Source organism: Manacus vitellinus, unplaced genomic scaffold (assembly GCF_001715985.3).
Source record: "Manacus vitellinus isolate BGI_N305 unplaced genomic scaffold, ASM171598v3 scaffold_58_pilon, whole genome shotgun sequence".
Lineage (NCBI taxonomy): Eukaryota > Metazoa > Chordata > Aves > Passeriformes > Pipridae > Manacus > Manacus vitellinus.
In genome coordinates, this window is record NW_021940671.1 from 115,920 (window position 1) to 233,724 (window position 117,805).

The 117,805-nt window shown below is 39.9% G+C and overlaps 2 protein-coding genes across 5 annotated transcripts; both read left to right on the forward strand.

Moving 5' to 3' along the window:
* Positions 1-1,388: 1,388 nt before the first annotated feature.
* Positions 1,389-4,108, forward strand: LOC108641238 (D-dopachrome decarboxylase-like). 2 transcript variants are annotated; one of them, XM_029963317.1, is made up of 3 exons: positions 1,389-1,531; positions 1,687-1,861; positions 2,696-4,108. In XM_029963317.1, exons 1-3 carry the CDS (start codon positions 1,428-1,430, stop codon positions 2,774-2,776), a joined length of 360 nt encoding a protein of 119 aa, XP_029819177.1. In that variant the 5' UTR covers positions 1,389-1,427; the 3' UTR covers positions 2,777-4,108. The 2 variants fall into 2 exon arrangements, with proteins under 2 accessions (XP_029819177.1, XP_029819178.1); XM_029963318.1 differs by having other exon boundaries at positions 1,661-1,861; positions 2,696-2,768.
* Positions 4,109-9,461: 5,353 nt separating this feature from the next.
* On the forward strand, positions 9,462-117,046 carry CABIN1 (calcineurin binding protein 1). 3 transcript variants are annotated; one of them, XM_029963276.1, is made up of 36 exons: positions 9,462-9,560; positions 9,967-10,059; positions 10,347-10,460; positions 10,631-10,765; positions 11,024-11,204; positions 12,130-12,259; positions 13,246-13,395; positions 14,353-14,645; positions 15,658-15,826; positions 16,262-16,398; positions 16,784-17,001; positions 18,618-18,696; positions 18,926-19,113; positions 20,391-20,540; positions 21,869-22,063; positions 23,168-23,404; positions 24,445-24,598; positions 24,832-24,947; positions 29,225-29,386; positions 30,823-31,029; positions 31,421-31,566; positions 33,453-33,714; positions 35,324-35,584; positions 36,216-36,367; positions 37,106-37,284; positions 47,447-47,629; positions 49,688-50,025; positions 55,467-55,580; positions 86,218-86,381; positions 88,326-88,422; positions 89,647-90,288; positions 90,743-90,817; positions 101,757-102,048; positions 112,978-113,142; positions 114,933-115,159; positions 115,647-117,046. In XM_029963276.1, exons 1-36 carry the CDS (start codon positions 9,558-9,560, stop codon positions 115,788-115,790), a joined length of 6,552 nt encoding a protein of 2,183 aa, XP_029819136.1. In that variant the 5' UTR covers positions 9,462-9,557; the 3' UTR covers positions 115,791-117,046. The 3 variants fall into 3 exon arrangements, with proteins under 3 accessions (XP_029819136.1, XP_029819137.1, XP_029819138.1); XM_029963277.1 differs by having other exon boundaries at positions 14,353-14,636; XM_029963278.1 differs by having other exon boundaries at positions 14,353-14,636; positions 37,106-37,197.
* Positions 117,047-117,805: the final 759 nt, after the last annotated feature.

The following is a 117,805-nucleotide window of genomic DNA, read 5'->3' on the forward strand; positions in this document are numbered from 1 at the left end:
CCAGTTCTAATTACTGACACCCGATACTTAAATCTTCTTTCCCTTTAGAGGCCTTCTGATATACTGGTTTCTTATCACATGGGGTTTTTGTGGCAATGAAATTGGAAGAGATTTTTGAAGGAATATGAGAAAGGAATATGAGAAAGAGATATTTGAAGGAATGTGAGAAAAATAGAGAAAAATGGATCCTAAAAGGCATCTTCCCTCGAGTCATTGACACCCAGCAAACAGGCAGGAGTGGGCTTGCACCCAGGATTTGCAAGGTGGCTGAGTACCCCCACTGCCTTTGTTTTGGTGACAAACTCAGGACCATCTATTTACAAGATTATACATTTCTATAAATTTGCCCTGTAATCTAACTTTTTGGGGTAATTTCTTTTGCTGATTTCCTGGATTTAAAGGGAACATCTGTATTATTGCTTGTCACCGCAAGCAGCCACCCCCTGCCAGCCTGCAGTACTCCCTCCCCTCTCCCTTTGGGTCTCTCACTTCACAATCTCTCTCCTAGAAATCTTTTCCCAGACTTATTCCTGGCTGGTTTGTACACACGGCCCCTTGTGCCAGTATTGTCTTCATTAGCAGCAGTGAAGGCCAAGCAATTCCCTCAGCAAAAAGAATGAGCAATCCCATCAGTTTTCATTAGCATTGTCTAGGACTGTAGAAACTCAAGAAGTCACATTACACAGGGCCAATTTTCACAACAGTTCTGTGCCTTAAACAAGATGACCTTTCAGTCAAGCTGGTTCATAACCCCTCGCTGTAAATGAGCACATGGAACCTCAGTGGACAGTAGCTCAGGTTCTAATAAACCTCTGATCTCTAGTTAAGACACCTCTGATCTGTAGATTAGGCTGTCCCTGCGAGCCAGCCTGCCGGGGTCACTTTTATCAACTCAGCTCAAAGCCCTGATTTCTCAAAGTCCTGGTAATTAATACACAGTGGATAAAGGAGTAAACCTCTCTGCTTGCTTTTTAATTTCTTGTGGTGCTGGTTGTTCCGAGAAATCACCGTGCTTCCACTCTCAACCTTCCCTGCACACACAGGTGCAGAGGTGCCTGTTGCAGTGACCTGAAATGTCACCAAAGGACTGACTGCCACAAAACTCATTTTACCCGGTGAGATGTGTGAGGTCTCACAGCCCCTAATGCATATCCCAGCACGGCACACGGTAAACCCCAAAGGCCCGAGAGCCAGCTGGTGCAGCTGCGGTGGAGCACAGAAAGCCCTGAGCCCTGACTGGCGCCGGCAAAGGGCGAGGGGCAGCGGGAGGGCACCGGGAGGGCAGGCAGCGGGAGGGCAGCCCGGCGCTGCTGCGGGCGTCCGGGGCTGAGCCCGCCCCCCGCGGGCCACCGTTGCCCGGGGCGGGCAGGGGCGGCCGGGCCGGCGGGTGCAGGCGGCGGCGTTCGGGCCGCGGTGGGAGCAGCGCGATGCCGTTCGTGGAGCTGGAGACCAACCTGCCGGCCGAGCGGCTGCCGCCGGGGCTCCCAGACCTGTGCGCTGCCACTGCGGACATCCTGGCAAACCGGCCGAGGTGAGCGGGGCCGGGCGGCGGCCGGGGGACGGCGGGGTCGGAGCGCGGGCGGAGACGCCGGGCCGGGGCGGCGGGGCCGAGGCGGCGGCCGGGAGCGGCGGGGCCGGGGCGCGGGGCCAGGGGCAGCAGGGGCCTAACTGTGGCTGTGCCGGCAGCGGTGAACGTGACGGTGCGGAGCGGGCTGCCCATGGTGCTGTCGGGCTCGGCCGAGCCCTGCGCGCAGCTGGTCGTCTCCTCCATCGGCGTGGTGGGCACGGCGGAGCAGAACCAGCGGCACAGCGCCCGCTTCTTCGACGTCCTGACGGCGCAGCTGGGCCTCGGCACCGAGCGGTGAGTGCGGCCCGGCCGGGCGGCCTCGGCCTCGGCGCCGCCTTCGCCCCGAGGGCAAGGACACCGGGATAACCCCTGGGGCAGGGAGAGGGAGATCGTCCCTTCTATCAGCTCCACAGCTCTGTGTGGTCCGTCGAGATGTGGAGCACGGCAAACCAAAGTATAGGGGATGTTAAGGGCAGCAAGGCTGGGACAGTTCCCATGTCCTCCAGGAGGTTAAGGTGTAATAGAGATCCAAGACTAGATTGCAAACCTTAAGTGCTCTTGGATGCTGAACCCCAGATATGTGGTTTGGGGCCAGATAAAACTGTGTACTGGTTTGCACTTGTTGAACAGTCTGGGCTTTAGCTGTTCTCTGAAGATCAGTAGTTCAGTTGGTGAAATTGGTGCAAAACCCCATAGGAATTGGTAGAGCTTCACAGTGGGATCACCATGCCAAATGTGGGAACAGGACTGTTCCTGAAGGTCAGCCATGTCCCTCTGTGCCCTTCTCCCCAAAGGAGAGTGATAATAGCATTTCCCTGCCTCTTGGATGCTGCTGGGGTAAATCCCTGCCAAGAGTTTGCTTGAGCCCTTCTGAAATGGACAAGTATCTCATAGGCAGACTGTTGAAATTCAGTCTGCTTTTATTTGTGTGGGTGAAGTCTGGTACCTGTTTGTACCCTGCCCGTACACAGCTTATGTTTGCTTCTGTTAAATTAATACCATGAAGTGTAAGACACTGAGACCTTAGTGCAGATTTTCTACCATGTTGCAAACTGGGCAGGGATAATATTTAATTGTAAAATAATGTTTCCTGTCCACTGTCCACATTTTTGCTCTTATATCCAAAAGGATTGTCATCCGCTTTTACCCACTGGAGCCCTGGCAGATCGGCAAGAACAAGACAGTCATGACATTCCTGTGATCCCCTGAGCAGCTGGTTGGAACAAAGCAATGGTGAAGACAACCCAGACATGACCAGCTCCATCTATCTACCTGTTCCCTCTTGTGATCAAATCTATGTAACTCTACATCTTCACCTGAATGAGTCACTCTTGTCTTTGCGTCCCCCCCGTGCACACAAAGCTGAAGAGTGGGGCAATCGACTGTGCTGATTTTACTGAGGTAGTTCAAGGTCAGTGTCTCCAGCCTGTCACGTAGCACAAAGGCTCTCATGGTGCCTGAGCCCAGCTGAGCCCTTGCCCTCTGGTGATGGCCATGCATGTGCCTACACAAAGCTGTCTTGTAGCAGTAAAAGTTTAATTTCAGAACATTTGGCCTTACTGAGGACCAGAGTGGTTCTGAGGTTTATCCAGATTTTCTCATACTATGCAAGGCAGAAAAATCCTTCTTTCTCTGTGGCAGTAGAAGGGTCCTAGGCTGGACAAGATGACCTGGAAGTGAAATTTTTCTCTTTTTCAGACTTTCCTGAAAGCCTTTTCTGGAAAAAGAGGTGATTATTAGGAGAGAAGTTTAGACATTGAAGTCTCATGTCAGACCTTGTGCTCTGTCCTCTGTCATTGCCACCCCCAGTGGCTGCTCCTACAAATCATTATTTGTCCACAAGATTCTCAGGGCTGAATGTCCGTGTGCTGATGGCAATGTCTAGAGGAGGGAATCGCTTCTGAAGTCCTTCACTGTGCCACAGAAAAATATTTTGAAAGTTCTGCTCCTGCCAGTTTAATTTCTGTTATTTACTCAGTTCAAAGTACTTTTCCTCACCCCGCTGTGATGGGGAGTTTGGGGACGACACAGCATCTCACTGTGATCTGTGGCTGGTGTTTCCAGCGGAGAAGTGTTTTGGGCTTTTAGGACCCATATACTCCCTCACTTTATAACTGGAATTCATGTGGTATTTTATTAAAACAAAAGCAGGGTACTTTTTATGTGTGGTGTTATCTCTGCCTTCCACTGACACTGAAAACGTTTTTTGGTTTCCTTTCCACTTTGTTACTTTGTCAGGTTGAGGTCAGGGAGCTCAGCAGAGCTGAGAGCATGTCCTTGGGACATGGGGGTCCACGGGAATGCAAGGCAGAAGGGGGCTTCTGTGGTCCTTTGTCATTCTAATTGGAGTTTATGACTCAAGACAGTTGAAAATATTCCTTCTAATTACAATTTGAAGTTGGTTGTTGGTTGTTCCCTATGCAGCAGAAATAACTTCTATGTTTGCCAGATCTGTCAGGAATATAATACCAAACACAAATTTGTGTATCAGGCTGGGGGTCTACACCTTATCTGGTTAATAAACTGTAGCAAAGCCTCTTTTGATAAGTGTCAGTTTGTTGGTTTACAGCACTGGGGGGTTGTAGGTCTTATAGCCTGGAAGCAGAGATCGTGGCTGCCCAGGTCTCTCCACTTTCACAGGAGGTCTCTTCCACCAAAAGTTTTTGAAACTCAGGTAATGAACAGGTAGGTGAACTGAGTCTGAGACACAGTGTAACTCAGGAGTACTGTGCTGCAGGGAAGGGGTGGACAACCCTGGCTTTGCAAAGGGCTTGACCAGCTTGAGCTGAATATACTGAAATGTAGAAAATAACCTCACTTTAATTCTGATCTGCGTTTCCTGGAGATCCTTCTACTTCATGATGGAACAAACACAAACTCTTGCCAAAGCCTTTGCTTCCTTCAGAGAAACCTTGCTCTGCCCTGTGTCCCAGCTCTCCTTTTTTGGGCCATGTTGACCCTCATCCCCTCACCCTTGGCTGCTCCTCATGTGGGATCATGCCTGGAAACAACTTCCCCAGCATCGCAGAGCAGAGCAGGAAGAAGTAAGGACAGAGAGGGAAAGCTTGGAAAAGATTATGTTGTGCAAAGATACCTGAATAAAATGACTTTCCCACCTATTTCCATGCTGTGTCTGCGTTGCTGGCATTACCTGCCAAAACATCCTAAAGTAATGCAAAATGATGGAAAAAGTGCTGGGCAAAGACCATCTTGAGAATTTCATGGTCCATGGACTTTAAACTTTCTTCTATAAGAGCAGTTAAAATATTAATGGAAGCGTTGATCATTATGAAGACCTTGGTCTGAGCCACTTGATACTTTCTGGGTGCTGGGGATTGTCAGCACAGAATGAGATTCTGTGAGTTTGCAGCTGGGTGTTTTCCCTCATAAACTGCTGGTGCTGAATGTACATTTTACTTCACGTTGATCTGAAGAGGTGGCCTATTTTTCCTTCACTGACCTAACGTTAGAGTAGTTTTGACAGTATTTTAGGACTCAAGGATACCCTGCAAAAAGGTGATGTTCTGATTTTGAACACTGAGTAACCATTTCCTAGCCTCAAACCTTTGAACTGTGGACAATCTTTGTGTGTATTTACACTAGAGAGGACCAGTGAGGCCCTGAGCACACTGCAGGGCACTACTGACAAAAAAGTATAACAGAATTACCATAGCTTTGCAAGTTACTCTTCAGCCACAACAGTGTGATGCTGCTGCTCATGAAAACCCTGTTCTTGGTTTGCCATGATGGAAAGAAAGGCATTAACACAAATGGGACACTGGAGATCATACATTTGAGAGGAAGAGGACTCTCACCATGCTAAATGGTGTTTCAGTGCAATGAATGCTCAGTCAGTGGTGATTGAGCACAAGCTTACCTTTGTCAGTGGGATGTGATGTAGCAAGAGGAGGCTTTAAACGTGCGGTTCTGTCCCACAGGTGGGGCCTCCCCAGTCTCTGTGCTCAGGCTGTCCTGACATGGAGAGCTCTGTAGGGCTGTGAATGGCATACCTGCTCTTTAGAACTCCCTGCTGTATGACCACCTTACACATAAATAAAATTACTTCCACAGGAAGCTGTCACAGCAGTGTTTGACTTCAGTCACTGCCTCACATCGTCCAACTGTTGTCCCAAAATAGGTTCTTTCATCCAATGTGCAAGAGGCCAATCCACGCACAGAGTCAAGGCATAGGATTTATTTACAGTTCCTTGCGGAGGGAGGGGCTGTGTGGCAAATCCACAAAGCCAGCACGACCACTACCAAAACCTTTTACTATTTATACATTTAAGCAAACAAAGGCATTAATGTTCATTGGCTATAAGTTAACCAGTTTTCTTATTAATCGTTATTCCATCTTCTGTTGGTTAATGATTCTCTCACTTCTCATGCTAATTAGTCTGCAGGCTCAGTCTTTCTCTTGTTTTGGGTCGGTGGGTTTCTTGAGTCGATGGTCTGTGAGTCCGAGGGGGTTTGTGATCTGCCCCTGCCTGAATTACCTTTTACCCAATCGAAGCTGTTTGAGCAGTTTCTGAGTTGTCATTATTAGTTTCTTCCTTATTCTGGGTGTTCTACCAAATGTCCCTTTGACCCGTAAATTCTGTGTTCTTTGTGTTCATTATCAGTGGCACAACCCTCCTTCCCAAGCTTTGTTAAACTCCCCCTGAGATCATGGAAACACGGCAAGCCTCAAATTGCCTTAACAAGGCAATTCTACCGACAGGTGATTTATGTTACTAATGCCTGGACATCAATTAGAGCTTGTTTCACGGATTGAATCTATTTTCTTCTTGATTAGGCTTGAAAGCACACAAAGATCAAACTTCATAAACATCCTTTCTCAAGAAAATTTTCACACATTCCACATTTTGCAACGCTGCCGTCACCATGCTGAAACACCTCCCGGGGGCATATATGATGTCTCCCATCTTCTCCCGGGAAGCTTTAGGGAAACGCGGTGACCTTGCGCTCATTCCGCACCTGTTCGGGGTTTCCCCTCATACCCTCAGCGCCCGCTCCCGCCCCCCGCCGCCCCGCGCTCCCATTGGCTGCCCGGGGAGCGGCTGCTCGGCCAATGAAAGGCGCCGTTTTGGCGCCGGGGCTCCGGAGCGGTTGCGGTGGAAACGGGCGGAGCGGCGGGTCCCGGGGGAGCGGCGGGAGCGGGAGGGACCCGCGCCGGGGAAACCCCGGGAACTCCGGGAGCAGCGCCGGCAGGCCGGGGGCGGCCCTCCAGGTGAGTGTCCCGGTCCGCCCGGCCCCGCGGAGCGGCCTGAGGGGCAGCCGGTGTCTGGGCCCTGCCCGGCCCGGGCGGCCTCTCCCGTGCCTCTCCCGCGCGGTGGGAGGCGAGCGTGGGCTCCGCCTCCTCCCGGCCCCCTGTGCCGCCCTCCGGTGTGCCGGCGTGAGCAGCGTCCCTGCCCCTCCGTGCAGAAAGTGACCGTGTTTCCTCAAAACCGGCTTGTGTTGAAATGCGGGCGGATCTTTGCAGTGTTAAGACAAACGAACAAACAAACAAAAAATCCCAAACAAAGATTTAGTGGTGTTTGGTTTTTGTTTTTTTTTTAAAAAACAAATGCGTGTTTGCAATGTGTGGATCCCGAGTGTAGCAGCGACAATAAAAGCCAGGAAAGCCCGAGTCACTCCCTTTGTTTCTTACTTTGAAGCTGACAACACAAGCTCTGGGAGCAAGAGCTGACATTTGGAATTTTTACCTGTGTTAAACTACTAAGGTAAAAGAGAAGATTTTGAAGGCAAAAGTCTTGTTGCCTTTCAAGACGTGCACGGCTGTCATAGCCACAGATTTATAGCTGAGACACTCTTAAAACTGCTTTGTAATAGTTTATAGTAAAGAGTAATTCTTTTTTTTCCTACTTATCTGCTGTAGCTGTGGTCCTCTGAAAGGTCTGGTAGTGGTATACCCAGTTCCTAGAGATTAGGACCCTGTTGTAACTCAGTTCATTATTAGTTTTGCAACCATGTACAGTGCCTGGTTTAAAATGAAATAGCCCCCCAAATGCCTGACACACCAATACAAAACTGTGTGGAGGAAGCACCCTTTCCCTGTTTTTCAGGAGCATTACACAGTTCTGTTGGGTTATGCACTTTCAACTTGTAAACACCAGAGAGGAGAGGTGCTAAGTATTTGTTACAGAGTTCCTGTATGGTACAAAGTTCTGGTATAAATAGTAAGTAGAATTAGAATTGTTTTCCCATGTTTTCTGTAATTGTGGTTTTCCTGGCAGTCTGACCTTGGAAGTTAACTCTTGACCACAGTCTCTGCTGGTGACTTCCACCTTGAGCAAGATTGGGCATGTTTTTGAATAGGCATATTTGTGAGTGGACTTCAAGCCACTCAGTTTAAATATGTGGTTGACTTGGGATTACACAAACTTACTTATTTAGATGTCATGAGCAACTGCACTTCCTGACAAAATGTGTAGCATTCGATACATCTGAAAGAGGCAACCACCAATCTCTGGGCATGTGTTTTCTCCATATGCAAAGTGGATAAGGAGTCTTTGTCCTGAAAGAGACTGGAAGTTTTATGAATGTTTATTTAGTGACTTAAAGAGAAAAATGCTTTATTGCTGTGCAGTTGTCAGTCTGATTTAGCTGCAGGCAGGGAAAGCAAGTGGTGCATGGGCAAGCAAATGATCATTGCTGAATGAATGAAATTCCTGTCAAAGCATTATTTTGTCTACACACAGAACTAATCATGATGATGTGTGAGTTAATTCAGCTTATAGTTCAAAACTCCCACTGCTTCCTGCTGTGGTTAATTCTGGACTTACTGTTCTATTAATGTAGTCTCCCATATAAAAGACTGTTTTTAGCCTGTCTTGCATGTGTCATCTTTTTGTTTCAGTCGATGGGAAGGTTTTATCACGTAGCAGTGAGGCTTTTCTAAAAGAGCAGCACAGACTTCTTTTCATTTTTTTGTTGCCTTTACTAACATGATGTTTCAAGCAGTTAATTGAATCTAAATTATGGGCTTAGTTATGAGGAAAAATTACTTACAGATTATAAATGCGTATTTACCTCTTTAAACTTTTTATCCTTGGTAAAAAGACTGGAAATATTAGTATCCTTCCTTCAGAATGAAGAAATACTGGTTAGTAAAAGCTCAGTTTCTTTTGTTTGCATAAATCTAATATACCCAAGTGTGTATGCAGTAGCTACAACTTGCTTTTGCAGTAGAGGTGTTCTGTAGAGGTTGGTCAGTGTATTCAGAAAGAACAAGTGAGTTATAAACACTGGTTCTGTTCTAACAGGGATGGCAGGAATGAAAACTGCTTTAATCAGAGGAATTTCCAAGTGCAGATGGTGCTTTAAGCAATGGGTTCCCCAGCCTCTATGGCCTGCTGCAAAGTCAGTCTGACACAGATAACCCTCCATTTTTTAACTTTCCTGTTCTGTAGGTATCTGTAAGGGCTGTGGCTTGTGCTGTAGATAAGGTGCAGGAAAACTTCTTTTTTTTTTTTTTATTTGTTTGTTTGTTTGGGGTTTTTTGGTTGGTTGGTTTATTTTGAAGCAACTGAAGACAAACTCATAAGCTATAACAATTCATGCTCATAAAGTGTCAGAGTATTCAAGAAGCATTTTTGGGTTTAGCTTTTGTCTTTAAAGGGATTTGTGGTGTAATGTTGTTACTATCTTGTGTGTTCACTGAATATTACACAGTAACTGAAAGTCGTGAAAGCCATCCTGAAGTAATTAATGTGTTTTAATAACTTTGTATTTTATTTTCTGTCTCTAGTTAAAATTCACTTCCATGTTATTGTTCCTCAGTGGTTGGGCAGTTTATCTCTTGGCATGGGGTGGTGGTGAAGTAGAACAGTTAATTGGTTATTGATTAAAGTATTCCCAGCTTGTCTTTACTTCTGAGTGTTTTCTTTACAAACAGAGTAAATATTCGGATCCTGTTTGCTTTCCAGACCTGTTTTTGTTAGGCCCCTCCTCTTAATCCTGGAGAAAGACAGTGTGAAAAGCTCTGAACATGGTAAGGGCTTATTGAGATGTTTTGGTAAAAATAAAATGGAGAATTTTCTCTTTTCCTGGGACCAAGAATAAATTGCCATAATGAGACCACTGATTTTGAAGTGATAGTAGTTATTGGTAAATTTAAGAATTTGAAAAAACCCCAACACTGTAATGCACATGTCTGTTCTAGAGAAGCTGTTGCTTGTAAAACACTTGAAATTTTGTCTTTTCAGCCGATTTCATGTGGGAAATTGTTTTGATATTATTTGATCATTACAGCTCTTGTAACTTTATGTAGAGATCTCACAGTATTGTCCCTGTAACATTTAAGTAAAAAAAAAGAGGGGGGAAGAATCCAGTTTGCAAAGGGAACTGGGGCACATGTAGGTGTCACGTTCCTCGTTACCTCCCAACTGCCGTTGCAGATTCGAATCGCGGCGCTCAACGCGAGCTCCACGGTTGAGGATGACTATGAAGGGACCTTCAAAAGTCATAAGACACAGACAAAGGAAGCTCAGGTGAGTAGACCCAATATTTTGTTAGTGAAGTTTTGTCTTGATGGGAGTTTCATCCTCTCGTTAGAGATTGTTTAGCATAATGTCTTGTTTTTAGGAAAGCTGTGTTACTATCTTATCTCTTGGGCCCTCCTTTAGCAAACTAAAACTTCACTCAAATGAGTTATTTTAGGTCAGTGAAGTAATAGAAGTGTGAAACCACTGATATACATAGTAAATGTAAGTATACTGTAATAACTGTATTTAATAAAGTTACCTTACCAAATAGGTTCTAATTTTTTTAATCCCAGGAAGCAGAAGCTTTTGCTTTGTACCACAAGGCTTTGGACCTTCAGAAACATGACCGGTTTGAAGAGTCTGCTAAAGCTTATCATGAGCTCCTTGAGATTCGTCTTCTGAGGGAGGTCAGTGACCTTCAGAGAATGAAACTCTAGAAACTGCTTTTACTGTATCTTGTCTTCATTTCTAATTGGCTAACTGGAAATGTCAGTGTTGTCAATTGGCAAATTGTTTACTGTCCTTTTTACTTGTCTGATTCCTAATGCCCACATTGCATTTACTTTATCATTTCTAGGCAGTGCTTTCTGGTGATGAGAAAGAAGGGCTGAAACACCCAGGTTTGATGTTGAAATATTCCACCTATAAAAACCTAGCACAACTGGCAGCACAACGAGATGACTTAGAGACAGCCATGGAGTTTTATCTGGAGGTACAGTGCAGCTGAAATAAAACAGTGGAGCCTTAATATTTGTTAAAACTTTCTAAAATATAGACATACACCTTGGCATACATCATGTGAATGTGTAGTTGAATTGTGTGTACTTTCTGACACTATATGGGATATAACTGGTCCACCTTTCAATCCCCAAAGCAGTTGTGATCCTGCTGAAAACTAAAGCAGTGCCAGTCCCTGCAGACAAGTGGATCTGTATGTCTGGAATGTGATGTTGTTTGTTATGCTTTCTAGGCTGTAATGCTGGACTCTACTGATGTCAACCTCTGGTATAAAATTGGTCGTGTGGCAATAAAACTAATCCGCCTTCCTTTGGCTCGTCACGCTTTCGAAGAAGGTCTCAGGTGTAATCCTGATCACTGGCCTTGCTTAGATAACCTTATCACAATCCTGTATACACTCAGTGACTACACAAGTGAGTATGATGTGTGAAAAAAATCTCACTATATGTGTAATTTTACATACCAATAAAAAAGTTGTAATGATGCAATTGTATGGGTGGTATCTGACATAAGCAGTACGTTAGGGTATGATAGAGACTTCTGTTTCCTGATAGAGATTTTTTAATTTCATGATGAAGTATGATGGTTTATATCAGTTCTGGTTACCCTAAAAGTAAATGACTGGGGCTCTTAGATCAGAGCCTCTGCAGGAAGTTTCCCTGTAGACTGTTCTTTTCCCTTTCAATGTATGTTAGGTTTGTCTTTCTACTGATTTCCAGCTACATAGTTTTGGCTATAAAACTACATAGCCTAGTATGATTTATTGTAGTTACAGCAGTGGATATAACTGACCTTAAGATTTTACATTTGAGTAATATCCAGTGCATGAACTGATTCAAAAGAAGTTTGGGAGAGAAGTTGCAAGATGGCAGAATTGTTGAATCTGATCCCTTAGGTTTGTCCCACTGGAATGGTTCTAATTCTCTTCACGTCATTACACGTGAGCAAAGCCCTGGTGGGATACACTGCTTGTTTCACCAATGGAATCTGCAGTTAAGACATTTGATAACATAAAAATGGTAAATAATTGTGATTCTGGTTTATGATTCTGATTTCTTCTGTGTCGGAATGAAATCTTGAAAGTAAGTGAAAGATGTACTGCAAGCATTGTTTAAACAAAATTAATTATATTCTTTTTCTGGATATAATACCTGGAAAGACATAATAGGCTATTTGAACTATATGCAGGTAATTATTTGACACATTACAAAGCTATGGGACTGATTAATGCAAATGTCACAGTTGGGTGGAATTCAGTGGTGTATGTGAGGCCCAGAACTGGGAGCTTTGAATGAACCAAAGCAGCCATTGACCATTCAATTCCTATTTCTCTGTCAGCATGTTTGTACTTTATCTGCAAAGCTCTGGAAAAAGACTGCCTATATAGCAAAGGACTGGTTCTGAAGGAGAAGATCTTTGAGGAGCAGCCTTGCCTCCGGAAAGATTCCTTAAGGATGTTCCTCAAATGGTGAATGTTGTCTTACAGTACATGCTGCCTTTGGAGTGTAAATTTTGGGTTTGGGGTTATTCTAAAAAGCTACTGAGATATTATGCTTTAAGTGATAGTGATACCTTGCTAACCTGCCTTCTGAATAATGATGTTGTATGTTGGTGCTGCTGACAGAATGTTCTTCAATAATAACTTTTGGAGGGAGGTTGAAAGAGGCAAAGGATCCATTTGTTGCTGCTCACTTATTTTCACACCCAGATCTCTCATAATCATCTGCCTTTGTTTTACTTATTAGTAGCTGATCCCTGCAGCATTCACTTTAGTTTTCCTAATTAAAACCAAACAATAACAACCAAAACAAAACAACTCCCACCTTAAACTCCTCCCCCCCCCCACATTACTGCTTTTTCAAGCAGTTTCAAATTTGGGACTACTTTGGGAGTCTTACTGATTTTTATTGACAAATGAGTACAGTCAGATGGCTCTGTATGTTTCATTAGAACCCAAGATGCTGAAATTCTTACTTTATTAAGATTTCAGACCAGTGCAACTCTGAAGATATTTAGCAACATTATGGTGAAGATTTTAGTGCTTTATTATTTCTTTTTTATTGCAGTATGTAATGTAAAACCTTTGCTAAAAGTTTGGTGTTGTGTAGCTCTGCAAAGTAGACTGTTTCTTTCTGTGTGGATTTTGTAGTATGAGTGGGTAAGAGGAAAGTGGAAAAAGAAAATGAAGGCCCATAAAATTTACAGGACCTGTCTAAGTTAGCTGCTCACTCAAAACAAAGATTTCTGGTGGTGAACACTTCTATATGCATGCCATAAAGTTCATAAAATAATGTTATTCGAATCCTTCTTTTAAAACTATTTTTGTTACACTGTATGGAGATTTGAAATTAATGCCCCCCAGCCTTTAAGAAAAAAAAAACAACAAACCAATAAAAAAAAACCCAACCAACAAACAAAAGCTTTAACTTGTCTCCATTTCTCTTTATTTCTTAGTGACATGTCTATCCATAATGTAAATGTGAGTGCAGCTGAAACAGGAAGAATCATAAACGAAGCGCTGGAGCTGCGTAAGAAGAGACAAGCTTTGCTGGTGCGTGACAGGGAGCCAGACCTCAGACTGGTCCAGCCAATTCCCTTTTTCACGTATGTCTTTGTATTTTCTCTTTTTAAAAGGTTCCTCTGAAGCCCCGTGTGGTCACAGCTGTGGTGAGCTTCAGATTTCTTCAGAACACTTTTTTTTTGCCTCGTAAAAACAAACCAACCCCCCAGAGTTTTGTTATTAGTTTATAGGTTTGTTTGGTGTGCTTACTGTTTTAGCACAAACCCCATAGCTATCAGTTTTCAATTTTTGATTTAAAACTGTATTATTGGATTATTCATATATGTCCAGTTTGTATATGAATTTCAAAGTAAGTTTAGCTTTTAAAAAATTCTTTTTGCTGTTGGGATAGTGGAAACAAAAAAAATTGCAAGTATTTATTTGCAGCAAGATAGAAGGATACTAGTAAGTTGTTGTGTATGTCTTTATTATGAAGGATTTGGGTTTGATTTGTTTTTTTTATTGCACATATTTTTCTGGAATATTAATGGACTTTGCATGTAAGTCCTATTGCAGGTAAGTTGCTCCTAGTTGTGGATGAGGGTGAGTTCTTTTATTATTGTTGACTGAATGCAGAACCTGAAAATTGTTTATTTGACACTACATTTTTTACTGATTTTAGGGTTTAGTGTAGAGTAATTTCCTCAGCAACTATTGCATAGACATTCTTTGAGATTGGGCACATTAGTGACTCCCATTTCTTTCTTACTGCAACCCGTATTCCATTTTCCTCTGAAAACTTTTGCTTGCTGAGTGCTGAAGGAAAGCTCCTAAGGACCTCTGTTCCAGGCCTGTCACATTCCATATGACAGGAAACATAGAAAGATATTCTCCAGCTTTTCTAGTCATGGGGCAGATTTTTGACACTCAAATGTGTATTGCTCTCCCACTGAGAAGCTGCTCTTGCTATCTCTAAGTTACTGGAGAAAATGCTGTAAATATAATTTAGAAAATAATGTGACAAGAATTGATGCCATGGTGCTGTTGTGTTCCATGTGCAGGTGGAAGTGTTTGGGAGAAGCTTTACTTGCCATGTATCAGCACCTCACAACATGTGATCCTCCTCGGCCCAGTCTGGGAAAGAGAATTGATCTCTCAGAATACAGAGACCCAGTCCAGCATCTGATCCTTTCTCCCACCTCTACTCCTGTCAGTGTTATTCAGCCAACTCCTGTCAGCACTAACCCAGTGATGACAATGCCAGATCCTGTGTTACCTTACACTCCAACAACATCCAACTTTCCAAGTCACAGTCAGAGTTTGTTGGAACCGGGAGCTACTGTAGGTGAGCAAGGTACTTCAGTCTGAGATTCAAGATCTCTTTCCTACTTATCTGGGTATTAAAAGCACTCCAGAATGCTTTGGGACATGCTGTCTTTAAACTGCATGTTGTGGATTCAGAACCTGTTCAGAAAGTGTATAACATCTGATAGAAAAAAGGGAAGTTGAGCTCTAGAGAGTTAAGATCTGTTAACCCTTCACATTAGAAAATAAAAGCCACCTAAGCTGTCTGAAAACCATTGGTTCCTGACTGAGACATAGGGCCAGTGTTCAGGACAGTGGACTAACTTTCCTATGTAATGGAATTGAGAGTCAAGTTGATTTGTTTTTCTTGATTGTTCCTCCAGTGCAGGAGTTTCTGACCTCCTCTGGTTTTGTGCTGTTGACTCTCACTTCAGTTTTTCAGTCTTTAAGGAGAACAGAATTGTGATTCCATCCCAGCAGTGATGCATATCAAGCTTTTAATGTTGGGAAGGGCCTTGAGATCCTTAGAATGAATGAGCTGTCTTTCAAAAAGGTGACTGGATTTTCTTCTGCTCATGTGTCACTTTGAGAACCTGAGAGAACTGAGCTGTCAGTTATATTTATTTGAAAACTGTAGTAAGATGTTTGAATATTTTATACTGTAGATGTATATGTATTTACATATCTAAAGCTATCAAGGGGTTACCAGTATTTTGTTGATATTCATGGGAATTTACAGATGTTTCTGGAGTTAAAGGCAGGCTCCTCTGGTTCCCATTTCAGAAACTTCTTGAAGACTAAAATAACGAATTCTAATTAATAGTGAAGTGCAGCATTTTTATTATGTCTGCTTCTTTCCTCATACTAGCATTTTTATACAAAATGCCATAGCCAGTTTATAATTAGTGATTTTTTTTAAAAATTTTTTTTTGGGACTACATTCAGAAGGAAACCAATGAATCTCAAGTGTTGCTGTATAATTAATTTTTTTAAAATTAATTCATTTTATTTGTTAATTTAACCTGTCAGATTTGAGGGTTTTCTTTTAATTATATTTCTAGGTGACATATCTGCAGGTGATAAATCTAAGAAAGGAGTGAAGCGAAGGAGAATTACAGAAGATAGTGGTGAAACAGCCAAAAGGAGATCTGCTAGAGTTCGGAACACCAAGTGTAAAAAAGAGGAGAAGGTTGACTTTCAAGAGCTGTTGGTGAAGTTCCTTCCTTCCAGGTACTGTACAGCAACACCCTTCATTGTGAGAATGTAATAGAGAGGAAGCTGTTTGGGATTTTGTTTGATTGATATGCCCCAACCTTAAAACCACCAGACCTGTGTTATTTTTTGAAGCAGATGTGATGCATTGCCTCCTGATATATTTAATAAAATTGCTCTTAGTGAAAATTACTGAATAAAAATTGAAAAATAAGAAAGATTTTGTTAGTGTGAATGTGAATTAGAGGACAATGAAGATGTCAAAATGGATAAGGTAAAGTAATCTTGATTTGGACAAAATTTGGGAACTTGATGTAAATCTCTGAATTTGCTTCAGTTAATGTGCTTTCACTGTTAAAATTTGCACAACTTTCCATGTTTAGGTTTCACTTAGTAAGGAAAGAACAAACGAGGGTTTTGTTGATGTTATGGTTTTTGTCCCCTTTCACACAGATTAAGGAAATTAGATCCTGAGGAGGAAGAGGACCCTTTCAATAACTATGAGGTGCAATCAGAGATCAAAGAGGAGAATTTCCAGCATGTTGGACCACACAGAATGTCATTTGATTCTACAACATTTATGGAATCTGGTAAGGATTTCTACTGGAACCCCTCACTCTTTCTCTGGTGTTTCTTCCATATTGTATGCTTTATTTTTTGTATTTTCCTATCATATCTAGAAGATACAGAAGTATATGCTATTTTTAAAAGATAATTTTATGGTATAGAAATATCTCAGTTGGTAACAGGTGTGATTTTTTTAAGTCTGGGGGATTCCTTAATCACTGTGTGCAAGAGCTCTGTTGTGTGGAGTTTCCCATTTAAACAAATTGGAATACAATAACTGAATTCTGCACATGTGCAGCACAGGAGAACTGCTGCAAGATTAGTGCATAAAACACTGCTGAAAATTACTTGTTTCATGATCTGCCTCAACCTTAAACACGTATGGCTTTGTATTTATCTACTTTCTAGAAAAACAGGATGTTCATGAATTCTTACTGGATAACCTGAACAACGGTGGGATCTTGGAGCTGATGATGAGATATCTAAAAGTCATCAGCCAAAAGTTTCTGGTGAAGTGGCCTCCTGGCTTGTGTGAGGTGGTCCTTAGCATCTATAACAGCTGGAGGAAGCACAGTAGCAGCCTCCCCAATCCACTACTGAGGGACTCGAGTAACCAGCATATCAAGGTAAAGCAACACTTTTCCTTATTCCCATATTTGCTGCTGTGGTGTTCTCTGTGTGCCAGAAGTACCCAGCTGAAATCCAGCAATCAGACACAGGTTTGGCTTAGCTCTGTCTGGGGAGCTGCTTGTCCCAGCTGTTGTATCTGTCATAAACTGGTGGCCTGCAGCTCATGGAGCTGTTCCTGAGCTCCTGGACAGATCTGGGTGATGCTACATGCAAGTGTATCCTATATATCGTGTATTTGTGAGTGTATAAACACACACACATGCACAGAGATGTAGTAAATGCTACAGACATAGATATGTTTTACCACTTTACTCTGTTGTTGCTCTTTCTTTTTTTTTTCCCCTTCCCTTTGCTTCTGATATGACACAAAGTTTTGTTTTGTCATCAGGTGAGTAAAGAGGCTGCTCTACTCTCACTGGCTGATTAAGGGTCAGCATTGATGCTTTAGAGTAAATACAGGGTAGTTTTAAGATAACCTGCAATTTACAGTAAAAATAACCCAACCAAACCAAACAAACCCACCCTCCCAGCAGCACCATTTTATTTGTAGATTTCCCAAATGCAAATAGAAAAATGATAAATTCATTAAATTAACGTTAAACCAGTTTAGTGGCAGAAGATGATACTTCTTGAATTATAAAACCAGTTCTGATACTTGTCCACTGAACCTGCCCACGTTATCAGTGTGTATTCATTTGGGAAGTTATTTGCCTTTTGGCATGACTTCAGTTTGAAATTACTTTTTTCAGATCAAATGTTTCTACTCTTTTGCAAATGAAATATGAATTCTGAAAACTGCTGTGTTCCATTGACTTCATTTACAAACCAGACAAAAGTGTCTCTATGTAGCAGGTGTTAATTTTTTATACATCCTTTGTCTTTTTTATTTCTGTGTATTTTTCACTTATACATGCCCTTTTTTCAAACAAATGGAAGTATATTTATGAATGTATTCCCTTGATTCTCATTATGACTGGTAATGTATATGGACTTTTGAACCTTTTCACAATCACCTGGTTTTTACAGCTGGAACTGTAACCCTTATTCCTATGAATTTAAGCAGAAAACAGTATATTCTTTGCTATTACTTGGTAGAGGTCTGTCATGATGTGAATTTAATATACTCCTGAACTTTATCCTGCAAGCATTAATAAGCTGATAAAACTGGAGTAAATACTCAGTCTCATGCAGATAAATACTGAAAAAAATGTAGAACACAGACTTCTTATTTTTCAAATATCACTAGTTTTGCTATATTGTGGAAATACACTTTTGACATGATTTAGCAATTTAATATAGTTTTATTTCAGCCAGATACAAAAATATGGATGAATTCTTTTAACATTAGGCTATGTTGATCTGACCTTCTTTCATGAGCTGAGATTTTTTATCTTTTTAAATGCTTTTTCTAAGTACTGGGTTTTTTTTCATATCTGTTGATTTGCAAATGCTTTTTGTACAGCTTTTAGACAGAGGAAGAAGTAGTTACAGCTTGGGAATAGAAATCCCAAGAGGACAAGATGAAGGTTTTCTTTGAAGTAAATTGCAGATTTAGTGATTTGGGGTTTGTTTTGTTTTGTTTTATTCTGATATCTCCCTATTTTTTCTGAAGGATATGATGTTGATGAGCCTTTCTTGCATGGAACTGCAATTGGATCAGTGGCTACTGACAAAAGGGAAGAGCTCTACAGGTGAGCACTGGATGTTTCTTTCTTTAGACTCTAAAAACACTCAAGGTATATGAAGAAATGTTTCCAGGAATTCATTGGATTTTGGAGCTATTTTTATTTAATGAATATCTTCCAGATCTGTATTTTATTGATCTATCAATTTGTTTACCTTTAAGTACCTTTGAGATACCAGACTCTTTCCATGGGATGTTAGTAACTTGATGGTAAAATGTAATTAACTGATTTGCAGTTTCTCCACGGAATTGTCCAGCCGCCTCTGTGAATGGAAAGTTTGGTCCTGACTTCCCAGGCACTCATTTTTTGGGAGACCTGTTGCAGTTGTCATTTGCTTCTTCACAAAGAGATTTGTTTGAAGAAGGCTGGATGGAGTTTGTGACTCGGGTGTATTGGCTGAAAGCTCGCTTTCTAGCACTGCAGGTTTGGTTTACTTTTGATTTAACAAATAAAACTTCTCTCAAATTAAAATCAATGCTCTTCAGAAGCAGCTGATTTGTGAATCTCAGCTCTTTTCAAGCACATGGATAAAATCAGCTCAAAACACAGTGATTTTATTTTGCTCTTATGTATAATTAACTGTCCCTAAGGGTTGAGGTGGAAAAGTAGGAGATCTGGCATGCTAAGCAAATATTCAGATATGTTTAATATATAAGTCTTTGTTTAAATTAGCTTATGTTCACCTTAAAAAAAAAACTATTTGTGCCAAAGTTATTTGGAATCGTATTGTGTAGCTGCAGAACATAGATTTTTGGGGACCTGGGCTTGTGGATACCATCAAAGTCCCAGGCAGTCCAAAACACAGATTTTTAACTGAAGCAGACTCTGTGTTTTATTACTCTCCCCTCTGCTTTTTCAAGGTAGCACAATTCTTCTTTTGAAGATGTTGAATTTAATATGCGGATTTTGAAGCAGAGGGTTTTAAACACATCACTGAGGGAATAATTTGAAATGTTATTTGATCCCAGTCTTTTTTTCCCTTTAAGTGTTGCTTCCTCAGGACATCAAAGAGGGCTTTTTTTATGCATTAATTATGTTTAAATCAATTGTCAGCTAGTTATGTGAGTCAGTTGCATAGCTGTGAACTAACTTGTTCCTTCCATTTCTTTTCTTCTTTTTTTTTTTTTTGCCTAAGGATTCCTCTCCAGTAAATTTACTCGAGGAAAAATGAGAGTTCCTGCACACCTACTGGCATTTTTTCTTGTGATATGCAGAGCTGTACTTTGCCTGTGCAGCTTGCATTCCTCTCCTCACCTCTCAACTTCAGCAACTACTTCAGTTGCACAGTGCGAGTAGAATGCAGTGGCTCTGCAGAATATAAGGATGTTTCTTGATTCAGTGTTTTTATTTGCACAAATGGAAGAGTTATTTCTGCTATTTTAGTCTTCTGTGTTTTTAAAGGAAAGGGATTTTAGCCATCCAGACAAATCTTGCAAATTTATGCAAGCTGAATTCTGTTTTTCTGTTTTGTTTTACCTGTTTTTAAACTAAATTGCTAAGATATGTTGCATTTTTAAGTATTTTTGCTTTCATTTGAGATTTGTCAGTGAGTTTGTTTTTTATTTGGGAGGACATGCGCTAATTACACTGGCAGTGCCTGCATTGAATTTAAAACTTTTCTACATGCTTTGGAAACCTGAACTTTCAGTAGTCAGATAGGAGTTTGTGGCTGATTGCTTTCTTCTGTACTGTTTCTTTAGGGAGACATGGAACAGGCACTTGAAAACTATGATATCTGCACTGAAATGCTACAGAACTCCACTGCAGCACAAGCTAAAGCTGGCAATGAGTGTAGCATCGTCATACGGTTACCTAACCTGCATGTTGATTCTGTTGTTTCTTTAGAAGAGGTAAGAATTAATTTGCAGGTGTACGTTCCCCATTCCATCCCTCCCACTCCATCTCTCCCAGTTTCAAATGTCATTTATGAATTAGCTCTTTCATGATGGAGGATTACTATATCTCAGAGTCAAAGGAGAGGTTCACAGATTTGAAGATGATGTCAAGACCATCCTCTCCTTTTCAGGAGTTACAGCTTTTGGATCTTTTGGTCCTGTATAACTTTAGATTGCATTTATGCAAAACAAAAATACTAAAGCAGCTGCATAGACTGCAGTAGACTGTTGAATCAGTGTTTTGTTTTCTGTTCTTAAACATTAATATCACCTTTGCTTAACTGAGCTTTCTACTTCAGGAGTTTGTTTTCCATGTAACAAGCTGGGTGCACTTTGAAGCAGAATCTCCTGTGATGAAGTCCCCCTGATGGATGTGTTCTTGCAGCGTAGAAATGTTTGATTTTGGACTTTGAAGCAATAAAGTTTAAAATCTTTATAGCACATTGCTGGGTCATGTTGAGCTTCTCATCCACCAACACCCCCAAGTCTTTCTCCCCAGGGCTGGTCTTGGTCCGTTTTCCACCCAGCCTGTATTTGTGCTTGGAATTGCCCCGACCTTGCACTTGACCTCGTTGAACTTCATGAGGTTTGCACAGGTTCTCGAGCCTGTCCAGGTCTCTCTGGATGGCATCCTTTCCCTCCAGCATGTCCACCACATGGCACAGTTTGATGGTGTTGGCTTAGAGTGCCTTCAGTCCCACTGTCCATGTCGCCAGCAAAGACTTCAAACAGTTCTGATCCCAGTCCTGACCCCTGAGGAACACCACTCATCACTGCTTTCCATTTGGACATTGATCCATTGACCACAGTTCTTGGAGTTGTGAATATCCAGCCAATTCCATAGCCACCAAGTCATCTATCCATCAAATCCAGGTCTCTCCAGTTTAGAGACAAGGATGTTGCCTGGGACAGTGTCAAATGCTTTGCACAGGTCCAGGTTGATGACATCAGTCAGTCTTCCTTCATCCACCAGTGCTTTAACCCCATCATACAAGGCCCCCAGATCTGTTAGGATTGATTTACCCTTAGTGAAGCCATGTTGGTTGTCACAAATCACCTTCTCATTTTCCATGTGCCTTAGTATACTCATTATATAGTGCCTTACATTTTCCATGTGCCTTACTATACTCATGTGTATACTCATTAAAAATCTGTTGAATGGGTGAAGTATTACATGGTAGGTGTTTTCTTTCCTGGAGATAGCTCTATAGCTAAACTGCTGGGAGAAGTGTCAGTAGTCAAATATGTGGAAAGTTGGATTATATTATCTGTGATGTTTTCAGATTGAAAAGAACCTAAAATCTCTGGAGAGATGCCAGTCTTTGGAAGAGATCCAGCGACTGTATGAGGCAGGAGATTACAATGCAGTGGTGCATCTGCTTCGTCCAACATTGTGCTTTAATGGTTATGGCAGAGCAAAGCATCTGGAGTTCGTAACATCCATACCAGAGAGACCAGCACAGCTGCTTCTCCTGCAGGTCTGGTTTGTTTCTTTAAAAATCTGTTTTAGTATGGGATTTTCCTAAAAACAGGATGAAAGGATTGCTAGAGTTGGGTGTTGATGGTTAACGAGTCTTATTTAGAAAGCAAAACATGGAACCAAATCTGTAAATGCTCTGAACACCACAGCTTTATCAACAACATTAGCAATGTGCCAGCTTGTGCTGACTGAGAATGTGACTAAAGATATAAGATGCTGAGGCCTACATGAAATGAACAGAAAAACTGTGAGTTCAAATAAACTTGAATCGTTTGCTGAGATATTTTATGGATGGGTTTGTTCTGTCTGCACCTGCTGTGAATACTTCCTGCTTTTGCTGCTGTTGACTTACAGCCATTCTGAAACTTAGTTGTCTAGCATATGAGTGATTTTTATGATGTAATGTCTCTGCTGCATGAATGAGAAACTGTTGATAGATGCATCCAGTATAATTGCTGTAGAGTTAGTCCATTTGACACTATGAAAATCAGTGTATTATAAATGAGCTCAGCTATGGGAACAATTCGATCATATCAGGTTATCTGGTGGAAAAAAGAGTTTGCACAGAAGACTGATGCTCTGTTAACTGTACTGAACTAAATCCTGCAGCCTCCATGCCATCTCATGACCCTGCCTTTGGAGAGTAGAAAGAAGCAGGACAATGTTGTTATAACACTAGCCTCATAGTTGCTGGTTTGTTATTTATGAAGTAATAAAATGGTAGCACAAGATCATAAAGATCCAAACCCTATTTCTGTAGGAACTTTATGCAGCTGCAGATCATTATAATTATAGACCTACAGCCATCCCTTTCTTGACTATTTCCTTTCCTTGCATCTCTTATTAAAGCAGAAAGATTTTGTGATGATTTTTTTAAAATTTAGATCCTACTTGTGTATTTGTCATCCTGGATCCATTCAGGACCTTTTGTCTTTTTGTCCTGTTGTCCTTTTTAATGTTATGTTTAAAGGTGTTCTGTTATATTTCATTAAAGTAACTGTATTAACTGTATATAGAGTTTTGCTTTTCCCTGCTGTGCATTCATGTTTAAAATAAACTCTTCATTGTTATAATAGATTTTTTTCGTATTTACATTCCCTAGGACTCCCTGCTCAAACTGAAAGATTACAAGCAGTGCTTTGAATGCTCAGATGTTGCCTTGAATGAAGCAATTCAGCAGATGATTAATATGACAGCAGCCTCTGCTAAAGAGGAGTGGGTTGCTACGGTAACACAGCTGCTCACAGGAATAGATACTTCATTATCATCAGTTAACAGCATCTTGAAAGACTCTTCTGTAACACCAAGCCTCGTTCGATTAACAAACAACCTGATTCAGGTAACCTGTTCACTGGCACTAGGGAAGAGGGATTGTGTGCTACAGACCTCCAGACATGGTACAGCTGCTGTCTGAATTCCCACCAACTGGCAGTGATGGTTTTGGTTACATTTTTATTGAGTATTTCCATATTATGTGAGCATTACCACAGGCTTCATTTCAATATGTTGGAGATGCACTGAGTGCACCAGTGCCAGCAGGTACCTTCAGTCACCAAGCTGCCTAAAATAATCATAGAATGGTGGTAAAATAACCCAAGGAATAACACTGTTTTGTTAGGCTCTTTGAAATGGTGATAGTACAATTGAGCTGCCTGGGTGTAGCTTGTAAGTTATGGCACCAATATTGCTGTTTACAGAAGGTATTTTCAAACTTGAAAACTACTGAATAAACGTTTTTTCAGTCTAGGTAAGTAATGGCAAGCTCTCAGTTCTATTAAGAAGCTGGTCTAGTAAATGTCAAAATTCAATGTGCTTACAATTCTCAAATTTTTATGTACTTCAGTAAAAGCCAAAGATCTTCACTACTCACAAAATCATACTCTCATTGTGTAAAGTTCTATGTGATATGGAATGTAATGGAATTCTGGAGAACAGAGTATTTGGGTACATAATTTATATATTATCTATTAAAGATGCCAGTTGGTCTTAAACAGTTGTTGCAAAACCTGGTAGAGAATTCTGGAATTTGTTTAAGTTCCTCTTCCATGTTGGGTTGTAGGTAAGTTTCTTCTACAATGAGGCCTACTAGCACTAAGAATTCATGCTTACTGTGCATTGTTTGTATGTGATATTAACAGAGAAAGACCTACATGGAAAATGAGGATGCAAGAGGAACGTCAGGGTAGGGGAAATAAATCTTCTATCCTTCCCTTACCAGCTGATCTTATTTGTATCATTTTTGTAGCCACACTATGAGAAGCTGAGACTCAACTTCAGATTATTTCCTTAGGATAAAATGCATTGCCAGCTTTGGAAAGGATTTACACCTGACCTTTGTTTTGCATCATTTTGATTGTATAATGTATGTTTCTTTGTTAGATCATAGACTGCAGCATGGCAGTCCAGGAGGAACCAAAAGAGCCATATGTCTCCTCGGTGCTTCCATGGATTATCCTGCACAGGATCATCCAGCATGAGGAAGATGCTTTTCGATCCCTTTGCTGCCAGCAGCAGCAGAACCAGGGAGAAGAAGGTGGGTTTTTCATCCACTGCTACATATTGGAGTTGAGCTCCTTACCATATAACTTTGGAATATAAATAATAAACACTTGATTTTCATCTTACCTTGTTGGCTAAAGGGTGTAGGGGGCTCTGCAAGCATCACTTTCTTACCCCAGAGAAAATTTCTTTTTGCCAGTTGAAGCATTGACTTGCATTTAACTCAGTTCTGTCCTACTTTAACCTTTACCAACTTCTTTCTTGCAGGGAGTCCTGATACCCCTATGTTGCCTTCTTCGCTTATGCTGCTGAACACAGCTCATGAGTATTTGGGAAGAAGATCCTGGTGTTGCAATTCAGATGGTGCTCTGCTAAAGTTCTATGTAAGTGTTGTCACCATAGAATAATTGAGATTGGAGGGGATTTCTGAAAGTCATCTGGCCAGCCCAACTCTCAAAGCAGGAAATAACTTAAAAGTTATATTAGATTGTTTTTTGCCTTGTCTTCATGTTAAAAATACACTTTTGAATCCACTTTCCTTCTTCTCCCAGACAAATGCATGAGAGTTTGTCATTTTAATCTGACTAGCAAAGGCTTGTTATTCCAGACCCTTTCTCGTTGATCTCCTTCTGTCATACTTCCCATTGTTCTCTGGACTTACCTCACTGAGAATAATAATCATTTTCTTCTGATTTTTCTCCTCTGTTGTACTTCTTGCACTAGTATTTTATTTTGTTCATGGGATTTGAAAGGGAAGTAGGAATGACCAAGCAGTCTGATAGTGCTGTACAAGATTCACAAGCTGACAAAAACTGTAGTATTATGTCTTTTAAATTGCTGCTAAAATAACACAGTAGGATTCCATATTCATCTTGTCTCAGTGATTCCAAATAAGTTGCTCACTTCACAGAACTGAATTTGTCAAGTGTTACATACAGTTTGCACATTTTCAGTGTACTTAAATACTGTTTATCATGTAAAAAGTGCATATTTAGCTGTCAGCCAGGAAAATTCAATTTTGAGTTTTGTAGTTAAACTTGGTTATCTGTTTCTTCCAAATCACAAGAGTAAAGATCTGCAGCCCATTGTCTGACTGCAGGAACGTGACTGGAATGGTGCTGATGGCTCACACATCCTCTCGTGTTACCCGCATTGGGTCCTGAAGCTGTGATGCATTTAGTTGTTCTGCAGTTGATAAATTTGTCTTGTTTGATAATACCCACCTTGATTTTATACCACAGAGTGAAAAAAATAGTAATTCTGTTGTTTTTACATTGTTGACTAAATGTAACTTAAAATATACATAGAGTTCATCTGTTGAACAAAAATTATGAGAATGAAGAATTACTTCAGCCCTTCACTTCCTTTTGTCTGAAGGCTGTTCTTTGCTCTGTTGTTCAGCTGGGTGTGTCAGAGTTAATATTCTCCAGAAATGGGTGTCTGGGCAGTAATACTGTATCCCATTATGAGATAAAGGGACCTACCCATTCATCGTTCACCTTTTTAAGATTATTCCTTGAGGTCTCATGATTACAACAGAAAAGAAATTTCCCATGGCTGAAGGAGAATATTTCTATGTGCATTGCTGTTCTCTCACTTTATCCTTAGCTTAGAAACCCAAGCACAGTCAGTGTTTCCCTGAGGGGAGCTCTGGCAGTCTGAGATAGCCTGGCTGCTGGCAAAGCCCAGGTAATGGGGTGCCGTGGCATTCCTTGGGCTGTGCTCTATGGGGACATTTCAGTGGCAGTTAACAGATTCAGCTTGACTTCATTGAGGTTTATTACCTTCAGCCAAGAGAAAATCGTGATTAGTTCTGCATAGAGCTACTCAGGAATCTTTTAATTTCCCTTCTCAGCACTCCCTGGAGCTTTTTAAGCACAGCTCAGTGCCAGAACCCATCTACCTCTGCATTTGAGCAGTGGTGTGTCTAGGACAGTAATTTAGGCAGCTGGGAAGGATGGCTGGGAGAGCCTGAGGGATTCTGCAGGAGTTGGCTCGCCCTGGTAGGGCTGGAGTGAATGAACAGGGTTTGAATTGAGGCTGATTCAGGTAGAACTATTAGATGATCTCTGTGTCCTGATCTCTGCAGCTCCCTGGCATTAGGAACATAATGCTGATACACCTGAGCTGCCCCAGCAGGGCTTCAGAGGGCTTTATTAGCTCAGGCACTGTGCTTCATGAAAATAGATAAACCTTTTCCACTCTTGAGCTTGCCCTTGGATGCCGTGCTCCTGAGTGATGGATATAAATTGTGTCTGTATAGTGTGCCTGTGTCCACAGCCAGGGGAGTCAGAGTGTGTTCTGTGAACCTGAGTGAAGTACAGGTAACTGAGAGCTGGGAATGTATTTACAGGCAGATCTTTGCAAATGTCATTGGGTACTTCAAACAAAATGTTCAATTTTCACTCACAGAATTGCCCACTTCTTAAACTATAATATAATATAGTAATATTAAACACAAGTTTTCAGAGACAAGACGGTGTTGGAAGGGTAAAGAAAGACAAAGATAAAATGGGATGAATTACTTGAGAAAGGCAGCTTGAAGAATGTTAAGTGTGTTTTACAGACTAGTATTAAATGATCACCTGTAGGTGAACTGTCTGCTCGAGGACATTCTATCGCTTGTGGATGAGAATGATGTGCAACAGAAGATGTTAATATGTAGTTAAGTCCTTTAACAATAGTCTGAATTGTTGAGAATAATTCCGTGTTTCTGCCAAGAACTTAAAAGCTGAATAAGAACACAGGAGATTGTTTTGAACACTGTTCAAGTGAGAATTCTGTTACTGCTGTTAGATGTGGTTTTGTTTGTAGCAGGAGGGATATCATGCCTTTGTTACAGTATCCTCTGATCTCACATTTTCCATCAGCTTATTTAGCTGCACTTAAATTTCAAATGTTGTTCACAAATCCATACCGGGAAAGTGGTGGCAATAAGGGTGTCTGTTGTGACTCAGAGTTGGTGGCTGTGACTCAAAATGTCTTTGAAATACTTCCTAAGAATTTCTTTTTTACCCTTATTTTTCAGGGGTTTGGCTCTTAGAACACGGTACCTTGACCTTAACACAGATCTTTTAATCAGAAGATGATCAATATTTTATACTAATCCCAACACTTACAAAAACAACTTCTTACATGTAGAATATCAGGCTTTTGCCTTGTGATGGTGTGCAGTGTTTGTATTGTCAGGAAAGCCCATCACAATGAGAAACTCCTTGTAGCATGTACCATGCATAATTAATTGAGTTTGCAATCCTAGATGCTGAAAAATTATAAATGGTGATAAATAAACAGATTAAGTACTGTGAAAGTAACAGGATGAATTTTTTTATGAATTGCAGATAACTGAATGTTTTGCATTTTCAATCTATGGCTGCAAAATTTCAACTGGGGAAGCTCCTAAAATGACCAGTGTGTTGAGGAATGAATGTGGCTGGTTTGGACAAGTCAGATCTTGGTAAAAGAAATAAATGAAAGTTGATGCTTTTTATCAAAGGAAAAATATTAAAGGAAATTACTTATCAGTTAATAGGACTCTACAGCTGGTGGTATACAGCTTCCCAAAACTTTAGAGGCAAATCATAATGGAGTACTTCATGGTTTTCTGTACCTTTTATTCTCCCAGATGACAAGCATTTTTCTTCTACCACCTCAAATGAGTTTTCTTTAGGCATAACTGGTACACTCTGGTTCTGGGAAACACACTCTGGTAGATGTGTGAGATGTTAATATTGTAATTTCTACTTACATGCTTCTTTTTTAATTGAAATTTCATAGTGGAATACATTGGGATTGAATCTTAAACCTCAGTGGTTAAGTGTGGGTTTTGTTTTCGTTTTGAAATAAAGATCCAAAATCCCACTACGCAGATTATTCTTGGTGAGCTGTTTTTATTGACTTTGAACCTTTTTGATTTGCTTTTTAAAGAAGCTTAGTGAAGGTTTTCGAAGAATTACCTTTTGTTTTTTGGCATTCAGTTGCAGGGGTTTTAATGAATGTCTTAAGAGTATCAGCATCTTCCAAAATATGCTACTGATGGGTACTTTTTCTTGCAATGTCGAAGGTAAAGATAGCAACTTGCTACAGTGTTCAGTCATTTAGGATCAATCCAGCTGCTTTCCTTGGTGGGCAGCCATCTGTGTAATACTATTCATGCTGTGCAGTTCTATAGTCCTTTTAGCCAGATTTTCATTAACTTTCCCTTCTTTTTCTGCAAAGTCCTTTCCATCCCACTTTTTCCATGCAGAGAAAATTGGTGTTTGTGAATTAGGGCAGAAATTCTTCTCTGCCTTTCCTTTATTCACAGTGTTGAGGAACTGCAGTGTTTATGTTCACAGAAGCAACTTGGTGTGTAGGGGGAAACTTTGAATGATCTTAAGTCTGAAACATGAAGCTGATGTCTGATCTCATTGATTAAAGATATGACTTCGTGAAATAACATAGGAACAAAAATAAAGGCACTTTAGCACAGCTGCAGTGCCATTGAAATGACTTGTTTGAGAACTAGTTTACAGAAATATGGGTGTAATACTTGGCTGTCATTGGGGAAAAGTACATGTGGTTCCTTAATGTTGTTTTCATCATCTGCCTTCAGACAGCTGGGTCACTTCCTGTGATCTTCAACTTGCACGTGACCTTCTCGTTGGTCTTTGGCTTGTAGGTTCAGGTACTACAAAAAGAACTTGCAGCATCCACTTCTGAAGATACTCATCCATACAAAGAAGAGCTGGAAACAGCCCTGGAGCAGTGTTTTTATTGTTTATATGGGTTCCCAAGTAAAAAAAGCAAAGCAAGGTACCTGGAAGAACATTCAGTACAACAGGTAAAGTTATGTGTTATTTAAAGTCAGAAGAATATCCTGAAGTGATGAAAGATACACACTTGCTTGGTTTTAATGCACCTTAATATATTTTGGAGAACGATTACTTTTATTTCCTTGTAAAATGTATGTATTTTACACATTGTAGAAAATAAACTAAAGGCTTCCATATTTTTAAAAATTGTAAATATAACAAGTCAGATATTTTAAATTAAGTGCTTGTGTAGTCCTATTGACAGTAGTCTGCCATCTTGGAAATATTGAGAAATTGATTTTTTTTTAAGCTATCACTTTCCTGTTTCCAGCTGAGAAGAAGTTCGAGGTTGAGGAAAATTAGAGAGGAAAGGTCAGCTTGAGAGAAGAAAACTTTAGCAGCCACCCTTGCAGTTTATGAAAGTGAAAAATGTCACTTTAAAATTTGACACTTACTTTGACATCACTGATGGTAAATATCTGGTAGCTGTTCATGAGAAATGTGAAATTCAGTTGAATCTGGGAGAAGAGCAACTACAGAGTGCCTTGGGAAGAGAACTGTAGTAATAAGGAAGGCAGAGAAAAAACAGGTCAGCAATACAATATCCTACCTTGAAACATCACTACTTTTGTTCAGAACCTCAGATGATTTTTGCATTTTCAAATGGGAGTGATCTTAGAATTATCAGTCAAAAGCGTTTTCATGCAGGCAAAACAATTGTCTGACTCTGTTGAAAAGACCTTTATAAATACACAAATGCTGTTACATTATTGCTTGTTAAATACTTGGGAATTGTGTATCTTAAACTTACATGATAGAAAGCAAAGATTATGACAGAAAGGGTATAACTAAGAAAAAGGAAAGGATAAGGAGATTATTCTCTGCAATTTCCCTGTTTTCAATACAGAGCAAAATTTACTGTGAGGGGTTAGGTGAACAATAAAAGGAGAAAAAGTTAGTCTAGGGAAGAGAACTGTAAATTTTGGGTGGGATTTTTTTACTGCTTTCAAGACAGAAAGGTGAAGAGAAAATGAGGAATAAATTCTGGAAGTAACTTTCTGTAGAGAGTTTGAAGATTTTGAGTCTCAGAATTTTTATTCTTCTTATTTGACTCTGAAGGTGTAGAATTCCCTGTATACTACCCATGATCTCAGTGTCACTCTGGATGTTTAGAATTGATTCTTGCTTATAAACAACTTTTCTGAGCAGCTCTTCTAAGCAAGTAGAATAACTTTATTTTTCAGTGGCATATACTAAGTTACAGCCCAATACCTTAGCCTGTTAAATCAGTGAGCAGTGTGCTGATTTGTGACCTTTAGCTCTGTTCTTGGGAGGTTTAATTTGGTTCCTTCTAGAGTGAAATGTGTGTTCTTACAAACTAGAAAGGCCACAGAAATTCATTAGTAGACTTGAATTTTGGAATTTGAAGTAATTTTTTTGCCCTCTCATCCACCCTCCTCTTCAGGTTGATCTGACATGGGAAGATGCTTTGTTCATGTTTGAATATTTTAAGCCTAAAACTCTTCCAGAATTTGACAGTTACAAAACCAGTACCGTGTCTGCTGATTTGGCCAACCTTTTGAAGAAAACTGCTACAATTGTTCCTCGAACAGACAAGCCTATGCTAAGCCTAGAGACTGTATCTGCTTATATTGAAGGAACATGCAGCAAGGTATATTGAATTGTTTTTAAAAAAATTAAAAGGAGTAAAAAGTATTGTTGCTGTTTTTATGTTGACTTTGAGATTATTAGTGGAATGATTTATTCCATGATGTTGGATTTCCTCAGGTAATTATATTTAAATAAAATAAGAATGACACCACCAAAGCTTTTAGTCTTTGAATGGCAAGATGTAGTGTTGTTTGATATGGAGTCAGTATGAGGTGTTCATTAGTGTTTGTAAGTGCTCTGTATATCTGTGAAATGCTTTCACTGTCTTCCTATTCAATACCTTCATATTCTGTGATGAAAAGGCTACTTTAAGGAAGAAGCAAGTGTGCAGCTCATTTAATATGAAGCTTTTATTTAAAATGAACCTTTGTTGTTTTTTTTTTTATTTTCAGGCACCATCTCTCCCAGAGGGTGCAGACTATTCTCCACCAGTGGTGACTGAGTTGTATTATCTTCTGGCAGACTATCATTTCAAGAATAAAGAACAGTCTAAGGCCATCAAATTTTACATGCACGACATTTGTATTTGTCCAAACAGGTCAGTATTGTTGAATCCTCCTGCACATCATTCATCCTTCTCACTTCTTTCAGTACTGAAAAGCAGACAACTGCTTTCAGGAGTGAAAAAAACCCCAAACAAACAAGCAAAACTCCCACCTGCAATCCATTATCACAGGTAGATTATATAATTAAGGATATCTCTAAAACATCCCAACAAACAAAACAAACCCCAAAACCTAGTGTTAAATATTTGATTGTTTGGAAATTAAAAGCAAAAAAAAAGGGGGGGTGAGCTAAATTAAAATAAATAATAACTGTGAAGAATGAACTGTTTGCACCTTTTGTTCTTTGCTTTGGCATGTTTATACATGGCAAGGAATGAGAAATGTCACAGTTTAATAGTGTAGCTGTGGCACAAATAACATTCTTTGCTGGATTAACTGTCTAGGCTGACCTCTTTCTGAAAGTTGATTTTGCTGCTAGAGAACTACTAAGAGAATACAAGTCGAGTAAAGTATTTAAGTGATATTTAAACAAAACCACCTTGTTTCTGGATAATTTACAACTCACTGAAATACTACCAAGATTAAACTCTCTCATCTTAAAAATAAAACCTGTTTTGAGTAACAAATCTTCTAAAATTAAATTAAATAATCTTTAAATTTACTGATTAAATATAGAGTTTGCACATTAGGTGTTGTCATTTTAAATCTCCTTGAAGTTGATAGATCAGGGTCAGTGACAAACCCCCTGATTTGATAGATTTGAGACAAGAAAATTGCTTCTAAATCCAGTCACACAACAGAGACAAAAGGGAAGGGGAAGGCACAGAACAATTTTAGATATGAAGTCTATGGAGGAAATAACTGTAGTTTAATGTTATTGCATCTTCTAGTCTGGGACTTGTGACTAGGAAATGGCTAAAACTTCTGTTTGAAACCTGATAAAGAAATTACCAATACCACGTTCTCTCCATTTTTCTGTAGTTTTGGTATTTTAAAACCTAAATTCATAAATAAATGAGTGGAATGCATTTTTACTTTAATGTGTGACAGTTTGGTGCTCAGAAGGTACTATATGTGGTACCATAGTATTTTTACCCCAGTCAAATGAGATGTTAGTTTTTTGAATGTCTGTACTACAACTCCCCTTCCATTCCCCTCAGGAGTCTGACTGCTGAGGTCACTTGACTCAGAAATGGGTTTTCAGGTGGAATCAGGAGAAACTACAAGCAAAAGTATGAGAGCATTGTGGTTATTCCTTTGGTGTTAGAATCATGACAAAATTAAAAAACTCTGGAGCAGTTGACCCCAGATGTTAATGTGAGATTTTGGCATGTGGAAACTCCCCTTCAGTCTGTGCTGTCAGTGACAGAATAAAGACAGGGCTGGACCCTGAACAGTCCTGCAGTCAGAAATTAGAGTTCATCAGAATTTTCCTACATCAATGCATTTTTGTTTTTTTAATTTTTATGTTGGAAAATGATTACGATAAAGACTTCACAACTCAGTCTAATGATTCAAGATGTCATAATGGCCACGTGCTACAGAAATAAAGGGTGACAATGTTTGGACAGGACAGTGTGGTTACTGTCAAAAAAATCAGTGAGAGTGCTGCCATCAGAAATATAGATATACTGGCTTTGCATGGCAAATAAACCTTGATTTTTCATCCATTTTCCATATGTGACAATTACTGTGACAGTGCTTTATTAGGAAACCCTTTTTAATGAACTCAGCATGATTTAGGCTATACAGCTTCTGTTCCACTCTGAGGGGAGGAGGAGACCCAGAAATCTGTTTTGAGGGAGCGTGTGATGAGAGGAAGAGAAAGATATAAAGATGAATCTTGTCTGTGCCATCAGTGTAGTGTTTAGGAGTTTGTTCATGTGTTCACGTTTGTTCATGTCTCTTTCTTGCATAGGTTTGACTCCTGGGCTGGGATGGCTCTGGCTCGAGCCAGTCGTATTCAGGACAAATTGAACTCTAATGAATTGAAAAGTGATGGCCCGATCTGGAAACACTCCACCCCTGTCCTGAATTGCTTCAAACGAGCCCTGGAGATTGACAGCTCCAACCTGTCCCTGTGGATCGAATATGGCACCATCTCCTATGCCTTGCACTCCTTTGCATCCCGACAGCTTAAGCAGTGGAAGTCGGAACTTCCTCCTGAAGTTGTGCAGCAGGTGGGATCTAACTGAGAGAAATGTGAAATTTTAAATATTTTAAATTATATTTTCTAACATAATGAGTTTTTAAATTAAGTGTTTACATGCTATATTCCACATTTGAGACGCTGTGGTTACTTAGTAATATTGGATATTCTAATATTCATATAACCTGATGGTGTCAAGAAGCATTTAAAGATGGGGCTTTTTTTCTTTCTTTTTCGTTTGTAAAATCAGTTTGAGCCTGATCTTTGAATTATCTTTTGAAGGTGGCACAAAATTATTGTAACCTTCTGGAAAGGGGAATTATATTTACCTTACCTTTCTGTAAATGTCATACAGTGTTTCCATAGAAAGGTGACATATATACATATTTAAATAGTGAAAAGATCAGGAATTACTCTGATATCTGTGTCCACATGTCATCTCTTGTATCTAAAGACATCTTCTCTTTTTTCTGTGTTTTTGGGCCATTTACTTAAAGATCAGAATGAGAAGATTGGTAGAATTTTCATTGAAAATGTTATGAATTCATTTGCTCTTTCTGCACGAGGATGATGAAAACGTTAAGAGTTATTAAGAAGTTTATTGCTAAACCAAAACAATTCTAAATACACACTGACAGTGATAAGAGTTGCCTGGGAAAATGTTTTGTCTGTCGTTTTGGATCAGTGAACTCTATTTCTGATTGAGCTATTCTGACTTCCAAATATTTTGTAGTCCACAACTGGAAGCATTATCAGATAAAAGGAACAATACAGAGCAGCCATCTGAAGCCGAGAATTAAATGAGAATGTTTATTTAGGACTACTTAAGTCTTCATTTTTTTTCAAGCAAATATGTTAAAAATATATAATTTACTAAGAAAAGCTCTATTATAATAAAATACAAATTTGAAAAATATCATCTCATTTCCAGAGATATATCTCTTCAGGAATGTCTTTCTCATGCATAAAAACCTTATTTTTCTCCTTACAAAATATTTAGGAAATGAAAGGTTATGTTACTGTTCTTGGTTATAACCACATAACTTAAATGTATAAACTACTTTTTCAAAGAGAGAAAATTACATTAATGCATCTTTTGACCTAGTTTTTTACATTACTTTATTGGCATTTAATTTATGCTGGTTGGTTTTTTGTTGTGGTTTTTTTTTTTTTTATAGGGTGGGGTGGGGAGAATATTCTTACCTTATTCAGCTCCAAATCAGATACATTGCAAGAAAGATGAAATACATTTCTTCACAAATGAGAGTGGTCCATAGTGGCTCTAAGAGACTTCAGTTGCAGAACAAAGCAAATAATTTTTTTTCTTTGAAGAATTAAGATAATTACAGCTGTGAAAAAGTGGTAGAATTTGTTATTTTTCAGATTTATACGCTTACTGTTTTGTTCTGGTTGGTTGTGTCAGCAGTTGCTTGAACGAACAAAAACCTATCCCTAAGCACCTTTTGCGGGTTGCTGGGGTGCGTTTGATCACTTGGCTACATTCTGTATCTTTTAGGTTAAAAGTGTTAAATGATGTACCCTGTTTATGCACTTTTGTATGTGCACAGTAGTGTATTTTTGGCACTTTTCCTCTGGGCCGCAGTGAGTTCACGTGTTCCCCCCGCTTGGTTCGATGGCAGATGGAGGAGCGCCGGGACAGCATGTTGGAGACAGCCAAGGTGTGCTTCACCTCAGCGTCTCGCTGCGAGGGGGACGGCGATGAGGAGGAGTGGCTTATCCACTACATGCTGGGGAAGATTGCAGAGAAGCAGAAACAGCCTCCCGTCGTCTACCTGCTTCATTACAAACAGGCAGGGCACTACTTGCATGAGGAGGCTGCTCGATATCCCAAAAAGATTCACTACCATAATCCACCAGAACTTGCCATGGAAGCATTGGAGGTAAAAGAAAGTCAAATACATAAGCTTGAAACCTTTTCTACAGATCGTGGAACACCAGTGGTTATTAGTTCTGATTGTCAGGCACGTGTACATGGTGCTCTGCATCTGGGAACATTTACAAGACAGACTTGGAGAGTAACATGGAGCCTGTTATTCAGGCTGATTTTGTTTTAAAGGCAGTTTGGACAGGTGGGTAGCAATTCCACTTCTGAGTTTTGCTGCACACAGTTCATTACTCAGTTTTTATAAAAATCAAACATGAATAGGATTCACAAGCATCTTGTACCTATGGAAGTGTAAGTTCATGTATTAATTGGAACCTTTGCTTTCACTGTGTTGTCTGGTGAAAACAATGGATCTAGAACATACTCAGTGGTGACTTCCTTGCAAGGAGACCAGCTCTGCTTTATTTGTTGTATTCCATAGATGGCAGCTGTAAAATTTGTACAGTGTTCAGATCTTCTAACTTAGAAGCAACTTTCAAAGGCAGGAAAAGTCCTGTTTAGGTAAGTTTAGGTAACAGTTAACTGTCTTTACTAACTCCTGCAGTTTCTACAGAGAAAAGACTATTTGTAAGAGATTGCAGAGCTACAAATTCTTTACTGACCAGATGGATTTCGGTGTTTTTTAGGTATACTTTCGACTTCATGCTTCTATTTTGAAACTTGTGGGGAAACCAGACTCTGGAGTAGATGCAGAGATCTTAGTTAGTTTCATGAAAGAAGCTTCTGAGGGACCATTTGCCAGAGGCGAGGAGAAGAACACCCCAAAAGTTACAGAAAAGTGAGTGCTAGTTTCCAGGAGTATCCTCTGAATGTATACTTATAAACTACTATACAATAAACTATTAAAATGAAGCTGAATAAAATATAAACAAAGTGATTAGAATTCATCCCAGTGATTGCAGTTTTCGGGTATCATGAGTAAGTTTATATGCCACACTGAGATCTTCTCAGTAATTGGCAGAGAGGAGATGGGAAGAAAACAGACTAATTTTGATCTTTTGATCCATTTTAAAGCCTTTGTTTTTATTTATTAATAGATTTGATTTTTTAAATCAACTATTAACAAATCCAAAAGCAACTGACCTTTATTTATAGGACAAGAGAGTTCAGTCCACAACATTTGTCTCATTAACAACCACAAAATAAAGAATGGTTTGCTATTGACAAATAGCACAGGGGAAGTGTTATAGTACAAGGGAAGAATATAACTTGTACTAAACCCTGAGATTAGCTCAGTGACCCTGAGATCAGCTCAGCTGGTCAGAGCATGGTGCTAATAACACCAAGGTTGTGAGTTTGATTCCCATGTGGCTCATTCACTTTAGAGGTGGATTCAGTGATCCTTGTGGATCCCTTCCAACTCAGAATAACCTGTGATTAAAAATTCCATCATTTAGAATTTGTTACTAAGATTTAATTACTGCACTGGAAATGCCATAAGAACACGTAGTCTCATTTTGTTGTCCCTATATGTCCCTAGTATATAAACACTTCCTATTTTTTGTTGTCCTCCCAGAGAAAAAGCTTGCATGATTGATGAAGACTCTCACTCCTCAGCCGGAACGGTGCCAGGCCCTGGGACTTCCCTCCCCTCCTCCTCCGGTCCAGGTCTGACATCCCCACCTTACACAGCCACTCCAGTTGACCACGATTACGTCAAATGTAAAAAACCCCGCCAGCAGGCAACGCCGGACGGTACAGTCCCTGTTCTCAATACTGGCAGCACAGGAGGTGCTCTGATCACGGGGGGTTTGACCAGGAATGATCAAACTGCTCGTTTCGAGGAGGGTGATGGGTCTGTGGTAACACGGGCAATATTGAAGCTCATTATCTTTATGAATTTGGTTCTTTAAATAGAATCGATGTACAGTCAGAGCTTTAAATACAAAACTGAAAGTTGTCACCTGCCACCATGACATCTGTCACTTAGTCAAAACAGCAATGTTTGTAGGAGGAGTATGAGCTGACTGATTTTTCAGTGATTTTTTTTTTTCTCCAGAGCTCATTAGGAAAGTGTGGGTTCAGTCTTTAGAAGACTGGACACTGTTTCAGCCTGTGTGAAATGACCAGGTGAAAATTCGAACTATGGTTGAAACAAGACAAACTGGTAAAAAGACAACACAAAACAGTATTATCATTTTTTGAAGGAGGCAGGTGGCAACTATTTTGAATATATTGTGATTGAGCACGAAGTGATTTGCATGACAGTCCAGTAGATTTCATCTTTTAATTTTTCTTTATCATTTACAATGACTGGTCAACAGCTCATCTTTATAGAATATAAAGTGATGTAATATATAATTGGCTTATAAATGCAGAAGGTGGGGTGGTATCATAGTTTTATTGAAGATTTTGCAATTACATATATTTGTAGAAATTAAGTTACAGTTTAAGTAACCTGATACTATTATTTGGCTAGGAATTTTATTCTGATTCTACTTTTCTGGCCATTTGTTTATCCATCTGGATCTGTGAGTATCAGCACTCAAGGAGTAAAATATACACTCCAGTGTATATCTTAGCATTGGTACAATGTGCCAGGCCCCACAGAAATGCTCTGCTTGATACAAATTTATTTCTGTAGGGTGGGCTGCTTCCTACTGTCATTTTCTGAAGAATGATAATTTGTAAATAACTTTCTTGACACAGTTTTGAAACAAATGTTTACATGCCTGAAATTTTTGCAGGGTGAATTTATTCCTTTTCCCCAACAAATAATTCTTGGTGAAACTGGCAGAAGCTCCTTCATCTCTTTCACTAAATTGACCAGAAAAATGTTCATTTTATTATTGTTTGCATTTCAGTTGGGAGTAATTCATTAGACTGTTTTTAGATCATATGTGGTGGGGAGGTGTCAGTGGGTTGTGCAGTGATTAGGCTCTTCTGTTAGCTTTTTAATGCCTTTTGACACAAGAAATGTAGAAGGGAGGAAATAGTTAAATATTTCCTAAGCCATAATCCCTGTGAGAAGCAGTTCTGCCTAAGACTGCATCTGCTTAGGTCCTGAAGACTGTCTAAACGTTCCCAGGAGAGGTTAAAGTTAGATAAATACTCCAGTGGGTGTCATTAGTACCTTCACTCCAAGTAAGATGTTATGGGCTGTGGCAGCTGAGTGCCCGTGGGAGCGAAGGTGGTGCTTAGCAAAGCCTGGAGGTGCAAGCACAGGAACCTCTGCCAGGGCTCAAGGAGCAGTGCTTGGCTCTGCCAGCTGAGCCTGGCTGGGCCTGAGCTTTGTGCTGTCAAAGCAATTCAAAACCTCAGCTACTGGAGGAAGCAGAGTTAGGGGGATCTTGAGGAGGGCAGTGTGTAACCATGACAGAATTGCAGAGTACTGCATCATTGCCCGTGTTTTGTGAGGTGCTGGCACAACTGAGCTCTGGATACAGCATATTGAGGAGCCCCAGGAAACTGAAATATTTGCCTTGGGGCTGTTACAGATGGAAGGAGAGCTAACAGGCTGAGCAATGCTCAGAAGTCTTCCACTTTTATATTATTACATATACTGTGCTCTTCTGCATGCATTTGCATTTTACTTATATTAAAATACAGACTTTTGAAGTAAAATGCTCTTGACATGTTACACATAATCACATCACTGAAGAAAGCTGGTGCCTGCATTTCCATTCTACCATTCCTAAAAATAGCTAGAAAATACCCATCATTTGACTTTAGATTTATTTTTTTTAACCATTCTGACAGAAATGAAACCTTTTATATTGTCATTGGACTGAATAAGTTGGCCTAAATTCAGCAGAGCTGTTTATGCTTTCTGAGGCCTGACAGTACTCTTATTTACTCCTGTATTGATCATCATATATGACATAAACAAAGTAAGAGTATTGTACAGTCTTACCTAGAATGTTCTTTTCATGTGTTACCACAAGCAAGATGCTATTTGGGATCCTGGTGAGGATCCTGTGAGACCTTTTTTGACCATTTTTGTGTTCTATGCTTCAAGAAAATATGACCTATGAGGAAAGGAGAAGGAACTGAGATGGTTTATCTACAGAGGAGAAGACTCAGGGGAGATGTGACAGCAGAGTAACTTAAATAGTGTTGAAAGCTGTACAAAGAGCTAGAGGCAAAACCCTAGGATTTCTACGTTCACGGAAGACCAAACAGATGATATTAGACTTAAATTGCATTTTCAATCTGAACAGTAGAAAACAGTCTTAGGAAGTACTGTTTTAGTGTAACCCTGCAACAGTTTAGCACTGGAAGTCTTTAAAAAATGGCAATACAGCTGTCTGCCAGGTATGGTGGTAATTTAATTATCCAGGTAGAAAAAGGAATGGACTAGATGAACTCTTGTGGTTCTTTCTGAACCCTACTTTTTCTATTAATTTTTGGTTGTTTGTGGGTTTGGGTTTTGGTGGGGTTGTTAGTTTGTTTTTTTTTAACAAGATATCTAACAATGAGCTTTCTAGAGCAGCAAATTATCTCACTATAAACAGGAGAGAATTACTGTACATCTTTTCTTGAAAATATTGGGACTGTGATCTTCAAGCATTTATCTGTAGATAGGTGAAGTCGTGAGGGCAGACTTATTTTGGATACATTATGAGTGTATCATTACTGTTCTGTAGCTCTCTAGCACATTTTGCTGGTGGAAGGATATGCAGAAATCACTATTAAAGTTGAGAGCTTTATATCCAGAGAATGCTGGTGGTACTAGTTTAAAGTCATATATTTAATGAAAATGGGAGAAAGGAACCGGTAAATACAGCTTGTAAAGTAACTAAACTTCTTTTTCCTCATGGCAGCTGCTAGCATATATCTCCTTCAGGGAGACAGAAGTATTGCTGAGTGGCAGCTGTTATTTGCTGCCTGACTGGCTGCTGTCATGTGTGGAAAATGGGCAGCTTCCTTTCTCTTTTCTTATCCTGCCATTTAGCAACATCTTTTCCTTCCTTCTGTTAATCCTGTCTTTCCTGTCATCACCCCTGCCTGTTGCTGTTTTATAACCCTACAAAGTGAAAACTTGAATTCCATAGCAGAAGCCTGAGATTCAGATTCTTATTTTCCAAAGGCAAAGTAGGAAACAAGAAAAACCAGGAACTCACCAGGTACCCAGACTATCACTACCTGGGATGTTATTGTGTTTCCACAACTAAATGGCCAGTGTTATGTACCAGAACAGACATGTTCTCTGTCCTCCTTTGTACAGGCTGGATGTAAACAGTCAGTAAAGACCAACTGCAGCACAGACTTGAAGCAATTTAGATTTACCTAAATTTAGAGCTATGCATTACAGTTAGTACACAAAGCAGGAAAAGTATTAAAATAAAATTTAAAAAAATCTGAATGAGATACATTTCCCAAAAAGTGTACTGGGAGATGGTTGGGAGGTCTTTTTTGCTGTGAGATGCCTTTGTTGTGTTGATACTCAAGTCCATATTACTGTGGTGGTATGCAGATGATGTATCCATTGCTTATTGCAGTGTTAAAATGTCATATTGTTTAAGTCTTCATCCATGTCATGTAGTTTGTTGTGTGTAGTTAGACTTAATTGTCCTTTTTTGTGTTTGTCTTTGCCCGATTGCTTTTGCAACCAATATTGCCCGTGCTGCCTCTAACCTTTACACAAATCTCTGTTCCCCAGGCATTCTCTTCCTGCTTTTACCTGTCACGGCTTGCTTTTAATAATTGGCAGAACCTGCATGATAAACTCACTGGGAAAGGCTACTTGCTTCGTGCTGTGGGAGAAGTCTCACTCCATAGTTTGTCGGTCTGTAATTCTGCAAATGTTATGAAGATGCACAGTGTTTTGTAAACGGGGGTTCTCAACATCCTGATGAGACAAAGGTGATCTCTGAGAAAGTTCTTGCCCCAGGCTGTCAGTCATGCTAAAAGAAATAAGTTTCTAAGATGGAGTGGATGTTTCTCCAGTGCATAAAAAGAATGTCCATGTTGTGTTTTGGAACACTGAAACCTCACCCTTCAAAATTCTCTCTCTTCAGCAGTTTAAAATGAAATCTTTGAGTCTGCAGTACATACCCTGTTCTGGCATGTGGTGCTGAATGTTCATGGGCACTGCATACTGGACTACATGAATAATGAACCAGACCCAGTTTATTGCAGTATGCCCCATTTTTACCTTTCCCCAGTTTAACCTCTCTCTGATTAGTACAGGGGTCACACTGAGATGTAGAGTGAGACTATGTAAAAAGTATTTGTCTAAATAAACGGGACAGTGGTGAGATACTCTGTTGCTCTGCTCTTGAAAGCAGAACAACAATATAGAACTGCAAGTTTTGGAAACACATTGGGTGTTCACTGCAGCCAGACAAAACATAGGCTGTCATCTTTGACTCATGTTAAAAGAGAACTCCCTTTAAATATTCAGCGGACTTGCTGTCCTCAAGAAATTAACCTGCTCCATGCAAATCTCTGCAATTATTTTGTTTCTAATAATGTGCAAGTGCCTTTTGACATAGAGCTGAATGTTGTCTTCTGTTATGGGTGGAATCTGTTTGCAGAATGAGAATTCTGTGATACATCATGTTTCTGACTGCAGACCAGTAAAGAAAAACGCTCATACATGGCAGTGAAGAGGCAGATATGGTGCCAGACAGCACAAAGAGAGCCTGTACCTCCACAGCCTGTGAACAACCCACCTTTATTACATGAGACAAGATATATATTTTTTTTACTGTAAATCGAGTTAGCATATATATAGAGCTCTTTAGAAAAGCTTCCTGTGACACTTGTTTTTGATTTTTTGACTCGTAGCTGATTGTTTATCATCATTTAGGTACCTTCTTGTAATAACTGGGCTTACATTTTCCTTCAGATATTTAAGACAGAAAAAGATATTATTCAGAAGTGAGTTGTACCCTCTTGGCTTTCTGTGGCTTTCTTTTACCTACTCCCCTATGCAGATATTTCAGAGGTCTTCTCCCTCCTCCCTGAGCTGCATAGAAATGAATTGACAAAGGCAGGATGGCTCATTCACATTGGCACCACGAAGCTGTGCTTCAGCTCCCCGAGAATAAATTATGTAAGCTTGTACCACGAGGGCTGGTACCTGGTCAGCATAGTTAGCAGTGAGAGCTCTGTCATTAGGATTGTCTGTCTGCTAATTCAGGTCACTGATACTGTGACACATCACTCTCTCTCCTCTTCCTTTTTTCAGTGCTGAGTGGACACAGTTTTGGTAACAAGGCTTATGGACAGTTCACGGGGCTCGTGGTGCGTGTGGGAGGGTGCTGGCACAGGGTGATGCCTAGTGCAGAACTGAGCCCTTGTTCTCCTGTCATATTTTCAAATTAAATAGTCATTTAGGCTCTCCAGAGTTTAACACAACTTTTCCCTGTTGATTGGTAGGCATGCAGGTGTATGGAGCAGTGACAGTGACAAGCTAATGGCTTTTTCTGGTGTGGAGGAATGGTGTGGAAGAGGGATTTTTGAGGTCAACCCAGTAAACCTATTTCATCCAGGATAAGATTAATTTAAAATGCTCTTAATCATTGAATTATGTCAAATGGACTACAGATATTTTTTTTAACATCTACAATAGATATGTTTCAGTAATGAGAGTTACTTCATTATCTAGGTGACTGACAGGATCTCAGTGATAAAGTAAAGGTCTTGGCAGTACAGATGAACATACAAGTTTTTCTTCCCAATAACATCTTTCCAATAATAATTAATATTTTTTTACTAATATCTTGGAAGGTTAACAAGATTCTTCCTTTTGATCTTTTTACATCTTCTCTTCAGAGCTGCTCTTTTTCACCCATTGACAGAGTAGGTGATATAATCTGACACAGAAATCCCTGAAATGTCACAAGTTGAGCACATTATGAGGAATGAGGTAAAAAAAGAAAAAAAATTGCTGTCAAGTACCATTTCCTGAATTATTAGAAATAAACACGAAATACTTACCTTTACATGAAACAGAGATTTCAGCTCATCAGGTTTTTTGAAATCTTCCTAAAACTTAGGAACGATGCAATGAAGTAATGAAACAAAATATAATAATACCATGGAGAGACATCTGCTATCAGATCATATTTTTAATAGGAATATTGTTGCAGTTACTTATGCACAATTTAGTAGAACTTTTTCCCTAGTCTCTTCATTTCCGCTGCAGATAATAATTTTGGGACATTAATACCCAGTTGTATTTTTATCTTAGCTTTTGAAATAATAGGAAACTTTACAGGAAGGAACCTCAAAAGAATATTTAGTCCTTGATTTACCATTTTCTCACAGCATGGGATTGGTTCAGCTTTTTGGAAAAGCTTGCCTTGTTGCTGGTACTGGGGTGGGGGCAACTAGGAATATGGGTAAACAAAATATTGAAACCAGGAACTTTTTAACTCTTAAATTGCACTGAGTTGCATTAAACTGCCTTTAATTATAGCAAAAATTATTAAAAAGCACTGATGTTCTCCTTGGATTTGCATCTTTCAGGAGGACAGGTGTTAATAGCAGTTGGGAATTTGGAATTCATTCTCATGTCTCACAGACTGCAGTCTTTGGCACGTAGGTTGAGTAACACCAGTGACTGTCTAAACTACAGCACAAAAAATGTAAAATGATGTGCTGTGTGTCCGTCTAGCATATATATGAGCTATGTTTGTGAGTTAGGCTAGAAAAGAATAGAACTTTCATGTATAAAAATATGCAATTCTTTTTTCTTTCTAGAAAGGCAGAGTTAGGATGTAACTTGGTGCAGTTGCCAGGAGTTCTGCATTACATACTGCAGCATTTAGGTAATGACAGTGTTTTTTTATTATGTTAAGGAACATCTTGGGTAACCTAACAAATGAGAGCTATTCATCTTCCTGTCCTTGAAAGCCTCCAGTGATTCTATAGGTTCACTATGCTATTTTTTAACTATATATAACAGTTAATCTAGAGATGAGGGGGGGAAAAAAGTCAGTGTTCTTGCTGCAATTAAAACCTATTGCCTTTTGCACTGTACTTAGTGAATCTGAACATTAATTATTGTATTTTTATTTTGGTTAATTGTATGTATTTGGAAATTCTCCCTCATCTTTTTGAAGATAAATAAGTCCAATTCTCCCAACAGTTTTCATATATGCCATCTCATTAATCTCTCATCATTTTTTTATCCTCTCCTCTGAATTCATTTTACGTAATTCAGTATATTTTTTAAAATGTGGGTCCCAAATACAGACACCATAATTAAGTTTAATTTTCATTAGTGCTCAGTAGAACAGGAAGACTCTGACATATCTTTTTTCTGTGAAGTTGCTGATTATACATTCAAGTGTGCTGGTTTGCTGAATTGCTTTTGGAGCAGCCTGACATTTTGACTGTTTTTTGTTTGAGAATCATGAATTCTTCTCAGGCACATGTGAATATGTGTGCTGGGATACACTCACACCTTTTCTACTACTGATGGTGTTATCTTTTAGGTGCTTCTGGAAGGATTTATTTATTTATGCTCAGATAATTCTGTGGAAGATGAAGGCTGGCTGGCTAACAGCTTTGACCTTTTATGCTTTGTAAAGATAGGTACTACACTCTGGCTTACATTCCCTGGGACTTTACCCATCCTCTGTGATTTCTGGGAAATCACTATTAATGACTGGTGGCTGCTGCTAATTTCTGAAATACTCCAGTGTTTTCCATCTGGCTCACTTAGTTTGAAAGCATCTGCTGCATTCAAGAAATATCCAGCATAATAGGAAGTTGTCTGAGTAGTCATTTTCCTCTGGTTTTCAGTGATTAAGGAGCCCAATGTTAATATAATTATTTTTTAAAATATATTTAATGTACTGAAAGAAAAGAAGAATGAACATATATCCCTAGATCTACACTCATTTTAGTAGCAATTTCAAATCAAAACAGCTAGCTAATTGTAAGGAGGTATTTACATTTGTTCCCCATAGGGAAAAGCACCCATGTCACGCATACATGTGAAATTTAATGTGTTGAGTCACTATCTTTGCATGCTGAAAAATTAGTGTAATTTCCCCTGATCTGATCTCTCCCTCGCATATTGGTCTAGCAGTTCTTGATTTACATTCTAATGTTTCGTCTGTCATAACCCACACATCAGAAGTGACCTCCAGGCTTGTGGCGACATTTGGAAATTTGCAACCTTTTTTTTCTTCCCTAGATGAGTAATTCAGCCTCTTTGCCACAAATGCAGAAACTTCCTTTAAAAAAAAAATATCAAGGGAGCTACTGTAAATGTTTTTCCTGATGTCAACTGGGAGTTCAATGGTATCGATTTGTACCACAGAAGGTTATTAAAGCTTTATAAATGAGTCATTTAAAGCTTGACTGACCTCTCTTCAGATCCTTCTCTTCCCATTTTTTATAATTATATTCTTTCAGTATAAAACCTGTCATCATTAACCAACTGTATAGCTTCCAATTAGGACGCAAATACTGTTCTCCCATTCTTTTTCAAGATACAGTTTTATTAAGATCTGCTCACTGAAAATGGAAGGTTTTCTTTGTGTGGCAGTGAAAAGCCAACAGAGTGTATCAAATCTGGTTTAAACTCATTGGAATCCTAATAAGCAGAACCTGATCTGCAAGCTGAAGGTTTGCAAAGGGATTTATCTTGATGAAATAAATTCATAGGAGGCCCTTAGCTGTCTCCTGAACAAGTGCAATTCAGATGGAACAGAAGAAATTTAATTAAATTATCCACTCATCTCAAAGCAGGGACTTTTCCTTTGTTAATTTTCTTTCTTGATCTTATTGATAAAATTAATGAAGCAGAATGCAGTAGAACTACCTAGACAATGGATGCAACATAGCTCCTGGTTATGCCATTCCTATATAGAATCATTGAATGGTTTGGGTTTCAAGGGACCTTTAAAGATCATGTAGTCCAACCCTGCTGCAACGAGCAGGGACATCTTCAACTAGATCACAGAATCAACTATCAGTATCCTAAAAAGAAATTGGAAAATAATCTTTTGGGCTACAGATTTAAATAGAGTTGCCTGCACTGGAATTGAACACTGAATTATGTTGGCACAGTATTAGGGAAAAATGCCAGTTTCCCATCTCGGGGGAATAAAAGTGTTCTTTAGTCATGCAGGGTTGCCTCTGATAACCCCTGATGTAGAAGAACATGGGTTATATCAGGCAGGTTTCAGACATGGGTGGAAGGTTTTCATTTGCCTGTTTGTTCTGAGGTGTGTGTTTTATCCCCCATGATAAAGTCACAGTCCCTGTTCCTGTGCTGTAACAGCTCTCAGCAGAGTAACAACTTAGTTGTGATTGTGATGTAGTCAGCAGCCACTGCTCCACTCTGTCAAGTAAAGTCACTTCTCCTATTCTTCTGTCAACTGCCTTGAAGTCCAGGAGCTTTCCTGTCTTAGGCCTAGTTCTTTGATGGATTGTTTATTTGCCATATCAAATCACCTTTCAGAGCATTTGTTGAACAGCATCTTGTGCCTGCAGGAGAGATGGCATCAGAGATCACTCCTGTAAGTCTTTGCCCTTTAATGGTACTGATTTTTCTGTCCTTTATGAGTAATTTTTACCAGGACTGTTGTTCGTGGTTTTCTTTTGTCAATTGACCTTTGCTTGTTTTAGACTCAAAATTATACTGGGTGCTTTTCAAGGCAAATGGTACAGGAAACCTGGAAAATCTTATAGGGCCTTACTAGCTGAAATGCTGTGTCCCCAGCCTAACTGCTTTTCAAAGTTGACCATTATTACTTTTGAATAAGATTCCAGGATTATATTCTAGGAAGAAATGTGGTGAGAAATAAATACCTTTTATTAGTGGTTAAGGATCCTGTATTGCACTTGTAAGAGGTTTGCAGAGTGACTACAGTTTTATGTTGCTGTTACAGAGGCAAGTAACAGCTTGAAGAGTATGAAGTGGTGCATTCCTTCTTTATCTCTTTTGCAGAGAGGAGTCAGGATAGCACTGGAGCAGTGCTGTCTGACTCCAGTTCCACACAGGATATGTTTAATGAGCCTGCCAGTTCTCAAGACAGCCTGAGGAAAACTTACACAGAGAAGAGGATTTCTACTACCTGTGCTGATACACCGATGAGCAGCAAAGAGACCCTGGGGTCTACAGAGGAAAAGGGTATGCCTGATTTAATAGATAATGTCAGTTGGAATATATCATTAAAATATTTCTTCTGGCTTGCAGAAGCACTGAAATGTGCTGCACTGTGACTGAGAATTTTAACTGGGTGCTATTGCTGCATATGTGTGTGTAACTTAAATTTGGAACTGTACTTTGCTTATGTGGCTACCAGTCCAATTTGTTCTATCTGTTAAATCTTGCAAAGAAAGGAATAATGATGATAAACTGCTGTCTATGGAGGCCCTTTGACTGACTTGCCTTCTTTTAGGTTATTTAGTTTTTCTTCAGTGTTTCAAATCTCTAAATAATTTAAGGAGTAGTTATTTGAAGATAATCTCAAACAAGACATTTTTACTTTTCCCAGGTATATATTTTTGTTCTGGCCCAGCAGCAGCAGATATTCAGTTCATAGAAGAGAACAAGTAGTGGAATTAGATGTTTTATTCCACTGGATACTTCATTTCAGTGGAGAACTAGAATTGCTCTCTACCAGATTTTTCCATATATAATAGTACTAAATGTTCTGTATTCCACTGGAAAAATTGTTTTAGAGTCCATTAGCTGGAATTTCCCTTTGTCTGAAGTTTGTACAGTTGGATATGGCAGTAGATAGACAGGCTGGACTTCAACAGGGAAAGACAAACACAACCAATGTCTAAATTTTTCCCACCTTTCCAGGTTGTGGCTCTTTGTGGGATGTTAAGTCTTTTTTGCCAGTTTATACTGAAGTGTTTTCCGATTTCATAGATCCAGAAACAGTGGTGTGTGGGTAGTCCTGGTTTACTTGCCTGATCTCCCTAGGAACAGCTTCCAAGCAGTCATCTTTTTGTTTGTAGAGTCAGATTACCTTAGTTTCTTGTTTTTTAAAAATACTTTACTTCAGTCTTACCTAAGCTAGGGAAGCCTGTGTTGATGTTAGCATCAATATGCTGAAATAGATGCCAGTTCCTAGTTTTGTAGGTTTGGTCTAGTTTGGGTACTAGACCAAAAACATGGCTCTTTTTCAGACTTGCAGTGAGTTGTGTCACTGTCATCAGCTGTCTGTCAGAACAACTGCCAAATGCATTCTTACGTTAGTGATGTTTATAAGAATAGATTTTTTTTCCTTAAAGGTACCTATATTATAAAATTATAATGGATACAGACATTGTGCAAGCAAATTTTGAAAAATTGGAGTTCTGGAAAACATGTTTGACTCAAAAGTTCAGCCTTATCAGAGAAGTTATGGAGCAGCTTTAGAAGTACACTTCAGTGTATCTCTACAGTATCTGCTAGGAGATAAGATCTAATGTAAGAGGCTCTTTATCCTAGCAAAGACAAAGACATGGTAAACTTCCATGACTAAAAATCAAAGTTAAAAGAAATTAATCTTCATGTAGCATGCATGTTTTCAGCAATAATGATTAGTCAACAAAAAATGTGGAAGCTCCCATTGTCACAGATGTTTTCTGAAGTAAGATTTGGTATCCTTCAAGAAAAGATGGGTCAGTTGAACTGTGAGTTACCAAGTTAATCACAAAAATGTTTAGAGGGAACTGTAGGCCCTACACTATGCAGAAGACCAAGTTAGCTGCTGATGATCATTCTGTCCAAGGCTATATTGTATTCTGAATTGTGCTCTTCTAGTCAGATGTTAAGAATGATACATTTCTTTTGGCAGGATGGCTCTAATTTTCTGTTCCTTTCTCTGCAATAGAAATTACTGAATTTACTCTTTTGTTTTGATATTTTCCCTCCTCCTCTCCCATCTTCCAAGAGTGTATAAAGTCCTGCATTGTGTAAGGTGTGCTGAATTCATACTGTTGCTCAGGGAAAAACCCAGAGGAAGACAATGGAGAGATCAGTGTGTGGCTCTGTTAGTGAGTTGAAGGTTACTATTCAATGAATGTCAGGAATAGTAATTTTTATTTTTTTCAGGAACCCCTCAATATTTCTCTCTGTGCTTTAATGAAGAAAAGGCTTACCTTTTGTCATATTTAATTTTTGTCCTTTTGTATATTTCATTTGCCATTTGGGAATGGCAATTTCGTTGTCACTTCTCTCTTAACGTTCCAGCTGCAGGAAAGTCAGAAGAGCTGCTGGAGAGCTCAGAATCCTACAACCCTGCTGAGCCTACCGGCCAAAAACTTGTGGTGGATCCTCAGTCTGCTTCTGGCAATCCCATCAAAGCTGCAATCCCCCCACCCTCCCAGTGGGACTGCAGAAAGAAAGCTGAACCTTGTGGAGATGCATCCGAGTTCCCTCACGGCCTCCCCGCGGACCTGGAGGAGCAGCGGAAGTTCCTGACGGAGCAGTGCATCGCCTCCTTCTGCCTCTGCCTCAGCCGCTTCCCCCAGCACTACAAGAGCCTCTACAGGCTGGCCTACCTGTACACCTACAGCAAGACACACAAGGTGAGCAGAGCACTGAGAGGATCGCTGTGTTTGCTGCCCACTGTGTTGTCATTTGGACTAATTCAGTGGTAAAACACGGCAGATAAGCTTGTTTAATGCAGTTTGGATTGGAAGACTGTGGGAGTCTTCAGGCCCTAGATTGTCTGACTCGTGTGTGAGGTCAATTGAGTAGAAAATTTCTTTTTTTATTACTGAACTAAGTAAATTTTTGTCATTCAGCAGAGAATTACATTTTAGATATGACACATAAATTAAGATGTTCTCATAAAAATGACAGCAGTTATTTATTTTACTGAATAAGTGACTTGGAAGCAAAAATTCCTCAGTATTGGTGTAAACACATCATGTGACAGAGATAAGCTTTCTGGGTACTTTGGATCTTTGTTAGTAAAATGTGTAGGAATAGTACATTGAAATTATCAGAAAATTATCAGTTATTTTACTAATTGTCATAATCAAGGTTTGAATTTTGTATTTGGAAGTCTTTTGCTAGGTCATATGCTGCTCTACATGGCTTCCTGAATTCTCTTCCCCACCAGTATTGAAGCTTGTGTGAACAATAGGGAAGGGAAACAAGTCATACCCCTGGCCTCAGAGTAGAAAACATGTCACCAGCACTGAGCTCGAGCATGTCCTACCAACCTACTGGAAGGTGATGAATGTTCCATTTGGCTGTACAGTGATTATCCAGAAAAATATTACTCTTTTTTATAGAGACCTTGTTTTGAAAACATTCTTATGCTGTTTGTATGTAACAGTTGTTAATTTTTCCATGGAACTGATCATTAATAAGAACCTTAGATTCCTGCAATCTGTCATTACTTTTGCTGACATGATTTTGTATCAACATTCAACAAAAAAAGCTGCCTGTTTTCAATTTATTCGTTCAAATAGCATGTCCTTGCCTGAGGAACTACTTGCAAAATATTTTCTTCTATTATTTTTCCCTGATGAAGCCTTCTCTTTTGCTTTTTATATCTCTCTTCCTTTATAAATATCAATTTAATGATGGTTTTCTATATGAAATACACATTGTTGTCTGAATCTGTTTCCTCTTGGAACTCAGAAAAATTGAATCCTGCCTGGTTGACCCTAGTAGTTACCAGGCTGACTTCAACTGCCCTTTTTGGGTTTTACTGTCCTTTTTTTTATTACTTATCTGCGTAACAAACAACCACTTGACTCTTCCTTTTGATATATGTATGGTACATATTTTCGTGGGATTTAATTTTCTTCCTTTCATGACTCATTCAGGTTCAATGTCAAATGCCTGTGTTTTCATGGCACACTAGTATGTCTTTAGTGGGATTTAGACTCCTGAATGAACTTAAAACACAAAATGGATCTATGTATTTTTAGCAGTAACTGGAGTAAGCAGTAGGCTTACATATACTGATGTTAAACCTGATTTTAAAAGTGAGATAAATTATATCAGGTTGAGTTGTTGCGGGGGGCAGAGTGGTAAATTTTAGAAAACCGAAATTAATTTTTAAATGAATATAACCATCTTGGAAAATTCAGCATTTACGTACCAGCGCCAGGAATTTGCATGAAGAATTTAGACTGATGGCCAAAATTCATGGTTGGCTGGGAAAGGAGAGGATTGGCAGGTCTCCACAGTGCATAGAAAAACAAGTTTTCCATATGCAATCTGTTTTCTCCTATTTTACAGTATTCCTGGTTTTGCTGTTGGAAGATTAGTAAAAATAGTTGTTGAGTGCTTTTTTTAACATCGTTTCAAAATCTTTGAACATTTTGTTTGGCTGTGTGTTCTGTTGGGTTTTTTTCCCCTGCAAAATCCATCTCACTATTTGGAGGCTATTTCTCTTCGTTTTATTCTGTTACCAGAGCAAATTTGTACATAGCTGGCTTTTGTTGGAATAAATGTGCAGGAAAGTAAGGGTGAATTTTCAGAAGTTACTTCAGTTTCCCATTCACCTTTTCTTAAAGTAAAGTCATCATCCTTTGTGATTTTTACCTCCAAAATTAATGTTGGCACAGTTTGGAAGGAGAGGTTAGGACTTGGCAAGACACTGTTTGTCAGTGTAATTAAGAAGTTTTGTGAAAAGCATTTGCCTTATGGCCCTTAGGGATTAGTGTGGGGAACTGGTCTGATATTCTGCAACCAGCAGGTCATCAGGAAATAAAAATATTTACTTATGTGCTTTTTTAATCTCAAAATAAAAAAATACCCTGTAAATCCTGAAAGAATGTGCTCATGAATACTGTGTGTATGACTTAGGGGTTTTAAGTTTGTATCTTGTAGAGTGCCCGTTATTAACAGAGCCCTTAATGAGGAAATTAATGTCAGGTATGACACAAGGTCAGTGGCATGACAAGTTAGTCAAAGTAGGCATAATACATGCGTGTAAAAATTATAAGATTATATATTTGTAGGCTTAATATATATGTAGAGACACAGATAATGTGTAGGCATAATAGATGTAACCATTTCAAGCAAAATCAGTTTGATAATAACAGTTCATTCAAAAGGCTGCCCTTCAAGGTCGGTTGTCTTTTTATTTTGCTTTTATTTGAGACAAAGCCTTCTAATGGACTGTGAAAGAAAACAGAGGGAAGGATTAAGGTATAAGTGCAGTGTTTTGTTCCCCTCTCAGCAACACTTCGTGGAGTTTTCGGGTTAGGTGAAGGTGCTTCTGACACCACTGAGTTAAGAGGTATCCTTCCCAGGTGACTCAGAGTTCCACTTGGTTGACCGTAAGAGATTTTCCTTTTCCACTTCAACTTTTTTTTTCAAGTTATTGTAGCATGTCAGTCATCTTGTCTTTGAATCTTGGGGTGATAAAGATGTGGGAGGCAACAGCTGAACTGGAAAGAGTATTTCATAATTGCCCTGAGTCAGACAGCCAAATCCAGCATTTCAGGCTGGTAAGCAGTGTGCCAAGAAGAATAAATCCTTTTTGCTATGTCCTGGATCCCTTCACCCACTCCTAATAACTTCATCAGCTAAAACCCAAGCAGAGCAGACTCTGTGAAATCTAATGAGTTGAGACCTGCTCAGGCGTATTTACTGGGAATAACTGATCATGCTGATTTAAGGAGAAGGGTAGTGGAAAATCTGTAACTACATCTTTTATTCCTATTAGTTTTGATTGTGTGAAGTTACCGTGTAATTGCCCCATTTGTCTGAATGATCTTTTCTCCTCCTGGCTGGGTTACTGCCATCATCTTGTTCAATAAAAGCCTGTGAATTATGTGTACCAAACACATGCCTGTGGATGGTCAGTGCAATGGGCACAGAGGATCACCAGAGCATGATGCTACAATTAATGATCTCTTAACCTTTTCATTATAAAACTTCGATTGGAGAATACATCTCTAGCTAAAATTTCTTCAGACTGGGATTTTACATTTAGGCTTTGTGGTGGGGTGATAACTTTCTTAAAGGTTTTGTTTTCCTTGAATTTTTATGTGATAGTTTTAATGTAAGATTCAGATTGCCACACATTAGGCAATTTTTGCCTCATTTTCACACTTGGAATTAACTTACATTTCTGATGACTATGACTGGCATAAAGGAAGGCACTTATGTGCCTGGATCTTGGATGTTATGATAGGCTTATTTTTGCTAGATTCTGATTTTATTCAAAACAGTATGACGTTTTTGGAAGAACTGATTTTTGTAGGTTCTTTTGTGTTGCATTTTCTTCTGTATGTATATCCCAGTATTTTGCAGGATTACAGAAATACATATTAGGAAAGAAGTTCTATAGAGAAAAGCTAGTATACAGTTAAGTTTACAGTTTGCTTTCTTCAATCTTAATTAAATTTGACACTCAGCAATAATAATTAAATTTACTGATTTCCCTGACTAGCCAGGAAGTACCTTGTGATCTTTATGAGTGAACATGTATTTGTTCCATACCAAAAGAAAGCTATCCAGATCCCCTAGACTGTCCTGCAGTGTAATCACGAAGGCCCCGTGTAAGTACCTATGTCAGCTCTCTGAATGAAGGATTTTTAACATCTGTAAATATCTGGTTAGTATTTCCAGCATTCAGCTCTCTTGCACATGAATCTGTAATCAGCATTTTGCTAGAGGGGATGCTCCAATTCTGGTAAGACATTGGAGATTTCTGCATGATTACTGTCATTAGGACAAAAGCACTGATGATTGAGCAGAGCTTTTACTGTTTCACCAGAGCCTCATAAAGAAAATGATCTGGAATATGGGATGAGAACTTTGCTACTACCACCTCCCCCCCCCCAAAAAAAAGATATTACATCTGGAATATGATTCTTGGATGGACATGACTTAATCAAATTTATGACTCACAGAAGCATATTTCCAGGCCACAGAACACAAGCCAGAGTTCAACATTCTCATTTGCCTCTATGAACCAAACATCTTCCTCTTTCTTTTATCTTCTCTGTTGTGAGGTTGTCCGTAAAAAAGCCAGTCAAATGCTACTTTCTAACACTGATATAAAAGGATTAAGGAAAGCAAAACTTCCATTGGTGAAGCCTCACAATTAATAATTGTCCCATCTGTTGGTAACATTCTGCCTGGAGCCAACAGCTGTCCCTGGTTCTCAACTGCACAAGAGAGGCTCATGCATTGAACTCATAGAAGGGTAGTGCTTTTATGAATTTTTGGTTGTCATTTATCATTTAGTCTCCTACCAATACTTTCTTGTTAACTCACTGTGCACTATTAACCAAATTTGATGATGATCATGGAATTTTTCAGAGAGGTTAAGTGAAATTACATGGAGAGCAATGGCTGAGTAGAGGTGAGAGGCCTAAATTCACCACCCCACTAAAAGAAGGCTGCAGTTTAAGCCTAAAGGTTGCCTCTCTTGTGAGGCCTGAGTGCTGGCAGGAATTCCCTGCTAGTTAGCCTGAGGGAAGACCTGAGGGACAGCTTCCAGAGTATACGGGGAAAAACAAGGGAGGAAAAAGGGAGGGCCAGGGGGCAGTGAGAGGCCTGGTGTGCAGGGGGAGGCTGCAGGATACTCAGGACAGTGAGTTCCACTGTTTGCTGAGAAACTTTATATTTTTATATAAATTATTTCATATGGAGCATTAAAAAAAAATTGGGGGTGTTTTAAATATACCTACAGTTCAGGTTTCTGCAGGTGATAGGAGATAGAGGGTGGATATCAGTGAAGCAAAGACAGGTTAAAAAAAATACAAGAATGCAAAACTGGATGATCTGAGGCTGGATTCAGCAGCTGTAGGAGCCTGGCCAGTCTCAGGGCTTGGATGCTTGTTCTGAGCAACAAACTGGCCTCTCTCTCCTGAGGGATGTCTTCTCCAGATCACACGCCTTTCAAAATACTGTTGGGACAGCAGCTACGCAGAAAATGAGAAATGACACTGCAGGCTGATAAATAAAACCAAGTGAGCGCTTTGTACTTTTAACTGTGGTGGCATTTCCATCCCCTGCCTGCAACTCAGCAGCCCTTCTCTGTCCACAGAACCTGCAGTGGGCCCGGGACGTGCTCCTGGGCAGCGGGATCCCCTGGCAGCAGCTGAAGCACATGCCTGCACAGGGCCTCTTCTGCGAGAGGAACAAGACCAATTTCTTCAACGTAAGTTTATACAGCTGATAAACACACCCCTCTGTTCTCAGCCCTCACTGTAACACCTGTTTCTCATTTGAAGGGTTTGTGAAGGGACCATAATGTGAAATTCCACACAGGCACATTAAACAAGCCATGAGCGGCTAAAGGAAAGGAGAATTGTGTTGCAGACATATTTACTGGGTAAATGTGCCTCTCTTGAAGGGGACATTAAAGGATTATTTCTCATAAACTCTCTCATGGGGAGAGAAGCACCAACATTTTTCAGTTATGCATCATTTACCATATACTTGATGGTTGAGCCCTCTATAAAAATTCTCATTTTGTTCATCTTGATTATCCTCTTGTCTGTCGTTTCTCAACTAGACTTGCACTTCTCTTGACAAAAACACATTGCTAGTTGTGCTAAGCAATCTCCTGCAATTGAAGGAGCTTTCTTGTATTCCCCTTTGTTGTAGCATGGCTCAACAGAAAGAGTCTTTCCAAGTCCCACAGTGAGGTAGCAGCACTGTCATAGAGACTGTCCCCATGTCTGTGATATCTTCCACGGGGGTGTCTGTGCCTCTCACTGACACAGGACACACAACACTTCTGAGACTTACATAAGCATTTATCTATCAGATTCCCTGCTGTGTTTGCCACTTACACTCTGCTGTTGTCTTTGGTATCTTTGGCTTTTTGTGGTATGTTCTAGGTTTTTGTGCCATCTGTTCTTTTGAGATAGGATTCTGTAGCAATTCTGTCTCACAGTGCATGGTGAGAGCCTGGAGATGGTCTGTCATTCTGGACTATGTTATAGTCCATATCTGCTGTATGGTTGCCTGTGATTGCAGTGACAGAATTTTATGTCTCTGCTTTCCCATCTAGTGCTTCTGTTTTAATATTGTAATTGTGAAATTTACTTCCATTTTATATCTGTTAACATTTATCTTCATTTTTGCTGTATGTTGTGTTAATTAGCACCTCTGTGCAAACCTCTGTTAAGTATAAAGTAAGTGCTCTTCTCTGATTATAATCCCTCAGATGGGTTAAACAACTAAGGAATACTGACAATGGCTCAGAATTGTATCATGGATCAGTCTGCAAATGGGGTTTTCTATATCATTACATCTTTCTGGAGAGAACTTTTGATTAACAAATAGTGTCAGCCAGCAAATAAGTACCATCTGATCACTCCCCTCCCACACCCCCATGGTGGGATGGGGAGAAGAATCAGAAAAAAAGGTAAAGCTGAGATAAGAACAGTTAAATAATTGAAATAAAGTATTAAAATAGTTATAATTATTAACGTAAGGAGAAATTATGCACAGTACAGTTTACTCCCCACCTGCTGACCAATGCATAACCAGTTCCCAAGAAGCAATTGGCCTCTCATGACCAGCTCCCTCCAGTTTATGCACTGGGAGTGATGTTCTGTGCTATGGAATAGCCCTTTGGCCAGTTTGGATCAGCTGTCCTGGCCACGCTCCCTTCCAGCTTCTTGTGCACTTCCTCACTGGCAGAGCCTGGGAAACTGATTTCTAGTAAGCACTGCTTAGCAACAACTACATCAGTGTCTTATCAACATTATTCTCACACTGATTCCAAAACATAGTGCTGTACCAGCTTCTAGGAAGAGAATTAACTCTGTCCCAGCTGCAAGCACAGCACAGCCTGATAGAGTTGTGACCTGATTGATGACTACATGGCTTTGTTCTGGTTATTTCCCTGCATTATCTGCCAGCTTTCCCTGCAAGAACCCTGCAGTGTGATTAGCTCTTCAAACTAGTGAATGCTTTGGCTCAGATTCACATAACACAAGTATTCTTGTAGAAATTAATGGAATTACTCAACGTGCTTCAAGCCAAATGTGAACTTTGCATGATCAAGGTTGACTTGTTCATCACTGCAGGGTTAAGTGTCAAGAGTATCCTATGTTTTAATGTATGAGGAAGATGAGCAGTAGGGAACTGAGAAGTGTGTATAAGGGAGTGTTTCTACTTGAAAAATGTGAATTACCACATTAAGAGAGATCAGTGGTTGACCTAAATCATGTCTAGTTTTTGAATGCTAATGCTAGCTAATTTAACTTAGATTCCGCTGTATCCCTAGGTGGAATTTTCCAGCATTATTTCAAAAAATAATTATTCCGTGCTCTGTGCGTTGATATTTTTATACTCTGAAGGATGAAAAGTGTAGCTACTAGAAGGATACTCTCAAGGATGTAGTATAGCTGCTAGACAGCTGTATAATAATTCTGTTTTGTAAATCAACAAAAACTTAATTCCCATAATTAATTTCTTTAATAAGAAATGAAATACACTTTGAAATAAAAGGCAACTTTCAACAAAAGATATCTACAGAAAACCACTGGACTTAATTCTTTTGTATCATGATATATGATATATATATGCTGGCCCAGTGCAATATATTGGCAGCAGTGTTAGAAAAGAGAGAAGATGTTTGACAATTATGTTCTCAGTTTGAACTTGGGTCTGCCAACAGATGAAGACAATGTTAGTCTGGAGTCTTCCATGCAGACCACTGCCTCCAGGCTTTAGGAATTTCAGTCTGGGGGCTGAACTCCAGTGTGTCTCAGCTGTGGGGATGGTGTGGTGCACACACAGAATGCCTCACACAGCAAAAATGTTTGTTGAGACCTTTGTGAATCAGTGCTAACGTCTTGACTTATTCCTGCATGCAAGTAGGTTGGTCCTCCTGTTAACAGGTACAGTGTACATCATGAGTTTAGCATGATAAATATTTTGTTGGTCTCATTTTCTACCCAGTTATATTTTAAAAATCTTCCTCTATGTGGAGCCTGTGGCAGTACTCCAGTACAGACGACACAGACAGAGCACAGTGAGAAAATCCAGATCTGAGAGAGAAAGGGCTGCAAGTGCCCATGACAAGAAGCTGGTAGTGTCAGCTGACATTCCAGAACTGGACAAACTGAAATCTGTGATCAGCTTGGAAAAAACCCTCTGAGTGCTGCATTGACCTTGTCTGGGTTAAACCTCAACTAGTCTGTTCTCATGTGAAGCTCCAGCCCGGTGGTGGGTAAGTGACTGTTCTGCACCATCTGGGTCAGTGCTCAGAACACACACTGGTGTGTCATCCCTTGTACAGATGGTGTTGCAGCCCACTGTCCCAGCTACTGTCTTCACATAGAGAGATGGGTGATAAAACACAAATTATAGCACTCTACAAAAGTAGTCACATCTAATCTTAGAAATTAAATGGCCAACCTTAAGATTTTCTAAGCATATTAATGTCCCCCAGGGTTATTTTCAACAGAAATCCTTTGCCTAGAGTGTTTATTTGCTTCCATGAAATGCATTTGGTATTATTTTTTGAGAACTCTTCAACCTTCATGATACAAAAGAATTAAGTCCAGTGGTTTTCTGTAGATATTTTGCTATTGGAATACTTTTTTATTCTGGAGCAAGTAGCACTGGTGTTTTTAATCTCTTGTACAGAAGATTCAGGGTTGTTGAAATTACAGCTGACTCAGTTCTACAAGTACAAACAACATAGTGTGAAAGAGAAAGCTAGCAGCTCCTCCCAGACATACTCCTAGCAGAATTATTTATGAAATGTTTATGACAGCACTGTATGAAAAGAAATAAACCTGGGTAAAGCTGTCTGTTGTTAAACTTTACTGCAGAACTGCTGGTCTGGATCTGTGTGTCATGGCCTCTTGTATAATTTGTTAGCTGTCACTCAGCTGTGACTGAAGTGAGCAAAAAAGGCATGTTCACTTAGCCTGATTTCTTCTCATTTGACTTATTAGAATAATGTCAGGGTGCTCAGAATTTCCCTTTTTTAATTCTAAGAAAAAATATCCTTACTGCATTATTGTACCTATTTGTAACCTAAAGAAAGGCCCCAATTTTCTAGGAGAGGAGGTTTTGCATGTTCATGGCTCTGCTGTGATGGCAATCATTATTTGAATGAATACTGCTGTTAGACTTACAGGAGTTTTAGCTAAGTTCCTAGAAATTACTGCTAAGCCTGTTTTGTTTGGCCAGTTACACATTTCTCTATAAACTTGCATGTACAGGTGCACTCCTGTGCATGCTTTTCTCCTCTTCTTTGTCTCAGTGTGAGTGTAAATATATACAGAGACTTTTTTTTTTAAAGATGGAGCCAGGATGGTTTCTATGGTAACTAAATTAGAAATTAATTCACAAGAAGAAAAAAAATCCTCAAACATTGCTTTATATAGTAGGGCACTTCTTTAATGTATTCAGATTTCATGGTTGAGCTCCATGTACCAGCAAGTTCTCCATATGGTTTAATATACACTATTTGTATTGTCCTGGCACATCTTCTGTGGTAATAATAATCTGTTGTAATAAAGATCTTAATGTCCATCTTTGGTAACTGTTCCCCACATACAAAAGCTGTGCATGCACACTGTATGCTACAATGCAGACATTGATGTGCATGAAGTCTTGCTGCAAAGTGTTACAGATAATTGTTCTATTTTTAATTCCAAGAGCAATGCAGTATGTTTATTCTCTGCTGTAGCCCTGAAGCTCTTCATTCTGTGGTCTGAGCAGGGTCAGACTAAGGTGGGAACACCCACTGGAAGCCAGAAGCTGTGAGACAGAAGGGATTTCACTTTGTTTTGTCTTTCTTCATACCAGGTGTGACTGGGCACTGACAGGGGACCTCTGCTGAGCAGAATGGCAAGTTCTGGACACTGAGTAGTTGAAGTTGCTGGAGGTAGTTCTGATTACACAGCATGGTGATAACCACAGTGGGAGCTTTCTCTGTTACTCTTCCTGTACAGCAGGTTCTTCCTTTAGTTGTGTTTCAGGTTAAGAGTCTGTCTGTCTGTCTGTCTTATCAGAGGAAAGTTGATTCTGAAAAGGGACAGCAGGGTGCAAGGCTGACTGTCTGGGGATTCTGTGCAACCAGAGCCATACAGGTGAATGTGAGGTGTAGGATATTGTGAAGTCTCTGCTATAGGGGACAAAAAGGCAACATGCCTCAGCTCTCCTGGAAGCTGGGCAGTTATATCAAGGAAATTTCATTATATGCCTCAATTAGTTTTATACCTTCCCTTAGACATACATTACTGGTCACTGTCAGAAATATGGCACTGAGTGAGTATATGGGATTTTCTTTGGATCCGATAGAGCTGCCTTTTGTTTCTCTCCCATCTCCTGACATGTAACCTCAGCACTAATGGTTCCCATGACTTGAATTAAAATGAAAGATTTGTTACAGAATTTAATGTCTCTGTTAGAGGTAACTGGCTATACATCATCCAAGGGAAGAGGAAAATCCATAAAGGGTGGTCTGAACCTATTCTAGACATTCGTTCTACCCAGGTTGGGGTCACTTTTAGTGCTGACCTGAAGAACCTCCAAATACCACACAGTGCCAAGGGGCAGCTCTTCAAAGTTGCTTGAGGCAACCTGACTGAAACCTCAGGTTCAGCATTTCCTGCCATATACTTGAAAAACTTGAAGCTGGAGGCAACAGCAGATTAAAATCACTTTCCTAGAACTCTTACACTCTGCCTTCCTTCCTGTCCTTGGCTGGTGACAGATCTGAGTTACTCTCCCTCCTGCTCATAGTTGGTGTGTATCTTTTCAGTTGGCAAATGTACTTCCAACTCCTAGACATCTGCTATGTGGAACATGAGCCTTCCAACCAAACTAGTGCCATTTAAATCAGACTGGGGGGGAAGAACTTGAAGAAACATGTGCATCCATGTGAGCTGAGATGGTGCCCCTCAGCATGGTGAGAGTTGGAGTTTATTCATGTATGGGGGCTCTAAGGGAATTAATGGCTATATTTTAGTTTGATCGTGATTTGTTGCAACTTTTTGAAAAAAAAAGTCAGTCTTTTTAGTGCTTAAACCCTAATGAATGTTTAAATGTTAAAAATGGGTATGAGGGGTTGCCAACTCAAGTTTTAAAAAAAAAAAAAAAGAAATCACAAGTGACATCCCAGAAATCACAAGGATTTAGTTATTCAGTTTTGCCCTTCTTGCTTCTGAGTGTTTTGGATGCCATTTTTATGCAACCACAAGGGAACAAAAACCATAAAGGAATAATTAAAAACCAAAAAACAAACAAACAAAAAGAACAAAAAAACCCACCAAAACTTAGATTCCAGTAATTAGATAATGCTTGAAAGAAGTTATTAGTACCATTTAATAGGTGATATGCAAACACAAGTGTCTAAAAAAGGTGACCTCCACCATTAACACTGACCTTCTGTGTAGTTGCACAAAACAAAATAGTAACAATACCATAATGACAACACATATGAGTAGCCTAATATTTTTATGCTTTTTTCTTTTTTTTTTTTTATGCTTTAGTAGGTAGATAGGGACATCTGGGCAGAGGATGGTTAAATCCCTACCTAATTTAAAAGCTAAAATTGTCTTTAATCTCCTCAGGAGATGGCCATATTGTAGCCATGAAATATCAGTGTTTTCCCTGGGCAGGAACAGGCCCAGCAAGAGCGAGTGCTCTGCTTTGTGAAAGGGCCGTTCAGTAAAAGCAGATTCTCACTGCTGGCTTTCCACTGACTGAGCTGTTCAGATGTTAAGTAAAAGACATCTCTCTGCTATACATTTTCTTCTTGTGCTGGGAAGAGCAAGGTGCTCTGTGAAATGATTTGACAGTGTAGGAACTCGGCCTGTCAGCAGTGCTGGTGTGCGGTCAGGAGGCTGCAGGGAGCCTTTGCTGCAGAGGTGCTGGGGGAGCCAAGGCTTTGTGGGTCATCCAGTACCTCTCCTTCAGCAGAGATAACACAGACCTTGCTGTTCTGCCTCGGAGAGATGCTGGAGCTGACACACTGCCTGCCTGCCTGGCTTCCTCGGGAATTTTAACAAGCATTTCATCGCTTTTCCTACGTTCCCGAATAATGACATTATAAAACTATTGTTCTTCATCTGTGTGAGGAAACCATTTCTGGTGTGGTGAAGACATATTTGTGTGGAAAACTGCTGAGGAATAAATGAAAAACCCTCCAGGAGTCCCGTCTGAGCCAAATGATTGTATAATCCCATGCTTAATTTGTAAATACAGTCAGCTGTATAAATGGCAGATATTTTATGGTTACAGTACAAGCTAAAGTTTGGATGACTGAAGAATGAAAACAAATCAGTGTTTTCCCATCCTCTTTTTCTTGTTTTTCTTCCTTTTCAGCCTCTGTTAATTTTCTCAGTTTCCCTTCACTGTATCTTCTGTAGAGCAACAGAGGTCAGAGGTGTAATGCTTCCAGCACTCATCATTGAATGGTCCACAGGATAGAGAAACTCCTACTGAAAAAAATCATTGTCTTACCTGCCTGCAGATTCAGGAAGGCATATTTGCATTGATTAAATATAATTCATATATACAAGGTTATTTTGGCATCAAATCTAGAAACATTTTTTTAATGAACACTTAAATTTTGTTTAAGTTGGCTCATTAAAATGCTTAATGAAGTGATAGCCTGGCCCTTCTCTCTAACCATGACTGGAAGTCAATTTTATGAAAGTGATTGTAGGAAAGAGAATTAGTGGCTCTGACTCTACTGAATTTACTGAGATTTTTGTGTTTGAAACAGGCACGGTTTCTACCTGGAAAAAGATAGCTTTTCAAAAATCCACATATTTTAGTCAAGTAACCGTATTAATTTCCATTGTTTTTCTTGTCTAGCTTGGCAAGTGGCTTCCACTGGGGAAAAGGGAAGCAGGAAAGGGTGATACTAATTGCCCCTATAGTCAGAGTTAAAATTAAATTATTTCTTTTCTGACTTTACTCTTGATAGTTGTTCTTTTGCCAGTAGCAAGCCATTTTTTGTCTTTGCCCCTTTCTTTCACTTGTAAGGTTAATGTAATTCTACTCCTATGTCTCCTGTCCAGATTTTCTAACATTTTAATTGAAAGAATGCTTTTAGTAGGTACAGATGGGTTTGCTCTGTGATTCTCTCTCTTGCTCTCATGTGCTCACTCTCTTGTGCAAACTTAATACCAACTCTAAAACCGAAGGTAAGCAAGGAGTTAACTGTGCAAGTGAAACTTTCATAGTGATTGGCTTGAGACCAGAAACCCAGTGAGCAATGAAGTCTTAAAGCTGCCTATAAAAAGCTAGATAACTTTTTCAACCTCTGCCCAACATGTTATTTACAGTTCTTCACTCCATCCTCTTGGAAAAACAGAACTCATCAGTGAAAAATGTCCGTTGTTCACAGAGTTTTCTGCCTCAATATATACAGGCTGTTCTTTCTGGCTGACTTTGCAGGCTTCCAAGACCCAGCTAGTAAAGATGCCAATAAATCTAAATCCCTGGAGATACAAGCATGGGGTTTTGAGCTGTCGTTTGTGCCAGTGGATATTAAACAGCTATTTTTTTCCATTCTGTTTCCCTAGGAAAAGTTTCTCCTTTTGTTGGGTGGATGAATTTCTAGGCAAAGGTAGGCTAGGGAACAAATAACCCTGAAATAAGTGAAGCTGTGGCTTTGTAGAAGAGAGAATGTCATGGAGGTTGTAGTGTGTTACTGAACATAAAGCAGTTGGTTTTAAAGCTGGATCTTAAAAGTTTAACAGCAACTGTTCCACCCACTCTAAACAGTATTTGAAAGGTGCAGGGTTGCTGGAATACTGTGTGATGAGTGTCCTTTTACAAATGTGTAATGGATCAATCCATAATTTGATTTTTCCATCTGCCAGCTGTGTATCAGATACGGATGGGAGAGCTACCTTTAGACACTTAATGGGGTTAGTTTTAAACTTAGGTTGGGTTCTTTCCTCTTAAAAAAATCTAAATAGGATTTAAAAAAAAACTAAATAGATTTTTAAATGCAGTAGGTGAGCAGAGCTTTAAAGATGGTGATTCATGCAAGGTCTTTAAAATACACAGGTTTATATTGTATATCTGGTATCCATTTCTCAGACTAGTTTTTGCAGCTTCTTACTATGAATTATTTCTCCCAGTTTTATCATGGAAAGAACAGTTACATCAGTGTAGGCTGCTGCATAAACAAAACAAAGCAAACAAAACCAGAAAAGAGTAAATTTGGAATCCGAGAAGAAAATATAAGATGTAAAATTGAATCTTTTTAATTAGCTGTCATTAGCATTCCTCTCCCCTAGAAATTCCTATAGTCTCTGACTGAAAGCTTTGACATGGAACTTGTTTTAATATCCATGTGTGGAGTTCAGACACGAGTGTGGAACAGGCAAGTAATGTGTGTGCATCTGAAGTTGTACCTTGTTGTCTTTAAATACCTCCTTCTGTTATCTAAAACTGATGGCACTACTCTGAGGAACATCCATGTAATGGATGTAGAACCAAGGTCAAGACATACTCAGAGCAGTTCTCTCCAATGCTTATTTCTTAGGTGAAACTATGTGTGAGATAACCAAGATGAAATGTGCTTTTTCTTCATTAGCTGTTTCCACCAGTTGTATGTTAAGAGGATTCTGTGATGTTAGTCAAGGCAGTTTCCTCTTTTGTATATTTAATTTTGTACATATTTCCAGGACTGCTTTCAAGGTAGATATCAACCTGTATCTGATCTTGCTCAGTACAGCATTTTTCCATATTCCAGGTATGGCAGATTTTTTTTTCATTCCTTTGTCTTGTCTGTGTAAAAATAACCAATTTCATTCTGAAGGTGAAAAGCCCCAAATGGCAGTAAGGGAGCACAAAACCTGCTCCCATCAGACAAACAGTTCATCCTGCCTTTCTGGAACCCTATGACAATTTTGTTCTGCGCTGTGGTTGTTTTAATTTACCTAACATTATGGTAATTTACTATAACCTTCATCCTTATAGAAAGAAGAGAATTAATAGTGAAATTAACTTTTTTTTTGTTGAAGTGGCATATTTTGTGAGAAGTATTCCTGAAATTATAGTTCTCAGAAGAAGGATCTAAATATTTTTCATGGATATTCACTGCCTTAGTGTAAAAATGAAACTAGAAGAATGTGGGATGAGAGCAGCCTGATGCAAGTCTGTGTGTACATCTGTGCAAGGGGAATAGCATTAATGGATAAATATTTTTAACTTAATGGCTTCAGCAAGATACAATTGGCCAAACTAAAAAGGTTAAGAAGATAAGATGGCAGATGATGATAGGTAAGAGCATATTTGTTGTTGTGTAGGCTGGACAGTTTGCAGGCTGACTGCAGCATCACTGCACCGAGCTTAGATGAAGATACTGAAGCAGGAATTCCCTGAGTAATAGTACTGCATCTTTTGGCAAAATTCCTAAAGTTAGAGGAGTAAAAGTGTTGAATATTGTATAGTGTATTATTGTTCCAGACTGTTTGGCTCCTGTGGAGGAGGTAGGATTTCCTGGCACAAGATGAACACTTTTGGAGTTTGCGTGGTAGCTCCGATGTGAAACAGCGGGGGTTGACCACTTAGACAAGGTGACTTTCTCAGCCTCCTGAAAGGAATTAAAACAAAATAGGATTCAGTGGGTGAGTGAAAGTAATGAAGTCCTTAGTGGTCAGTATTTCAGCATGCTCCTCTAAACACTCAGATGTATTACTGTGATCCACCAAGGGGAGTCCCTGTAAGAGCTCCTGGCTTATTTTCAGGAGCCTTATGGCCTTAGTTCATTTCAGTTGCCTCCACCTCATCTCCACCAGTTTGCTTACTCACCTCCTGTCAATAAAGTTTCACAAATTTGGCTTTTAGGAAGTTGTCTAATTTTTCTGTAGGTTTGAGGAAGGAAAATCAGAAAAAAAACCCCAACAGACTTTTCACTTGAAGCACTTATTAACAATTACTCATAATGAATTGTGAATTTGGCTGGCTATTCGGTTTACTGACACAAATAAAAAATCAGAATTGAAAACTCCTACCAGATCCTTTTCTATTGAAATGTTTATCTCTGCAGCTGCTCCCTGTGTGTATATTTGAAGTGTATTAGCACTTATACTATGATCTCCTGCTTAGCAGACTGGAACTAGTGGGAGTCATTAATATAATGGCATTTTCTTAAGTATTCAGATGTTCAAGATAATTTAATGAGCTTGGTGTAACAGCTAAAATGATTTCTGTTTACACATACCTGGTTTATTCCTCCTGACAGATTATATACTAAGGGTTTAAGAGTATCTGTTGAGGTTTGTTGCTTGGTTTTTTCTTAATTAATGGTATAACTATCAATTACAGTATTTCAGAATCACTGAGCTCCACTTATTTCAGTGATACTGACTCTGAAGTGACTCAAGTATTTACAGTGGGAAAAATCTGGACAAACTTGAAGATAGGCCAGGCTTTTATGTCTGTATAGCTCATCCATGGAGATATGTGTGTAGTCATCCCAAACTCTGGGACACTTTAATGCTGCCTTCTGTCATGGCTGATCTGCTTAATTTAGAGTACATATTTTATGTTTGTAATCCACGTGTGTCACAGCTAGTGGCAGACTCAGTGTTCAAAAACTTAAATAGAATCATAAATCAGATTTTAAAAAGAAGTAGGGCTTGCAGGCCAGTGCAGGTGTGTAATGAAGACAGGAGTTCTGATGTGAATGCAGTGCAATAACTTCAAAAAAAAAGAGAAAGATACTTATAATGGGACTGTAAGTGTTGAAATGAAAGGCACATTCCAAATACTTTGTAAGCTGAAGAAATGACAATGGGATAAACTTAATCCTTACGAACTGTACTTAGGGACACACAAAGGTGCTTTTTCATGCCTGTAATGCAGCAGTTGTTCCGGCAGGCTCGAAAGAAAAACATTTGGCTTTGTTTGCCCTTAGTCTGACAGCTCTGTACTAAAGTTCTTACTGAAAATTACTTGCTTCCCAACAGGTTTTAGGTTAGGGTATTTTCATTGTCATTTTCTTTCCAATAAACAAGAAAGCAAAGGTATTTTTCTGAATTATTTATGCTAAAGAGAATGTTTCCTTCAGGACCAACAAAAATAAGACTTTACATTTTTTAGCATGTCAAATAAAACATTCAACTGTGTATACAGGTTAATTTTCTGAAAGTTAAGCTAATTTCAAAGAGATTTTGGAAGCTTAAGCTTTTACTAAATACTTTGTTAAAGACCCTTTTCCCTCCAATATTTAAATTGCAGCAGCAAATAAGCAATATTCTGTATAGTTTGTAAATAGAACACTAATGTATAAAAGTATTAGAAACTGACTGAAATTTAGGTTAACAAGAGCTAGTCTTAGGTTTTGTATCAGAGTTGATGAGAATGAAGAAATAAACAATTAGTGTTTAATTGGCACATTTATTCCTTATTAGTTCTTCCTTGGCACAAATGGTGAAGTAAACAAACTTCATCTCCTCTGTATCTTTTATAATGAGATGTTCTTGTTGCTTTGCAAGAACAGCAAAGCAAGAAAAAAGATTTCTGAATACATTTTTCACTTTAAACGAGAATTCATCAGTGAAGTGCCATACACAGGAGGAGTTATTCTCAGGCTTTGCCCCCCATAGTTCTTGAGGTGTTTCTCTGTTTTCACCTTAGCGTTGCAACAGTAACAGTCCAAAATAAGTACAGAAAGAATCAAGAAATTTTTCACCATTTCATAACTGGTCTTCAGTCCACTGGATCCACATAGGTACTCCAGAAAGGAAATCCAGTTTTCTCCATGGGTGGGGGCAAGGGGGGTGGCAGGGAGCCATGTAGGAAAATGCATCCTGAATGCTCTGCCATTAGTAAAATGAGTTCTTCAGGCAGTGAATTCTTGTCTCGAAGGGGTTAAACAGGAACAACAGTAAAAGGACTTTCTGAGTTTTACTCTTTGTGCTTGCATATATGTGTGTGTGTATGTGTATTTTAGGACAAGAACAGTTATAATGTTGAAGAACAACAATGCTTTAAGGCAGGGTGAAAATGAAAGAACTATTATTTTGAAATACATTAGACAATGAAACTAGTCTTGATGGGAAAGAAATGTTATCTTTAAGTGTGGCTAACTGGCCAGAGGATTTAGTCCTATTCCCACGACTGACTGAATTCCAAAACTAAGATATTGGTGAGAATGGAGCACAGTCCTGTGCAGGCTAAGAGCTGGACTCAATGTCCTTCCAACTCAGCATATCCTGTGATTCTGTAATGCCCTTTCTTCAAATGTGTCTTAATTCAAATTTATTCAAATGTCTTGTTGAAGTATGAAAGTTAAAAAGAATGAAATAATAATTCTGAGTCCACCTGCAGCTATCTCCAGACACAAAGAAAGGAATAGCAATTTGCTTGAGGTTGCATTTGCTATCCTTGGTGATGAGGGACTGCTCAGTGTGTGTGTTATTATTTCAGGTTGTGCCACTTGGTGCCCAGGCACTTAGAAAGCAAAGAGATTTGAATTAGGGGAGAAAAGAGGAGACACACAGACAAGACTTAACTGCCTTACACATTTCATGCCCAGGAAGTTCTCAGCCAAAGATTTAGACAATGAGTCAATGTGACCCTACTGACAGAGTGTGGGAGAAATAATTTTAAGCAGAAGGGTGAGTTTCTTCTTTTTAAATTAGTAGCCAGTGTGTACTGCTCTCTTTCTGAAGTTTTTGCTAGAAGCCACAGACACTGTATTTTGGACCCATCATCATTGTGACAGTGTAGGCAAGTAAACCATTACCATGTAGGCCTATTTTCTGTGTTATATTGTCATCACTGTCTTCTCAATATGTCACTTTTCTCCCTTCAAAATCTGACAAGTCTCTGCTTGCTTTTTCTAAATAATTGAGCCAGAATAAAATTTCCTGCCTCTGTATGTTCTCAAATTGATAAGGTAAAGCAAAGCAAAGTGTCTTTCTTCCTGAAAACTTCTGTCTGAGAGCCGTCTCCAGTGGCAGACTGGAGCTGACAAAATGAAAGGCCCACCAGGAGATGAGTCTGAATGTGAAGTCTTTTAAGTTTGTGGGCAGCAAGGTGGAGACAGCAAGATGATACACCACAGATTTCTGTTCCAAATCTCCTTTGTTTCACTTATTCCTGTTGCTGTCTTTTGACATACTCCTCTCTCATTATTCCATTTGCATTTATGTTTTTTCTTCCACTTGCCCTTTTAAGAACAGCAGTTTAAAGGTAGTAGGTGGACAAATAATTCAGTGTGATTTTACATTTTTTTTGTCTCTAGACAGATAATATATGGTCCATATGAAAGTCACAAAATAATAGCTATATCAATAGAAAATCCTGTTCTTAAGAGGAGTAGGAGGGTTTGAAAATGTACAAGACCTCTGGAGGTCCAGCTTTGGCACTTGCTGGTTTATGTTTCTCTTTGAAATTCAAAGGGAATAAAATTACCTCTTAATAAACAAGAAATATAAACCTGTGCTTAAACAGGATAGCATTTTTGGATAACAAAATCAGTGAATATATGAAATGTGAAATGTATTTTTCTCCCCTCCTTCCTCTTCACTCACCTTAACCTTTGTCTTTCTGTTGCCTGCTGGACCTCTGTGTGGGTTTAACTTTGTGCAGGTGTGTTGCTGGTTTTGGGAATAGCAGCCAGTTCTGCTGCTCAGCACTAGTGGTCTCCTTACAGTGGTTCCAGCATTGATGAAAAGGAGAAATTTTCCTGGAAAACACTTAGATAAGACCACAAAATTTGCTACTCTGGATTAGGGTTTTATAGGCAAATATTTCAATCTGGTGCTGTTGCTATCTGACTGTTTGCAAGATTGAATATATCTGACCTAAAGGAGGCAAATACTTCTGCTGAAGGAAGAATACTGTGTAGTTTCTGTAAGACTTCCATTCACTGGAAACTTGAGATTACTCTTATCTCTACAAGGGGGAAAAAAAAAAGCCATCCATAAGTGAAAACAATGTCCTACTTCCTTATAAACAAGAGATGAAATCTATCCCATCTAAGTGGAAATAGAGTTCATGGTAGGATTTACAGTGCATGTCCTCCAAACTGAAGAAAACCATTTGAAAGAGGAGCAGAATTTCAAATGTACTGACCTTAACAAACTCATATGCTGTGTTTGCAAGGAAAGCTGGCACCTTATCTCGACAGTGCAGAGAGGTCTGGAGTCTCTCTGGACATTCATTATGCACCCCAGAACGTTTCATGGAGAAATCCCAGTGTGCAGAAGTGTAAAATCAGTTCCATCTGGCTTCTAGTATTGTGGCACTGGAGAGCACATGCTAGAGCTCAAATCCCATAGGTGATTCTGGCTGAGATGTTCCTCAAACTTTTTCTGGTTGTTATTGATTTGAAGATCTGAAGATTTATAAAACAGAGGAATTTAAATGAGACTCAAAGAGGGAAACACAGAGTGAATACAAACTTGCCAGTTTTTAATGGTCTGGAACAGTATCTTCTAATGAGCCAGAAGACTTAAATAGTGTCCCAAATACTGTGCTGTATAAAAGTAATTAACGAAAAGGTCTTTGATATTACATAGTGTTTAGTCTGACCCAGGAATGCTGGCAGGATGGTGCCAGCCATCTTCTATAGCAGCCACCTCAGCAGTGAGGCTGAAGCAGGCAGCAGTGGGAGTAGGACTGCCTAAGCCTGGGGTGCAGCTTAGAGGGTGCCTGTGAATAACTCAAGGTCCTTTCTGACATAAGCACCAAACATTTAGTCCCTTTTTTAAACACCAGGTAAATGGCTTTATCCACCTTTTTTCACAACCCTGCTGAATTCAGAGCGTGGCTCTAATGTATGGCCCATATCCAGAAGGTGGAATTCCTGTGATATGTTGTCAGTTCCTACAGGTACAGGGGATGCCACTTCACCAAGCAGCTGTATTTTTACCTTGGGAACTAATTTGGAATTCTTTGGCTCAGTAGCACATGGAAATACTTCAAAATTCATTCTGCTTGTGATGGTTCAGACAACAGAATGATGTGTGCTGGAGGAGTCTGCAGTGCAAGCATGGGACATTTTATGGTGATTAATGAAAATGCTGATCAGAAGTAAAAATTGATAAGAAGCCTTTTGAATTGGACGGAATCAAAGATGGTGAAAAGCATATCCTTTTAGACTCTAAGGAGAGACAGATTTGTTTCCTTGATTTAAGTTTGTAATGGACTTTTACAAATATTACAATACAAAAGTAATAATGAATCAGACATATAATATTCCAATTAGTGATATTTTAAAAATCTACTTGTTTGGAAAGCAGTTTGGAATCTAGTAACTAAGTATTATTATAATTCTTGTTTACCTTTTATTATCATTTGAAGATGTCTGTGTTCTTGCTGCTTTTTGTGATACTGTGACTGTATCAGCTAAGAGGTGTTAATTATAAAACAAAATCCTTACATTGCCATGCTTATGGCTTAAAGGTGTTAAGTTGTGCAGAACTTTTATATAACATAATTTCAAATCTAGTTAACACCAATGATATTTAATTCCAGGTACAACAACTACCTAATTTGCATAAGAAATGACAATACATAGGAAAAATCTCCAGTGCAATAGAGGAGATAGGACCTCTACTGTTAAGTGTGACTAAAGGAGCAGATGAAAAAGGGCAGGTCAGAAAGAATCCTATTTGCATGAATACATAGAAAGTAAGTATTCATTTCAGTTCTGTATTTAAAATGTAAATCTGTGTTATGCAGTCAAAAGAGAAAAAGTTAATGGATTTTTGAAGTGGTAGTGCCAAAGCTGCATTGTTAATCAATATAGAATTTGTTATTGCCTTTGGTGGAAAGATGTGAGAGGCAATGAAGACATGGCTTGTTTTAGTGAGTGGTAATGCCCATAGTGAAGTCTTAGCTTTAAAACAAAAAAATCCTTGTCTTTTAGAGTATAAATGGAGACACAGACACAGGGTATTGCTGATTAATGTAATTTTATAAAAGATAAATAGGATAGCTAAATTATTCTCTAGCTACTTTTTTCAAGATGCTGTTAAGTGTAAAAGTATATGTGTATATATATGGAGTATGCAAATAAGTAGGGAGGGGCAAGGTGTACGGGACTTTCAGTGTGAGAGCCCTTGAAGTGCTGTGCTAAGAAAACAGGAAAATGAAATGAAAAGATGGATAAAAAGTGGCAAAAATTACGGAAAAGGAAGATAACCTTAGCAACTGACTCCTGTTTAGTATGTGGGGACTTGCAGTTGTGCAGCAGGGTATTAAACCTGAGGTGTTAGTAAACAGGATAGATTTCAAGCACTTCAGAATAATCCTAGTAATCAGGAGAGAGGAAAAAAAACCAAAACAAAACAAGTCCCTGCAATGCTTAGAAAGGCAAGGAAGAGGTCAAAGCAGTAACTTGCAATTGCAAAGTGAGAGAGAGGAACAAGTAGAGATAAAATGTTTAAACTTCTGTGATGAAGGTAATCTGGAGCTGAGCCTGGATGAGTGGTGGGAAAAGAAGATGAGTTTAGCTGTGCTAAGCTCAGATTGAGAAAGATGTATCGGTGAGTTTGTGAGGCAGGATTAGATGGACTGAGATTGGCAGTGGACTGACGTTTTGGGTGTCTTAATGTGGGACTGACTGAAATCGTCAAAACTAGGGAAAGGGAAGTATGGGGGAAAGGACAAGGGGAAGCCTTTGCTTTTCCCTTCAAATAGTTCGAGAAAGACAGAAAGATATAACGAAAGAAGTGAAAAAAAGGAGTGGTGAGAGAACCGTGCCAGCAGCACCCCCTGGTACCGCAGAAGCTGGGGCGAGGGGGGACGATGTCCGCGGCTGCCGCGCCGTGTGCCGGTGCGGGGCCGTGCGGGGGAGCTGCGGTGTTGGCCCCGCGGGGGGAGCGCTCGGCGGTGCGGCGCTGTGCTGCTGCTGCTGCTCCTGCTGCTGCTGCGGGGGCGGCCCCGCGCCCGGGCCATGGCGGCAGCTTGCGCCGGGGAAGGCGTGCCGTGCTGGGGGCCGCGCTCTCGCCGCTCCGAGCATCCCGGCTGGCGGCCCGGGAGCTGCGGGCAGAGCGGGGAGCGGGCCGCGCCGCGCAGAAATAGGTCACGAAAAACGGGGCCTTGGGTGGCGGCGAGGTGAAGGGCGGTGAAGCGGCAGTCGCGGGGTTAAACTGGGTCAGGGAATATTTCGGGAAGGTTTGGCGGACAGGTGGGAGCAAATAACTGGGTTTTTTTATTAATGCTCGCGAACCGACAGCAGCAGCTGTTTGCTCCGCTGCCCTGAGCGGGATGGCTGCGAGCCAGGCTCGGCAGTGACCGGCACCGACATCCTCTGTGAGGCACGGCCGGCCCCGGCCCGCAGCCTCCGGGGGCGAAGAAAGAGGGAGAAATAAAAATAAATATCCAGCCGCGGCGGCAGGAAATCCGAGGTTATGCGGCTTCCAGGGGCTCGGGCAACTCCGGTGGCGAGAGGAAGTGTGATCCGGGCGGGGGCGGTCAGTGCGGCGCGGGGCGGTGCGGGGGCCCGGGCGGGGGCGGGCGCCGCTCCGTGTCCGCGGCCGCCGGGAGCTCCGGCGGAGCCTGCCCGCGCCTCGGTGATGTGAGTGCGGGGGGCGGCCCCGCGGCCGTGGAGGGGGCTCGGGGGGAACTTCCCCCCACGCACCACCTCGCGGGGAGCCCGGGACGGGCGGGAGGGAACGCCGCAGCGGGGATGCCCCGCGGGGAGGCCGCGGGCTCCGGCGGGGGCAAGGCGCGGTGCTCTAAGGAAGTTTGGTGTGTCTGCCGCGGCGGCACAAACAGCTGCCGCCCTCCCCCCGCGCTGTAGGGCGTTCCTCGGTGTTGCCGTGCCTGTGCCCCTTCCCGTTCCGCTCGCCCGTGGGTGCTCGAACCCTCCCGAGCAGCTGCCGTGACCCGCGGGGAATCCCTTCCCCGGGGCTGGGTGGGCTGCGGGCGCCGCAGGGCTCACCCCAGCTCCGAGCGGGAGGGACGAGATCAGCTCTGATGACATTCGCCGTCGTGGTTGGGAAATACTTATTTCATTAGTTCGGTTCGCCAGCAGTTAGAGGCTGGATAGAGCTGCTTTGCTGCACAGAGGAAAAATCCTGAGGGCCATGGGAAACGGAGGAGTCGAGAGAAGTTTGGAAGGGGGGACGAAAGGGTGAGGGATTTTTGTTTTCTACGGTCTGTATTGTTTGGGATTTCTCGGTATGCTTCCTCCACCCCCTCGGTGGGATGAATTACTTAGCACCCTCGTTTTCAGTCCAGCCCTGGAGCTTTGCAAGGGGCGTCTTTTATGTCTCGAAGAGCAAAGAGCCAGTAGGTCTGTAAGAACTGTGCCTGGCACAGAGCAGCCCAGCTGTGCTCTCTGGTGTGCGCTCCCTGCTCTGCCTACGACAGCCAGGCGCACACGGGAGATTCCCCTGCTTAACGGTGACCTAACAGGAAAGCCTGTTGTTCAGTATCTACTTTGCATGAGCTACTATGCTGTAAGAGTTGCTGCTTCATTCAGCTAAAGAGAGAGAGAGAGGATAAGAGGATTCCAATTTAATTAGCAGTTTGTTAAAACCAGTCAGCTTTGTCTGGTCACATGTTTATAATTTTAGAACGTATGTCTTAATTGCAGTAAATTCTGGTGTTGTGCATAAAGCAAGTGCCACATGCTGTTTGCGGCATTGGCTGTGGCAGCTCCATGTTTCTATTTTTTTAATTTACTGCAGCCTGTGTTTATTTGTGCAACGGCAGATTTTTGAATGTGCTCTGGGCATTTTGCATGAAGCAGATCTAGGAATTAAAGCATATGCTGTAGAGGTTTTTATTACCCAAGGAGCTGCGAGTTGTGTCTTTTTTTGTTGGAGCATGTTCAGGTTGACATCTTGAATACCCAGATATTGTTTTCAGTAATAGGACCGTTGTGTGTTTTTAGCATCTTTATCGGAGTCAGAAATACTCTAAATGTTGAGGCCTTCCTCACTCCTCCTCCTCCTCCTCAGTAATTACCCCAGTTGTTCTCAAATAATTTCTGTCTCACGATATCCCTGAAATCAAACACCAGCAGACTGTAGCCTGTCTTCTGCTGAGCTGACTGAGTCACTGCCGTGCCTTGTGCTAGATTAAGCTGTTGTAGTGTTGCTGCTGGTTGAATATTGAAGCTCCCCCGTGTATACTGTGATTTATGTTACTGTAAATAGGGTAATTGAATTATCACTTCCCTGCGATGTCTTGTTTCTCTGATGTTATCAAAGATCAGTCAACTTTAGTTGGGGTGCTAGGCAGGCTGCTGCCTAAATGTACTTGAATTAGGCATTTCCACTAACTCTTAAAATTGGCAAAGGAACTACTTTGTTTTTCTGAGGAAGCCCTGTGAGTCTGAAAGCAAGACAGTGTTAGGTGTTAACACACATACATATCCCCCCTCAAAGAGATAAAATACTTGAATAATAGAGTTAATGAAATTCTTTTTTGTTACATGAATTCCTGTATCAGAGGAGAAAAGATACTTGAGATTAGCTGTTGGGTGCATAACAGAAAGAGATTTTTTTGCCTTTTATAGCCGTCAGGACTCCTTCAGGGCCTCCACTTGCTGGACAGAGAAGGGAAGTGTTCTGTGGATGCTGCTGTAGTGGAGGGAGAAGAGATAATGAGATGAATTACCTGTCAGCTTCTAATAACTTAATTTGAGGCTCTTAATTGGTGAGGATGAAATGTGCAAACTCATGTAGAGCTTCAGTTGTTTGAGAGGAGTGTGTCTCCTCCAAGGCTTTACCTCTGCATATGTCTTTTTCTGGTTCATAACCACTATTACAGGATATTTGTTTCTTACCACTTATTTTAAATAAGCTGCTTCCTGCCCTCAACTTCAGCTGACAAACAGTTTGAAATCCAGGATGTGTACTTCTGTCATTCCTAAGCCAGTATGAAACCTCAAACAGAGCTGTGACCTTCAAATATGAATTGTCATGTATTTACAAACACATATCTTTATGAAACTGGCATGAGAAAAAGAAGCAGGGAATCCTAGTCAGATCTTACAGTATTCCAATTTGAAAGGCTTTTCTAGTAGCTCTTGCTGTCACTTTATCTCTGCCAGAGCATTAGAGGAGTTTAAAATTTTGTTCCCTTCAGCTCTCCATTGCTTTTGTTCTTCTCAACATTGACAAAAGATGCAAGTATTTCTCTGCACTTCCAGATTGTGTGCACATACCAAAATACCAGTTTGTTGTGGAACGTGCCATTCGTGTTGCTTTCCAAAACTGTTTTCCAACAGTGAACAGTTGAGTATGATTTTTTTAGTACCATTTCTGGTAGGTGTTGCGTTTTATATTTCCTACTTGTTCGTAGTGCTTGTTTATATTGATGTCATTAAAAATATTGACAGTTATTCATTACAGTCCAATATGCGGTTCTGTTAATTTTTGTAAATAACCTCACAGTCCTTAAGTAGCCCCCAAAGTTAGTTGATGTGGCTGCATGTTCAGTCACAGTACTCTGAGATAAGAGAAAGGCCTGTTTCTGAAAGATGCATCTTAGACAGGAGATATTTTAAGGAGAATGTTTCTAGGTATTTTTTAGGAAGATGCAATTTTATATCAAGATGAAATTACCCTGAAGGCTCTTCCCTAGTAGTTTTAAAGATGATCACTTGATTGTGTTTTATGAGCTGCTATGTGATGCTGCTAAATTAGTAGCAGTAGTTCTCTGGACTTTTTGATTCATGTTCCTTCAGACTCAAAGATCTTTTTCCTCAGGATCTCCTAATGCCAGATATTCTAGTGATTTGGTACTGACAAGAAAGAACATTGGGGGCTTTGCTTTCTGAAATAATAGCATTTTCCTCTGTGCTACTGATGGAACCCTCTAGCTTTTGGTATTTTCTGAGATTTTAAGTCTTAACTTGGTGAAATGGATGTAAAAACTACAGGATAGTACTTTTTCTAAGCATTGTATGAACATGCTGAAATATTTTGCAAACACTGGGATTTTATAGCCTCTCATCTTGATATTTTAGTGTGTGTGTCATTATAAAAGAGAGTCTAAAAGCTGAAAGACACTCCATGCTGTCAGTGCAGGGATAGTGGATGTCAGGTGGGAGTGGGCAGTTAAGCATTTTGTTTTTTGAAAAGTAAGGGATGTAGGATTGAAGAGCAGTTTGTGTTGACATAAAAATTTGAGTATACTGGTAAAAGAACTTTTTAGCATTCTGACAACCTATTTTAAAATACTGAAAATCAATGTATTTATGTATTGATAGTCAGTAATTTATGTCTAAAACTTGGATATTTAAATAGGTGAAAATGTGTTTCTTCAAATCCTTCAAGCCTACTGAACTAGTAGATGGTGACAAGAAGGTACAAGGAAACCTTTACTGCCGTGTTTCAGCATGAACAATCTCTCATAATTCTACATTTACAGTGTGCTGAATCTCAACAATTAGAATAGCTCTTAATGTTATGAAGTTCTTGTCCTCCTTTCCTTTCTAGTATTTTATGTACTGCACTAGGTGGTGGAGGTGAATCAGTGTCAGCTGCTTGGAGACAGACAACTTTAGGTGCCTGTAAGGCAGGTAGGTAAGATTTAGCATTTTTCCTTTACCTCACTCATCTACCTAACTTGAACATTAGCTGATGTGCTTGTGAAAAATCTGTTATCTTTTCTTGTAGCAGCTGCCTTGCCCTTGTCCCATTTGGACACTCCACAGGTTATATCATTCTCCATGCGTTGTGAACATCTGGCTTATGTTTAACTTCTCCATTTAAGCACTGTCCTGTTGTTATTCCCAGAGGAGTGGAAAGGCTACCTTTAGGAAAGTGAGACATTTGAGATTTATCTCCAGACTTTTACACTTCTGTCCCTGCATTTTAGATTGCAAGCTATTTCCAGTCTCTCTTTATACCTGGGCTTTGTTATGGGTATGTGCTGCCCTTGTAGTCTTCTGAGGCAGGAGTTTTGTCAGAGTAACATTAGTAATACACTGTGCCAGGCTCGCTATTTTTGGGTGTTACAAGGTGTAGTCAGAAATAATAGCTGGTAGTTCTGTGTTCCAAAGCAATTTTCAATTTTCTTAAAATTAGGCTGAGGTAGAATCATAAAATTGTAGAATCATAGAATAGTTTGGGTTGTAAGAGACCTTTAAAGGTCATCCAGTCCACCCCCCTGCAATGAAGAGGGACATCTTCAACCAGATCAGGTTGCTGTGAGCCTCATCCAATCTGACCAAGAATGTTTCCAGGGATCGGGCATCCACCACCACTCTGGGCAGTCTGTGCCAATGTTTTGCTACTCTTATTGTAAAATAATTTTTCCTTATATCTAGTCCAAATCAACCCTTTTTTAATTTAAAACCACTGTCCCTTGTCCTGCCACAACAGGCCCTGCTAAAAAGTTTGTCCTCATTTTTCTATCGCCCCCTTTAAGTACTGAAAGGCTGCTATAGCTGTAAGGTCTTCCCAGAGCCTTCTCCTCTCCAGACTGAACAACCCCAGCTGTCTCAGCCTTTCCTCATAGGGGAGGTGCTCCAGCCCCCTGAACATCTTTGTGGGTCCATGTCTTTCCTGTGCTGAGAACCCCAGAGGTGGATCCAGTGCTCCAGGTGGGATCCCCAGGTAATCTTCCCTCCACCAAATAGATTCTAATACCAGTTACAGTGCATGTACACTACTGCTACCAGTTTACTTTGTAACCTCTGGGGAGATGTTGAACCATCACTGTAGTGACAGAAGTGTAAGGATCTACCTAAAAAAAAACTCATAATCCTTAAACTTGCCCTTCTCTGGGAACCAACAGCTTCTCCCAGCTCTGTGTTAGCCCTGATTCTTTGGTTCTGCAGCACCTCCTTTACAAATAGAACTGAGTAGTTGGGCTAGGCCTTGGCATGCCACTGACAGATACCAGAACCACCTTGCAGACTTTCTAGTCATCATTTATGTCCCCTAACATTTTTCATCTTTTACGACTTAGTCATCATCCTTTGTGTTGAAGGGGGATAGTTGTTTCTGGTTTGTAACTCATCTCATCCTGAAGTGGAGCCCATAAAAGCTCAGGTGAGCCACCTCCTCTAAATGCCTTTTATCTCTCTGTAAAAGGTTTCTGGGTGTTACCAGTAAATGTATGTGTCTGTATCATAGACAGGTGGAGTTAGATTAAATGAATCTCACATGTCAAAAAATGAGGGTTTGCTTATGTCTGCAGGGGCTAATGCAGGAGCCTGCCCTCTTCCAGGCTGATGGTTGGACTGTACCAAACTTGTTTCATTAGCTTTGAGCACCATTTGCATCTAATGCCAGGCAGTCTGGTTCTGGCAAATACACAGAAAAGTTCTAAGCAGGAGAATCCTCTGAAAACAATGAAAGGCTGGTGTTAGGCAAAATCAGAACCCCTGTCACTCTCTAGATATGCCCTGCTAGCCATTTATTTTGGTGGTAAAGAAGTCTTCCTGCATCTGGCCCCAGAAAATGCCTAAAGAAATTCAAAGTTCTGGTAAAAGGTTTTCCCATGAAGGGTTTCCTATTCTTTAATTATGTTTCTGCATCAAGTTATTTGCCCATTAGAAGATCTGGAAGCAGTCTTTGGATTTCTGTGCTTTATATCCTCCCAGAGAAGGAATTCCAAACTCTTTCAGACAGAGACATGACATAAAACCAAAATGTACCCCAAAAAAGGATACTGAAGCAACAAAGGCGGAATCAGAAATTCCAACATGGATGAGCAGACACCCCTCAGTGTTTCTGTTGAGTAGATGCAAGTGCCTGACTAAGTCTCTGGATGCCTTCTGCTCTTCTGCATCCCTTTGGCAAGCTTATTTCTCTCCTTTTAAAACCCTGAATTGGCTGCAAGACACAAGGAATCAAACTTAACTGCTGATAATTTAATTCCTTTCCTAATCATTCCCTTTTTCTCTCTTTCCTAAAATACAGTTGGTAAAAGGGAGCAACTTCTGCAGGAAAGACGATAAATGTACTTAAGTAATTTGTTCCAAAGTCTTTTTATCAGTAACTGACCTTCCAGCTTGAGAAGTTGTCCAACTGCCTGAAATGGAACCTTGGTTAATGTTGGCAACAGAAAAAAAGGAAAAAAAAAATAAATCAGCGTTCCACAGCTTTATCTTCAAATGCACCTTTGCTTTAGCACCCCAGATTTGCAGGTTAGAGGATTGTTTCTTAGAGTACCCTGGAGAAGGACACTGCACCGGCACTGTTGGCGTTAACCTCGAAAAGCAGTGAGGGAGCAACCATCTCCATGCAGAGGATGATGCATTGTGCCCACACCTCCGGTGTTTCCTGGATTTTCATCCTGGATTTTCACGTGGGTGATGTCTGCCTGAGGCACACTGCTGCAGAGCTCCGGGGGGAATGCCACTGTGCCATTGTTTGAGCAGCACTGCACCTTTAGAACAGGTTTTAAGAGACCAGTCTGTCGTTCCTCCTTACTTTCTTCTCTGCCTTTCTTTCCATCACAGCTGTGGAGTAAAATAGATCTTTTATTTCCTTTTTTTTTTTATAGTCTAGTTAGCTGTTTCCCTTTAAAAAAAAAAGATGTGACTTTCTGTTGACATCGTTGTGAAATCACATGGTACATGGGAACCATCTGAGTAAAAACTCCTCAAGCCTCCTGACCGAGTGAACAAAAACCTCTAGATTCTGCCTGGCAAGTGGCCAAACCCAGTGCTCTGCAGAGGCCATCTGTAGGCCTCGGTTTCTGTTTCATTAATTCCACCTGAACTTGTAACTCATCATCTTAACAAGGCATTTCTGGTTTTGTGTAATTGCTTATGCAGCAAGGAAATGATTCCCTTTCCCTGCCTCGTGTGTGTGTGTCCCTGACTCATCCTCACAGTCTCCCGAGTGACTGTGGCTTTCGGTGTTCTTTGATAGGGTTAAAACCAATTTATTCTCAAGTCAACGGTAAAGTGATTGTTCTAGAAATTGAAAAGTCTGAAATTTAAGACTCTGAAAATACATGGTATTTTGAAGAGCGAAATAGGAGTTGAAAATTGTCCATTATCTATCTTTATCAGCATATGATGATTGGAGCATGTGGAGCATTTCCATTTGTCAGTATTTTTTCATGCTGCTCTCTTGCTAAAATAATGTTGCAAAATTCCACAGTTTTTCCAAAAAGCATACATACTGTTTATTCCTTTCCAAGTGTGTGTGTATTTAAAAGAGAAGAAAAAAAGTAAATAGACAATATTTACCTTAAAGACCAGGAATTGTAATCCTGCTCGGTCCTGACTTATTGAAAGGAAGTTGCTGCCGTTTTACCTTTATTTCTGTTTCCTTTTCCAGGCTGATAAAATGTCATTTATTTATTATCATACTTTTTTTATATTCTGTTACTGTACTATGTAGTAGCTATATTATATTCAGCTGTATTCTGAAAAAATTTGTAAGATTTTTTTGAAATTGGCCAAGTTACTCACAGTAAGCAGGGGCTACTTTTTTTTCCTTGATGACACAGGTCCCTGCAGATAGTATTTTTAATATTCTGAATACAGCTGCTTTCCTTTCTTAATACTTTTGTACCCACTCGCATTCCTGTTCTCAGGGATTGAATTGTTCCATGACATACTGAATAGCAGTGTGGATGAAATGAGGAATTGGGCAGAAAAATAATAGAATTATTTCTAGAAAAGAAGAAAAGCCAAAATCAGGTGACAGAGTAAAATAACAAGAGATATGGGAGCACGTTAAGATTGGATGAGAAAAGGTGGTTTAGTAATTTGCTAAATGGGGGAGGGGGCAGTGGTTTTAGTGGTTACACTCAGAGCTAGCAGGAAGTCATGAGTCAGGCAAAGACATGCTCAAGACTTGAACACTAAATAGCTGAAGAGAGCGAGGTCTCAAATCCTGTGTGTTGAAACAGTTCAGCTTGAGCCACATTCCTTTCCTTTGCAGGTGCCCAGAGTAAGTAACTGAGAAGACAGGACATGAGTAAAACAAGTAGTACTTCAATATGTTGTGCTTAACCCTGTCTTAAAGCAAAGACTTTTAAAAGTTTAAGAAAGTGTGAGCTTTCCAGGGATTATGCTGTTGTGCTTAGTTCAGTTTAGTGATTTTAAAATATTGTGTAGGTTGTTGCATTATTAATCGATGTTTTCCCTGCGCTTTTTGGTTGGTTTGTTAGTTTTGTCATACTTTTTAACAATCTTGAAATAATATTTAAATTACATTTGTTTTTACTAAAGGCTCTTCCTAGCAGGACATTACTGAGACTGACAAATGAAGAAGTGTTTGGTTTTGCTTTGGTCACTTGGAATTGAGTTTGTTGTATGTGGTGCATCTTGAACTTCCGGGCCCCCTTGGGGAAAAAAAAAAGGAAAATAAAAGAAAAAAGAAGGAATTGAGCAATTGGAAGTCTTTATTTGTAGCAGTGTGGGTTTTATGTGTTTGCTTCTTGTATGTGAATTGGATCATCTGAAGCATGACTTGCATTTCTCCATTTCGTTCAGAAGCAGAACCAGGGAGAACTGAGGGTAAAGTTTGATCTCTGCTTAGAAAATGGCTCACCCTGGAGCTGTGCTGTGCCAGCAGCAGCCATCCCCAGGGAAGCTTGGGGTTTGTTGGGAACTGTCAGCCTCTCCTCCTCAGAGAGGAGTTCCTAAACCCCAGGGAATCCCCTCCCCTAAAGTTCTGGAGTAAGCAGCGTGGAGGAATAATAAGCACTTCCTTCCTTTCTATTTTCAGTGACTGAACTAGAAAGTGCCACCACTGCTGCGGCTCCTCTCACAACGCTGTCCTCTCCTGCTCACCCTCCTCCCTGAGTCTGCAGTTCTGCAAAGGCAGGCTGGGCAGCAGTTCCAAGCTGAAAAAAAAATCATAAACATGTCACCAGGATTATGGCAGAGACTGGCTTCATTATTCAGTTTTAATGTAAAATTCAGTATTAAGTTCTCTGCAGGATTTTCACATATTCCCAGATCTGTTTTTCCCTACCAGTGTGTCTCAGGCTCCCTTCCCCCGCCCCCACTCTTGCAGGGTGTTTGTTTTGCCAGGAAGGCATAGGGAGCAGCGTGATGTTTTGGATCTTGAGAGGCATTTTGGAATTGTTGGAAGCGTCTCACTCCTTCCTCTGGCTTTGTGTAAACAGCTTTGCTGGCTGTGGCAGCAGGGAGGAGAACCTTCAGCAGTGGGAATGGTGGCCAGAAACAGGAGCGGGTGTTGGATGGCCAGAGTGGAGACTTTTTGTCAGATGGCCTCAGTGGTGATAATCAGTAATAAAACCTTCCAAAGAACTGGAAATTTTTGTTACAAGGATCTGCACTCCTCTCTGGATGTACTTTCAAGAGAGGTACTTTGCTAACATGGGCTTTGTTAAACTTCTCTTTGGGAGAGGTTTAAATGAGACATTCTTCAGTTTCTGACTGAAATTGCAGTCTTAAAAATTCGATGTCACTCATGAAATAAATTCTGATAAACTCACTTTGCCATCAGTGTTTTGCATATTGCTTAATAAAATCAGAGTGGGTGGAATGAATGTTGTTCTGACTGCTGATGGCAGGTTTGTTTCTGCTTTTGGCTCGAGGCTGCCTGTGAAGCAGGCAGGTATGTATCATGGGACACCAGTCTCATCTATTGCTGTTTTGCATTTATAAAGCTGCAAGTCAGCACATGAAAAGTTAGCAACTTTCCTTTTTAAATCAGTGCTTCTTTTGTAATCATAATGATAAATACACTTAAACACCCCTAATATGAGTTTTAATTTAAGCTCTTCTGATGTACCCTGTTGTAGAAAGCAGCATTCTCCAAAATATGCAACTTTGTGCCTATCAGAGGGACTTTTTCCTGGCTTTCTGGCTGCAGTTTGTATATTCTGCCACTGCAAATGGTTCTCCTGTGTTATTGTAATTTCTAGGGTAGCATTCAAGTGTATACACGGGGCGTGTGAGAAGGAGCTGCAAAATTATTTCCAACTGATTCCAGATACAGTATCTGATCCAAGTGATCCTCCTGACTCAAATGAAGGATGAGATAATTGCTGAAAAAGACCAGGAACCTACCTACACATTGGCTGTGTTCCACTCCTACAGCGTGCTGTAGTTGACCATAAATTGTTTTGTGTAGTTAAATTGGCTAAGTAGGTTGTTGCAATGTGGTGCCATTATGAGGCATTCACTTGTTTTAGGATTTGGCAGAAGCCCAGTTTACATACGTGCAGAGAAGCAAAAAATAGCAACTCCAGAATCTGTGTCTTTCATCTGTAGCCTGAAAGGAAAGCCATTGTCTGGTTTGGGGGAAGAAGGGCTATCTCTTATTTAAATCAAATGAGTGCTGTTTTACAGAACTGTTACCTACAGGATCTGTAGGTGCTTGAGAGCTGCTGAGCTCTGTGAGCTTTTGACCACCGAGGCAGGGAAGGTGTTTGTGGATCTTGGTTGTTGGGAACAGGAAGAAGCAACAGTTGTGCCTTGGGGGGTCGGTCAGGGTACAGTTTTAGGTACTTTCTGGAAAAAAGAAACTGTGAATAAAAAACTTGAAAGAAAACTTCAGGGAATAAAGAAGAAGAATGGTTTTTCTGTGATCACTAGGGAGTGAGAGTAGGGAGCATGAGGAGAACCAAGAGCAAGAAAATTTGGCAGATTAGTCTGTGCATTATATCTCTTTGAAGTCATTGTTTTCCATGTGAAAACACTAATATTAACACACTGATATTTGTGTGTTGTTTTTTCTTAAGTTCCTATAAATCGTATGGAGTAGAACTGCAGATTCTCTGCAGACATGCAGGGGGAGAGTCCATTGTAGGCTGGGAATTATGGATCTGCTTTTGTGGTCAAATGTCATTTGTGATTGCAGTAATCATTTTCTTTGCTTCCACTTTGTATTAAGTTCTGAAAGGTTTTGCTCACATTGAAAGTAAAGCTAAACAAACCAAAGCAAGACCTTTAAACAAGTATAGAGAGTAAATGTTTGTATATTCTGCTCCCTGAACTGGTTTATAAAGCCAAACTCATTCTCAGTCAGGTACTCCTGTCAATGAGACTATTCTTTCCTGCATTGTCACAAAATGGTTTACATGATCAGAGGATTTTCATCTTAGAAAACTACTGGAGGAAAAGCTTCAGAACCAAATAAAGCATGAGGGAAGGGTTTGTACTGATGCAGCAGCAGTTTTAGTGAATGGCCATAATAGAAGTCTCATTCTAACATGCAAGCATAGTAGTATGTGCAGTGCATCTTTTCAGGTATGGTTGACTAGTGTGTTGACAGCATCCACGATAAACACCTGAAAAAAATCTTGTTAGACTTACTAGGCATTGCAAAATCTGAGCTGACTAACCCTAATTAAATTATGTTTCCTGTCAGTCTCCAGCCTTGCTCCCTAAAGATTCCCTTGTCCCCAAAATTTAATTAGAAGGCACAGGATGTATGCACAAGTATTTGAATCTGCCACTGGAAAATGGATCCTGCTGAGGAATCCGATTCTTCCTATGAGACTGGTTAGTGCTGTGGTGAACACTGATGGTATCAAGGCAGTAACCAAATTCCTAAGATGTCTACTAGCAGATTATTTGAAGATAGAAATTTGCTGTGACTGCATACAAGTAACAGCTTTCAGGCCAGGAAAACTTACTTTAAGTTACTGGGTTTGGCTTAGGAAGGCGTATTCACAGACTTTTAAGAAAAATGCACCATATAATTTGAGCTTCGCTTGCTTTTTCTGGGAATAGTTCAGAAGCATATTTAGAAGGTGTGCTGTGGCTTCTGCAAAGTTTCTCCTTTTTCTGCTGGCAGAAATCAGTTGACTTTAAATCCAGATCTAAATCCGGATCTCCCTGGCTGTGGGACCACAGCAACTGTCTGTCCGTTATTCCCCTGTCCCTCAGTGAGGTTCAGTGTGCTTCGGAATCCGACCCATATTTTCATATTCCTGTCCTTTTCACCTGGGTCTCTCCTTAGAAGTTTCCTCTTTTCCTTCCCCTGCAGGGAATCTGGCGCATCCCCGTGGATGAGATCGACCGCCCGGGCAGTTTTGCGTCTCATATGAACCGCTCTATTGTCCTGCTGCTCAATGTGCTGTCACAGCTAAAGGATTACAACACCTTGCTGAAGGTCTCATCTATGCTGCAGAGAACCCCTGATCAGGGAAAGTATGAGAGTTTTGTTTTAATCCGTTGCTTCGTAAAGCTTTGAAATATGTTTTGTTCGCCGTGTAACTATTTTGTTTAAAGATGTTCTTTGTTTAGGAAAAAAAGCCTTTAGGCAGATCCCTTTGGGAATACAGTGGTTAATTTTTCTCAGGATTACGTTTCTATAATGTAGTTTAGAATTTCTCAGCGTTTCTCCTGAAACTCAGAGCAGCCATACAGGTGCCTTAACAGGCTTACAGGGGTGTTGTGTCACGTGGGGGGACTCACTGGTGTCATTCCCCCTCTGCTCACTCTTGCGTAAGAGCCGTGTCCAGCACAGGGGGTCACGGCCCAGCATCCTGCCTTCCTGTAATCCTTGACGGACTGAACAATGGTTATGTGCCTCTTGGCAGCTGATGCTATTTAAAAAGCTTATCCTGTTCAGGGGTGATCTAATTTTAATTGCATTAACCTTATTTAAGAAAAAAAAAAAACTATTAATGTGAGCTATATACGGATTCGTATCAATGGGAGGACCAAAATAAACATCTTAGGAAAACATTGAAGCAACTGAGGTAAAATTCTAGTAGCTTGCCATGTGGGAAATGTTGAAATTGGTCTCTGGCAAATGCTTAAGAAATTGAACTTGAATGATTGATGGCAATAAGTTGGAGACACTGAAGGTTTCTTCATGTGTTTTCCAGTGTGAGTGTATGTGAATTTGCATGGATTATAGTGTTTCTGGGAACGTCACCACTTGTTCAGCAAACTTGAAGCCAAAAATACTTTGACTTTTAGCATATCAGAAGAACTGGACCATAGAAGGTTTAAATTCTGTCCTGAGCAAGCCTACAGTTGTACTAAAAATATTATGTTATTTATAAGTCTAGACTGAATTTAAAAAACAAGTAATGTGACATGTTGGATCAGCCAGTGCCAACCATGGTGAGCTGTAATCATTACAGGAACTTAGAAATGCAGATATTCTGGGTGTGTCTGGTATATGCCTGGAACAACCCTAGTTTTAAAAATAGGGAGTTTTTAGTTATTACTGAGCTAATGAGGAGTCAGGTGTTTGTATCTTATGTCTGAAAAGCAAACCATAAAATTACACCCTAGGGGGAAAATACATGTATTAAAAATGTTGACCTTTTGACTGAAATAGTACCTTTCAAAGTTATTTACTTGATTTTTAGCCCTCTCATTAAAACCAGCCAATTCTGAAGTAGAAATTTAGTTTTCCGTCAAACTCCATTAGGTTGGATTGATGGCTGGAAATGTTTTCCTTGAAAGCAATCTAAAACATTGTGTCAGAATACACTGAAATTACAGTGCTCTAGTAAATTAAATGAAGCTATAAGTGAATGTTTTATACATACAGTATTATTTTTTTGTAACACTAAATAGGAAAAAAGGTGTTAGCCTACCAATGTTTTAGCTCTAAAAATCCTAGATTCCAAGGCAACTGATATGACTAATGAGAGAGGATTTGCTTGTGTACTTAATCTCACATGCATGCTTTATCCAGAACATGAAAATCACCTGAGAGTTCAGCATAGCTTTGTGTAACTAATACTCTTTTTCAAGAAAGGGTTTGAATAAAAAGCTGGTATTTGAGGGGCACAGAAGGCTCGATACAAGAAAACTGTAAATCTGGTTGTCTGGTTTGCTCTGGGTTTAGTTGTTCAGTGTTGTTCTCTTTGCATTCTCCCATTCCCTCTGTTTGTAGATAGTGTTAACTTCTGCTTCATGGGTGTCATGTTTGATGGTTGTGGAGAGAAACAGCTAAAGTGTTACATTTCAGTAGGCAACCGTAAATGTTTTGTGTGCTTTCTTCTTGTTTTAAAGTTATTGTCTTGGCTTTTCCTTTTTTTTTTTTTATTTTTTTTAATGTCCTGGTTCTTGCCTTGACAGTCCTGTAAGCTTTTGGCAGTTAACTTCATTTGTTCTCTCCCCGTGGCTCAGGAAGTACTTGCGTGATGCAGATCGCCAGGTTCTGGCCCAACAAGCCTTTGTGCTCACAGTGAAAGTGCTGGAGGACACCCTCAACGATCTGACACAGGTAAGGCAGCAGGGCACTTAATGGCTGTCATTTAGTAACTAGGTTTTTCTAGGTTCAGTTTACCCATTCCTTAGATCTCCTGAGAATGAAGGGCTGTGTTGTCAGCACTTATTTCTAATACCTTTTGTTTATATGCCACTACACAAAAAGTTTTATTCCAGTGTTGTTGTTTTCTGGTTTTGAAATCCAGTAGCAAATACAGTTGTTGAAAATGGGTTGCAGTGAGTTTGGTTTGACAGTCCCTTACATTTCAGGTAATGGTATATACATGGAGTGTAGAAAAGCTCTGTTTTCAGGTGGGGTCTATTAGAAATTTCCTTTTAAAATGAACTGAGATTCCTCTTGCAAAACAAAACCAGACAATGAGAAGTTACATGCCTGACCACTTTTAACTGCTAGTCCTTGACAGAACCACACTTGTTATTACATATTATTGTAATCTAGATTTAATTTTTAAAAGTCATATAGAAACTAATCCGTTTCCAGGTTAAGGTAACTGGAAATTGGAGCTTTATTTGGTAAACACATTCAAGGAAGAACTTGCTCCTAAGGGTTTTGCAAGTTAAAAGACTATACCTTTAACAAACTAAATGAAAACATCCTTAAGAACACCAGAACTCTGTATATTAAATAGTTCGTTCATAAATCTGGATGGAAGAATTGTATCATTAGCAATTTTTGAAAGAAGAGATGAGGTTCTGAGGTTTTCTACCTTTGGAACATCACCAAAGAAAAGGTATAAAAATTAAAATACTGTAGCAGGATTTTGCCTACTTCTTGATCTATTAACAAGAAAGTTATGTAAGAGCAACCAAAGAGAAGATTCATAAATTTGAGAGTGATCTGCAGCTGCCAAAAGAAACAGATTGAGTTTTGATTTCAATACATTAGACGAAAAATTTGTGCTGTTAAACGTTGAATTTCATTTATTGGAGCCCAGAGCATGGACTGAAGTAGTGGGGAAAAAAAAAACATTGCAGCTTTGGTCCATCCCGTTGATTTCTCTGTGGTGTTTTCACTGATTAAAATACTTTAATTGTAAGACTTGTGGCTTGGATTAATTAACATTCAGGAACAAAAAAGAATGAACATAGAATAAATGCATTTTTTTCAGCAGAGGCAGTAATGAAAGGTACTTGTTGTCAATATTCATGGTAGTCATTGCTGTGCTCAAATGCTTTCTGATTTCAATGATAACAGAGAAGAATGACTTCTTTTATTAAGGTTTCAGAAGATCAGGGTTCCAAGTCCTCTAACCTTGCTTCAGGAAGGATGACAACAGACGTCTCAAATAAAAGTAGTGCTGAAGAAGGGAAAGATGTCCTTCCCAAAAAGCCAGTTTTATCAGATGGAGTAGTACATAGTACTGAAAATGGAGTAAAGGAAGTGACCCAGGGACAAATTCCCAATGCTATGGACATATTGGAACAAGAGGACAGGAATGAGAAGGAGATTAAGGAGCTCCCTGGCCCTGGCTCAGTTGAGCCTATGGATCTTGATGGCTATTCCAATGACCCTGAAAAAATTGATTCTTCATGTAAACGCAGTGAGCCAGACCGGCTTCAGTCTGGCAGGACCTCAAAGGAGAGAGCTCCAGAGAGCCGGACTCCAGAACTTTCTTTGGAAGAGCTGAGTATCAGCTCGAAACATCAGCAGCAGGCAGCTAAAGGAATAGTTCAAGCAGTACCTACAGAGGAACCTGTCCAGAGATCAAGCAGGAAGAGGAAATTACTTGAGGATGTGGAGTCTGGAAAAACACTCCTGCTCGATGCTTATCGAGTGTGGCAGCAGGGTCAGAAAGTCATGGCCTATGACCTGGGTAAAATTGAGAAGATCATGTCTGAAACGTACATGCTGATTAAGCAGGTAAAGTATTGTATCATTAATTGTAATTTTTCTGTGTGGCCTCGGACATGATTGTAGAACAACAGTAATTGCTAAACCAAGCAGTGTGAAATTGGCCCTATATCTGTTCAAAAGTTGGAGAGAGAAATATCTCCTAAAGAATCATTCTCTTGACAAGACCACTGCTGGAGATGGGGAGTAGGACCCTCCGTGTTTTGAAACTAAATTTCTGAAATCAATTAAGAGGTGCAATACCAATTATGTGGGGTTTGTTCATGCTAAATGTCAGTTTGAATTGAGAGAGTTGAGTATATATCTTTGGATACTTCTGAATAACTTAAGGTCAGCATTCTTCCATAAAGTGCTGCTTCTCCCCCTTACTCCCATGTTCTACATCTCCATTTCATGTCAATTTAATTATATTCATAGATTAGATAAGTAATTATGACTTCATTAGTTGTGATTCTGTGTTTAGGTGGATGAAGAAGCAGCACTTGAACAGGCAGTCAAGTTTTGCCAGGTGCACATGGGAGCATCAGCACAGAAACAGGTGAGCTCTAAAGTCTGACTGCTTCTAACAAGCTTTTGTTAGTTTGTACAGGTAAATCTGTTACTGAGTGTCTGCAGCACTTAGAAATATCTGCTTTCCTTGTATGCTTGTCATCTAAGGTAAGCTGGCCACATTAGTGTAGGGAGCTCATCCCCTTTACTAGAGTTGTTGCTACTGTTTATGTCAGGCTTGAATAGTTTGCATCCCCAAAAGCTATTGGGGAAACCCCAGACCGTCTTCAAATTGAAATATTTATGGCACACTACAGTTTTCCTAATGTCCATGTCATTCCTCAGCATTTCATGGATGGTGATTACTTCTTTCTGATCCCTAAGGGCAAACCACCTCATCAACTCTTCCCTGGCTAACACTGCACTCTGCTCCAGAAATACCACATAGCTCTTCTCTCAACTTGCATGGTTGAGAATCTGATTTTAACTCTATTATATTACTGGTTTTAGCTTGTAGTTTCTGGATTTATCCAGCAAACAGTTATAGAGCTTTAGAGCCATTGTTATTTATCAGTCCTTAATGTGAAATCAAAGCCATGATTTCATGGATGAATGAGGTGTTTCATGGTCATTCATTTTGCAGCAAGCCATCAGTTGAATGCCCCAAAGTATTTAATAATTTTGTATTTTCCGTAATTTTTCTTTTTTTTTTAGTTAAACTGTGCATTTGTATAATGCATCTCCTTACAGAGTAACAGGAGAGGATGTAAGAGGGAAAATAGGGTTTTTTCTTTATTAGATTTTCGTGGAAGTAACCTTCTCCAATTTATGCCCCTCAGGAAGCCAGTAACATTTTTCCATTGAGTAATAGAAATGAACAGAAATGTCAAGAGAAGTATTTATTCTAGTAGTGTTTGTTTGATCATAGCCTGGTATTTAAGGTTTTAATTGTTTTTTAATAAAGACATGCTGGCTCAGCATGTTAAGTCTTTTTCAGTTTATTTTGGGGAAAACCAGACTTTATCACGCTTAGATTTATGACTTTAAAAAATAAAAATAATTTGCTAATAAGCTTCTTTAAAAAGTAATGTTGCTGTTTGTTTTATGCATGTATTCACCTTTTTAAAAACCATTCACCGAATTCTCATCTATCAACCCAGTTCCTTGCTGGGCTTTCTTGAAGGTTCTGGGGATGTGATTGCTATTCCAGCTCTTCCAGCAGAGTCAAGGGTTACTCAGGCAAAACATGAGAACGGTGAAAAACCTGCACACAAACTAATCTTGAAAGTAGACACAATAGGTGAGCTTGTATTTAACTGCACTGGCAACGATAAGATTTCCTGTTAAATCACTTGAAATAAAACACAGCTCTTAACACGTGGCACTTTGCAGCTTGGAAGCTTTCCCTTGTAGGAAGCAGTCCCAGCTAACGAGGTTATTACATCCTGCAGTCTCATTTTCGTCTGCTCCGAGCAGGATCCTGCAGGCCGTGTGAAGCTGCTGCACTGCTCGTGTAACACTAGGAATTAGTGTGGAGACACAGGAATAGCCACTCTCGTAGACATCTGTCTGTTTTCAACAGATTGAATCCTGTTTTATTTAAAATTGGCAAGTGTTTGCCTTCTGTAAGCAAATGATGTCATGTATAGAGCTGGTGCAGCCGGGGGAAGTGCTTTGTTACTGCATAGTTTGAGTAGGTTTGCAGGGCCTGTGGTTCTTCAGTCACTTATCCCAAGCAATTGACAGTCAAAAAAAAAAAAGTGAGTGCAAAATCCACCTTGATTTATATCTTTGTCTGCTGGCTGTTGTATTTTACAGTTCCAGGCATTATATGGTTTCTTTATGAATGTTTTCACTTGCTCCTAAAATTAGGAATTATTTAAATTATGGTTTTTCAACTTTCTTCCAGACTGGTTATGTTTTTTAACCTAAATATTTAACAACTATGTTGAAATCTTTTTCTGTGCCTCTTCAGGCACAAGCAGGAAACAATACAGCAGTCAGTAAACGGAATTGGACAAAGTGGGTTCTTACACTTGTGTGATGAGATCTAATCTTTTTAATAGCTTGGCAATACTGTGACTCTTTGACCTGGTTTCAGAAATTCTCTGTGGTTGTCATGAGTGATGCAATGCTAATGTGTTTTGAGCCATTGAGACTTACATCATGGTCTGCAGTCAGCTGAACACATGGGAAGTGGCTTAGGAAGGGCTTGGGGTTTCAGAAGGGTTCCTCTGTATGTGGGGCTGCTGTTCCTAGTGCAGGTGGTGCTCAGCACCTTCACAGAGTGCTTAGACTTGTAGTGCCTGTAACAGAAAGGTGTGTGCATGTGTCCTTGGTGCAGACTTGGCTGAAATGCTGTAATATTAGAGCTCTGGTTGCACAAAATCACTTGAGCATCATCTTACCAATTAAACATCTTCTCAAACTTAATTGGACCCAACTCTTGCTTTTCAGGAGTAATTTGTTTTCCCATAGCAAACTCCATTTTGCTTTACCAAATCCTACTAAAGGGGGCTTTAAGTTTTTAATGTCTGAAGACCTGAAAGTCATTCAAAGAGGCTCCCAAAGAGGGAATTGTGGGCTTGAAAAAGCTGCTAGTAAATACAATATAAATGAATCCATGTATTGTTACCCTATTCAGGGGGGACAGAGGTTTTAACTTTATGAATAATTTGGGCTGTGGTTGTATCTGGCTGGGTTCAGTGTTATGTAATACATATTTACTGCCAAACCATAATGGTGAAGTAAAATCTGAACTTGTAACACTTATGTAAAAGCGAAATGGGGGGAAGACTCAAATGTGTGCAGGTTTGTTTTTTTTTTAATAAAAAGGTAAATCTTTTATGGAGTATGGAAACAGAGCAGCATAAATAGACAGGATCCCAGTAATTGATACAAAAATGTGTTCAGTTAGTTTCCGGGACATTTCTTTCAGTACATGATAATAATAACAATAATTATTTTTAAGTGATGTATTCATCAACTTTGGAACATCTTGGTTCAAAATCTAAAGAGTGGTGATGCAACATTCTTAAATGCTGATATTAATGCTGTTGTGGAGAAGGGGTGTAGCCAGAAGTAATTCCTCCTTTTTTGCCCTTTTGCCTTTAAGTTCTTAAGTGTGAGCAAGACTTTTGATAGACACATATCAAATGGGCTGAAATTGCTGTCCAGTGGTGGTCACTGTGTCATTACTAGTTAAGTAACTAAAGTTACCCTAGAGATTAATTCACTTCGTGGTCAAGCAGCATTTTGAAGGATTCTTGTTCTTTTCTTTGGTTTTCTGTCTGAGAATGTTATCTAAAAGATTTACAGAGATCCTGAAAGCAGTCAGCTATTGCTGTGAGTTATAAGATATATTTTTAGTCTTGCCATCTATGATTTTCATATGAAATTAATGGTCCCTGGAAATGGAATCCCAAGGAGGCCTTGTTGAGGGAGAATGAAAGATCGAGGCAGACTAGTTTGACTTTGAAGTAGCATTGTACTTAAATATGTGGTGCTGGGGACCAACGAGGGGACACACTGGCAGAAAGCAGTTGTAAGGCTTCTAGATAATTAGAGATTTTCTAATAAGACTTTCCACTGGCTGCCTAAAATTGGTCCTATTAAATTCTTCATTTTATGCTGTTAGGACATATTGACATGGTAAAGTTATTGCAGCACAAGCTACGATGAAGCCTTGTAGTGCACAGAATATTCATCATGTGGAGATACTTCAGTCAAAGAACCCATCTGTCTTCTTTTTTTCCTGGACTTGCAATTTGAAAAGGTATTTTTGTTACTGTGGACTTAATATTGAATGCCTTATTACTAAAATTAAAGCTTTCCCCCATGTTGAAAGTCACGACAGATAAAACTGTGGTTTTGTGTTAGGGTATCTCTAATCCTGGGAACTGAATTTATATAAAACAAATAGCTTAAAACATTGCAGACATCAGTGTTGCACACAGGGCTGGATTTAACATCTCTAAAAATACAAGAGCATTCAAAGGCAAAGTTCCAAAATGCCATTAAGTCTCTGGTCCTGTGTTGTGACCCTTGAGAATACGGGACTGTGTGTAGAAAGCCTTAGTAATGGGTAGCATTGTAGGAGCTGAAACTTCTATTGGCTCCTCATGGTATAGTATATCATCTAATGTCATGAGAAGGGGCTATTTCAACATTGCTGAGTTATTTCAGACTCACTGCTGCCTTAGCCAAAAAATCCTTGTTCTGGGACCAACTCCATCCCTGAAGTGTGAGGGAGAGAAAAGAAATTTTCAGCTGCCCTTTCCTGCTCCAGCTGCCAAACCTTGAGCTCTCCCTGCTCCATTCTGACTGATCAAATCCTCCCTTTCACCTTTTGCTTCACTCACCTCTTCCAAAGTAACACATCCATGACCACCTCCTCCCACTGGCTGGTGCCAAACTCCAAGTGCTTTCCCCATTTCTTTCTCTAAACCTACAGTGAGAACTCATCAGCAGATTTCAATGTCAGGTCTAATTAAACATGATACTTCATGAAGAAGCTGCCACCAGAATCAAAACAAGTAAATTTTATTATAAACACAGAGGCACAATCAGGTTATGCAAAGGAGTCGTGCCTTTCAGGCTCCTCGTGGACTGCCAGCATGATCCCTGGTTTTATAAAGTTCTGCTGCTTCTGTAATATAAAAGCAGTATTTCCTAAGGGAAGGTGCTGGTTTAGTGCTGCTCTCACTGCCCTTCTCTAGTTCCAAAACAGGTAACTGGGGTCTTATATTCTCCTTGCACCAGTGTTTGCCTCTTCCCAGTGCTGGTGATGAGTTGTCTGAATACACAGCCTCGTACTGGAGAATTTTAGGGGATCGTGAGTGATGGGTTTGCTGTACAGGGACTACATCTGAAACCACACACAACGTCAGAAGCACTCAGATTGACTCTGGAGCATCAGTCTAGTGATAGTACAGTCCCTAAGTTGGACCTTACTTGTGACATTTTATTTGGAAGAGGAAAAAATTATCTTCTGTGAGTGAAGCTAGAGGGTACTCCCATGGATTTTTTCCCCTTCTGCTGTGGAATGCAATCAGCACTGCAGTGACACGGGCTTTAAGGCTTTTTTCTTCAAGGAGGAAACTTGAGAGTGACTTGTTTGAACTACCTTGGGTGTCTAGAGCGTTTTCTTCTCGAATTCTCACATTAGAAGAAACCCCCACAAAGCAACAAACCACCAAGCTGTTCTCTTCAGGAAGCAGCTAAAAGCCTTCTGTAAAGGCACTTTGCTGGGGATGGGAGGAGATCAGGAAAATATTAAATAATTAGAAAATAATCATCTCTAGTTCTACCTCATGTGTTTTCTCCCCCTTTTTGTTCCACCCACATGCTGCTAATTTTCATCTTTTCTTCCTGCACATCAAGACGTCAGAGACTGCTTACAGAAAAAGTTGTTTTTCCTGAGTTGTCTGTGTGCTTTATTAATGCAGCAAAGATGACAAGAAAGGAGGGGGAAGGAGGAGGTGGGGATGGGGGGGACAAAAGGACGAGCTCTTTCATGGTCTCCTACCAAAGGGTGACCATTTTGTTCACTGTTGCATTTGCCAGTTGCCATGGCATCCCCCTCTCACTCTATCCTGGAGGTGTATTCTTGATATAATTAACAGCTCTCCTCCTTCTGTCTCCTGCAGAAAGCAATCATTAAGTGAACATGAAGGAAAGAAGAGACACTTTTTATCTTTTACTTTGTATATTAATATTTTTCATCCTGCTACCTGATCTCTCTTGGCCCAATAATGAGGTTTTTGTGTATGGAAGCGTTGCTGGAGTATGGCTGCCTGTGCAGAGCAGGACTTTGAGCCCCTGCATGTATTTGTGTAAATGGGATATTTACTTAGGCTGGAGTGCAGGTCAGTCATATGTATTTAAGCCTTTGTTATTCTCTGTATATAAAACTCTAGTCTTAGGAAATACGAGGTTCTCCAGAATCTGGATCATGGATACTGCTACTATTTCTAATGTACCTGGAAGAAAACTTCCAAATAAGATTTCTTTCAAATACTGCTGTAGAGAGATTGAGAGGGGAAAAAAAGAATGAATAGGCATAGTTTAATTAAAGCACAATACTGAGCAGCAGTTGGAGTGGTAATACTGTGGAATGTGGCCAGCATATTGTTCACCCCGTTTGTGTGACAGCTCCCAGGTTTTGTGGGAATGTGCTGGTAATCCTTCTACAAAGGCACACCTTTCTGTGAGGTGGATTCTGACTTCAGTCCTACTACTGTGCTAAACTCAGGCATGGGAATAATTTAAAAAAAAAAAAAAAGGCAATAAAATGTTATGTAACAGTTGCAGTGCCAGCATCTTTCGTTAGGAAACTTCTGTTGGGAAAACCGTCACTTTCCCTTTCTTTGGAACATTTGGTTGTTACTTTTTCCCACAGCCTCAGGGCAGTGAGCCCTTCCAGGAGCAGGAGCAGCAAGGTTGCTGCAGGATTTCTTGGTTTTTCAAAATGTGTTTTGAGAAAACAGTAAGTATGGTAAAAAAGAAACCCTTGGTCAGGTTATCTAGTTTATGACTTCACAGATAGGCTACAAAGTAAAATTTTTCCTATGCTTTATCTTAAGGCACAATTTCTCTTTGTTGCTGCTGTTGTCTCACTACTGAAATGCCTCACTGGGAAACTATAGGGAGCTGCTTTTGCACTAACTTCTGTGAAAAAATTCTGCACTTTTGCTGATACTTTTATTGTGGAAGTGTGTCCCAGTGCTGGCTTTCCAGCATTTCCCTCACTTCTTTTTGTCTCAGCTTTCAACATGGGAAGACTTTGTCCATAGCTTCCCTGAAGCTGAATGAACTCTTTGAGGAGTCTTCTAAAATAGTCAAAGTTCTAACAAATGAGGAGCCTGATTTTGTAACCTGTATAGGTCAGAAATAGTCACAGTTTACACAGACGTGCATCTAATTGTTCATTTAAATTTCACCTTTATACATTCTTCAAAATAAGGAACATTTTTGCTAATTTTTTTGAAGAAGAGCAAATAAGATAATGGGTCTTTATGGAAGCAATGGACCATCTATGACACATCATTTGGATATTAATAAGCCTTAAATGTTTCCTCCATCCACTTTGGTAGTATAGCAGTCAGTGGAAAAGTAGTACTGCATACCCTTCAGTACCTCATCTATTGTTTTTTTTAAATCTAGAAGGAAGTTCAGTCTTGACTAGATGAACCTGTAATTACAATGAAAGACAGAAAGAAGGCAGATAAGAGTTTTCATTTTAGGTCAGTTATATGCACTTGTTCTGTAAGTAGCATCCTCATCAATGTAAGAAAAGATTTGTTTCCTCTTGATGACTAAATCCACTTCATAACAGTGGTAGTAACAAAGACACTGAGCATGGTGAGGTGGATTGGAGGGGGGAAAGGAAAAGTTCTGACTTAGGTTATGACTTAGTGCCACAGCAAAGTAAAAATTAAAAAATAATCTCCTAATGAGAAACCACGTAAAACACTGGTAAAGGATTGTCACTGCCTCTCAGTTTCCTACAGTATATCTGTGGAAAAAATATGCTTTGCTGCTGGTTTAGCAGTAGAAATAGATGAACATAAAGGGCTACTGATAAATCCAAGACTTCCTGTAATGAGTTTTTCTGGGTTTATTTCTCAGCTGTGGTGTTACAAGGTCCTGTGTTTTCCTGCAGGATGATGAAATGTGGCCCCGTAAATCTTGAGCAGTATAGTTAGTGACATTGTCCTGACCTGGGCTTTGTGAGTAGCATCACTTACTGCTCAGGGGTACTGGAATTCTTGCCCCTTCACTAAAACCAAAATCTTTTAAAGAATGTGTGCCTCACTGTGATGCTCATCTGAGCTTTGTGCTTACAACTTTTGGGTGGTCTTCAGTTTCTGAGTCCAGTAAAACATAGGAAACAGGTTTAAATCCCTTTTCTTAGGGCTCTGTGAGTTGCAGAATGCACAGTAGCCAACAGTGGGTTTTTTGATACTTGGCTCTCAATTTAAAGGAAGCTTTCTCTTCCTTTTTTATTTCACCCCATCTTTTGAGAAAAGAAAGTCATTGAGAGGATTTTTGTTTTCTCTTCCCAAGGTCTCTGTTTTTATTGGGTTGAAAAGAACCTGTCTGTTTGCAGCAGCCTTACACAGCTCTTCGCCAGGTCGCATCTGGAAGGTTCCTTTTAAAGCCATAAACACAACAGTCTTTGTTGTCTTTCTTTTGCATAAGGCTGCACTTCTTGACTACACATTAGAATTTTTGGTCATGGTTTTACTGAGACAAAAACATCATGTTATTTTCAGCTTTATTGTTTTGTGCAAATAAAATGTTTCTCTTATTATGAGGGAGGCTGATTTTCTGGAAAAAAAAAAAAATCCTGCCCAAGCCACAACTTCACCTGGGGGAACTGATCCAAAGTAAAAACTGGTTTATTTTTCTTGCCCCCAATACAGCATCTTCATTTTGAGAGAAATTAAATATGAGTTTGGTTCCATCTTTGTATAACAGTAGGGGTTGTTTCATTCTCAACCTTTTCTCCCTCTGTGCTTGATCATCTACAACTTACAAGATGGCCTTTCTGTGTTTGTCCCTGCCTCCACTGCCTAGTTTAATGTGTGTTGGTTAGTTGGCCTCACTGATGCCTTAGGTGATGGGATGTATTGAGTGACACCAACCTGGAGGGCGTGGTCAGTGTGCCAGAAAGCCAGGCTACCTGCCATTCCAGGGAATCCAGTCGATGAGGATTGCATTGACAGGAACTACCTGAAGGTTCAAAGAGAAATTGAGAGTCCTGCACCTGGAGCAGAATGATCCCTGTGCAGCCTGACAGGGGAACAGCTCTGCCAGAAAAGATTTGGAGCCCTGGGCAAGAGGTTGGACGCAGGTCAACCATGTGTCCTTACAGCTGTGAGGTCAGAGAGAGCTGAGGTGCTTCATCCTGGTGAGGAGAAGAGTAATGGAGGGTGGGGTTATGGAACTGTGATCTGCAGAAGAAAGGAAGGAACCAGACAAGAGGCACCATTTAAAGTTGCAGCAAGAGAAATGTGGATGAAGTAACTGGAAAGAAGTGTTCACTGTGAAGGTGGTAAAACACTGGAACAGGGACCTGGGGAGGCTTTCAAATGTCCATCCTTGGCAGAGTTTGGAATTGGGCTGATCCAACTGCAGAGTCAGCTCAGCTTTGAGCAGGAGGTTGGACTGGAGACCTCCAGAGGTCCCCTCCAGCAGGAGTTACTCCATGGTCTTGCACTCTTTCTCTCCCTAATCATTTTTCTTCTGAGTACCAGCCAAGTACTGCTGACTTACTTTCCGAGTGTCCTCTTTCTGTCTGGAAATAGCTGTGCATTTTTATAGAAGTGCAGTTTGAGATGCAGATATATTTTTAAGATCTGTGTACCTAAATAGTAGTACCTTCACGTGTTTCTCATGAAGAAACTTTGGATACAATACAAGCACAGATATGTCAGGTTCTACATCATGGATCAGACAAGTTAATGAAGCACATGGGTGTGAAGGGTTTTCCCTTTAAATCACAGCTGAAAACATTTCCTCTAGTGATCTCACTTCTGGCTTAAGGCTTTCTTCTGCAGTTTAATTTATATCAGGTTTGTGTGATTCCATTTGTATGTGGAGACCTTTAATTTTGGAACTGATGCTTTAAGCTTCAGAAACTTGCAGCTTTCAGAGGCAGAATAGACCTTTTTCTGATCTAGTATGGTAATTGCTGTGAATATAGCTGCTGTATTTTATTTTTTTGTGTACACATGGAATCTGGTAGGTTTTAATTGTATGCTTTTTAGAGATTGATTAATCAAGTTCAGGAACTTCAAAAATACATTCCACCAATTATTAAAAAAAAAAAGTACTCGTGTTCTTCCCACCTTTGAATTTTAAATATGCATTTTCTCGAGCTGGAAGTTGCTCTGTTCTGTCAGTGAAATTCTACTGACTCTTCTGGCATTGTAATAAATCTTTGGTCATCTAGGACATTAGGGCCCAATTTGATTTTACATTTGCCAGCAGAACTCTGTTTCTATTTCAAACATTCATACTCTATCACCATGGTTAAAATGAGGGGTTTTTTTTACAGTAGAGAGGTATGAGACAGACAATTAAACATCTGAGAATTCCATTCAACCGTATCCTTTACGGTCCAATAAGTTTCCATTAAATGAAGACTGCAAAGAGTGTGAAATAAATGCTTTCTGTGGCCTCACAGGCAAGAATACTTTATTTGATTACTGATAACAATTATAGAGAAGATACTCATTTTATGGATACTTTTGTTCCCTTCTTTGGTGAATTTATGTCCCCCTTCTACCTTCTGTCTATATAATAAATGACACTGTATTAAATTTTTAGCACTGGCTTTGGAGAATAGCGTTGCTCTTGGTGCCACTCCTATGTCTGCACAGGCAGCAGCTCTCACTGAGCCTGTTCCAATTGGACACCAGTGTTATTCAGTTCTGCAGTTACCAGGAATTTATGATTTGAGGTTAGGCTGATTGCTTATTTTACAAGCAAATACGTTCTTCTGCTTTCTCCATTTCTTCTCCCATCATTCCCTAAGAATTATTTCTTGTAATAATTTGCAAAGTCTCCTAAAGCACTGCAGATCTGTTTGTTCTGGTCAAGCATTTGTCAACATATTTTTAAATTAAATAAATGTGTTTCTGTTTATAGGAGATTGTAACTCATGCTTAATTACAGAGTTCAGAAAAGTGTGTTTTGTTGCGAGGGATGTGTTAAATAAAACTTTGTAAATGTGAGTGTGGATAAGTGTTAAGGTGCTAGTTTGATAAACAGACCATAAAGAACAGAAAAATAATCCATAAGGGAGAAAAGATTTCTTTATAATAGTGATTGAGTCACTGTTATGTTATTTCCACTTTAGAGAGGGTATTTTCTGTCTGTAAAATGTTGTGCTGCTTGCAGCAGTCACTGAAGCAGATAGAACATGCAGAATTACTGATGTTTCCTCACTATCTCTGCCTGCTCTTTTTTTTTTAATGTAGTCCACAGGAGAAGCCCCCACAACCCCAAAGCATACGAAGGACAACAGAGAGAGTTTCTTCCCAGTAGCACCAGCCACACTGCATCCTGCCCCAGTGAATCCAGACACTGTGACTCCTGAAAACCTCCTGAGACTGAACGACCTGCATTCCAAATCCAAACCAGCCTCCTCTTCTTCATCCTCTTCCTCCTCAGCATCTTCAGTACCTGCATCCCAGGAGTCACACAGGGACACTGAGCACCTCCGAAGTCAAACTGCAGAGGCTGCCCCCAGCATGAGTGACATTGCCCGTGGTAAGTCTCAGGGAGACACAACGTTTTGGCCCCCTCTACTCAGTTTCCCACGGCCACATGGTGAGTTAGTGCTCCAGTTCTGATTCTGGCCCATTTTCTGATCCCTAGACCACATTCAAAAAGCTACACAGATTTTTGCCTTGGTCCTGAAATGGGTACACCTACATAATTAATACATACGTTAATTTGTAGGATAGTTATCACTCTCGGTGTAATTTGTATGTGGAATCATGGAATAGCAGCCTAAAAATATTCATCTGTTTTAGAGAATTTAAGTCTCTAGCAGCATTAAAATTGAAATTGTTTTGCTTTCTTCAAAGAGTTGAGGATCTAGGCCTTTTAACTTCTTAAAAGATTTAAGGTATTTTAAAGTGATTACCATTGAAATAAATTGCTGGGCAGCCTACATCTGTCTTAGAAGTGCCTGATTAACATAATTAGCTGCACAGTTCTCACTGCCCTGCATATATGTGTGGAGATATATAACACTGATGAACAAGATTCTATGTGGTTCATAAAGCTAGTTTATCATCACTATTAGTTTTCACATTTGAGAAAAGAAGCATCTGACAGGAGCAGAATGTTGGGAATATATTATTTATAGCCCTGGTGTGGTTATGTGCCAGGTTAGAGCACAGGAAAGGATTGAAGAAACCCAACAAATGTTATTTATTCCATAGCAGGATTGTGTGATTTGTTTATGGCTGTGTTATGTAATTGGTCCTATGCAGTTCTCTAGATGAGGAAAGAATCAAATTAGAATGCTGTGGTTTGCTTTACTGCTGTCATGGCAGGCTGGCTTTTTAGCAGCCAAAAAGTCTCTGTGCAGGGCAGTACTGATCCACTTTGGGGAATGAAATAAGATTAGACCCAATTTCAGACTTGCCTTGGGTGCCCAGAAGAGGTGGTTGTGCACATTTGTGGGACGTGGTGCACACTGAGGTGGCAGAGCACCTGCCATAGCCTGTACTTCTTGCAACCTTTGCAGAAACACTGTCTGAAAAAGCATCTGCTGCTGCCTGTGCTCTCTCCATCTGTTCACAAGCCTGGGCTCTAGCACTACTCACAAAATGCCATAGACAGAGTCATAGGAGCCCAGATAAAAGTTATGAATGAACCATGTACAGAACAGGTATTGTGGAAAGTGATGGATGAAGATACAGTGGGAATAGTGTCCACATATGTTTCGTTAGTCTGGAATTGTGACTTTCTGAAGTCTCTATACTGTCTCTATACTTCTGGTATTTCATTTCTTTCTATATGTAATCAACCTTGGCATCTGAATGCACATAGTCTGAATTCATCAGCAGTGAAGAGAAAATTAGGGAGAAATAGGTTTTCCCAATTTGCTAATCTCTGAGTACAGGACAAAATTGAAATTTAACATCTAGTATTAGAAGTTGTATTATAAAAGTCTAATTTTCCTTTTTCACAATTCCTAGGAGAGATTGTCTTGGGAGGTGAAGAAAGGAAAGGGGAGTGATAAGGAAGGAATGGCTTAGTCAATGTGTAAACCACATTTGTTATTGTCCTTGTGAAGCTAAAGAATGGAGTTTCATGGTGCCATTAGATATCCTGACAAGCTTGTTCAACAGGGACTAATTCGGATTTGTGCCTAGACAAAAGGGGAGGAAAAAATTAATCCTCTGTGAAGTTGTTTGTTATACACTTACTAAGGAGAGTGGTGTAGGAATGACAATGCAGATAGGAACTCAGGCATTCTTTTGGCTTTCAAACAAAACTCCCGAGCATTTCTGACGTGCAGTTCCCCAGGCCACATCACAGTGATTAGAACATTTATTTGAATCTTTTGACTTCCTAAGCTTTGTTAGGGTTGTAGAGTTCTTTCTTCTTTCGTGCTTTCTATACATCATCTTGGTTGAGGGAGATGGAAGGGTTAGCTGCCAGAATTACACTCCTGAAACTGTCTGAAGATCAAGAGGGTCTCTCTGCAAAGCTGAATGCCTGTGTTATATCTGGCTTTCTGGCTCTCAGACCTACCTGACAGGTCTTTTCTCTAGCTGAGAGAGACACCAATTACTGCTGTGTCCTTATGTCTTTTTAGTTCTCCTACCTTTACATGTTCCTCCTCTAAAAAGAATTATTTATAATTCTGTTACAACCCTTTTTTCATCTGCCTCCCGTTAGTTCTGTTTGTGTAAAAACTCCTCCCATTTTTGGAGCAAACTGTTTTCATCTTTTTTGTCTCATCACCTCCTCCTGTATCTATTGGTTCATGTGAAAGTATTCCACATCAGAGAGTATTAGCTGCTCTCATTTTCTGTGATTTCACCCAGAAGAAGGAATGGTTTTCCAAGCAATGTTGATGCTATGCCACTCATTTCTTATGTAAATATTTTACTGAGATTTTATCTAGTACATGACTAACATGACTACAAATACAGCATGATGGAGTCCAGCAGCAGAGTGATGATAGTGGTAGTTTCCTACATTTAGGCATAAATGTACTTAGGACTATTTGCCTCTGTGGCTCAGCCTAAAATTTTCTCTGGAGAAACTAAAATAGGACAATTAAGGTAAAATCCCTCCAACCTGTCACGGTGTTCCAGTATTATACTGTCCTAAATTGCTGAAAAATCTTGACATTTTCTTCCTCTTCACTGTCCTTATTCTGATAAGGAATGAACAGTGAAACATTCCTATTTGACTTCTGATACCAAGAGAAGGCTTTTGTACTTGGAATTATTTAAAGTTCTGTGTTTTGTTTAAAGCCAGTTATCTAGCAAGTTGGAATATAAAATCAGAGTAGAAGAGTAACACTCCCCCACTATTAATTTTTTGCCCATTTAAGGTCTAAGCATTTCAATATAAAAGCATGGTCATTATATAGCTGCCCAAACTAAGAAATTCAGAGCTAGGGAAGACAGTTCTTTGTGTTGTGCAGGGAAGTGGCACTCCATAAGCCATGTGAATATCCTGCTGTAATTTCACATGTTTGTTACCTAGGCACAACAGGGCAAGTAGGGGTGTAAATATAGTTCAACCTGTAGAACTTTTGAAGTTTCAGAAGCACAAGAAATAAATGCAAGTGAGGACAGTTGTATGGAAAGGTGTGTAGACTATTGTATGGCAGGCAATGCAATTAAATTAAGTGTGCGTGGGCAGCAGACTCTCTGAAAGACAGATGTTCCAATTAAAGAGGGTTTTTGAAGTGAGAAGTCCTAAGAATTCGGTAACAATATTGGAATATGACATCCTGCAGGCTAACTGGGTGCTGGAGTCATAAGAATACTTTCAGGTGTAAGGAGCGTCTTTTTCCCAGAACTCTGGGACTTAGTTTATTTAACAACTGCTACACAGCCTTAGGCTTGGTGGTGAGTTCTCAGAAGACTGAGGCAGTTTACATAAGGCATTAGTACAGAGAATGTCAACATTGCATTGACAGCATCTGTCTTTGTATTAAAACACTGCATGGCACAAGGGTTCCCCTGGATTCCTCACAGCTTCTGGATACCCAGACATCAGTGGGCATCCACAATTCCTGTTTCTGTCGGAATGAAATAGTGGAGATTGCCATCTTTAGTTGAGCTTAACTGCATACTGATCTCAGTGTCTCCTCAGTTTGCTTGTCATAAATTTCTGAAGACAAACACAGATTTTAAGAGCTTCTGGTTCTGTGTACTGAGAACTTCCTGCTTACACAAAATGCCTGAAGGTATGTGGCCCTGTTGGCCGTGCCTTATTTTGACTGTGCATTTCAATTCAAATTTTCAGGTACCTTTTAAATGACTATAACATTCAACCCTCTTAGTTGCTTTCATTACTTTCTCCTTCATTTCCAGTGTTGACTTGTCCTGTTTTTTTGATAGCTGTCTTCCTCAGTTTCGAAAGCTTTAAAAACTCTTCTTTAAATACTTGTAGCCCCACACCACTGGTACCATCCCACCATACCTGCCCACCTGTTAGCAACTGCAGAGTCATTAACAGAAATCACCCAGGCTGCCTCCAGTGAGCTCTGCATTTCATCTCTCTGATCTCTTGCTGCTTCGGCCTCCTCAGCGTTGGTATTTTCACTTCCCCTTGTCTGATCCCTGCTTTTCTTGAGGCTTTTTATTTTTCACAATGGGTGCACTCTGAAAACAGCTTCACCTGCTGAATGCCAGCAGGGGTTTCCTGTTTGTGAATGACTTCTTAATTCCTTTTTGCTGAGTGCTCAGGCAGTACCAGTCAGTCATGTCTTTCTCTTCCCTTTGTAAGTGTGCTGATTTGCCTTCTGTTGAAACAAAGTCATTCCAGAAGAGATTTTCAGGACACTTAATGTCTGTTTCTGATCTTTACACTTCACATTTCTTAAGTTTTATTTATTCAGTCCAATGCTGTGCAGAAAATCCTTTGACATTAAAACCGTTGTCATTTTTATGTACCTGTGCTGGGTCAGTAAGAGCAAATAGGACAGGGGTGGCAGCTGGCCAAATGTGACTTGTTCTGTTGTGAAGCCACGGGTTTAGTGCAGTTAGAGCATGTTTGTGGTCTGAAAGGCTTTCTTTCTAGCCCTGTGCACCCTCAGATTCCCCTGAAAATCCTGGGGAGTTACTGGCCTGTGGATGCCTTGCACTAATGAGACACATTTTTTGGAGACCTTTTGTGAAAGAACAGCGTAAAATGGTTACAATATGTTTCAGTTTCACTAGTTTCAGATTGCTGTCAGCAGCATAAAATTTACATTCGTTCCTCCACAAAGGAAGGCTGAAGAGAGCTGTAGTTGTAAGCCTTCTGCACAGGTATTGCATTGCTTACAAAATTCTTAGAAAATTGTGGGGTGCCATTATATTAATTTTAAGAGATTTTTCTACCAACTGCTTTTGCTAATTTCATCATGCTTAGCTGGCTCTCACGGCAGAGGAGGGTGAAATATTGATGGTGAAGGAAAGGTCTTACGGCTTTCGTGATAACTAGTACAGAAAATTCAGAAGCAGTAGACTGCAAATGAGTGACTGTTCTATCCACAGGTGCTGCTCTGTGGTGCTCTCCAAGTGATGTGTGCTTGCTGAGTCAGATACTAAACACAGATATCAATTAGCTGTGTTTTTATGGTGCCATTTGAAAGTTCGTGTAGTTGACTATCAAAGTGTTGCCTTTTGGATCTAGGCCCATTGTTTGTTCTTTTACATTGAACTTTTGTTTTGCTTAAAAGAACAAGAGAGGGAAATTTATTATTGAACTTCAGGACCTTTCTTTACCAGCATGCATACCAGCTTTCTGTACCTCTAGGACACTTGGTGGTGGCAGGAAATGTTTTTGGACACAGGAATTCCACTGTCTGCGCTGTTAGACTGGCCCCAGTGTGACTGTTAAAGGGACCTGGTAGCTTGGGAGTTAGTATGGGCCAGGGACTATTTTCAGGAAGCACTTTCACAGCAGCATTCTGTTTTAATCTCATTAATGTTGTTCTGTGACAGCTGAGCTCAGTATTAGGAGGCATTTTGGGGTATGTCTCATATAATTGTGCAGTACCCTCTCCCTGCTCAAGACCCTAGTGATAAATATAGCAGTGTGCCATGCTATTGCAGTGAGAACTTCTGTTCACCAGACTGCTTGAATGTCTCTCCTTTCAGAGGGCAATAGAGCTTGTGTTCTGCAGCTTTTCACTGCCAGAAGTACTCTGATGCTTAATTTTTAACATACGACTTTGTGTTGGCTTTGAATGTAATTTCCTGAATTTGGCATTTCAAGTCAAATACTTATAACTCAGTGGTGGTTTTTCAGAAATAAATTTCATGGCAGGATATTTGGAATGAATTTAGAGAAAGAAAATGTGTGAAGAAAGGCTATCAAATATACCTGCCACATCATGAGCTAGGTAGCCTCACTGCTTGCTGTGGTGTGGTGCCTCATGGCTGATATTCCCATTGTTTCTGTTGGTCAGCATCTTTCACTGTGTTTACTGAACCAACCTGTGTTCCAGTGCAGTCTTTCCATGGACTTAGTAGCACAGTTTATGAGGAAACTCTGAGCTCCTTCAAATTCAAGCTTTCCATGGCCTTTGCAACTGCTGTGTGGGGAAAAAAGCTGTATTAATTCCCAGCTGGAGGGCAAGGCAGATGGAATACAGAAAATGAATTGTTTTCACATTAGTACTATTCTTTGGAAATGTCTGAGATACTTACTCCAGTAAGTAAAGGAACAAAGGATCAGACCTGTTACCATCACCGTGAAAAAAAGTCTCCACATTGTATGGTAAATGAGTTCTGAGAGCAATTGCTGTGGGTGGCAAGTAAAATACAGAGTAAACCAGTTGTTACTGGGACTAGAAAGATAAGCATTTTCTAGAGTCTGTAGGGACACAGAATTCAATCCTTTCTCTTTTGAAGTGGTTGGATGGCAAGGTAGTACTGATCTGCTAAATCATACTGATGTATTTTCAGACTTTTTTTCTTGACACAGAGCTGCTGGGGAAGGTGTTTTGCAGAGGGGTGAAGGCAAGTAGTGCAAGTGCTTTACTTAAGCACTTCAGGTTGTTGTCTGTTCATTTCTCTTTGTATTTTTTTTTTGAAACCATGTTAGTATTCAGTCCTGGAGTTCAAAGCTCAGCTCCTTCCTCTTTCATATATAATGAAATGGGGCTTTGTGCATGCACTGTGTGTTACTTAACATATCCGTGCTGTAATACTTCAAACTGCTTCTGCCAGAAACTGGAAGACATTTTTTTCCAGGTGCTAGTCACATTTTCTAGGCTTGTCTTCCAGTTGTCATGTAAGAGGTTTAAGTGCATGACTAAAGGATTTTTTCTGAAATTCCACATAAAATGTTTTATAACACTAATGTTAACGTCTCTCATACCTGACAGCATGATGAAATCAAATGATTAAGTGTTCAGTGCAGAGAGACCAGAGCAGCTGTTTACTGGTTACAGCACTACTGCTTTTAAACTTTCTCCACATCTGCAAATTTCCAAGTGATTAGTTTTGCCAGTGCTATTTCTCATTTTAGATGCCTCAGAACAGCAAAGTGAACGGTCTCAGCATAAAAACGGTAGCAGGATTGTATAACCTGTGTGTTTATAGTGCGTGGATGTATGTATGTAGTATATTCTGTGTATAAAGAGAGACAGGGAGAGGATATTAACTGTGATGAAGTCATGAACCCAGCGCCCGCTATAGGCATCTGCAAACACTGGTTGCCCTGGCAACAAGTGGGAAGAGGTTGGAGAGGAAAGCTGGAGTAGGTTGTTGCACTGAATTGTTGTCAGCTTGTTTCTTCCTCACTAAAGCAGGGAGATGTTGAAAGGTATGATGTCCCTCTTTCTCTGCGTGTACTATTTTATGTGTATTTAGGCAGTTGTTGGGAGAGGGAAGGCTAAAAAAAAAAATCCTTGTAATGCAGCTCGATTGGAGATGAACTTTTCAATATCAGTAGTGATGTGCATTGCAAATCTGTGCTTTTCTCTGTGTGCTTAATTTCTGTGTGTTGTGTTGTAAGGTGAGAGTGCTAAATGGGTCTCCAGAGTACAGTACCTGTCCTGTCCTCAGCCTAGGGACAAGTGTCTGTTGCATATTATGTCTTCAGAAACTGAATTTATTTTAACCTGGGTTTGTAGAGCTAGTGTTTGAAAACCTGCCAGGACAGTACAAGTACTGGGTAATACCAAAAGATTTATTAACTGATATTAAATCTGAGCTTCTGAACACCTTCAGAATGTGTTGCACTTATATTCTTGTGTTCTTGTACTTGTGCAGAATATTGTGGCTCATGAGTTAGTGGAGTCTTTACCTCCCTGGGGAAAGTTTTTATTAGAAGAACTAGGACATTATGTTCGGGGCTATAACAGCATCTTCCTCAAGACAAATATCAAGATATTCTCTTCAGAAATTTGTTTTAGACAAATAATAAAGAGATCCAATTGTATATGTCTTCTTGATTGTCCTTCTCTGTTTTGACCTTTTTGTCTGTAATGAAAAAAAATAGAACAAATATCTATGCAGTATAAAAGTATGGATGGTATCAGTTGTGATACATATCCCTGCAACAACTTTTTCTTTTTTTTTCAAGATTTCTAAAAAATATTTTGTTCGTTAACTTTATTTTTAACTTAGAAGTAATGCTACTCAAGTGATTTATTTAAAAACAAAACTAAAATTATAGTCCAGAAAGAATTAAGTGTATGACCCAATCAGGGAATAGAATTCTGTGACTGTATTTAACATCTCTGACAGCAAGGGATTGATTAACAGGCGGTGGTTCTTGATTTCTCATGTACTGAAAGGCACAGCCTAATAGAATATTAACAAGTGTTGTTTGCAGAAGTGCAGTGATAGAAATGCACACTTAGTGTGCCAGACTCCTGCCTTTTCATTTTCATGTACTTCTACATTAAAAATGGCTGACAGATAGTTTTATTCAAATTTAAATCTAATTTTACTACACTATAAAAGTGCATCTTGAAAACTTAACAAAATTATGATATGGAAAGTGGAGATTAAAGAATATGGACTGATAGCAGTCTTGTAGCATCTTCCTAGCAATAGGCTGCTCTAAGAGCTTTTGTCAGTGGGGCATAATTTGGTTAAAATAAAGTACAGCAAATCAATTTAAGCAATGATATATCTTACAATTAAACAAATATTGTAATCAGCATAAGAGGTAGAGTTTTGTCGTTAAACAATAATGCAAATCACAGCTCTTATTCTGAATTGTGAACTAATAAGTCCCTAATGTAGTATAGTACTTACAAAACTGCTCTCTGTTAGCAGTACAGCTGAGGCTGTAGGATTTGCAGTTTATTTGTATATAGTTTTGCACCTGCTAAGTTAATTGCTGGTTTGTATTCTTGGTTAATAAGTGGATAAGAAAGATTCTGTTAGTACTTACCCAAGATACTTAAGACTGTGGTTCTGGCATCTTGAAGTAAGTTAAAAAGCAGTTGACTTCTTAGCTGTCTTGTAGAGTAATCTTCTGAAATCATCATTTTCATCTTGCCTTTCTTCAAATGTTGGTGTAGTGTTTCTTCCTATCTTTTGATCAAGTGTCTTGAAGCCATTTCAGTGTGGGAGTCTTCTGGGTCTGGAGTACAGCCTGTTGTCAGGCTCTGGCAGTGTAATGGGATATGTGTGTATTGGCTTCAGGCCACATTAGGGCTGATCCTCCTTCCTACAGGCTCTTGTACTTTGTCAGTGTGGTTAAATGGTTTCTGTGTCTGGTGTAAATGGCAGGCAACACCCAGAGTGATCCTTCACTGTCCTCTGCTTCTTCAGCAGGGAAACAGTGAATTAGGATTTTCCTAGTCAAGATCCCTGTAGCTGAGCACTTCCTTCTGTGTTGTTTTGAAGCTGATCTGGTCTATTAATACATGTACAGATGCAACTATTATTTTCCTACTTCCAATGCTGTATTTTGAAGTATCCAGAGAGAAATGTGCAAGAGAGTGCTGAGAATTCTTCTGCATTAGACCTTTCCATTTTGTGCTTGATAGTGAGTGGAACATCACAGAACAGAAGCTGCCTGTGATTTGTGCTGTAGTGAGTGACCTTTCCTTTTCGGGAACTATTGGAGAATTTTCTACAAGCAATCTCATTTATCCTAAAGCTTATATGGGCTTTCAGCTACAAGTTTAGATGATGGGTTCTTTTCTTTACCAATGAAAATTAGTGGATCAAAGAACTTACAGCCTGCTTTGGTAAGCTTTTATTTCGTACAAGTTATTCAAAAACCATAGAAAGTCTAATTCTTTTTAAAAGTTGCATCTTTTAAACTGCATTGATCTGATGTTAAGCTGTTATGTTGTCTCAAGCAGTTTCTGCAAGGGGAACTCTCGTACAGGAGAATATTACCATGGTAAATTCCAAGTTCTTATCTATATTGGTAAAGATGGAGAAGTGTTTTCAACACTTGAGTGGGTGGGAGCATTTTTCCAATGAGGAAAAATTAAAATATGTGTTCCTTTTTAAGACATTGCACTGTCAAAATCCTAAATTACTTTAGAGCATGGACACACAAAGAATTTCAGAGCAAGTGAGGCTCTGAATATCCACTGCATCTGCTGGTCTGTGATAACTGCCTGTGCACACCTTAGCCTTTGTAAAATAAGGTGATTCAAATTAGACTAGACAGCCTGTTGTTTTTGAAGGATGTCTTCATTATTAGGAGAGAATAAAAGCTTGTTTGTATGACCATAGCCTTGAAAGGCTTGCTGCTGTTTGTCTGCCCTTTCCAGAAAGGGCACCAGTAGCTCTTGGTAGCTTAGTGAAAATTACTCCTGTTATGTACAATATGCAGCTCAGTGTGTAAGAAAGGTGGTTTAACACAGCTGGTACATAATAATGAGATTGTACACACACATACATGGGTCCAGAGTCACAAACATCCCAAGTTCTAGAATACAGAAGGTGGGAATTTTAGGATAATGTATTTGTGGAGGTACAGTGGACATGTCAGTGAAATGTGGGCATTCAGTAGAACTTGATATTGGTTTCATGAAAAATGGCTTTGGCCCTGTTATTCCATGTTCACAGTAATTAATCTTACTTAGCAGTGAGCTAAGTCAGTGTAGGATGTACCTGTGATTGTAGATCAGAGGGAGACCCATTGATCACAGCTGGCTCATCGTTAAGGGTGATGGATTTTGCTCTGCACATGTGGCAGGTGTTCCAACCCTCCCATCTCCAAAGGAAATGCTCAGTTGCACATGTTTTTGCAGATGTGCAAAGATAACAAAATGTTATACACAAAGTTTTTTTCTTTTTAAATGACATTTATGTTTTTCCAAGAGTTTGAATTGATGGTACCAGGTATGAAGAAGTTGCTATTGTCTTCTCAGCTTCACAGTATTTAATTTCACTCAGTCATGTAATGAAGAATAGAGCAAGGGTTAAAAAATTTTTTTCTACCAGTTGGTTAGACAGCAAAAGGATTGAGGCTTAGGAGAGAGATCAGGATGTCTCTTAATCTGTGAATTATGTTTCATTACTAAAGAGGAAGAAGAGCTTGAAGTGCCTTTGGAGGGGCTTGGATTTCAGCAGCAGGAGTCACGGCTTTGTCAGCAGATGAAAATGGCTACTGTTGCACCATCACCAGAGCCTGTTTGCTGGCAAGTGGAGTCCGTGACCAGCACAAATTCAGGACATGTTTGTACTCCAGGTATGAGCTTCCTGTGCTTCAGGGAATTCTGAAATGGGGTGGTGAGCTGTGGATCAATCTTTAGGCATTGATCAATTGGATACTTGGGATTGATATTCCTCAGTTTCTCTGCTTGCCTTCCAGTCAAGTATTCCAGAGTTTAGAGGCATTCCTGGCCGTGTCCCAGTTTCCTGGGCAAGTGCCTTGTCACCCCTTAATGGTAATGCTCTTTGGTGCATGTCTCACATGCTAAATATTACCATGGCAGCAAAGCCAAGTAGAAAAACCTCCCAGTACCAGACTATCAAGCAGTGTGGTTTGTGCATCATCCTTTAAAGTAGAATTTTTCTTTTAATTGAAATCTTACATGGGGCAGTATGATAACACTTTGGATTACACTATTGGAATATTTAGCAGAAGGAAACGATTTTTCACAAAACCTGACTCAATCTGAGTAATCATAAAAACCAGCATTATAGCAGTTAATGTGTTCTGTCCCTCCTCTGCCCTCTCCCAAGAGAAGTAGGAGTTGGTGTTTTAATTGAAAAAAATGTAAAACCTGGTATTTCAGGAGAGCATAATCTAGATATTTATGTTTGGAGTATCTTGTTTTTCCTTATTTGTGAGAGGCAGATTATCCTGTGTCTGAGTACTGTCTGAAAGGATTGGCTGCCCATGGAGATGGGTCACTGACCTTGATGGAAAGCTGTGCCTCATCTGTTGTGGCAGCTCTTGCATTCCTGTGCACAGTTGAGAACATAAAATTCAATTTTACATCCCTTAGTACTTTGTTCAACTGCTGCTTGTTTCTCAGGGTAGCATTAGGAAACTGACATTTTATTTTGCTGGGTGTAAGTGGCTGTGTCCATTCCAGAAATCTGCTAGAGCTGGATTTGACAATACTGCATCTGAAAAAATGTATATGAGCACTTGTCATTATTATCAGACCGAGAAAGGCTCTGGTGTTTTCATTTATACAGCTTCTTAAAAAAATAATTTTGACTCCATATGAAGTAGCATTATTAGTAAGGAATATCTTTTAACAAATTTTCAATTTTTAATGTGAAAGTGTTGTCATCTCCTGGTTATTGTTGTGTATGTATGACTTTGTAATGTGATAGTGCCTAGGGAAGGGCTGGATCCTCTTGTGAGATGGACTTAACAAACTCTCTGAGCAAGTTTGGATTGTAAAGACCACAAGCTGAGACACTTGGGAATAATGTGGAAATGATGCTAACTAGTGTGGGAGACAGCAGCATGAGCACACCACGGAGGGTTTTATGGCAGGATTTGAAGAGAGTAATGAGGAAATTTTGACGAGTGTTACCGTATATTCTTCTTAAATTGCTGAGGCGTTCCTCTCTCAAGAGGCAGCGCTGTGGTGGAGGAAATAAAGACTCAAAACTGAAGCTAAGGAGCTTTATTTGCTGCATTACAGATTGGAGGGAGAGAGAGAGAGAGAGAGAGAATGCAAAGATGAGATGATTGTATCTGAAACAAGTGAGAGAATGGTATTTGTAGTGGCCTTCTAACTACGTGCAGGTGGGTCAGTGCTACACTGCCACTTGTCATTCTTGGTCAGATTCAGTTTCTGCTGTCCAGTAAGATATTTTTAAATTATTACTGGTTTCCAGTTGTCATTATACAATCTTGAGGCAATTTCTTCTGGTTATAAGCTTTGATTTATGCAAGGCTTGAAAAAAGGCCTTTTGAGCCAGCCATATGTCTAACAATGAACTCTTCCCTCTTCTTTGACACCTGAAATCCTAGATAACTTTCTAACATGTTTTTTCTTACTGTTTTCTGTTTAGCCTCCAGTTCCAAGCCTGAACTCAGCTCCAGTTCACAGACTTTGGGAAGTCAGCAGAACAAGACAGATGGCACCCGAGTAAAAACTCGCGTTCTGCCCAACATGCCAAAGCTTTTCATACCTTCATCTGTCACCAAATTTCCACCTGAGATCACTGTCACTCCACCCACTCCCACCCTCCTTTCTCCAAAGGGCAGCATTTCAGAAGAGACCAAGCAAAAATTAAAGGTAATAAAAGGGAAACAGTAATTTTTTTTAGATTATTGTTTTTATCTTAATTCTCCCCTCAATAAAATACTTGTATGAAAGAAGCAGCAGTTCCTAACCAGAGGCAGTGTAAGTAGTGGAAGAAGGTGTGGTACCTGTTACCGGCAGGAGCCAGTTTTTTAAGGATTGGTGAAATATTGGCTGTGGGTGAAATCAGAGCTATTCTAGTCCTTATCCCTTTTCTGAATTGGAAGGATTTACAAAGATGGCTGAGTGAGCCAGTGCAGCCATTGCAATTCTTAGGTTAGTGGAAGCTACCAGAACATTAACTGTGGGGAAGCCCTCTGGTAAATGTCATATTGTTTCACATTAGGATATCATATCTTTCATAGAAGTAAGAGAGCTATTGAATGTGAAGGAATAACAACCAGTGGGCTTTTATCCCTGTGATCATGGGTTTATCCTGACTATTTAGCAATATATTCTCTCTCTCTCTTTTTGGGATCAGTCTGCTATTTTGTCTGCTCAGTCTGCAGCGAATGTAAAGAAGGAGAGCCTTTGTCAGCCAGCTTTGGAAATCTTAGAGACCTCAAGCCAGGAATCCTCACTGGAAAGTGATACTGATGAAGATGATGACTACATGGACATATGAATGAATTCTGGCCATCATCAACACCAACCATATAACCATCTTCTTGTTGCCAGCATCTCTGGGAGTTGAAACATCTTCATTGGCATTACTCTCCATTTAATTGGCATCATTGTGTTCTTCACTTTCATTACCTTTGTTGTCACCACAGCCACTTGTATTGCCTTCAAAATCTTCTCCCCATCATGGTGCTTGACGGAAAGACTGATTGTTTACCAGGAAGTTAATTAACTTGGATCACGCTGTCACCGTTAACTGCAGTAAACACAAGGATGTTTTGTGCTGCAATTCCTATCTCTCTGCTGTTCCTGCTTCTTCAAACCAGAGCTTTGGGAGTCACTCAGTAGCTCTTCTATAGCATTTTCTTCCTTTTAGTTGTCTTGCATTTTTCCCTCTAGCTAAGCTTTTCTCCCAGTAATTCAGCAACCTGATGTCTGTCTAACCATGCCATGATTAGTCCAACAGCTCCTTTTAAGGTGAATGGAGTAGGAAAAATTTACTGAGCTGGTATAATTGCATCAAGAAAGTCTGTGGCTTTGTCATAGGGCAAGGAGGGTGAGCTGAGAGTCTGTCAGCTCCTTCACACTGCTGGGTGTTTTGCTGGAGTTTGACTCTGACAACGGACAAAAGAACCAGCTTTCCCAGGCAGACAGAGAGAGCTTGGTCTCCTGTTTGTGCTCATTTCACACCAATGTATGAGGTCCAGCAAAAATTATCTACCTGAATGTTGGCTTAAAGAACTGATCTTTCCAGAATTGTCTTACAGTCCTTTCTCTTCTAATGCCTTGGACAAGCATTTTGAATTGGGGGCTAGATGATATTTTTATGGTGGTATTGAAAAAAACTTGAAAGATTTCAGTACCATTTCAGTACCATTTCAGTAATGTCTGTTTTTTACAGAATGACACGAAAAGGTGTTTTTTACCTATCTGCAGAGGGACTGCTCACAGTTATTTATATGAGAAAATAATGGTAACAAAGATCCTCTTTTTTTTTTTTTCTACTGAATGTTAACTTTGTAAAATAATGAATGCAAACCATGCAAAAAAAAATACGTCACACACTATATATACACACGCGTGCGCCCACACACACATATATATATGTGTATGTACATATATATATGTATGTATATGAAAACAGAAGTGCATACAGCTTGCAATGTCGGATTTCTTTGTGGTTGGGGGGGTTGGTTTTCTGTAAAATGCAGAGCTTTGTATAAACTTTTGGGGTTTTTTTTCTAATAAAGTTGAAATGTACGGTTGTCTCTTGTTTGTTTGAGAGGGCACAAGGTACCATGGTTCTGGAAAGAGTACTGCTCCTCTTTCCTTTTATTTCTTGGATAGGAAAGAAGGGGTTGGGGGGACATGATGGAAGCCTCTTTGTTTTCTGAAGACTACCAGAGCTCTTGGGGTGGGTTTGGTCTGTGTGACCCAGGACCCAGATAAGCAGTGTTGCCAAGATTGCCTGCAACAGGTTCACTTCCCCATCAAGATATGATGTGAATTCTTTCTCACCCGTCCTGGTATCTTTGAATGCTGATGAACAACACAAGGGGGAAGGCATCACATGGGGAGCAGGATCACATAGAATATTTGGCTGTACAAACTAGCACTTAATGCACTATTACAGTGATTAATCTCCCTGACTGTAGGAATGGCAGATGGACTGCAGATAAAAAGAAGCAGCATCAAACTTTGCATTGCAAGTTTATTCTCATATTCTGGGGTTTTTGTTTTGAACAAAATGTAGTTTATAAGCAAGTGAGCACGTTCATTTTGGATGTATTAGCAACTGTTTGTGTAACTTGTTCTCTTAATAGGTGAGGTGAATGCAGTTGATGTGGAAAAGGTGAGGCAGCTGAATGGTAAAAGCAAATGTATTTTCAGTAGTAATATATTTTCAGTGTTTGCTCTTTAATTTGCAGTGTACAGAATACTGTGCAGTCATTGACTGGTAAAAGGCTGAGGGAGCTTTAGATAATCAAGTACGATCTTCAGGTTTTTTAAAAGAAAGCA

Excerpts from the sequence above, each read along its gene's own strand:
- CABIN1 (XM_029963276.1), top strand. Across the intron at positions 15,827-16,261 it reads GTGAAGTTCCTTCCTTCCAG|ATTAAGGAAATTAGATCCTG; the intron begins GTACTGTACAGC and ends CCTTTCACACAG. Across the intron at positions 18,697-18,925 it reads AAAAGGGAAGAGCTCTACAG|TTTCTCCACGGAATTGTCCA; the intron begins GTGAGCACTGGA and ends ACTGATTTGCAG.
- LOC108641238 (XM_029963318.1), top strand. The coding sequence starts at position 1,428 with ATGCCGTTCGTGGAGCTGGAGACCAACCTGCCGGCCGAGCGGCTGCCG. Across the intron at positions 1,532-1,660 it reads ATCCTGGCAAACCGGCCGAG|GGGCCTAACTGTGGCTGTGC; the intron begins GTGAGCGGGGCC and ends CAGGGGCAGCAG. Across the intron at positions 1,862-2,695 it reads CTGGGCCTCGGCACCGAGCG|GATTGTCATCCGCTTTTACC; the intron begins GTGAGTGCGGCC and ends TATATCCAAAAG.